Here is a 144,179-nt window from a genome sequence, read left to right on the forward strand (position 1 = left end):
GCAAAAAGGTCTATATAAATGAGTTGGTCAGTGACTCTTTATATTCTATTTGAAAACCGCCTAGACATATTCCCTATTTAAAACCCTCGACAAAATTTTACAACCCGGTTCCCTATTAAATTTTAAGATACAATTTTTATGATTAAACAAGACCTGATTTTATTTATTTGAACTAACTACTACTTATCTAATACTAATACTATATAGTATTTTTACTACAAAAGCTATATTACGTAGGTCAAAATTTTTGACGTAAGAGAACTGTCAAAACATTAGATTGTGACTTTTCATTATTGCCATGTTTATTATAAACACGTAATATTCTTGTTCTCATGATCATTTTTCAGTGCGTCACAGTTTTTCGATTTCACTCTAATGCATTAAGTTAGATGAGACGGAAAAAGCGGTAGCTCCGTGATTAAACACAAAAATAATGCAGCATTATAATGGTTATATACATAAGATGTCTATTCCTAACCTACGTTTGATTCGTTGATATTTAGAATGCGCGTTTTTTCTAGCCAATCAAATACTCGTATTACGAACATTTGACGAAAACTTTGTCCATTTTGGCCATTTTTTAGAAGTGTCAAAGAGTCAAGTGACGGTTATTATTCAGGTCAGTATTTTGTGTACCTGTCATTTTGAAATTCGAATTCGACTTCCCTTGTGTTTCACAACGTTTTTGTGCATTATTTTGTGTTTTGATTTAGAATTTAGTTCGTTAAAAGTTAGTCATTGGCGTGAGGAGACTAGAGACATTCGAGATGTACCGAAGAGTGCTAAAAATCTCATGAGTAGATATAGAACAGCCAACGTGGAGGTAATGAGACTTACGCATAGGGAACGAGAAGAACTAACAAATAAGAAGAAAACTGAGATATATGGGACGTGTGATGAGAGATGTATATCTAATACTCCAGGTCATTATGCAAAAAAAAAGGTCCATAGTAAGGAGACGTAACTCATGGCTGAAGAACCTTAGGAACTGGTTTGGATGTAATAACAATGAATTATTTAGAGCCGCGGTTTCAGAAATAAAGATCTCTCTGATGATTGCCAACTTTTGAAGCGGAGACAGCACCTAGAGAAGAAGATAATAACACAGTTTATGGATAGTTTTGTGTCAATTTTTAATGTTTCCATATTTATAAATTTAATTAACAATATTGTTTACTTTTTAATTTTATTCCCCTTTATAAAAAATACCTACATGTTAACATATTGTGAAAAATCAAATCTACTAAATTACTAATTAGTTTAATTTCACAAGCTTTTCACCTATGGCGAAGTACGATTCTGGCATCTGTCAGATTCGTCAATAATTACATGAAATAAGTCTCGACACACCCAATACAGTATGTGACGTCATAATTAATGACGCACTGAAAAATGATCATGAGAACAAGAATATCGCTTAATATGTATATCGCGTAATATGTTTTGACCTACGTAATATCGCTTTTGTAGTAAAAATACTATACTTATTGTCATTTGCTGTTGCGTTAAGTAAATTTCAATTTCCGACTTATCATCGACTTATTTCGTATGCTTTAAATGATGACGCACGGGTAAAGATTCCCGGACTCAACTGTATGTAGGGATAATGGAAATAGATATTATAATCCCTACCCCTACATAACATCTATCTCAATCAGATCACGTCTCGTTGAAATAGCAGTTGTATGTTAAAGAGAGCCTCTCGCACCCACTGCATTCCGAAAACCAAACTTTGTATGGCTCATTTTTTCTTCTTCTTTTTCTTAAAGTGCACTTCCCTCAATGGAGGTTGGCTTCTATAATTGTAAACCCTTCTCTGTCGTCAGCTGTTTTAAAAATTTAGCCCTGTCCATTGTCGGATGTTTCTTAGCCACGATAAACTTTTCCTTCCTAGTCCCCTCTTTCCTTCGATATTTCATTTCACTGTTAGTTAAGCTTCTAAGATTTTTTCTTCGTACAGTCATATATCCTCGATCTATGATTTTTAGAATTCATTTTAAAATATGGCTCATTAAGCTGATAGTTTCTGAAATCACTCTGTTACGGATTTTGTTTTCTTTGGTAAACGAGAGTTAAGAATTATAATTATAAGAACTATAATAGTCTTTGGTGTAATAATACAGTTGTTGAGAATGATGACACTAAGGCATACAATTATGAAGTTTTCTATGAACCGATTAAATCGTTCACCTGACGGCACATCCGATAAAAAAAAGAAACAACTACCGATCAAGCATCAACCAACAGCAACAGAAAAAATATTTCCTGCAGAAGGTAATTTATTTGTGAACGTCCTTCGGGCTTGAACAGTCACGATGATTGCCCGAACGAGTTATGGTTTCCGGTATTTCGGAGGGTCTTAAAGACACACTGATGATGCTGATGGTGATGGCGATGGTGATGGCATGCTATCCATTGCCGGAGATTTTCTGTATCATTAGCCTTTCTCATAACTGTATCTATACAGGGTGACTTAGTACTACTTTACCAATTTGAATGTATGTAATTTCATTATTCCTTAACTCTCATCCGCAATATTTTCAGCAGAAACTATATCTACAATAAAAACATGTCAATATGCCGAAAATCAAAATTGCAAACAAATAAACATATTATCCGACTCATTATCCGTTCTAAAAGGTTTCTTTAGTCAACTAGATGTAAATTCTATTAACGTAAAAAGAATTAAAAATTTTTCTTGTTCTTCTTCTACGCCACTACAGCCCAAATTGAGCCTTGGCATCCTTTATTTTTTACCTCCACCCTTGTTTGTCTGTGGCTGATCTTCTCCATACACTGACTCCTAAAAGAGCTTGTCCGTCACTGTTTACTGTGTCTTCCCAGCGCTTTTTTGGCTCTCCAACCGGTTTCTTTCCATGCATTTTAGCATTCAGTGCTCTTTTTGGTAGCCCAGCTTCTCCCATTCTTATTACATGTCCGGCCCATTGCAACCTTTGTATTCTAATAAAGTCTGACAGGGGTGCTTCCTTATAAAGTTGATAAAATTCGTTGTTGTATCGACTTCTGAAGATTCCATTTTCCCTCACAGGTCCTAGTATTCTCCTCAGTACTTTCCTTTCGAATGTGTCGAGTTTGTTTTTGGATGTTTCTTTCAGGACCCATGCTTCACTACTAAAGAATTAAAAATACTATTAGATAATTTAACAACTGAGCAGTTAACCGTTAACTACTGACGTAGAACGTAGATGTTTCAAGAAGTAGACTCTGACATGCGGTATGTCATACCTTTGCCTATTCTCCTTTGTTTTCAATATGAATTTGTCTTCTATTCTTGTATTTGTTTTTACATCAACTACGGAATGATTATTCACAATTCACATTGCTGTAGAGTAAAATATTGCTCCAAATAAAATAAAGTTTATTTTTTCAAGAAAATTCATCATCATCATCAGGGCTTTTCATTCCAGGTGGAATGTTTGCCGCTCTTACTTAGAGCTCTCAGATTCGCTTATTGCGGTGAATCACTCCGCATTCCACTTGTATGTTGTCAAAGTTTGTTGTATGACTTGGCTTTCGTTACTATTTTCTTCCACTCATTTCGATATGTGCATAGTTCCCTCCAGTTTCTCACTTCCAGAATTTTGATATCTCTCATGACCTGGTCCTCCCATCTCTCTCTGGGTCTTCCTCTTGGTCTTTCAGTTGCCGGTTTCCATTTGGTGATCTTCTTAATCAGTCGGTCGTTTTTCCTTCTTTCTATGTGTCCCAGCCATCTCAGCCTCTGTGATTTAATAAATCTAACCATATCTTCTCCCTTCATTATGTCTCTTAGTTCATGGTTCATTCTTCTTCTCATTTCTCCGTTGTCCATTCTTATCGGGCCCATAATGCGTCTGAGGATTTTCCTTTCGAATATTCTCAATTTTTCTTCATCTTTTTCCGTGAGGCACATTGTCTCAGCTGCGTACGTAACTACTGGTCTGATTGGAACTCTGTATATTTTCAGTTTTGTATTTCTGGATAAGTTCTTGTCCTTCATAAGCCTATGATATCTCCAGTATGTTTTGTTGCCTGTTAGTATTCGTTCCGTTACTTCTTCACTTCTCTTGTTTTGGCCATTCACTATTACTCCCAAATATTTAAATTGTTGGACTCTTTCAAAAGTGTAGTTTTCTATTTTGATTTCTCTCATCCTGTTATCTTCTCTTCTAGAGCAGAGTAGATATTTTGTTTTTCCTTCGTTAATTTCTAGACCTCTTTTCCGTGCTTCTTTTGCCAGGATTGTTACTGCTTCTTTTAATCTTTCCTTGTCTCTTCCCATAAGAACTAAATCATCTGCATATGCAACTATTTGTGTTGAGGAGTGGGCTATAGTTCCTTTAATTTTGCTGGCCTTGACTGTTCCTTCTAGCGCTATGTTGAATAATGTGGTTGACAGGGAGTCGCCTTGTCGCACTCCTGTTTCTATTGCAATTGATTTTGTGCTTCCTTCTTCTGTTGTTACTTTGGCTCGAGCTCCATCCATGGTCATTTTTGTTAATCTGATTAATTTTGCTGGTATATCTTGATTTTTCATTTCAATAAATAATTTATTTCTTCCAATACAGTCAAAGGCTTGTCTGAAGTCTACGAAGAGGATGTGGAGTTCTATGTTGTGTTCGTGGCATTTTTCGATTGTTTGTGTAACTATGTGGATCGCATCTGTAGTGGATCTGCCTTCTCTGAATCCTTGCTGGTAGTCCCCAATTTTTTTCTCTGTGAATTGATTAAGTTTTTGTTTGATGAGGGCTGTTAGAATTTTATATGTTGTACTCAGTAGAGATATTGCTCTATAATTGTTACAGTTTGTTACTTCTCCTTCCTTAAATATTGGTATAATTCTGCCTTCTTTCCAATCCTCGGGCATTTCTTCTGCTTCCCATATTCTAACTATTAGGTTATAGATGCTTGTTAATAACTTTTCCCCTCCGTTTTTAATTAGCTCATTGGGAATTTCATCTGGGCCTGGTGTTCTTTTCTGTTTCATTTTTTGAATGATGGCTAAATATTCATCATGTGTTGGCATCCCTATTTCATTATCTCTAATGTCTTCCATTGCGCCTACCTCCTCTTTCAAGAAAATTATCCTGATATAATAAAGACTCACACTTCCGGATAAACTAGTACGACCTAGTCTAAACCAATTTAGCCGAGTTGAAAGTAATTTAGCGAGCATGTAAGGACTTTTACATGCAGGAAATTCCCAAATCACGTCCCAACAGGGATGGCAAAAACATCCTTCTACATCGATATATTGTATCATATTATTTATGATACATCGAATGAAGATATTAATACATGCTATACATCAATATATTCTTGTATAATTAAATAATATAAAAAAGAATGTGTGTGTACTTTGTCCGCACGTAAAAAGTTATACTTCTATTATATGATTTCAACGAAATAAATATACTTTAAACAGTTTATTTGTATTTTATTAAATTATTAAACTAATTTTAATACTTACCACCTTCAAAAATTTTTTATTAAAACAATACCAAAAATAATAATAATAAAAGAAAAGTATGAATTGTGCGGATTTGAACGCGGAACCTTTCGATCTCTAGTCGAATGCTCTAGGGGTCATCCATAAACTACGTCGTTGAGAAGAGGGAGGGGGGCTTGCTTATTACGACGGAGTACGACAGGGGGGAGAGGAGTATGAGTGCCCATTCGACGTCGTTTAATATATTGGTATACTTAACTTTTTCGCTATTGTGTCTATAAAAATAATTTTTTACTAGCTTCTACCAGCATTAAAGTATCAGATATTCATATAAAAACGTATAGTTTTTGATATGAAATTGAAAATAAAACAAAACGTTTACGAATAAATATACCTTTGTTAAAATTAAAAAGAATAATTCTATTATAGATACTTTTATCGCATACTTTTCATTTCGTTTTTATCAGTCACGGCATTAAAATAATATTAGGTAGCACTTTTGTACAGGACAACAAACAATAAGACATTGTTCTTTGGGTTTAAACAATCGCTTCTATATACAGAACAACGTCTGGAAGCAAAAAAATATTAAATTGTTAGTTCATTTATGTGCTGCATACTGTGTGTGAAACAACAGTTCTGAAAGAACGAATAGAAAATAAAATATTGTTTTCTATTTAGTTAGTAAGTCGTATTTATACTTTAGAAGAAACGGCATCGAAATCGAAACAAAATAAATATTATATTATGCAGTTAAGAAAGCATACCCTGCAAAATCTTGGTCCAATGCTATTTAAATGCATTCATTTTTTTCGAATACTAAGAAAAGTAATAAAGATTTTTGAAAAATTTAAACGCAGATTGAAAGACTGCATTATTGCCGAGGGCCAAAAGTTCCTGAAAACATCTATAATGTTTATTTTAATAAGTTACAGGAGTGAAAAAAAGCGAAAATTTTGTCTGATCTTTCATTTCAAATATTTCATTCAAAAGAAAACTTTTGTTTATTCTAAGGGACTTTCAACCCTCGGTAATAATGTAATCTTTTATTCTGCGTTTAAATTTTTCAAATATATTTATGTATGTGTATTAGTTTTCTCAGGATTCGAAAAAAATTAATGCATTTAAATAGCATTGGACCAAGCTTTTACGCCTATCCCCTTATATTTGATTAAAAACAAACAGAAATAATATTGATTTTTTTTAATTCAATGAAAGGGGGGTCGTGAGTTGCAACGACGACGTCGACATGGGGGGGGGGTCGTCTCTAAACGACGAATTACGACGGAGCGGGGAGGGTATTAAAAAGTTCAAATTTTTTACGACGTAGTTTATGGATGCTCTCTACTACCAATGGCCATAATTACAATCACGGTGACAAATAGATCAAGTGAAGTATAAAATAATAATGTTTTAATAATACTTATTATCTTACTCCCGATGAAGACAAATACAAAGACACAAAAATTATAATAAATATATTTACTAAAAACACTAATATATTACATTGAAAGATTTAGCAACTAAGTCCATACTGCCTGTGTGCGCATGCTCACAGAATAATGGAAATTCACTCTCCTCAATCGCGCCTAAAGAAGTATAACTTCAAAAATAATAAATAAAAGAATGAGGTTTTCTCCAAAAATTAAAAGAACGGATACACTTACGAATAAAATCGAGTAAGAATTAATACTATTAATAGATATTGTTTCCACCAATTTTGAAACAATGTGAAAACGTTGAATTATCCACGTCCGTCTGTTCGTCCGTCCGTCCGTCCGTCTGTCTGTGAACTCACCTCCTCCGTCATTATACCAGGTAGAATGACAAATAAGATGTCAAATGAAAGCTTATAATCCAAGGATGGTACTAAAGGTGAGACATTTGACCTAGGCTGTCTGTCCATCCGACCGCAAATATAACTCAATATTATTGTTTGTTTGTTACGAATAATTATAATTTTTATAAAAATGATTATTTTTCCTAAAACAAAGTAATTTATTCAATTTATTATTTATATTAAGTCGTACTAGTTCGCTGAATTACTTTCTTCTTCATGGCTTTTTCCCACTTTGTGTTTGCCGTTTTCGTCTTTCATAGCACTCTATTCTCCCAGTCGCCATCTCTGAGGTCTCTATCTATCAAGCATTTCCTATGTGAGTTTTCCATCTCACAGCAGGTCTTCCTTCCCACGGGCCCCAGTCCAGTAATCTTTTCGGCCACCTGTGCTCCGGCATTCTTTGTACATGCCCGTACCATTTCAGGGCTCTACTTTTATTACCACAACTTTTTTGTAATTGAGCATTCTACTTCTATTCTGTTTCATATTTCCTCTCCTCTTATTCTATCCTACCTGGTAATTTGTAGACACCTTCTCATAAGCTCCAATTCAACTGTTCGTATTTTATTTCGTATTATTGTTGTCACTGGCCATTCTTTCGCTTTTGTAGGGTAATATTCAGCACTGTGCCCTGAAAAATCCTTTTTTGTTTTCTTTGGTTAAAGTGTTCGTTCATATCACTCCATGGAGTGCTTTCGTGGCTTGTTTTCCCCGTACTATTTTCATTTCTATATCTTTCATCCAAGTGCCATCTCGGTTTATCATCTACCCTAAATACTTAAAAGTCTTACAACTTTTAATAGTTTCTTCTAAACTTAAGTTTAAATCAGCAACCAATCTGTAATTAATTACTTTCGACTAGATTAAATTGGTTTAGATTAGGCTAAACTAGTTTATCCTGATATAAAATCATACACTTCAGGATAAACTAGTTTGGTCTGAAGTGTGAGTCTTTATATCAGAATAAACTAGTTTGAGCTGAAGTGTGTGTATTTATATCAGGATAAAATAGCTTGGCCTAGGACAAACTAGTTTGGCCTAGACCAAACTAGTTTGTCCTGAAATCGTTTGGCCGGTAACATATACATGGAACAGACTGAGGGAGACCTATATCCAGCAGTGGATAGATCAGGGTTGAATGATGATGACTAGTTTGAGAATTTCTTTTATTAAAAATTCTCTTTTGAGTATGTATACAGAAATAGCCATATGATCTGTAAGCTACCCTGTATGCCTCACTGGAAAGGATTATCGTGTTTCATTCCTTTAATGTTTTGCCCACTTGGGTTTCGTTTGTAAGTTTATTACGGCCTTAAACGCAGAATGCTGATTGCTGTTGTTCTTTCGTAAGAAGCGTAATGCGCAGTTAATTAAGGAAGAAATGAAATTATTTTATTTACTCCAAGAGTAAATCATATTTTTGAAAGGCGCATAACTACCAAGTTGTTAAGAGTTAGCTAAATTACATAGACAGGTAAAAACATCATTTTTTGATCTATTGTAAACACAAAGAAGCAACGAGTATTATGTTTTACTGTATATACCGTTATCTTTTAAAGGTTTGCTACTATCTTAATTTATTAAGTTTTCCTGAAGTACCTACTATTGTTTGAACAGGGAATTAAAGTTAAAGCTAAGTTTCTCATATTAAAAATCAAAAATGAATAACCATTTTCAATTTCGTTGCAACAGGAAACTACAGCCGCATCATTATTCCAGTTAAATCAGAGAGTGCAGCAAGCACCTCTACCGGTTTCGAAACTTATTAGTCTCTCATCAGGAGGCACATATGCTGCTCTCTCTGGCCCAACTAGAACAAAATCCCGGCGTGCAGTCACGGATTGCAACGAACTAAATGGCAGGAATGCCCTAGCGGCAACTGCTAGCAAAAAACTAAGTTTTCAATCTAATAGCACATAAAACAACATCCAAAAATGTTACTCTACACTCTACATCCTACCAGATTGAAAACAATGGGAACCTTCTCTGGTAACACCTCCGAGGCTTCTACAATTTGCAAGCTATAACGGATGCTGAGACTAAGGAAGATGAGGGAATTTTACAATTTATAATTCACGTCCCATCTGCTCACAGCGCGGTAAAGTTCCAACGAGAATGGTTCCCTTCGTACTCCAATCAGAGTAAACATGTAAATCAAAAATGAATAACCATTTTCAATTTCGTTGCAACACGAAACTACAGCCGCATCATTATTCCAGTTCAATCAGAGAGTGCAACAAGCACCTCTACCGGTTTCGAAACTAATTAGTCTCTCATCAGGAGGCATTTTTTTTTTCTCATATTAGTCTATATTTCGCATCCGATGCTTTTGTTTCTTGGAATTTTTCTTCAAGTATCAAGGACGCAAGAAAATTAAGAGCATATAGACCTGCATCACATTGAGGAAGACACCGAAAATATAGAATCCCCGACGATCTTCTTCTTTAAGCGCCGTCTCCCAACCGGAGGTTGAATATCATCATCACTATCCTTACTCTATATACCGCTGCTCTGAAGAGTTTCATAGAACTGGATAGAACCAGTCCCTTAAATTCTTCAACCACGACACTCTTCTTCTTCCTATACTCCTTTCTCCTCTTATCTTTCCCTGTATTATCAGTCTTATCAGTTCATTGCGCTGTCCCCTCGTTACGTGTTCCATATATTTAACTTTTTTATTTTTATTGTGTTTACTATTTCGTATTCTTTGCCCATTTCTCGCAATACTTGCGTGTTAGTTTTCTTCTGTGTCCATGCTATTGTAAGCATCCTTCTATAACACAACATTTTAAAGGACCGTAGCTTATTTATGTGTTCTTGCTTCAATGTCCAGCTTTCGAGTCAATATTGCAGTATGGAGAACGCGTAGCATTTCAAAGCTCTTACTCTCAGTTCTAATCTAAGGTCTTTGTTGCAGAGAATTGTTTTCATTTTTGCAAACGCATTTCTTGCTATTTCTATGATGGCCCTTATTTCTGTTGTTTAATTTTGGAAGAGGAAAAATAAGTAATACGATGGAAGAGCTAAAATAAGTAATACGAGTACAAAGGAATAAGTAACAATGTTCAAGGTATTGTAAACATCTCCTCAGAACTATAAAAATGAGGCGCCGAACACCCAGTAGGACAAATGCATATGCTCATAAACAAGATTTGGACTCAGGACTGATGAAGAGATCCCTAGCGACTGGAAAACCTGGATTATATACCCAATCTATAAAAAAGAGGATAAACTCGTATAAGACAGTATAGAACACTGATAATGAACTTTCTCACATATGGATCGGGGGCATGGACTCTAACAAAAACAGACGAATCCTCTCTATCGATTTAAAAAAAAAGGTACTACGCAATCGCAAGATATTCTGAGTGGTCTATTAAATCGGAATATGGAGGCGTAGATACTTATAACAACTTTGAATTACAAAATATATACAAGCGTCAAGTTGGTGCAAAAAAAATCCACTATAATCAAGCGAAACTGTCTGCAGTGGAAAATGGGCAGGACGTGTAACCCTGATCTCAAAATTGAATACGATAAAAAAAATTCTAATAGCACAGCCAGTGGGAATAAAAAGACGGGACAGACCAAAGCTAAGATGGATAGACGAGGTAACACAGGATGCTCAGAAGTTCGGTGTTGTCAACCGGCCAAATCCAAGCAAGGGACAGAGCAGAATATAGCAGAAAGCTTGTGAGAAGGCCAATGCCCTTTAAGAGCTTCTTCTTCTTTTGGTGCCTATTCGTTTCGAATATTGGCGATCATTCTGGCTATAATTATTTTATGAACTGATGGTTTTTAACCATGATATTCTTCTTCTCCCAATTCCTGGCAATTGACTGCAGACCTCCCAATTGAGCACACCGTGCTAATTGTGATGATGCACATTATCGAATGTCTTTTCGAAATCCACAAAGAATGCAATGACATATTATTTGATGACGATATTTTGGTAATAGGATATTTGGCGCAAATTGTGCCTTCCTAGTTCAACCAAACATCTTAAGAGTATGTCCCATTAGGCTAATTAATCGAATTAAATTCTGGGTATTTCCTAGAATGGTGTTTTCTAGGTATTTTCCATATAGAGTTAAAGGCAAAGAGAATGATGATGATGATTGGATATCAAAACAAAACAGTAATTTTCTATAAATATAAAAAGAAATAGAACTTTTCACAAATTCAGCATTAAATACGGTCCTGATCATAATTATACACGCTAATACGGAAATACCACTTGCAGATTGCAACAAATTTAGACCTCAAGAATCTTCATTTGCGACTTGAAAATTTGATATAAAACAGTGAACTCTTCGCGTGGAGCGTGGAGTTCTTTGAATAGAGCCACGTGAAAATATTCAAGAACCTAGAGCGGAAGTGACTTTTAACAACTGCTATGTAATGTTTATTTCGTTTGCTTTATTCTGAGAAATATCTGAAAGATATGTGTGGGAATACCGTAAGGATAGACAAGCGGACGCTGAACCGTTCCACCAATAGTCGACATAAAAAAATTTACCAATTTAAAACTGTTGAAAATCAGATAATCCTTAAACCAGTGTTTCCCAACCTTTTTATGCAATGTCCCACCTTAGTCATTCCAAAAATTTTTATGACCCCCCTCCCCAATGTAACATATATAATTTTGAATATTAAAAAATTACATTGTTCACTTAGAAAATGATAAGTTTTAAGAAGAAATCATTAGGAAATTGTTAATGATACAGTGTAAATTTTCAAAACATATACTGAAAAACTCAAATTCAGTTTCCAAATAATTTTAATATAGATTTTTCTATATTAATTAATTATTTTAATTTAGTGAGATCCTTGCTCTTGATTCTTGCTGCACAGTGATTTTATACTAGTTTCCAATTTGGTTAACTTCAGTGTCAAGCTCTCAAGTCTCCATGTTGAAAAACACCAGGCGATTTCTTTTTACCAGTAAATCATTTACAGCACTAAATCCACATTCAGCTAAAAATATGAAGATGAAAACGGTAGCAATAATTTTCTTGCACTCTTGATTGAATTTGGATAGTTTATTTCTGTTTTCCCCAAAACCATCATACCACTGCTCCGTTTATATTAAATAAAGTTTTAACTGATTCATCATTTTGCAATTCTACGAGTTCTTCTTGATACTGCGTATTTGATATGTCAATCATATCAATATCAATAATTTGTATTAAATCAAAAAATATAATATACTATCGGTTTAAAACGTTCTCCGTCTTACGATACCCATTCGCCATTCCTCTCTGTCCGCACATTGATCTACTTGCAGACCTTTTTGATTGACAGCTTTGTTTATTCCTGTCTGCCAACGTTTCCTCTTCTTCTACCTCCCTTTTCTTCTTCAACCTTGCGGTTTCCAGTTTTGTACCTATTTTGGGATGCTGTCCTCATGCATTCTTTTTACGTTATCTTCATTATTTCTCGAATCTGTTCATTGGTGACATGTTCTCTTCTTGACCTTCCTGCAGCTCTTTTCCAAAAATCCATTTCGGTGCCCTTTAACATTTGTTTCGATTTTTCCTTCATAGGCCATACTTTGCAGTTGTAAGTTATAATGCTTTTCACTGCGGCGTTATAGATCTTTTTCTTGTTTTGATTGTTTATCTGCTGGTACCAGAGTACATATTTTCATACCCAGGTATTTATATTCGTTGCATTTACTAATTGTTGCAGAAAATCCTTCTTTTAAATCAGCCGATAGAATATTCAGATGATTGCAACTGGAGTTGCACAAGTTTGGCTTGAATGTTTGAACTTGACTTGAATTTCAAGTCAAACTCAAGTCAATCCTTCTGACAAATAATTCAAGTCAAGTCAAACTGGTCAATCGTACAGGTTTGAAAATTCAAACTGTTTGTTAAACTAGTTTGAAAGAGTTTGAAAAATAATTTATTTAGTAGATATACTTTTTGTCGAGATTGACATGTTAGTTGCCAATTAAGATAAGAAAATTAATAATACAATGAGTGGCCACATAAAAGTATCTTGATACAGGAAGCGTAAAATTAAAATCAAAATAGGGTAAATTTTTTGAAAATGATTCCTGTATGCTTAGAATTGCTTCCTGGCAAGTTTCGTTTTATGGATATAACTTTCTTATATTTGAGTGATTAAAACAAAGAATTCGTTGGATAGTTTTTTTATCATACCAAGCGTAATTTAATCAACTTTGGAAGCTTTCAAGTATTACGTAACGCAAGTTGGGGTGAGGGGTGGCCATGTAAAACGTTACGGCGCGTTATACGGGAGGGGGAAGGGGGTTCGAACAGTGCGTTACGTAACATTGTTTTTACGGAATCACAATCTCCCAACGTTTCAACTTTCGTTTATATTTTACATAGAACCCCTGGATTGTATTATATTGCCCCCTCACGCTCCGCTTGTGTTACAATAGGACAATAGTATTCGAGTGAAAATATCTTAAAATTTGTATTAACCAGATCAATCACAGTAACAAGTGTTTGCAATAAATAGCTGGACCTTTCTTCACAACAAAAGATGAAAAGATACAGATGGGATAAAGAGGTTGTAAGAGCTTCAAAAATTGCGTTTCGTAATACTTGAACGGCCCCTTTAACAAAAATGTATGAAGGAACAAAAAAACATTATATTTTTGATAGAGTAGGTTTACTGAATTTTTTTGCGATTTTGCAATGTCGTCTTAAAGAATTAGTACACTATTTGTCATTTTATAACGCTGTTCTTTATTTTTACATGATACAAGTATGCAGATTTTTTTCTCTGAATTTTTGCACTGGGAACACCTTCAAAATCAGACTCAATTTGATCTGGTACTTATTCTGAGCCGAAAAATATTCAGGTTCAGATATTATTTCACAAAGCACACACTTCAAAACGAACGTAATATACTTCTTAATAATATGAACTACAAACTAATTTGCGGAGTAGCAGATTCAGACCTATCCAAATAAGTCAAAACAAAAGTCGGTACGCTCTCAATTAGAATTGGAAATAAACACGTTGCGCAATATGCTATTCAAACTTCAAACTGTTTGAAGAAGTTTGATTTCAAGTCAAACCTAAAGATATTGAAATCAAGTCAAGTTAAAAATTTTTACAAAAACAGTTTGGTTTTCAAGTCAAGTCAAGTTTGTTGAATAAAATCAAACTAGTTTGACTTGATGCATCTCTAATTGCAACTAAGAAGTAAAGTGGTATCACTTTCTTTACATTTTTGAAGCCAATGAAACTGTTCAAAGTTTCTGTGGTTAATATGTTACTGACATAACTCAATATGGGCACTGAGACCAAATACCTTCGCTTTTGCATCGATAAGAGTTTTATTTGTTCCTTGGAACTGCTTATTTAATATATTTAGTTTTTCAAAAATTTCGGCCAAATAACTCACAAATACTTTACCATCGGTTAACAGATACTTAGTTTCAGGTGTGTCTCATAAAAAAATCACTAATAATCAGAGAGAGTTCCATAAATCGTTTCAAGCAGTTTTCTTCAGATAGCTATCTTACTTCAGTATGAAGTAAAAGTCTCACGTAGTCTTCATTTTGTTCTTCACAAAATAGTTTGAAGAGACGCTCACATTTGCCATTAGATTTAATAACCTTAATACACTTTCTTAGGGAATGTAGTACTTCATATAGAACAGACGAGATGTTTTTAGCTATCAAGTTTTCCCTGTGAATAACAGAATGCACAAGAATCATTTATGAATTTGCATCTTTTATCAATTTTAATTGAACTTCTAATCAAGACTTTGAATCGATGTGATATAAAACGCGTTGCAATTTCATTTTTCTTCAGTTGCATAGTTGGTAAACGTCCAACTAATTCAAGAAAAAAAGAAGAATTGACAGATTGTCAATATAAATACTCGTAAAGTCAAAATGGTATCTTATTTTAATGTCGGGTGTTTAGTAATTATGATTATTTTATTGTACATTGCTGTAATGATCAGATTAAGTTTGTGCCCTGTGATTCGATTTTCTCGAAGAAACGTCACAATTGATCTTGTTCCTAAACTTAAACGACGACATTCACCTAACACTGCTGTAACTCTTGTATAAGTTTTGCACACTTCGAAATATGTTTCATATTGTTAAGAATAAACCACATGTTATTATCATCTGAATAATTTTTATTCAATAAATTACTTAAGAACTGTTTTTGAAGAATTTCAGAACACATTTACACAGGTCAAAAATTCAAGTAGACTTTTAAATTTGTACTGACATGGTTCTCAAATTGTAGGGATCCATAGAGAAGGCGAATAAGAAGCTAGGAAGCAGGGCAAAAGGAGACTGGGATCAAATCTGAGGAGATACTTTTCACAGTTGGAATTGGTAACAGATGCAATGATATAATCCTTAGCGAACGCCTTAGTAATACTCTACTATCCTCCAAGCGGAAATTGATGCTATAGGATGTACCTGCAGGAATTAATTAAAAGAAACTGAAAGGACAGATTAATTATTTATATGGGAAATAAGCCACAATTAAAATAAAAAAAATAATTTTATTAACGTTTCGATTATTATTTTCAGTAATATTTTGTATTTTGACAACGGCACCCGATTTGGGCGTCGAAACGTTAATAAAATTATTTTTTCATTTTAATTGTGGCTTATTTCCCATATAAATAATTAATCATAAAAATGCCACAAGGAAATAGCTTCAGAACAACATGAAGGGACAGATCTGTAAAAAATATATCTGGTAGTAAGACTGCATTATTTTTAGTTCGAATTCGAATCTGATTGACTCCAAATTAGTTTGGAACTGTTTTAAGAATCTGATTCGTATCGGAAAAAGTAAGAAAGTAAATTTATTCTGGGTGACTGGATATACTGGTATTAAAGGAAACGAAGAAGCGGACCTAAGTTCCAGGGAAGGGGCAAAAGAAACATTCATAGACCCAGAACCTATCGTTGACATAGCAGAAAAAGAATCAAATATGTATGTTCGTCACGCCAGGAGCCTTTGTGCATTCATTCTTGTTCTATGAGATTTCATGGAAAGTAAATTATTTTTCTGAATGGTTTTTTCAATAAAATAATTATATGCAACTAGTCTGTTACTATTTTTTAGGTATAAAAATATGCTGAGGTTTTGGGCGGCAGGAAAAATATTTTCTAGTTCCAAAATTTTTTGAAAAAACGGACCTAAATAAAAAGTTAAATATAATCAGTTGTTAAAACTTAACTTTCAAACTAGCTTTTGGTAAGAACATTTAAGCAAGAACAGAAGAGAGAAAAAGGGCAAATGTAGAGGAATTCCGAAAGGTTTTAGCAGATAAGTTCGAATCAGATCCTGCACATAAGCAAGAGCAAATTGACGACATTAACAAAAACATAAATAAAGCCTTCTCGAAGCCGAACTATAGGTTGCAAAGAAAACAAGAACTAAAGAAGACAAAATAAGCAACGAAACTAAACAGCTAATGAAGGAGAGTAGATATCATTTTATTATGGTATACAGCCAATGAGAGGAATTTTTCCTTTATATTTTTTTTTGAGAGCAGACAACTTATCAGCAACTTATAAGGCATTTTATAAGGATCAACATAAAGATCTTGTAGATATATTAAAAAGCAAAAATATTGACAGTCGTGATATGAAAATTATAGCTAATCTACAATGAAATCGAACTGCCAAGATAAGAGTTGACAACCAGAACAGCCGAGATATCAACATACAGAGAGAAGTCCGCCAGGGTTGCATGCTGTCCCCACTACTCTTAAATGTCTACAAATGTCTAACAGTGAGGCGGTATTTAAAGAAGCGCTCTCAGATTCAATAGAAGACATATCTATCAATGGAGAAGTTTTAAGTAACTTACGTTTCGCAGACGATACAGTACTAATGACAGATAACAACAATAATTTACAGAACGTAATGAAACTAAAGAAATTAGGACACGCAATAGCAGGTACATCATTCATTAAACTTAAAAAGTTTCTTTGTTGTCGGGACACAAAGTTAAAACTACGCATAAGGATGCTTCCGTGTTACATGTAACTAGTCTTTTTTATGGCTTGGAAGCGTGGACACTAAAACAAGTGCATTGCATTTTGGTGTTACAGATGAATCCTATGAATATCATAGCTTCAAAGTATGTCAAACGTGGAAGGAATTAGAAGGATAGGAAATGAAGTGGAAATAATATAAACTATCAAAACTCGATAACTTGAGTACTTAGGAGACGTGATGAGAGGACAAAAATACTCATTATTACAACTTATTATGCAAGGCAAAATTTGAGGAAAGCGAAATGTGAGAAGACGAAGAATATTCTGGCTTAAGAACTTGAGGGAATGGTTTGAATGCAGCAGGACCCTTTGTGATTCTCGAATAAAACTCGAAATTCGACTTCGATTATCAAAATGCTATGTCTAGTCGACTCTTCTCTGAGAAAAGAGTCGACATGATGTAGTTGAGACATGGACCCTTAAAATATCAACCGTAAATAAATTCTAGGCCTTTAAAATGTGGATCTATCGGAGAATACTCAAAATTTCAAGGACATCGCATACCTCAAACGAAGAAGTGCTGCATATAATAGATAAGGCAAGAGAACTTTTCAGTGAAAGTAAGAAAAACATCATACCTAGGCCACATACTGAGATATAATAAGTAGAGGAAAGTAACCAAATATGGAATAGTGCCCTAATATGGAATTCCTTGATTTCTCCGAAAATATAAGTTGGAACCGCACTACAAGACCATCCTCTATTTCAGTCGCTCTCTTTATTATCGTATTCGCACCTCTGTGTCAGATGCGCAAAGGATAGGTGTCTGGCAGGCGCGATTTGTTTTATCGTCTTGCAGAAAATTTCAAAGGTAAATATATTCAACGAGTATTATTGGTTATTTGCATGAATACAGACTTGTTATGTTATTGCATATATCAATAGTACCTTTATTTTAATATTTTATGAACTTCTGTAATTAAAACATTACGACTTAAAAAAATGTTGATACTAGTTTGAACTAATGTACAAATCCAAATATGGACGGTCGTTGGTGCCTAATTATGGAATAGTTGGATTAAGTGTAAGTGGGCTCATTATGATTGTGATGGTCCAGAGTTTCATACATGAATCTGTGACGTCTACAAATGAATTAAGCTACTTCTTTCATTTTTCACAATTTTCTTATTTAAATTTATTTGATCTCAGATGTTAATGTCTATTTTTGGTATTGATATGTTGGTTTATGCCTATATTCCATATATGGGTACCTATTCCATATTTGGTTACTCATTTGGGATTTTGTTTTTTTGTTCGATTTTTTTTTGTTAATTAAAATATTTAATAGAAGGCTTTTAATTACTACATAAAAATGTATTATTAATGTGTCATAACATTAAATTGTTTTCATTTCTATAAAGGTATTATTTTATATCCCCAAAACAAAATGGTATTCCATAATTGGCGACTTTCCTCTACCAATATGCTCAACTAATCGTGAAAGGAAAGATCGAGAGAAAGAGAGGGCTAGGAAGGAAAAGACTATCATGGCTAAGAAACATCCGACAATGGACAGAGCTACATTTTGAACAACTAATAAGAACAGCTGAAGACCTTCAGAACCTTCATTGAGAAGAGGGCACTTTAAGAAGAAGTGCAGGACTATTTAGAGTGTCACTCAACAGGGTCCTCATAGCCCTGATTAGACATGCCATAACCAACCTTTGATAGAAGATGGAACTGAAGAAGTCGAGATTTAGTCACATAGCATCGACCAAAGGTGGAATCCTGCTACACCTTAGCGGAGAGTCCGTTGTTCCTCATATTCGAACTACCGGTGCCATTTATAAAATTTAATATACAACTCTCGTATTTCTTGTAATGAACATGATACAGTCAAGTCAGGATGGCAATTGTTATGAGCATTTGTAGTTGGTGGTGTTTACTGCAAACTTATGAATTATTTATGTATTATGCATGAAACGTTGATCCCTCTATGGCATTTAAAAAATCACGCAGGAATATAATAAATTCATGATTAGTTGACAACTCGACTATGATTTATGATTGGTAATAGTTCGTGAAATTAATTCACCGTATACAAGGTGCTTCAAATTCCAGGAACAGACTGCACGAGAATATTAATGATGAGTAACTAGTAATTAGACAATTACGGTAACATCATAATTTAAAGTAAAGAAATACTCAAGACCGGAAAAGAAGCACATGCTTTAGAAGTTCAAATGAGATAATTTCTAACTCTGGCTCTATATTAATTTGTTCTTGATCTCTTTTTCGATATTCTTTTAGAATAGATCTTCAGGAGAATTTAATATAAACAAAAATCTACGTAACTATCCTGATAAATTTAAGATCATATTTTTCGTCACAAGAATGTAAAATAATTCATGAGAAAAGAATAAATGCATTGATTTATTACAAACTAGCCCTGTGTTGGCACGTATTAAAAAATATGTATTCTCATATAAAAAGATATAGTAACACATAATGGGTAGTATAATAATTATACTTCCGGTTTTATCACAAATTGAGCAGTAATAAACTTCGGTTCTCTTTGTAAAGATTTATCCGAGATTATTTTGGCAATTTCAAAGACACGTAGCACCCGTTAGAATTTTATAACAAAAGTGAAATTGACCATCCCAATAAAACTATTTAGAGGGATAAAATAGGAAACAATAATTGTTTCCTATTCTGTGCTAGAGGTATTAAATTTTATACTTATAAATAAAGAGATTTTGTAATCCTTATATTCAAGACAACATTATAAAATATCTATCTTGTAGAGACACATATTACAAAATCAAATATTAAGATTTGGAAGCTATTTATTGTTGATTTATTTCAATAGTTAAAACAAAAAATTAAATTACTATACAGGGTGATTGATTAGTAGGGTAAAGCTCAATAGCTCCACTATAGTAATAGATAGCAATAAAAGTTAATAACAAACATTTTAGCCACCTTTGAGCTTCACATTACAAAATTAGTTAGAATGTTACAGGGTGTTCGATAACACAGTGGCAGACCAATCTTAGTTTTTTTAAATGGAACACCCTATATTTTATTTTAAATTCGAAATCCTGTTAACTTCTCCATCGCAAAATATAAAGGTTTGTTATGTTATACAGGGTATTTACAAAGTTATAACCAATTTTATATGAAAATCGTAACAAGTTCAACTCCCTCTATAAATAAAAATAAGCAAAACAACAATGGTTTATTAATGCCATATTTTTTATCGTATTGTCAAAATTTTCAAGAATGGTATTGCTAATTTTCTTTATATCAAATACAGGGTGAGTAAAACGCAAGTACATTATTTTCTCAGTAATTTTAAATGGAACACCCGGTATTTTATATCACTATTGAAAAGTACCATTACCGTACTTTAATTTTTAGATAACATTCCCTATGTCTAAATTTATTAGTTTTCGAGATATTTCATTTTTCAATGGACCAGTAGCGTGGCCACCCAAATCACCAGAATTTAATAAACTGGACTGATTTTTTTGGGGTTACGTTAATAATGAAGTTTATAAAACACCTCCAACAACAAGGGATGAGATGAAAAATAGAATACAAAGTGTATTTCGATGTGTTAATTTACAAATGCTCCGTAGAGTAAGTTGTTCATTCAATGATCGTTTTTAGACGTACATAAATGTGTTAGGAGATAATTTTGAACATTTTATGTAATTAAATATTAAAAATATTTTATTAAAAGTAGCTTCTAATTTTTCCAAACATGTTCTTTTGCAAAATGTATTACTGATAAATTACGTTTCGTTCTTTATTTGTTACATTGTTACATTTACATACAAAAGTAGTGTTTAATAATTGCCTTCACAAAATATTATATTTTGTGTTTGTGTGTTTTTTTGTAAAATTTATTACTAATTTTCTTTGTTTATTTGTTGCATTTACATAAAAAGATTTTTTTTTGTTTTAATTGTTTCAAAAATGTTGCATGTAGTGGTTGTGTTTTTGTTTGTAAAATCTATTACTAATAAATTATTTTTATTTCTTTATTTGCTACATTGTTACATTGTTTACCGGATTGATAATCGGTAATTTTCAATTGTCAAGTCAGTCATGGTTTACTTAAAATTTAGATAAATTTAAACACCTAAAATAATTTGCTCTGAAAAATGAAAATATCTCGAAAACTAATAAATTTGGGCATAGGGAATGTTATATAAAAATTAAATTACGTTAATGTTACTTTTCAATAATGATTTAAAATACAGGGTGTTCCATTTAACATTACTGAGAAAATAATGTAGGTACTTGCGTTTTGACTCACCCTGTATTTGATATAAAGAAAATTAGCAATATCAATAATTCTTAAAAATTTTGACAATAAATAAAAAATATGGCATTAATAAACCATTGCTGTTGTGCTTATTTTTATTGATACAGGGAGTTGAACTTGTTACGATTTTCATACAAAATTTGGTTATAACTTTGTAAATACCCTATATAACATTACAAAACTTTATATTTTTGTGATGGAGAAGTTAACAGGATTTCGAATATAAAATCAAATATAGGGTGTTCTATTTAAAAAAACATAAGTTAGGTCTGCCACTGTGTTATCGAACACCCTGTAACATTCTAACTAATTTTGTAATGAGAAGCTCAAAGGTGGCTAAAATTTTTGTTATTAACTTTTATTGCTATCTATTACTATAGCGGAGCTATTGAGCTTTACCCTACTAATCAATCACCCTGTATGCAAAAACCGGAATGAAACCAAACACTTCTCGATCTGAATAGGAGAAGCTACTCCCGACGTCGGCCGGTATCGGATCTGATCAGATCTGATCGGATCGAAGAAAAACGGATCCAACAGGGCTTTTCATCGATTGTCATTTGTTTCGAGCTTCTGTCATATGTTGTATAATCTGTGCATAATATTAATATACAAGGATTATACGACATATGACAGAAGCTCGAAACAAATGACTGTGAATGAAAAGCCCTATGTAGGCACCGCCATTTAATACTATGGGTTTATTTTTTAATCCGACGTCGCGTCGGATCGGATCGGATCGGAGAAAAACGGATCCAATGTAGGTGCGGCCTTAGAGATCATCATACATTTTGTTGAATTTAACAAAAACATTGAATTTATTCCTGTATGATCTCATTATTTGAGCGACAATTTTGTCGTATTTGTAGATTTTGTAGGTTTTAAAGCCTATAATTATGTAGGTAGCTTAAGAAGATTAGTTTATGCAAAACACTTTTTTCTGTAAGCGGTAGAAGTAAAACAAATTATTATTGTAAATACATGTCGACATCAAATATGATTAAAGTAGGAATTCGATGTTATATGCGGAACAATTTTTATAAACACACAAATAATGCTGTTTTCTGTCCTTGTAGAATTCTTTTCCTTCTTCGCTCTTACCTACTTAATCGATTAATATTTTAATTTTTTATTACGGAATTACAGATTAAGTTGTTGTTTTCAAAAGATAATATACTGTTATGTCACAAGAATAAATATAAATAGTTTACTTCCGCTAACAAGCATTGTAATTAATGGAATTTATACAAAAAATGGTATGCTAAATGACAGTAAATATACCTACATTATTTATACAGACTATATAAAACTTTTAAAGGAAGGTCAGGAAAATGAAGAATTTTGGAGTACCCTTTATTGCGAGATTCATTCAGGGCAAAATTACTGGGAAGGAAAACGCTGGCTAGGAAGAAAACAATTGTCCTGGCTGCCTAACATTAGACAATGGTTAGGTCAGTGGTTTCCAACCTGTGGGGCGCGTCCCCCTAGGAGGCGCGCCCTAGGGGGCGATCTAAAATCAATAGCGACTTTTTATATTCGTTTTAGAAATGTGTCTAGCCTAGTGCTAACCTACGTCTTTCCGGTACTTCTCTTTCTTAAAATGCCCTCTTCTCAATGGTGGTTGGCTACTATAATTTCAAAATTTTCTCTGTCTTCAGCTGTTTTCAAAGTCTACTACCAGAACCGTCTGGGAAGCTCCAAAAGTGTTGCAAAAGAAACTTGGTCCATAATAAACGATCTTCGAAATAAAACCCACACTGCTAAAACATTTTCCCTTCCAGACCCTGAAAATCTAAATGAATACTTTGTTAATGTGAGTAAAAATATTACATCAACTATTTTGCCACAACAAGATCCCATTTCCTATCTCCCTAATTCAAGAAAGGTCTCGAATTCATTCTTTATAAAACCAGTCGATAAATCTGAACTGATCCAAACAATCAATAGTATCAAAAGCCAATCTTCCTGTAGTACTGATGGTCTATCGATAAAAAAATTTTCTAATCTTCCAGAAAATGTGTTAGAAGTCCTCATCTCACTAATTAATGATTCTTTTGAGAAAGGTAAATTTCCACAGTGCCTGAAGACAGCCATCATTATTCCTTTTCATAAGGGTGGTGAAATATCTAATACCTGCAATTATAGACCTATTGCACTACTACCGGTACTCTCCAAAATCATTGAGAGACTCATAAAAGCCCGACTTATGTCCTTTCTAGTTGAAAACAACATTTTATCACAAAATCAGTTCGGCTTTTTAAATAATAAATGCACCACTGATGCCATGTTTTCTGTACTACATGAGGTTTATCAAGCACTGAACAATAATCTTCACACTGCCACCGTTTTTTGTGACTACGCCAAAGCTTTTGATTGTGTAAATCACAACATTTTGATAAAAAAACTAAATTTCTACGGAATTCGAGGCATTTCTTTAGATTGGTTCCAATCTTACTTGGATGATAGGAAACAAGTGGTTAGAGCAAATGATACAGACTCTAGTCTCAAAAACATTGTATGTGGGGTACCTCAAGGTTCAGTATTGGGTCCTCTACTTTTCCTTATCTTCATTAATGACATCACTAATTTAAAAATCGATGGAAAAATCTTTCTTTTTGCTGATGATACCAGTATCACTTGGAGCAACTCAAATATTGCAACTCTTCATGCTACTATAACTTCTGATCTACTTACAATAAAAACCTGGTCTGACTCAAATTTACTCTCGTTTAACGTAGATAAAACAGTAGCATTGTCTTATAAAGGAGCTCTTCAACCCTTACCTCTTAATAACAGCCAGATCAGTACCGTTGATTCTGTAAAATTTCTTGGTATTTTTATAGACAGCAACCTTAAATGGTCCCTCCATATCGATTTGTTACGGAAGAAACTCTCTTCAACTTGCTATGCTATAAGATCTGTTTCGAATGAACTCAATTTAGAGTCTTCCAAAATAACATATTTTCCTTTGTTCGAGTCACATCTTCGTTATGGTCTTCCTTTTTGGGGTTCTGGTTCTGGTACAGCTGCCCAATTCGATGTTATTTTCAAATTACAAAAAAGAGCAATAAGATATCTGTTTGGCCTCAGAAGAACAACACATTGCAGAAGTTATTTCAAGGATCACGGAATTTTAACCCTTTCATCTTTGTATATTTTAGAAACTGTTTGCTTGATTCGTAAACACATGCATGTCTTTCCAGCAAGGCCTCATCATGACTACTCCACCAGAAATTCAACTTTTGATGTCTATTTACCGATCCCGTCCTCTGAGATAGTAAAGAAATCGATATTATATTCCGCAAAAAAAATGTACAACCATCTCCCCCTACAACTAAAATCGGCACCATCTTTCCACAAATTCCGTAAACTGACAAAAGCCTACCTGTCTGAAAGACCATATTATTCAGTAGAAGATTTTTTTAGTCAATAACTAAGAAATTACAGTACCCTTTGCACAAGTAGTATTTTTATTATTTTTTTTATCTATATTTGGGTGTCATATGCAGCAGCTTAACTTTTTAACTTTTAAACCTTTTTTATTAATTATTAGGTAAACTATACATTTGCAATTTATTTAAATTTTTGCAATTGATTATTTCTGTTTTAACTTCATTATTATTATTATTTAAATATATTGACGATTTATGTAATTTTAGTAAATTGGATTGTTACTGTTTTGTTTTTTTTTTACTATTTATAAGCTTTGTCGATAAAATTGTAAAATTTTTCATGGCAATAAAGCATAATTCTATTCTATTCTAAATTTAGCCCTGTCCATTGCTAAATGTTTATTAGCCACGATAGTATTTTCCTTCCTAGTTCCCTCTTTCCTAGATTTTTCCTTTCATTATTAGCTGAGCATAATGGTACTTATTATTTCTCTGTTTGTGGCCAAGTATGTTTTTCTAACTTTCTTTGTGTTAAAAAGTTCTCGTCCTTGCCTAGTATATGCAGCACTTCTTCGTTTGAATTCTTCAGAATTCTCCAGTAGATCCACATTTCAAATGCCTAAAATTTATTTACGGATTAACGGTTGAAGTTTTAAGGGTCCACGTTTCATCTACACAGAGAGCAGTCAACCAGACTAGAATTCTGATAAACGTAGTCAAATTTCGAGTTTTATTCAAGAATCACATAGCAGTCTTTACAGTTGGTGACCTATTTTGCTAATTTTTATGATTTATTAAAACTTTAACCCAACCTAACCTCAAGAAATTACATCATGTAGGTTTTCAATCACAATGCAACTATAAATGAGTAGATTTGACACAAATTGACATAAAATGTGCATTTATTAACACCACGCAATCTTTTGTTGCCTATATAGGTAGCGCACGCATGTATTTATTATATTGAAGGCCAAAATGATTAATAGAGCCACAAAGGAACAGCTGAAAGTGTTAAAAGATAGTTCCTAATTGGATATCGAAAAGTTAAGAGTAAAGAACCATATTTATTATCCTCAACTATTCCACCAAAAGTTAACCTTAATAATAGTACCTACCTATTGGTATTGATACCCTCACGATCTAATATCATTACCGGGGGCTATATACTTAATGTGTGCCTACATCATTACAAGTATCATCATCATCATCAGCCCTTATGAACTGCCTCCCCTATTTGTATCCAGACTGTAGGGTCTTTCTCTCTAAACCAATTTATCTGCAGGCTCTTTCCTGCAGTTGTTCTAACATGGTGTTGATTTAGCCTAGATCATCTTCTATTAAAACTATTATGGGGACTATATTTTGAAATAATACAGAAAAACTGTTTTCAACATTACCAAATGAGCTTGTCTAGCCTATTTTGGTGTCCAGTTTGGATCGCAGGGTAATTTTTGGGCTCCACATTTGATAAGTTAAACATTTGCGGCAATGGTCAATGGAAAAAGGACGTGTCTAAAGTTTGAAGTATCCATGATTTTGGAGGGAGATTTGAGTACATATTTGAAATCGGATAACGAGAGTAAATTTCAAGTAACTTTGGGAAGCCACCAAATTCTTATGAGACAGAAACTGAATAACTTTGGGGACGTGATAAATTTCAAGAAGGCTTCTAAATCACTTGTAATAAGAAAGTGCTGGGATATTGGATGGAGATGCATGCAGTAGAATTAATGTGAGATGGATGAAGTGGACGGAAGCGAGTTGTGTGTTGTGTGACAGGATGATTTCAATAAATCTGGAGGAAAATTCTGTAAAACTGCTTGAGGACCAAGCAGATTTATAGAATCGGGTCCTGTTTCTGATACATATGTCATTATTGGTCTTACACTGACTTTATAAATTCTTGACTTCATCTCAGTGTTAATAATATTGCTGGTCTGATTGCTATGTATGTTGGTTTCGCCATATAGTGTTATTAAGACATCCTGCCAGTCTATTTGCTTTTTGTACTTGATTTCTCACTTCTTTGTCCAGGTCTCCGTAACTTGACAATGTAATTCCAATGTATTTTACTTCCATTAGGTACTTGTATTTTTATATTATTTTAAATGAAGCAGGGATTAATTCACAAATAATATATTGTTTCAACAATGCAAATGAAAACATTTTGAAAAGACAATAATTGAGAGAACCAGCGAATACATTATTGCATCCTCATTTACAGGTACGTGCTGTAATAACAAATATGCCAAAATTCTTCAGGTTTTAAAGAGATATGAGGAATAGTATACCTGGAAGATACAGTTATTATGCCTGGAAAACGGAAAAACAAAACACGCTTGCTTCATATGCAATAAATATATGTGTTAGGAACACGTTACAGATATTTGTCGATCTTGTCATGAAAATGTCCAACATGAGTAATGGGAGTTTTCTCAATTATTGTGTAACTATTGTCTTATAGACATTTTAATATAAAAATTGTCTGATTAAAATTAAAATTATTATACGTTTCTTGTAGATACTATATATGTGGGTATTACTAATCCTTAAAGCCTAAGTTGTTGTTCACTAATAAAAGGTTTTTGTATCATATTTATTCCAATAAAAAATGTTCAATAAATACCGGTCTTTTGGACCGCCCTGACTAAATCTTTTTTTCTTTTAAATATTGTGTTCAATACTACTTTGTATAGCATATATCTGTAACACAAAAAAAGTAAGAAGTAACTATTTTTCAAAGAACAGTATTTTTTATGATTATATTGGTAAGAATCTATCAATTGTACAATCGAATTAGAGGCTTAAAGGCACGTGCAAATTACTAAAAAACTCATCAAAAAGTGGAATGTTTAGGATAAAGGTGCACATCGGTGTTAACCCCGCCTTGACCAGGTGTATGCGGGTGATTTAAAATTAAATGGATATTATACTTACAAATTGTTCCCTTCAGTTTCAACAAAAATATCAACAAAGTTACCACCTTTTTTAAATGTAGTGTAAAAGAAAACTCTAGTGCAAGTCGTACAAATTTTTTATGGTTTTGTGTTTTCCAGTTGTTATGGTAAATTAATTTCTATCTTATTATGTGTCTAAATTTATATTTCTCTTACCTATATAATTCATGTAGTATATTTCATGTATACATATGTAGTATTATATTTCATGAATTTGTAACTATTTTGGATTAGGAACGAAAGCTTTGACTTAAAGGGCACGCTGTATTGAGATATACCTATAAAGACCAATAGTCTAAGATGTGCCGGACATGTGATACACAGTAACGACAATCGTCTTATAAACAATGTGTTGTGGGAAAGATAAGATGGAAGAAGGTCCAGGGGCGTAACAGAGACCCCCGCAGCATTATGCTTGCGGGGGGCCCAATATGTCAGGGGCCCCATCTTGTCATCTTATACATATATGTGAAAATGTGTTATTGTTGTATTATTACATACGCAACGTTTTTTAAGCAATGCTGTATTGAAATTGAAGTTGCCCATCAGATAGACATGTATTAAGAAAATTGTACATATATTTGCTGATAGTTAGCAGTTCACGAAGAAAGTTGTTCATATCATACTATGTAATAATGTAATCATTTATTAATTTTAATTCTATTTTATTCTATTCCACTAAAGATGAAAAATGTAAGTTGTCATAAACACAGTACATGAATAATAGCCCAATAAATAACCGTTTTGGAGTTTTATCAGCATCACTACGTATCTGCTTGAAAATTTGCGACAATTCACGACCCGAAGGGGAGTAAAGTAATGTCAAAGTGTCACGAGGGCCAAACAAATCGGTAATTTTTAAATGCTCGAGTGTAATTCGGTAAGATTATTTCATGAATAAAACTGTTTTTTAAATCATTTTAACTAATATGTTATTGATATCTTTGTCTGAATATTTGCTAAACTTGTTCATGGTGTTCTATTTGACAAGTTGTAAAACATTAATTATTGTCATTAATGTCACTGAATGTTCATTTCTGCGTAGCAAGCAAGGACATCTGACGTAATACTTGACGACGGGAAATTATCGAAAAAAAAATTCCGCTGTAATTTTTATTCTTGTAGGTCTATTCTATTGGTCAGAATCTATATTCGAAAAAATATTTTTAGCAAAAATGTAGCTTATAAAAGAAATCGACACAGTAAAAGCAACGTTGTAGTGCATGAAAAATGATTCTTATTCGTCCAACTCCGAATCGAATATTTCAACGTGAAATAATAAAAAAAATGAAGCACTTTCCGGGGAAAATTCATTAAAACTTTTTTGAAATGTTTAAAAACAAGCTTTATTTTTATTTTTTATAGAATCTTTTTGTATAGCGTTTCATAGCAAGCTTCTAACATCAAAACTAAGCGAGCTAGCTCAAAATAAAGTTGGCCCCTTTTTTTGGTAAAAAAAAACGTGAAGATCTCTCCCTATTTAGTACCCCAAATAAAGTTAATGGTTAACGCTTTACCATTTTCACGGTTATTTCACGTTGAAATATTCGATTTGGAATTTGGCTAATAAGAACAACTTTTCATGAGCTACAATTTTGCTTTTACTGGATCAATAGACTTAATTTTTATCATTTTTTATAAGCTACATTTTTCTCAAGAATTTTTTCTTTCGATCTTGAGTTATTTGCAACCATCTGAAAACGTGTTTTTTTTTTGTTAAACAATAAACATTTTCACTCGTAAATAATGTAAAAAGTACTGAGTTGACCACTTCGGTGGTGACACTGAAAATTACATGATATCGCCGTATTTCTCGTTCATTTAGTGGGCTATTACACATATAGTCGGTTCGCAAAACTCAGACACAATTGGCTAGAGATTTTAGTAGGTAATTTTTTTGTTTTTGGCCAATTTTGTCAAAATTGGCAAAATTACTAATTGTTTAAGTAATTATTAGATAACTATTGATTAATTATTTTTTGCCAATTTTACCAAATTGCCAAAATTACTTACTAAAATCACTAGCCAGTTGTGTCTGAATTTAGCGAACCGACTATATAAGTTTTTGTTACACATGTCGTATGTAGTAATTTTTTAAGGGGGGCCCCATTTCCAATTATGCGGGGGGGCCGACGGATTTTGTTACGCCACTGAGAAGGTCTGTAGGACGGCCTAGAAAAAGGTGGGAAGATGTATTCAGAGAGGATCTGGATAGAATTGGAGTGTTACAATGAAAAATAGTGGCACATGCCTGACAAACCTGAAACCTGAAAGACTCACGAAGAGTTGTAACGTTGTTGATACTGTGATGAAGTTACTTTATTCCAGAACTTCTTTCGTGAGGTTTCCTAAATATTCCAGTTTCACTAAATCAAAAAATATTACTAGCCCTATTTCGTTAAATTGCATTATAACTTCCTTTCAGGTTCAGGTTTAAGATTCTATGTGAAAGTAAATAGGTACTTTGATAAATATTGTTTATTCATATTGTGGCGTTTTTGATAAAAATTTTGATAGGTATCTGTTGAGTCATTATGTCGTTTCTGAACCTCCTTGTTCCTTTTGGTGGCTGAAAATAGGTTCATTCACTATACACTTTAACGAAGAACCAATTCTGTTATTCCATCCTCTCCTGCCTGGGATCTAATTTACCATCACTCAGCTGTTCTTTTAATTTGCTGTATATGCGCGAATGAATGGTAGCAAGCAGTGGCGGCTCGTGATTTTTACAATAGGGGAGGCTATACCTAACTGTAAAATATCTAGACAAAGTTGCAATAGCAAAAAAATGCGCCAAAAAATGTAATTTAAGGCCCCATTTTTTGACCATTTTTTATTTACATTTCATAATATCATCCTAATTCATAATTTCATGATATCATATCATTTTAAAAATAGTTAGTCTAATTGTAAAAGTTTAATACCAAAGTTTGTGTCGTTTATTTGTTAACAATTCCATCTATTTGTAAATAGATACCTCGCATATCAAAATAAATACAGATTTGAAGTTTTGCAGTCCATACATAATGAAGCTTCAAATTTTTTAAGATACTCAACTGAATTTTTTTAATTCTAAACGCGGCCTACTGCGAATTCAAAGACACCATAAATTACCGATATTTTGCTTTGAGTTAGAGATATCGGAAAAAGTTATTTGAGCAAGTTGTTCCAAATATTATTATAACCCCACATACCAAATTTCATAACAAAATTCGCACTTTTAGATTTTTCATTATTTTTAGTCAGGACCCTAAAATTCGTTGTCCCGAGACGCACGCAACCACGCAACGGAGCCGAGAAGCTATTCTGCCTCCCTTGGTATATCTCCGGGCAGCGTGTGATGGCACCGTAGATGCCACTGTTAGGAGACCGGGTCTCCTTAAACGCCTGCTGCGCTGCACGGAGCATTAGCAACGGAGACTGTTGGGCTTCTCGGCTCCGTGCTCCTTTCATATATCTCGGGATAACTCAGGGTCCTGCCTACAATAATATGTAATAAAACTGAGACGCGATCATGCGTTCTAATGCTAATGCTCCGTACGTATGGATAATTAGTGATAATATGGAATTTACACGTTGTATAATAGTGAGAGTTGTACTTGTTGTTTTCGCGATTCATGCAAAACAGTGTAGAGTGTGTAAAAAATTTATGGGGAGGCTGAGCCTCCCTTGCCTCCTCTGACGAGCCGCCACTGGTAGCAAGGTATATTTTAAGTACATGGGTCTTCAAATTAATTAATCTATGTTCTTCACATTTTCTAGCATTGTCTTTTTTGGGAAGTGGAATGAATATTGATAGTAGCAGTCTTTTGGTAAGTAACCAATCTCATATATGTTGTTCAATAGCTTCACAAGAGCTGTGATTTGGTGTGTGCACCATGCACCTCATCAGGTCCTGATGATTTTCCATCTTTAATTCGCTTAATGGCCATAGTTACTTCTTAGTTTGTTATTTCTGGGCCAGAGAGATTGTCAGTGGCGACGCGTGACTTTTTCTAAAGTGTTACCAAACCCAGATGTAAAAAACTTTGTTTAAAAGAACCTCGCAAATATAAGTTTTTGTTTATTTTATTTGGAAAAATGTTAATAACAGAATCGTAAAAAGAGGGTTCTGTCATTAATCCATTTAAAAAGCGTTACTCAATGAAAATTAAAGAAAATGACATTCGATCTTGTAATTGGGCATTTCTTTGACATGTTTTAACCCGTTTGGATGCACTTGTAGCCGGAATTATTCAAAATAGGTTTGCCAATTAAAAGAGTTCCTGAAAAGCATTATCAAGTTCTGAAGACGTTAAATATTGATACAATTCTTGTACATTTTTTTTAATATAATCTGGATCACTATAAAGAACTGACAATTCTGTTTTTTAACTTTGCTGTGTCAAATTTTTGCCCATATAGCTGTACAAATTGATGAAAGGCCCTATCTGAAAATTTTTTGTTTTAAATTAGAAAACCTATTTTGAAGTTGGATAATCATAGTGTCCAAAAATTTCAAAAAAAAAGTCGTCAACTACACTCATCCATGTGTAATTGCTCGCACAGTGTAATAGGTAAGTAACCATTGTAACCATTCCAAAAGTGGTAACAAGAATACTAATATCCACGACACGAGCCGTCTTCGACCGTCCGACCGATCGCCGATGGACCTTCATTTGTATCCACATTTAAAAGTGGTAACATTAACCTGCAACGAGTCGCATAAATTCGTGAGTTTTTTCGTGCGTCTAGTTGGCTTTTTAGTGAATTACTATTAACACTCATATTTCTATTGAAAAAAAATAAATAAAACGGGATTATTTCACAGTATGTAGTCATAAAATATTTATTGGCAAGATTTTTAACTGTTACCAATGGTAACAGTGGTTACATGACGCTTCGCCAGCGGGGATTGTCTATTTCAGTCGGTCTGCTTGCTGTAGATTATGTTTCTAATATGTCTTGCATTTTTTTCTTTCTATCTTCTTAATGTATCTTCAATTATAGTCAAAATCTTTCCTTCGATATTTACAACTATTCCTGATTGCGTTGTTTTCTGGTGTTCTGTACCCTGTACCTCGTCAATATATTTGTGTATATGGAAATCGTCATGTTTGCGTTGTACCTAAGGCTTGGAAAACCATAGCACTTTCCATAAAATCTGGTAAAAACTAGAAACAACATCAAGGGCAAGGGAACAAAACATTTTCAATTTTCGTACATTTCTCCATCAGCCATGCTTCCTTTGTTCTTTTTAGTTTCCTTGGTATATTCTTATGCAATTTTTTGTATTCATTGTCATTTCTACCATTTCATTTCCTTCGCTCTTCCATCATCAGCAATATTTTATCTGTCATCCATTCTTGCTTCTTTTCTTTTTTTGATTTAGATATGCATACGAAAGTGTGGCAATAGATGTCTTGATTTCGTTGTACTGTTCTTCTTTGCCGCTACGCTGCTAGTAGGTAATGTCTTCAACTATTTTCTTTTCGCAAAATTCCTATTAACCTCTGTTTCTACTTTTTCATGGATGTTATTTTCTTTCAGTAGCTTTATATCTATTTTGGTACCTTATTTTGGTATATGTAGTAGTTTTATTAAGATTGTTTAGTTTAAGATTGGTCATAAATTATACCACAGATTCTGGGGTCAAAAATAGGTTGATTGAACCTTACTTACCTATATACAATAGTGCACACAAAAAAAGTTACAGCCCTTTGAAGTTACAAACTGAAAATCTATTTTTTTTCATATTATATCGAAAACTCTTAGAGATTTTTATTAAAAATGGACATGTGGCATTCTTATAGTAGCAACATCTTAAAAAAAAAATAAAGTGAAATTTGTGCACTCCATAGAAATTTTTTGGGGGTTTTGTTCCCTTAAACCCCCCCAAACTTTTGTGTACGTTCCAATTAAATTATTATTATTGCACTATTAGCCAAACACAATATTTTTAAAACTTTTTCGCCTCTTAGTACTTTTTCGATAAGCCAGTGTTTATCGAGATATTTTGAATATTTGTAGAATCCACCACATTGTTAATAATCTGAAAATTTATTTATAATTTACATTATTAGGTATATTTCGAAAAAGAAGAAACATCTCGATAAAAGGTGACTTATCAAAAAAAGACTAAGAGGCAAAAAAGTTTTAAAAACACTGTGTTTACCTAATGGTACCACAATAATGAATTAATTGGAACGTACACAAAGGTTTGGTCGGGTTTAGGGGTTTAAGGGAACCAAACCCCCATAAATTTTTTATGAGGTGGACAAATTTCACTATAATTTTGTTTTAAGATGTTCCTGCCATAAGAATGCCCCATGTCGATTTTCAATAAAAAATCTCTAATAGTTTTCGATATATTGACAAAATCGATTTTCATTTTGTAAATTCAAAGGGCTGTAACTTTTTTTATGAGCACATTTGTACTAAGGTAAGTTAGGTTCAATCGAACTATTTTCGACTCCAGAATGTGTGGTATAAATTATGACCAATCTTTTCGGGACACAGCCTCTAGACACTATAGATATAAAACTTTCGAATATACGGTATTTAAAAACATATGTTTATTTTCAGATCTTGAGCTCTATGTTGGATCTTTGGTGACAAAGAGAACATCTACAACACTATACATGGCACAAATTATATGCAAGATGTCTTTTTCAAGATAAGCCGCTATATTTTTATTTTAAGGACCATTGTGCGCTATTCAATACTTCAGGTGTTCATTAAGAGGACAAACACAAGCTGAAAAAAGACTAATTTTTGAATGAGCCTTTCACCGTTTAGCCAAAAATAAAAGACAAAACCATGCAGAACGTGCACCATTCCATATCTTGCATGTATTCACAGTATTCTAGACAAAGCGATCCGTGGACGTCTCCCAGAGATCATATATCTACGGCAGATGCCACTTATTCAAAACATCCAACCATCAAAAGACCACTCAGAGAAAAAAATCCAAAAAATGTCAAACACGTGGCGCACAAAGAAAGGCCCCCGCAAGTCGTCGAGAGACGAAACGCGCGAGAAAGAAGAAGAGTCCAAGCTGTCAACATGGCTTTTGTGCGATTGAAAAAGGCCATTCCGTATCAGAATTCGAGGTAATTTGATATGATTTTTTTGAATTTGTCTAATGCGACGAAAGTATGTTAAAGGTCAGATTTCTGATTTCTTTTGTGTTACGAGATCGTGGGTATCTATTATGTCGGAAGCATTTAATATTTTGTCAGTTTAAATACACTAAATTTTCACTAGACATATACAGGGTGATTCATAGATTTTTCACAATATTTTCATTTTTCTCATCGTAGACTACTGGATTAATTTTAGTAGCAATATTAAAGTATGGTTACATACAGGGTGCGCCAAACCTCTTGTTTTCTTTTGTTACGACTAAACTCAATATGATAAATCTGTGTGGACTAGTCTTTGTCGACTATCTTTATCTTGAGATATCAATATTGCGTCGTCTGCGTAACAGAGTATTTTTTACTTTTATGTTTTCCCATTCTATATCCTCTTCCTTTGTTGATTCTTTTGATGATTTCGTCCATGATTAAATTGAAGAATATAGCACTCAATGAGTCGTCCCCTGTCTTATTCCGCTGCCTGTGTCTATAGATTCTGTAAGTTGTCCATCTATTCTGACTACAATTTTTTTGTTTTGGTAGATGTTTTTTATAGCTTTTATGATATTTAGGAGAACTTCTCTGCTATACAGAACTACTATAATGAAGACTGATTTCATCTTTGAGGCTTACTATGTCAAATGCTTTCTTCAAGTCAATCAGACACAAAAATGCTGGTCTATTACTCTCTAGTTATTTTTTTAGAAATTTACTTTATTAGTCTAGTCGCAACATAGGGGGTCCCGTGGACACTTTTAGTTCACCGCGATTTGATGGTGGTATTATAGGTTTTTTGAGTCACTGAATCCAATAGAAGTGGTCTGGAAGCCCAAATGTGTTGCGTTTAATTGTTATTAACAAATTATAGTAAAATTAGGTGTTTTTCAGGAATTATTAGAAGCCCTGTAAATAAATCGATAGTGTTAAGGTCTTTTCTGGTGTATTTTTGGTCGCTAAATCGAATGCGACTAGTCGTGATTACTCAAAATGTGTTCTTATTTTGTTAATAACAAAATATATGTTTATTCGCCGAAAAGCTCGAAATGTGTTATCTACAGCAAGTTTGTAGTCTTTTTCATAGTATTTTTATAAGCTAAATCAATTGTCACTAGCCGTGATAGCGTAAACCACAAACCATACATAATACCACGTTCCGACTTTGTTATTAATAAATTATTGCAAAAATAACGGTTTATAGTACGTTTACTCTACTTTTGCTCTAAATTTTAAAAAACCACTTAGAATGACATGGAATTTGGCATGCACGTAGCTAACATGTCAAACAAATCAAGTGATCTGGGGGTGACTTTCACCCCGTTTCGGGGGTGAAAGAAGAAACCTTTAAAATAAGTCCGGAATTGGATAAACTGATTAATTCTAAGCAACGTTTGTTCTATACAGTTTTTGCACTAAGGCAATACTTTTTGAGTTATTTGCGAGTGAATATGTTAATTTTTCAACAAAAAAAAACCAAATAACTCGAAAAGTATTGACTTAGTGAAAAAACTGTATAGAACAAAAGTTGCTTAGAATTAGTCAGTTTATCCACTTCCGGACTTATTTTAAAGGTTTCTTTTTTCACCCCCGAAAAGGGGTGAAACTCACCCCCATGGTAAAAACAGACATCGGCACAATATCACTTGTTTTGTTTGACATGTTAGTTAGGTGTATGCTAAATTTCATGCCAATCCAACTGGTTTTTTAAAATTTAGAGCAAAAACCGTGAGTGAACTTACTATAAACCGTCATTTTTGCAATAATTTATTATCTAATAACAAAGTCGGAACGTAATGTAAGCTGTCACGACTAGCGACAATCGATTTAGCATATAAAAATAATATGAAAAAGACTACAAACTTGCTGTAGATAGCGCATTTCGAGCTTTTCGGCGAATAAACTATTATTTTGTTATTAACAAAATAAGAACATATTTTGAGTAATCGCGATTAGTCGCATTCGATTCAGCGACTAAAAATACACCTGAGAAGACCTTAACACTATCAATTTATTTACAGGGCTTCTAATAATTCCTGAAAACCACCTAATTTTACCATAATTTGTTAATAACAATTACACGCACCACATTTGGGCTTCCAGACCACTTCCATTGGATTCAGCGACCCAAAAAACCTATAATACCACCATCAAATAACTAAAAGTGTCCACGGGACCCCGTATGTTGCGACTAGACACTAGACTATATTAGGAATATTGCATCTGTAGACGATCTTCCAATACGAAAACCCTATTGTTTATTGTTCATCTGGTTTAACTTATCTTCTGGTTCATTAATTCTTGTAAAATTTTAGTTGTTAGTTTTAGGAGGGTAAATAAGTAGAATTAGTTTACTTGTCCTCTATTCTTCCGGTATTTTAATGTGCTTTATTTTGTTAGGTAATTAATGTTGTTCATTGTTCTCTCATTGCAGCTCCACACTATTTCAGTAATTCGTTTGGTATTCCGTATTTACCAGCAGCTCTTCTGTTCTTCAGCTTTTAGAACTTCTTGTGTATTCATATTAACTTTTTGGTGGTAATTTCTGGTGTTTCTGGTTCTAGCGTCATTTGTTTTTCCTCTGCATAGAACTTTTTTAGATAGTCAATCCATGTATCATTTCTCTGTGTTTTGGTTCTATTAGTTCCTTTACCTCCGTTCTTTGACCTCATGGAAGTGTTATAACAGAAAATAGAGGCACGTAAGATAATATTCCACAATAATACTCCATATTACAGAATATGCGTATCTCTATCTATATGAACTTTGCATTTAAACAAAATCTATTGAAATACCGAAGGTCGCAAAATCTTTTTGATAAACGAGAAAAACGGAAATGCCAAAAATGTGCAATCGCTAGAGGAAGTCGATTATGATTGTGAATTTGTTTTTAGAGGAAAGAGACTTAGTAAGGTAAAAACTCTGCAAAACGCGATTAGATACATCCAGGAACTGGAAATTGTATTACAAGATGCCCAGATAAATGAGTGCTACTATAAAAACGTAAGTATTTAGGTGATATTATATCTATTAGGTACGTGATTTATAAATCAAAATATTTTCTATCCATAACATTAAATAGAAAAACAACATGATAAGAACAGGGCCGTAAGTACGATGTTAGGGGCCCCGGGGCAAACGTGATCTGGGGCCCCCCTGCCGGGAGGTATAGGTGTTTGCCCCCAGCGGAAGGGGGGGCTAAACCATCCAGTCTCTCATCTGGAAAACGTTTTAAGTTGATTGCTTCGTTCTGAAGGTCTTGTTCGTTTGCATTCAAAACAAAATCAGGTTTAACCATTATTCGGTACGTATCTAACACTGTTTTCATTCCTTGAAAGGGAGTGTCTAGCTGATGGCATAATGTGTCGATCATTGAGTAAAACACGGTTACCCTAAAAAGCATAACTTGAGTTCTTGAAGTGTTTCATCTTCGCACAGTTCATCGAAATGTTCTTTCGTCTTCTGCATTCTTTTTGGAACGAACCCTACTGGTATTCCCCAACGTTGACACATATTTGAAGCCTCTTTAAAGAAGGTTTCAAATTGTCCTCTCGTTTAAGTTAGTTTTAAGAGGCCCTCTTTAAGTAAACTGTAATTATAAATATTACATTATAAATATTACAAATATTCTAATTGCAGTGTTTTCGACTATCTTGAGGACTTCAAGGATATTATTTTGCACAATTAGTCACAAAACAAATTTGAATGATTCTAGTTCCTTTTTCAGTTGTGCTGCTTTGTCTCTTTAATTTCTTTTGTTACTTGTCAGAACTGGACTTGAAAGGCACTTCAAAACATCGCAAAATCTCTGTTTCAATGCATTGACTGCATCGAATCTTCCAGCTCAGCGTGTTGGATTGAGACGTTTTAGAATCACTTTCGAGAAACATCTTTCAGATTGGTATGACGACTACAGTGCCTCCCAACGAACTATATTGTTCGTTGGTAGTTAAAAAAATAGGAAAATATGAAGGTACATTTACAGAAAATGCAGGAAGAGGTAAACCAGATTGATAAGGAGATACATAAAATTGAAAAGGTGGAAGAAAAATTGGAGAATGCGTTAAAATTCGATATGGAAAAAGTGGAAGAATAATTTAAGGAGATAGGAAAATGTCAAAAAGGAGGAGACCGTCGGGAAGTAAATTGTATACAGCTCTAATGAGAGCAGAATCCAATTTGGCGGGGATATTAAAAAACGACATTCGGTACCTTCTATTAAAATCTTAAAAAACAAATTCCAACATATGCAAAACTTCGAAGACTGCAAAGAAATTATAAGAAGCCATCTAAAAGACGGAGCTGCTTTGTGCTTTGAAAGCAAAGAAAATGAGGTGATTTCATGGAGAGATTTTGAGAGAAAAATTTTTATAATGGTGCAGGTGAAACAGGTTAAAATCAATAATTGAAATTGTTAGAATTAATATGCCGTGTAATCGGACAACTCGAAGTAGAACTTGACACTAAAAGTACTTTGAAAAGTTTATTTGACCTCGTTAAAATCTATACACGGCAACCAAACGGAGTGCCCCTTTGGCCGGCGGCCCCGGTTGCCCCAATGGCAGTTATGGCCCTGGATAAGAATAGTAACATGACAGTGTTTATTTCATATCCACTTCTTGCAGTTTCTTCTGGTCTGCACTTATTGCTATCACTTCATCGATTGTCTTTTGTCTTTTTTGTTCAATTTCATTTATATTATATATCAATTTTTTCTTTGGTCTTCTTTTTTCTTTTATTTGTTCTCACCATATTTGGGCTAAGAGTAAATATTGTGTGCAGCAGTTATGCAAAGTGTACGTATTGGTTAAAGCGAAATATGAGGAGGTGAGTTGTCTTACGTTACTCTGCTCAGCCCAGTGGCGGATCTAGACATTTGTCTTGGAAGGAAAAATTTGGCTTGGGGGGGGGGAACTTCCATTGAAACAACAAACAAAAAAACATAAAAAGATAAACCCAAACATATAAAAGACATAAATAATATACAGTGGAACCCCGATAAGTCGGCCCCCGATAACCCGGAACTCCGTCTAACCCGGACCGATTTTTATCAGACAAACATTTCAACAATAAAAATGTATTGCTGTTACAAAATCTCGTAAACCTAATTCATTCATTTGGTGACGTCAATATACGAACGAAACGATTGATGAATCCGACATTACTGAAAATATCAGGGCAATCAGGGTGCAGATGGGACCCTGTCGCGCAATTCGCAGCAAATAAAATAGTCGTATGTTTTTGGCTTCATTTTATTTCGTTTATACATACGCATTTTCAAGGTTCACGAGGTTTTGTACCAACTCTATGTAATATAATATTTGAGAGATAATGGAACCGGATTGAACTACATATAACATAGTAAAAATGACTCATGGTACACCACATTCATTGTCGAAAACAACATGCACCTGTATTATCCTTTATTTTTTTGAAACTGTCTGTGTTAGCATTGTTTAGAAAAGACTATTAAAATTCTTTTTTTAACAATGGTCTTAGTCATCACTTTTATTAAATAACATAACATCAGAGACGGTATTATGTGTAGTAAAGTCGTATTATTGTTCGCTTCCGTTTTGTAATCGTTCGTAAATTTATTCAGATTTTGTGTTTGTGTGTCTTTTGTCTATAAGGGCAACAAAACGTAAAAATGTTGTAGTGACAATGGAAAAGAAACTAGAAGCATTAAGTAGAATTGATAAAGGTGAATCTTGCAGCATTATATTATGGTGTCGGTACATCTACAGTATCGGATTGGAAGAAAAATAGAACTAAAATCGAAGAATTTTTTTTTTCAAAATGATAACAAAAGACAGTTTAATCGGTGCAAAGCTAATAAAGCTAAGAATGAGACTTTTGACGACGCTTTGTATGTGTGGTTTTGTGTGGAATGCGAACGTGGTTTACCAGTGTCTGTGTGACAATTATAACGGAGTTTATCTGTAAGCATACCATATTTTATTAATTTTTACCATTTTCTCCGGCTAACCCGGATTTTCGATAACCCGGATCGGCCGCGGTCCCAATTAATCCGAGTTAACGGGGTTCCACTGTACATGCATTAAGTTTTCCCAATTTTCACATGTCTATGGTTTAAGATTCAGCTCAACTAATATATTTTTATGTTTCAACAATTTTTTTCTTTAATTTTGGACCTTGTTAGGAGGTAAATACCCCTATTTTTCCTCCCCGTAGATCCGCGACTGGCTCAGCCGACGATTTCTAATCATGTTAAACATTACAAGTTCTCGGGAATGGTGCTATCTTCAGCATGTTTGATTTATTCTGACTGCTTCCTGCGATATTCCAGAGCGATCGTTTCTAGAGTATTGATTGAGTTTCTAGAGAGAAGTACCTACTCATCAAATAGAACTTTTTTGGGAAATTTTGGTGAATATCTGCCCTGCCCTCGGCGATGGCATAATGTCTTAAGAATCTATTTTGCTGTGATCTTCGGACTTTGGACAGCTCTTAGGGATGTATTTTTTAACTGGATTCGATTTTGGATTGTAGGGATGTTGGCTAGATGGTGTATTTTTGCTGAAAAATAGTCTCGAAGTTTGCCTATAATCCTACGCAGGAATTATCTCTTTGTTGCTGTGGGTTGTTCATATTGCGTTTGTCGTTTGTTTAGTGTAGGCCAGAATCTCGCTGTAGAATAGGTCTGATAAAGGTTTTATTTAGAAATTAGAACCACAAAAACATGTAAAGAATATAAATATCTCGGATTTATATCTAAAGAAGGCACTACCAAAAGAGACATCGAGATCAGAACGCAGCAGGGCAAAAAACCGGTAAACATTCTAAACTCCCTACTATGGTCTAAAGTTATAAGAAAAAAACGAAATTGACAATCTATCGTACCTTGGTAAAGCCTATTATGACTTATGGGGCAGAAGTTTGGCAGATCAGGAAGAAAGATCGAAAAATAATAGAAGTAGTAGAAATGGATTATCTAAGCAAAGCGTGTGGTATATCCAAAAAAGATCACATCAGGAATGAAGATATTAGAAGGAGGACAAATACTGTATATTCCAGTGTATATAGAATTGAAACGAGAAAACTAGTCTGATATGGTCAAGTGAAACGAATGAATGAATATAGATGGCCAAAGAAAGCTTTAAATTACATACCACAGCAAAGAAGGGACAGGCCTTCAGTTACCTGGGAAGGAAATGTACGGCACATCATGAGAGATAGAGCCATCAAAGAAGACGAATGGATGGACAGAAAAAGATGGCGATCGAATTGCGAGAAGCGACAGAGGCTGTAGGAACCTCGCTTATAGATAGATGTAGCAGACTACGAAAGTTAGTATTCCCGAATTTTCTGTATAAGTCTTTCAGCAGATTAGCCGGGATTCGGCACCCAGGTAGATCAATAATGATTTGAATTCTCGTCTCTCTCTCTCTTTCCTTGAGAATTTGGTTGTCTACTTATGTAATTATTAGCACCACTTTGTAAGAGGTAGTTCTGCTTTTGAATACATAATGTAGCTACTGTGTTGTTCTGAAGCTATTTTCTTGTGGCATTTTTGCAATTAACTAGTTTTGATGAAAAATAAGCCACAATTTTACAAAAAAAATGATTTTATTAACGTTTCGACGTCCAAATTGGATGCCTTTGTCAAAATACAAAAAATATTAATAAACTAAAAAAAATGTTGTTGCTTACTAAAAAAATCTTCTAATAATTTATTAAATCTGACTCATTTATATCGGCAATTCAGACATGTAGAGTGATGAGCGTGATAATAACCGGCAAAATAGCTCAAAAGATGGAAAATATAATACATAGCGATACAAAAAGAGATAAAACTAGTGGAGGTGGAAATTATCGTTATAAACGTATTAATTAGCATTACAATACATAGTTTCCCATCTTTAGACGTATCAGGGGAGTATGACAACTGTCACTGTGACAGTAGAATTTTATAAAATACTCCTGTCATAGACGTCTAAAGGTGGCAAACTATCTAATGTAAGGTTAATTAATACGTTTATAACGATAATTTCCACCTCCACTAGTTTCATCTCTTTTTGTTTCGCAATGTGTTATGTTTTCCATCTTTTGAGCTATTTTGCCGGCTATTAGCTTACTCATAACTGTATTATACATTTTAAAGTATGTAGAAGACTTTAAAATGATATTACCAATTTTTATGAGTTGCGTTCCTGGGACGACTTTACTGAAAGATACTTCATTCGATTACATGAAATCAACCCTAACTCAAGAATATCCGCTAAAAAAATCATAGCATGTGATCTGTCTTTAAAAAGACAACCACATGCAACGTGGTTCTAATTATGAAAAGAACAGAAGCGGCTCTAATTATGCTAAATGAAACCATTTGTGTCGCAAATTCCTCGGTAGAATGCAGTAAGATATGGTTACCCATACTAAAAGAGGAAGTCAATAGAAAGAAAATACCACGATTAGTAAGTCAATAACATATCGAGTTAGTACATTTTATATTTTAGTATTATTTATATATCTATATATTATTAATATTATTTATAATTTAAAATAACATATGTACATATTAAGGTCAGAATTTGGTATAAGTTTTGAGAGTAAACTAAAGTAAGAACTAATACTTACTATGTCGGGATAGTATCACGAGATTTTCCGTGGTTCTCCCTCGTTATTTACTATGTAATCTCTAACTCGAGAATATTACTGTCACCGTTGCATGTGGTTGTCTTTTTAAAGACAGATCACATGCACATGCTATGATTTTTTGTGGTGGATATTCTTGAGTTAGGGTTGATTTCATGTAATCGAATGTACTATCTCTATAGTCTCTATAGACTATAGTCCTCCCAGGAGCGCAACTCATAAATATTGGCAATTATCATTTTAAAGTCTTCTACTTTAAAATGTATAATCTATGTCTGAATTGCCGATATAAATGAGTCAGATTAAATAAATTATTAGAAGAATTTTTTTACTAAGCAACAACATTTTTGTTTAATTTATTAATATTTTTTGTATTTTGACAACGGCACCCGATTTGGACGTCGAAACGTTAATAAGATAATTTTTTTTAGTAAAATTGTGGCTTATTTCCCATTAAAAATAGTAGCTACTGCGCTGTCAGACATTAGAAAATTCGGTATAGAATTAGATTCTGTTACATTTTGAATAATAAAGATTTTAAAACCTGACTTTATGTAAACAGGAGATCATAATAAAATGTTTATATTTCACAATAGATTATAGATTATCTATATTAGGTACTCATCTAAAATAGTAACAAACATATTTTACCTATTTTTCTAATTTACCTATTCTTTTTAGGAGAAATATTTCGCATTTGCCAATACCAATGAATTTTATGAAATAATCTAGTCAAGAAGTATTTTCCTAATTGAAACAACAGTATTTTTGTACCAGAGTATTTTTTATATACATACTAATAGTTTTTCCTTATTTATTATATTTTAAGTAAGAATATGTTTTATTTTTAATTATAAGGTATTAATTTTAAGTTTAATTGATATATAAAATGTATAATATATGTATAACATAAAGTCTACAGAATACGACCATACACAACCATGCACGACAGTAGACCAGCATTACCCACCGGAGAACAAGTTTTGACACAGTGGTGCATGGTTCAATGTTGCCTGACCCACAGAAAAGAGCTAAATAAGCATTAAACTTTGCCTGAACGGTGAATAAGAGGCGACAGTATGACACCACTGGCCAAATTATGTTTTAAAGGATGTCTGAAAAATCAACAACTTAGCCATTCTAACTACTAACACATTTTTAGATAAAAACATTGTGTACTCTAGTTTTTCACCAAAATAACGTAAGTAAAATTTGAATTTAGAATGATGTTATTTCGTTAAATCGGTAGCGCACCCAGGGAGGTTTTGGGGTTGTGCCCAAGCCAACCCCCCAGAGGAAAATTTTGGGTGCGCCACTGCGTTAAACAACTTTAATTTATTTAGGATAACATTCTTATTACGATAATAATTAAAGAATGGTATACAGGTATTCTTTGAGGAAGTAATTTAAGTCTCCCTTGAATTGTTAAGTTACAAGTATTAGCTTACAGCATGTTTTCCTTATTAAATTAGAATAATTTATTTGTATTTGTGATTAATTTTCTATACAAACTTGTAAACCGAATCTAGTCATTTTATCAATTAATTGTGTATTATATTATTAAAAATAGCTACTGTGTATTTATTTTTCACATTAATACCTTATGGTAGGGGAGGCCAAGCGGAGATTTTTGCAGTTACTCGAGCGCGTTAGATTATTACATGGGGAGAAACCTTGTACCCTGAAAATGTACCTCTACCATATATTGGCTCTTAATGCAAGGGAGTTCGTTAAGGGGGGACCGAAAAAAAAATCCATCCTTAGAAAAACTCGAAATCGTCAGATTAAAAAAGGTAAGTGAAGTACATGCAAAACAGTGTATATTTCAAAAATCTGACGATTTGAGCGGGGCGTACGGAAATGGGTTAGTCCCAAAGTTTTGCAAGAAAAAAGCTAATATTTCGCGAAATGAATGACAGATCGAAAAACTAAAAAATACACTTGTTCAATATTTTTGAAAAATCTATCGAGTCGCACCAAATCTTAAATAGGAGCCCCCATTTTTTATTGCAGATTTGGATTTCTTACGTAAAATAAGTAACTTTTATTCGAGACATTTTTCTATATCTTTTTGTATAATAATTTTTCTATATAATCTAAAAAAAAAACGATTGTAGGAAATAGAAAATTAAATTAAAAATGGAAAGTCCCCACTAAAATGGAAAACTGAGGGGATATAATCTGGTCTATCATGCTGAAGTAGAGGTTCTTTCTGAGCTTTCCTTAAATATTTTAGGCATATTTTACACTGTTCAACAAAATGTGTTCATAGAATCAGAACTTAAACCTGGCCAATAATAAAGAGTCAGTGCCCTCGCCTTAGATTTCTCAATACCAAGATTTGCACCATTGTGAATTTTGGCCATGATGACTGATTTTCTTAACGACCTTGGAATCATTATTTTTTTATTGTAATACAAAACACCATTATTACAAAATAGATTTTCTTTTATCTTGAAAAATGTTTCAGCTTTCTGGTCCTGATTTATATTATTGGGTCACATACTAGTTTCACAGAAATCCATTATGTGTTTAAGAATTTGGTCACTTTTGTTTCTCTTTTAAGAATCACTGTGTTAGGACCTGACAAGGCGATTCAAATTCTAACAATTGTACTCTTGTGATATCCAATCACAACATCATTATTTGTAGTTTTTAAGAATGCTCGTAACAATAGATCCGCTTACAAGTACTTGCCGGATAAGTATTCAAATTTGAAAATATATTTCCGTAATTTTAGCTTTAGCCTTTGTAAGCGACTACTCACTATGGAAATCTTAACCGCAGATTGAGACTAAAGGCTTATGGGTCAGCTTTTATTAAAATTTAGCAGACCTAATAGATTACTGCTATAATCCCAAAGCCGCGTTAGCGGTATAAAACGGGAGACTATTATTATAAGAAGAAAATAAGTAAAACAGTTACACCTTTTAAGAAACTCCATATTTATTAAAACTGTATAAATAAATAAACAAATAATCTTATTGTTACACAACTAAATAAGTTATTTGGCTTCCTAGATCAACAGTTTGTTTTCCTAATAACAGTTTAAGTTTCGAACCGTCAATCTTGAAGACACTATCAGGTGATACTTGAAGCTTATCCTTAGTTGGTTCATTGAACGCTGGTATTTTTGTAGGCCCAAGAACGGGATCTTCAAACCTCCATAGCTGAATAGATTCTGGTTCTAAAAAGAAATAAAATAACGAAAAATAAAGTGCTAGAGTAACCTCAGAAAGGAATTTTACATAAACTAGATTTATATTAACCACCACCATAACCATTAATACGGAACTTGCATAAAATTTTAAATTCGAAAAAAATGCTATAAATGACAATAGAGACATAATTTAAAATATATGTCAAAGAGAAAAAGTTGTTTTTATCTTACGTTTGGTCCCTAAAGACGATTGAAATCGACAGACAATTCAAATTATAGCAGCCAGCCCAAAACGCGCCCTCATTGGTCGTGACGTCATATCATTATAATGTTTAAGGTCCGCGCCATTAATTCATTACGTTTGATATTCGTTTACTTGTTGTAATCATTCTATGGTGTATCTCAGTTTTATAATACTTCAGATAGTTGCTGTGAACTATATATTTCATAATATTGAGTGTTTTTCTTAAGACAATTTTTTTTTAATGACCGAAGATGGTTTTTCTAAAGGGCAGTATGATAACTTACCCATTATGAACATAAATCTTTATTACTCTGTAGCATTACAAATTTCTGCTACAATGCTTTGTTAAAAGAATTCATTAATTTTATATCCTATCCCAAGAAAAATATCTATTTTTCTAATATATTTGGTGAGTTTATATATTATTAAAATTTCTTAAGCCGCTCCTGTTGGAAATATTTCATATATTTCGCAACATTGTAAAACTTAGGAAAATTCCTATTTATTTGTGTACGCATTTATTAACTACGTAGATAGTTATTGAGAAAACATTCCTTATTCTAGAAGAATTCCTTGAAAAGTCCCGAGTATTTTTCCCTTTCCTTTAAGCGCGAAAAATACTATGATATTATTGGATTAGATTTTAAATATCCTGTAGTTTCTCTCCGCCGATTGGCAATGTTTTCAACTGAAAGAATGATCGGTTTGACGCGAGAGAGACGTGACGATGCAAGAGTTAGTTCTAAAAGCATGTTTGAAAGGTGAAGACCTTTTTCGCTAGAACTCACAAAGAAACGCACTTTACCGGTTTAAAATGGCTTCTTTCGTTATGGTAAAGAAGAAAAGGACTTACATTTTGTCCAGTAAACATTAAGGAATATTGTTGCAAAGTTTCACAGCAATAAGTTGGATATATTTATGTGAAACAGTATTATTGTGACGCAGTTTGGTTTGCCGGTAGAAAAGTGCGTGGTTCCTGTCTTTTTCAGTTTTTATGATGTTATGGTAATATTCCTGTAAGAATTCCTGTATTGAAGTACCCCGATGATATTTTTGATTTAGTATCAAATTATCCTGTTTCCTGTTTGGTTGGAATTGAATGTTTTCCCCCCAATCTTGGATGGAAAATTTTGGTTAAGTTCCAAGGGTGACGAGTGACGATGGATTTTGTTTTTAAAAACAGAGGTATGAAATAATGTTTATTTTAATTAAATTCCAAGTGGATCTAAATTTGGTAAAGGTTTTAAATATTTAAATAGTTTGTTTTCAACATAGTAATTAATGGAAAGTTTTATGTAATGTAAATAAAATGGCAGTGACTTTTGACAGCCATAAGTCAAATTTTTGTTTAGAGATACACTGCTAAAAATAAGGTTAAGAATTGTAAAATCGTATATTTGTTTTATTTATTCATTTCCTGTTTGATAATATGTTTATTCTCAAAGTAAAAATAATAAGGGCTAAAGGTTTGAATAAACATTGTAAAATGTACCTATTCTTATTTCTGTAACCTCTTTTTTAAAAAATTATTAACCCGATGTCTAATACAAATTAAATAAGTTTTAGAATAAAGAAAAAGAAATGGCATAGAAGCCATAGGAAGGTAAATAATAGCCCAGTATAATCCCAACGAGGAATCTAAGATGAATGTCCCCCAATTTGGTTCCCAAAAGTATGGAATATGTCCAGTAAGTACTCGATATGTGAATTTGAGGATTTTTCAAACGGCGTCCAAATTTCTTTAAATAGTAGGAAAGTCCTCAAGTCTGTGTAAGTATCCTTTGCTTATTTGGATAATGTAGTTAGTCTTCTTTAAAACCCTCTTACCCCCCTAACGATTCCACGACCCGCCACCGCACAAAAAATGAGCTGTCGTACGCAAGAAGCTTTATATGCCTGTTCCTTCCTCTTTAGCCCCATTTCGACCCAAAGTATCTATATAGTTAATCTTGTCCTTGATCCCATTAGAGCAGACATGTAAAAACGCTTCAACTCTTATTCTACTTCAGGTGCCATCTCCGCTACGGAGGTTGGCAATCATCATAGATATTTTAATTTTTGAGGTAGTAGCTCTAAATAGTTGTCTTGAGCTGCATTCAAACCGTTCTCTCGGGTTCTTCAGTCATAAAATTCGTCTTCTTCCGATGCTTCTTCTGCCATCTACCTTTCACTGCATTACGAGTCGCAGGATGCCATACTTCTCGCCCCGCATCACATGTCCGAGATACATGTCCGCATCACATTAGTTATTATTATTATGATCAGTTTATTTCAATTTTATGGTAAAAACAGTTCCAGAAAAATATTGTGTAGGTAAATATCATTCAATCTGTAATATACATCTACCAAAATAAACCAAAAAATATATTTTCTTTTTGTTCAAAATACTGGGATTGAATAAATAAATAATTGAATAAATGACATTAAATACTTACATTAAAATTATTTTCACATACATGAAGACTTGAGAATGAACTAAAATGTCTTTAGTGTCCTTTCAACATGCATGTACACTTTATTAAACGCCGTTTCTTATCGACTGGTAATCTAATAAATATTTTATTGGTGTTGTAACGGTTGTACTTTAACACAACGGTACTAAAAAACACTTATAGTATTTACTTTTCAATTCAATACTATTCTTCAAAAACTGTATTAAACTCCAAAGTAAACAAAATGGGATATAATTTTATATGAGACAGGAGAAATTTCATTACAAAAATATTATGATATGGCGTCACAAGGGTTAGCGCGCTATTTCGATCGTTTGAAATGATTTAAATACACAGAAGATTTTAAATTTGTACTTCTAAGTTATTATGAGGTCTTGAGACGTGACATTTTGGAAATCTTATTTTTAAACGAAGCAGAACATTATTGTGCAATAAAACAAAAATGTGCAAGTTCCCTATTTAGGACCCGATGCCTCAAATATATACAAAAAAACTTACTTTTCATAGCTTTACTATCTTTGGCGAGCCTTTGCACGACTTTTTCGTAAGTATCTCCGTCACTAACGGTCAGCACCTTTGAAAAGAGCCCATTCTGTGGGACAGGATTTATAAATTCTAATTTAATACCTGGTTTTGTAGAAAACAGTACAAAAGGAGAGCCTGGACAGCACTCTTTCATCTTCTCAGTTGCTTCTGGGTCATCAGTATACTTAATGATAACTTCTTCGAGCTGTAAAAAGAAAGTATTTAAATAGTTTAATAGTCGATGTATTGGACACAATCAATAAAGAATACGAACTTCTGTATTATTAACTAGAATACTAGAATATGACGATTGTGCTCTATTATGAAGCACTGTTAGTGTGTGTAGGTAACAGAGGTTGAACCTCGCAAAATGCACACAAGTACGGTTTCATTTTTTTTTCTGGTATATCAAGGGGTGCTTATTATGAGACTAACTTTTTCTTAAAAAATTTCGTCCCGGAACCCCCCTTTTCATCCCTTTAAAGAGGGGTAATTTGTGGTTTTGCAAAAAATTTCCTAAATAGAAATATGAAGAGGACTATATTTCTCACTACTTATTTCCCGACAGCATATGTCTACCACCCCCCGTTTAGCAGGGGTGGCGCCCCAAAGTTGACAATGTTTAAAAAGAAATGTTTTAAAAAAAATTATTTTTCCCTAACTGTAACGGAAATCAAGAAGAAACCCTGCGGCAATTAATCACAAATAAGTGGTTGATTTTTTAGTATATGTTTCATTTAAGGGCAATTGCCCATTTTTTAGTTACGGGGTGTTACATTTTAAAAAACCCCTTTTTATACCATCTGAACCAGGTATGCTAGAGTAAAAAACTTTCAGAGATTACACATGTGTAAGTATTATTTACAAATTTGTATAATGCACCCCCATATTTTCCCAGGAACCACCCCAAAAACAGGAGAATTAATAAAGAAAATAATCAAAAATTGATTTTGGGTCACCACTGTGGCTTTAGGGTGCAAAGAAAGTAAAATATGCATAGGTCATAATGTGTAGCAGACAGTGTGTTCTTTTATTTTCCATAAGTACGTTATCAATAAAATAAATAGGTGACGAAAAAAAAACAAAAACTGGAGCCCGCCAAAGCATTTCTGAAGTTTACGGCGCCACTGTGCCGTAACGGTTGCTGATACGAAAAGAATGCATAGGACCTTATTTGTAGAGAAAATAGTGGTCTTTAATGCTGTAAGTTTTGTTTCAAAAAAATGCATAGGCAATGAGAAAATCGTAAAAACATGCTCGGCATGCGATATGGGTAGTTTCTGCACTTTATTTTCAAGGATAGGGGTAGTTTCCGCAGGGATGTTGCAATAACCATATATATTTATGAAAAACCCTGTTGATGGAGCATATGCCCATATGGGTCAAAAAGCAAAAAAAATTTTCAACCCCCCATTTGTTTGGGGGTTAGGTATAACTGGCGTTATTTACAAATTTGTATAATGCACTCCCATTTTCCCCGGAACCACCTCAAAAAAAGAAGAATTAATAAAGAAAGTGATTTTCTTGAAATCCTTCACACACCATGCCCTTTATTAAAATGCTTCATACAGTCGGAAAAATGAAAAAATACCCATGAACGATCACATCAATCACTTATTTTGTATTTGCTGTCTTTTTCCATAAATAGCAAAACGAGAGAGAGAAAGAGATTATTAATAATCTGAATAATATGTGATTGATGTGATCGTTCATGGGTATTCTTTCATTTTTCCGACTGTATATCATTTTGTGCACGTTCTTAGGGTTTCTTCATAAGTATATATGGTTATTGCAACATCTCTGCGGAAACTACCCTTCTCTCAATAGGGTTTCTTCATAAGTATATATGGTTATTGCAACATCTCTGCGGAAACTACCCCTATCCCTGAAAATAAACTGCGGAAACTACCCCTATCCCTTGGCGAGCATGTTTTTGCGATTTTCTCATTACCTATGCATTTTTTTGAAACAAAACTTATACAGAATTAAAGACCACTATTTTCTCTACAAATAAGATCCTATGCATTTTTTTTCGTATAAGCAACCGTTACGGCACAGTGGCGCCGTAAACCTCAGAAATGCTTTGGCTGGCTCCAGTTTTTATATTTTTTTTCGTCACCTATTCATTTTATTGATAACGTACTTATGGAAAATAAAAGAACACACTGTCTGCTACACATTATAACCTCTGCATATTTTACTATCTTTGCACCCTAAAGCCACAGTGGTGGCTCAAAATCAATTTTTGTTTATTTTCTTTATTAACTCTCCTTTTTTGGGGTGGTTCCGGCGAAAATATGGGGGTGCATTATACAAATTTGTAACTAACACTTGTATATGGGTAATCGCTGAAAGTTTTTTTACTCTAGCATAAGCGGTTCAGATGGTATAAAAAGGGTTTTTTTTAAATGTAACACCCTGTAATTAAAAAATGGACAATTTCCCTTAAATGAAACCTATACCAAAAAATCAGCCACTTATTTGTGATAAATTGCCGTAGGGCTTCTTCTTGATTGCCATTACAGTTAGGGAAAAATAATTTTTTTAAAAACATCCATTTTAAAAACTTGTCAAATTTAGGGCGCTACCCATGCTAAAATGCTGTCGAGAAATAAATAATAGGAAATATAGTCCTCTTCATATTTCTATTAAGGACATTTTTTGCAAAACGTACAGGAAGGGCTACGTTTGGTAAAAACCACAAATTACCCCCTTTAAAGGGGTATTAAAACAGGTATTAAAATTTTCTCTTTTTTATCATCTTCGTCAAGTCACCTTCGCCTTGACCTACTCTGTTTAAGAAACTGTGTAAGCTTGAAATCCATTGAACCCATGACATTTTGAGCATTCTACGGTATGACCACATCTCGAGGGCTTCTAATTTGTTTATCATATTAATCTTCATGATCCAGGATTCACATCCATACAGTAATACAAGATACACAACATTTTAGGATATTATAAATGCTCTTCTTGCAATTTATATACGAGTTTTAATTTCTTTCATCAGGATTTATTGTCTCGTTTATCCAACATACTAGGCAACATACTAGCTTTAAAATGGTTAACTTTTGTAATCGGCTTATTGTTGACAATTAGTTGCATAGGGTCAACGTCTTTTTTACTGACCACAAGTAACTTTGTCTTTCATGTATTTATGCCAAGTCCTTTATGGGAGCATTCTTTAGTGATCCAGTCTATAAGGAATAAGGAATTAAAAATTTGATCTTTAAGGAATTGAAGAATTCAGCCATGTCGCTGTGTCATCTGCATATCTGATGTTGTTAATAGTTTTTCCCCCAATTCGAACTACACACTGCCTTCCAAGGTTTCGTAAAGTATTATTTCTGAGTATACGTTAAACATAGTTGGGGATAACACACAACCTTGTCTGACACTTCTTTGAATGAAAATGTTGTCTGTTCCTTTGCCGTCTACCAGAATAGATAGGTAGGCTTCATAGAATAGAATACGTCAAACAAAGACAGCAATACGACGAACGACATAATGATTGCTTTACATATGAGATTGATTACAATACTACAGTGAATGTTTGACATACTTACATCTAAAGTATACGCTAGGTATGCACTGTTGGTCTTAAGCACAGCAGCTTCATCGAACTCCAGTGTTAGTGCTAAGGCTTTCACTCCTAATTGCTCAATTTTTTCTCTAGTAGCTTGGACGAAAGGCATAACGCGTTTCATGTACTTTTTGAGCTCGTTCATTTTGCCGAACTCCACAGAAAGAGTTTTGTTATCAGGAAGAACACCTTTGTTTGCCTAAAACATTTAAAATTTGATAAAAATGTCCTCCGTTCCTATTAAAATGAAATTCGAATGAACAGATTATCTAAATAATGAAGGTGGGAATGGTGGGATAGGTACTCACCGGAGGGACCACAAACGTTCGGATACAATTAGCGTCCCTTCTAAAGACAATGAAGTCGACTTTACTAAGTAACAAGACATTTACTCAACACACACACTACACATTATATCTGATTGCGAAATCAACCGTACCATGCCAATGGCCTTAGTTGTCGAGGCATTTAAGCTAAATTAAAAAAAAAATAATGAAGAAATCTGATATACCGGGTATCTTATAATTATGCAACCAGTTATACACCTCGAAACATTGGATAAGTGGATAAGACATAAGATTTGATTTATAATAGACCAGGCTTTATCGTTGCCCCTGTTAGGTAAATTATTCCGATTCCGATATAATCGATAAAATTGTTTAAACATTTTTTTTAAACAAATTCAAAAAAACAATTTTTTCACTTATGTAGTACAATTTTTTTTATTCTTTTGATGAGCCAAATGTCTCTTGTGATTTTTCTCTAAAATTGATTGTTGTCGAGTTATACCCGATTTAAAATTTGAAAAACGCGAAAATGGCTATTTTCAAGACTTAATAACTCGGTTAAAAATGATTATTATGAAAGTAGTGACTAAATCAAAGTTTAAAGCCCCCCTACATGATCCTGAAGAAATTTGGGTCATTAATTTATTACTAAGCTGTTATTTTTAATTAGTAACAATGAGCGTGAGGCGGCCGTCAATGTGAGTGCGAAAGAGATTCACCATTCCGGCAGTCCAATGGTGCATCTTACTCATCATCATGGTATCTTACTCATGGTATCATTATTAAAAATAACCGCTTATTAGTAATACAATAATGACACAAATTTCTTCAGGATCTTGTAGGGCGAGTTTAAATTTTGATTTGGTCACTTCCTGACTTTTATAATATGTAATAATTTTTAACCGAGTTATTAAATCCTAAAAATGGCCATTTTCGCGTTTTTCAAATTTTAAATCGTGTATAAATCGACAACAATCAATTTTAGAGAAAAATCACGCGACCTTTTTTGCTCATAATGACCCAAAGAATTAAAAAAAAATGTACGAAGTGAACAAATTGATTTTTTTAATTAGTTTTAAAAAATTTAAAAAATGTTTAAACAATTTTCCGACTGCGACACCTCCCGGCACCCTGTGGATTTGTTATAAGGACCTCTTTTTGAGTAAGTTTGTGCAAAAAAAACGAATCTGAATGATTTACCTAATGGAGGCGACGATACAGTTTGGTGTATATTTCATACAACATAATATTTCTTATAGGAAAACTTAAAAAAAACACTGTTCATTCTGCTGATTTTTTACTCTTTTTATGATGGGGGTAGAACAGCTGGTTTTATCGTGAAGTATGATGACATTGATAACTCGCTGGAAGGAAGAATGGAGAGGAAGTATGTTAGCATCAACAAAAATCAAATATGGCGGTCTGCACAAAGACACATACACGTACATTCGCTCCTATTGGTCCGATAGTAATGTGAGGTGTCACGTAATAGGGTTCAACTAATACCGAAAAATCATGGCGATGTGCCAGATCAGCCTAATGTACAGTGGAGGCGGGTTGTCCTTGGAAAGGGGAAGGGTACAACAATGAAAAAAATTAAACATAGTAGATTGTCATACAAGGATTATAGTCCTGTCGCTGGGGGGAGGGGGGGTACAACGGCCTCCTTTATTCAGATGGACTTACCCAAGTTAGTTTTATGTATTTTGACCCGTAGAACACGAATTTGGGTATCAGTTGATCCGGATGTCGATAAGATTGTTATAAACAAAGAACCTTAGGAATTACATAACAGTGATTAATCCGGATGTCGATAAGATTGTTAGAAACAAAGAACTTGAAGAATTACATAATAGCGATTTTTCGCAAAACAAAACATTTTTTGTATTTTTTTGGTATCTAATTCTAAGCAAAAAATGTTCTTACAAGTTTTTTCGTGCAATAGTTGCACGAAATGCAAGTTTGCACGACGTGCAATAGTTGCACGAATGCATAGTTTTCGAGATAAACGCGGTTGAACTTTCAAAAAATCGAAAAAATTGCAATTTTTAAACTCGAATAACTTTTAATTTAAAAATAAAATAGCAATTTTGCTTACCGCATTTGAAAGTTCAAGTCAAATTATACGGGTTTTGAATTTTTGCATTGCTAAAAATTAATTTTTTTATTGTCAAACAAAGCTATAAACAAATAGTGTTTCCCGTGCTCAATGCATGCGCCTACTCGTTCGATTTTAAATGAGAGATGCATTGAAAACATCACTCACGCAGTATGTGTTTATAGCTTTGTTTAACAATAAAAAAATTAATTTTTAGTTATACAAATAATCAAAACCAATAGAATTTGACTTGAACTTTTAAATGCAGTAAGCAGAATTGCTATTTTATTTTTTAATCAAAATTTATTCGGGTTCATAAATTGCAATTTTTCGATTTTTTGAAAGTTCAGCCGCGTTTATTTCGAAAACTACGCATCCTACGAAAAAACTTGTAAGAACATTTTTTGTTTAGAATGACCCAAAAAAATACAAAAAAATGTTTTGTTTTGCGAAAAATCGCTGTTATGTAATTCTTCAAGTTCTTTGTTTTTAACATCTTATCGAAATTCGGATCAACTGTTACCCAAAAAATTCGTGTTCTACGGGTCAAAATACATAAAAAACTTGGGTAAGTCCATCTGAATAAAGGAGGCCGTTGTAGCCCCCCTGGCGACAGGACTATTAGGCTGATAACGTGTAAGCGGCTTAACGTACAGTGGTGTGCCTGGAGTCTTTGTGAAAAGGAAGGGTAAGGTGTACAATAATGTAGAAAAATCAAATATGGCGTGGTGTCACCTGAGTATATAAAAATGACCTATTTTGCCTTGCACGTCAGTTTCAGCTTAGATTTCATATGTATCTTATGTAAGAACTAATTATTATTCAGATTAGTTGTAGTTTAGTAGTTTAAACTTACCTGGAAATGATTTTTCAACGTAGTTAACACCAGGCTCTGCCATTCTGGAAAAGTCTTAGCTACCCATATGTTGATAATGTTAGGCTTCTCTACAGGTGGAGGATTGGGATGGTTTTTCGTTTTTACACCTTGCATATACGTTTTCAGGTGGACTCTAAACGAATGAGCGCATTCCATAAGGTATTCCGACGCCTTGATCTTTATCTCATCAATAGGACCTACCACTGGCCACGATGCATTTACGACGCTGGTTTTCTGAAAAAAAAACTCATATAACACAGTTTTTATACTTAATATGATTTATTACTCGATTCACTTAATTTAGAGTAGTATAGAGAGTACTTGGTTCGAGCCACATCGGTCATAAATTTTTCAAACTTCATAGTATAATTGGAATTCAAACGATTAAACAGAAAATCGCAAATATGACTTTCTAAACGCGGACACTGACCACTTTTTGGTAATAATAAACTGAGCGTGCTCAGATGGAAAATAGACACCAAGCTAAAAGAGACTGAAATAAGGGAAAGATTTGAACAAAAGATGAATGAAAATATATCCAACTTTATGAGTCAATCCACAAATACAAAAAAAATTAGATAAGGAAGCAAAGAGAATAGGGCTAGAGATAAACCAGCACAAAACAAAATATATGACGATAGGGAAGGACGGCACAACAACTCAGAAATATCTAATAACACAAAACCATAAATTACAAACTGTATACATCTTTAGCTCCTTGGGAGTAACAATAGGGAAAACCGGAAAAGAGCGGATAGAGGAAAGAATTCTGAAAGACAAAAAAAAACATATGGAATGAAAAAAATCTGCTGAGAAGCAAGACCTAGAGACATACAAGAAGCAAGACAAACAAAAGAACAGAAATCAACCTACAGGTCCAGCGAGCTTTAAAGGGATCATAGCCAATATAGTCTGTTCGCTAAACTCAGACGCAACTTTCTAGATGTTTTAGTCGGTAATTTTGCCAATTTTAGTAAAATTGGCAAGAAATAATTAGTAAATAGTTAATAATCACTAAATAGTTAGTAATTTAGCCAATTTTTGCAAAATTGGCAAAAAACAAAAAAATTATCGACTAAAATATCTAGCCAGTTGCGTCTGAGTTTAGCGAACCGACTATACATGTATTTCGGCTCTAGGCGGTTGGCCAACAAAATATTTTCAAATAATTCTTATATTATACAAGTCCAATACTTCAGTCGACTGCTGGATTCTGAACTAAGCCACGCAAATGCAAAAGCCCGCGTACATACCATTTGAGTCTGTTTTAAATCAGCCGAACGAGTCTAGAGGTAGGCTAAATTACGATAAAGTGATATTTTATTCATTGTGATGTTTGTCTGTAATTGAATCGGTCATTGCGAAAACAATACACGTTACAATGTGTAAATTTTTCAGGAAACGTAAAAATATTTTCATTAATAGTTGGATATTCCGAGATAATACTATATTTTATATAAGTATTATGGGTTATAAATGAATCTTTCTGAAAGGCAAAAAAAGTTTAAATGTTTATATGTTTAAATGTAAATTTCATGGCGTTGAAAAGCGTCGTTATTTTACCCAAAATATGGACATAGATTGTTTTCGCAATGACCGATTCAATTGTGATTTAACAGAGCAACGAAATATTCGTATGTTAAACTCCTAATAAAAAGTGTTACCACTATGGACCATCGTAAAATTCTACGCACGTGTTATTATTTTGTTATTATTTTGTTTAGGTCACTATTATAAAATTGGGTTTGCTATCAGAACGCATACCATGCCACTAGTGCCAAACAAAAATAGAAAAATTTAGTACTTTATGGAACGTTTTTATAGAAGTGGATGATAATTTTGCATCATGCATTATTTTTAAGATAAAGCTGTCTTATAAAACTTAGAGAACGTAGAAAATAAAATTTTAATACATAATTGTTTCCCATAATGCACAAAATGTTAAAGGTGGTACACAAAATGATATGAAAATGAAACATTTTGGAGGCTTTGCACACACAATAAATAAACTTTATTGTGAACGAGGGCTTAAAGGATAAGGAAATCAGCCACAATTTAACTTAAAAAATGATTTTATTGACGTTTCGACTTCCACCTCAGATGTTGTTATCAAAAGTGATATGAGGAAATCATTAAAAATTTAACCAAAATAAAAAATACCATAAGCCACTTTAAAAAGAGTTCTACAAGCAACTGCTAAACTTTTAGATTTTCAAAAAATCCAGGAAATGGGAATCCTCTCAAATTACTGCAAGATGTTTCCACACGTTGTAATTCGACATTTTATATGTTGGAAAGATTTATTCAGCTAGAAGAAATTGTTAAGGCTATTATAAGCATAACAAATATGTACGTAAACACTAGATCAACAATGTATGAATGGAATTTTATTAAACAGTCGATAAACTGTCGATTTCAACTTTTCTTGGCATAAAAAGGTTTCGACTATTTCCTTTTAAGGATCCATCAAATGCGGAAATAGCACAGAAAATAGAATCGCTCTTATTGCAGAAAAACTTGGAATGAAACAAAAAGATAAAGGATTTACAACTCAAACTTTATTAGAGCATGAGAAAACATCTGCAGATCCGGATGATATTATAGAATCGCAGGATCAGCCACGAGGCACTACGACAAGCAGGGCAATAATAGAAATGCAAAGATTTAGGGAATGCGATCGGTTGCCGCGAAATGAAGATTCGTTAAAATGGTGGAGAGAAAATAAACATATTTTCTTTATCATGCACAAGTAGCTCAAGAACGCCTTAGTGTCAATGGAACATCAGTGCCTTGCGAACGGTTATTTTCCAAAGCTGGTCTAATTATTTCTGATTGAAGAACTCGAGTTAATTATAAAAAGGTTAAAAGGTTGCTATTCTGAAATTTTAATTTAAAAGTAACAAATAGTAACTAATAAGTATTTGTAGCAAATACTGGTATTTAAAGTTTACTTTGTATTTAGTTTTTAAGAGAGTAGGCGCAAAATTTCGGGCCAATGCTTTTTAAATGCATTTATTTCTTTCGAATCCTAAGAAAACTAATAAGTATTTTTGAAAAATTTAAACGCAGAATAAAAGATTACATTATTACCGAGTGCTGAAAGCCCCTGAAAACTTATATAATGTGTATTTTAATAAGTTACAGGGGTGAAAAGAAGAGAAAATTAAGTGTGATTTTTAATTTTAAATATCTCGTTCAAAATTTTTTTTTATTCTAATGGACTTTCGGCCCTCGATAATAATGTAATCTTTCATTCTGCGCTTAAATTTTTCAAAAATACTTATTCATTTTCTTAAAATTCGAAAAAAATAAATGCATTGACAAAGCATTGGCCCGATATTTGGCGCCTATGCTCTTGTTAGATTTTCTATTAACAATTACGACAATGAAAAAAACATCAAATTATTTATTAATTCAATATTATTTTCATTACAAAAACTACTTTTTGAATAAAATTGTTTTTATGCATTCTAGCAAACCTAATTATAAAAATCATGACCTAGACAAAATAATAACACGTGTTGAATTTTATAGTAATCACCATAATGACAACATTTTTAATTAGGAGTTTAAAATACGACTGTTTTGTTGCTCTGTAAAAATCACGATCAGTTACATTTGATTTCAAATACTTAGTTTAGCCCACCTCTAGGTCAGAATCAGGTATAACTATTATTATAGGACCGGTTCCTATTTAAGGGTCCGCATTCCGCATCGCGCCAAGGAATAGGACCGAACCGACCGGCGACCTGACTACATGCAGAAGGCGACTGCAGATTCTTCTAGCTTTCTATGCATACGTGGTATGAATAGATTATTATTTTTATAAGTTTATGGATATGTATTTAAAACATATTTTTTCACCTAAAATATTTTCTGAAGCTATTTCTTTGTGGCGTTTATGTAATTTATTATTCTAAATGAGAAATAAGCCACAATTTAACTTAAAAAATGATTTCATTAACTTTTATTTCGAACGTCGTTGTCAAAATACAAAATATTGATAAATTAAACAAAAATGTTGTTGCTTAGTAAAAAAATCATCTAATAATTGCCAATATGAATGAGTTAGATTAAATTATATTATTAGAAGAATTTTTTTACTAAGCAAGAACATTTTTGTTTAATTTATTAATACTTTGTATTTTGACAACGATGTCCGAAGTGGAGGTCGAAACGTTAACAAAATAATTTTTTAAGTTAAATTGTGGCTTATTTCCCATTTAGAATAATAAATTACACAAACGACACAAAGAAATAGCTTTAAAACAATATACATAATATTATGTATAATGCCAATCATCATTATCAATAAATAGGTACACATGAAATATTTAGCACTATAAATATTAAAATAAATATTTTAGGATAAACTATGTTTTAAATACATATCCATAAACTTATAAAAATAATAACCCATTCGTACCGCGTATGCATAGAAAGCTAATAGGGATCTGTAATCGCCTTGTCTGTGCATGCAGTGGGTTCGGCTCGGTTCTATTCCTTGGCGCGGTGCGGACCCTTAAGTCCGATTATCTACTTTCGGCTCATTCGGCTGGGCTCGCTATTTTAGTAAACTCCTAAAAAGAGAGATAGAAGTAGGAGGTTCTAGTTCAAAGATATTTTCTACATGCCAATGTTAATGTTGCTATGATTTCTGGTTTAAATGTCTGGAACTTTTATATTGGTCCACTATCTCAAATGCAGTTCAAACACAGTGTCTTAAAAACCTAAGTTCCATATTTCTTTGATTTATACTGTACATAATCTGTATGTACTGTATATAAGATCTTAATAAGACCTAAAAAAACTCTAACATGAAGTAAAAACACTTCTATGTAATTGGTATATTTATTAAAAATTTTAAAAATCCCAATGGATTGAAAAATTTGTCCAATTCAGAACGTTTTTGGACCTATCAGTCCATCATCAGTGAATCTAAAATAGAATAAGTAATCCCACTAATAAAATTGAAAGATGGTTGAAATTTTGAAAGTTAAAAAATGTGGTTATGATTACTTACTCGAATACTTGCTAAATAGCCCCAGAACCAAACAATGGTTCAAATTATAATTCAATCTACATTATGTTGTAGTGATATTGAACAGGCTAAACGCCGATGTTAAAAGATATAACCTCCGGGAACATGGTGAAACCCTACCAGGAAACTTAATCAATCATCTTAGGCCAACGTTGACTACCAAGTGTTTGTAAGGAACTGTTTGGAGTAACATTGACAGTAGAGAAGAAGGTAGTCGATTTTCAAAGGTTTTAACAAAAGGTCATGATCCAAAACAATGATAATATTATGATAAAGATTTTAACATCTGAAAATGTCTAACATTTAAATCTATTGTTTTTTTGAAATGAAAATTGTGTTTTACAAAATTTTTTAAAATATAAAATTATTTTACTTTGACTGTTTACTATAAAATTAAACTGATCAAATTGATTAAAAAGGAAGTATGATCTGCTATTAATAAGGATAAACAAAAAGATAAAACAGATGGTGGTGAGAGAGGAGAAAGAATAAATTTTAAATTGAAATGCTATTATACAAAGAAATTGCCGTGTTGGCAAAATTATTTATATGTATATTGTATTGGTGGTTGTATATGTAAAAGGGAAATTATTTTTATTTAAATGTAAATGAAAATTGTTAAAATAATGGATTGGAGTTAGGATAGTCAATTTAATATTATTATGAAATATGTAAATTAAAAGGATTGTAATTATTATGAGATATATTTTTTTAATTTTTGAGAGAATTCTTGTGACAAAGTGGGGGGTATGTAAAATTGAAGATAAATAAATATAAGATTATAGCTGAGCCCAGTTGATACAAAAAAGAAAATGTAATGAATAAAATAAAATTAGTAAAACCGAATTAAGAGGACGAATATTGATATAATATAATTGTAATAATGACGGGTTTAAATGTGAGACTGAAATTAAGTGATGAAATGTTAATTGGAGAGGTAAAATATATTTGGAAATAGTCAAACACAAAAAGTAAGGGACTGTGGTGTAAGGTCGAAGGACAAGTGTAATAAGGGAAAGAGAGGGATTGAGAAAAGAGGGGGTGTGAAGGGATTACTTATTCTATTTTAGATTCACTGATAATGGACTGATAGGTCCGAAAACGTTCTGAATTGGACAAATTTTTCAATCCATTGGGGTTTTTAAAATATTTTAATACATATACCAATTACATAGAAGTGTTTTACTTCATGTTAGAGTTTTTTTAACTATATGGTGTACAGCCGACCTAGGGAACTACCCTTTTTAGGTTAATAAGACCTATTATTGTTACATATGAATAATTTTAAACAATTTGAAAGAAAAACAATGAGAATGATACTAGGCCAAAAGTAACAAAAGAGAGAGAAAGAAGAGTGAGAACAAATGTCGAAATTGAAAAAGAATTAAAGAGATAAAATATAGTCATATACATACAATCCCTCCGCTTATGGATGAGACAAATACAGAGACGTCCACACTCAGATATACTGAGAAGAATAACTAACTGGACACCACTATGGCCCAGGTGTAGAGAAAGGCCTACAAGAAGATGGCTGGATGATGTAAAAGAAGATGTAATAACAATTAATGTTAGAGACCGGAAAGTTCAGTGCAGGGGCAGGAAAAATGGAAGAGTCACGACAAAAGCAAATATACACATCAAGCTATAAATGACAGGAATAATCAACCTCACCCAATAATAGGATTTTGAACGCCATGGCGTTAGCTACAATCCCTAGTAATTGTAATGATCAATGAATGAATAGGGCTTTTCATTCACAGTCATTTGTTTCGAGCTTTTATCAAATGTCGTATAATCCGTGTATAACATTAATATACAGGGTAGCGAGAAAGTATGGAAACACGGTAATTTCTCGGAAACCGCTTAAATGATTGTTACAAATTTTGGTGGATAAGGGTATTCTAATACGGCCGATATTATAGTGGTAATTACATTGTTGCCAAATCTTCCGTTTTTCTGGAAATCTAATGAACTTTCTTATTTTAAATGGAACACCCTGTATATTTTTTGCGTTTTGAAGTCCCTAAGAAATACTGATTATTTTTCATGTTATGTTCCCTATACCTAAATGCCATAATTTCGGAGTTATTGCTACATTTATTTAAAAAAAAATTCTTAACAAATTATACAAATTTATTTTTTTGAACAGGGTAGATATTATTTTAGGTTCTTTGAGTTATTGGGAACAAAAAAGGTCTTTTGTAATGTTCCTCAAAATTTAATCCTTTCCGAGTTATAAACAATTTAAAACTGAAAACAATCGAAAAATGACGATTTTCTGGGTTCAAAAACATAAGTAAAAAATATTATTTTTGAAACTATGAATTGCCTAAATTCAAGTTCAAACCTTATTTTATCAGATGCCGATAAGTAATTTGGTCTTATTTTATTCTAAAACATTATTTTTTAGTTGTTAATGATGCGCGATATCCCGTCCCGTCATATGAGCTTTATTAACAATAAAAAAAACAATGTTTTAGAATAAAATATGCCAAAAATTCTTACAGGGATCTGATAGAAAAAGGTTTGATCTTGAATTTAGGTATATCATAATTTTAAAAATGATTTTTTTAACTTATATATATACTTGATTTTTTTACTTGTGTTTTTGAACCTTGAAAATCGTCATTTTTCGATTTTTTCAGTTTTAAATTGTTTATACCTCGGAAAAGATTAACTTTTGAGAAAAATTACAAAGGACCTTTTTTGTTCCCAATGATCCAAAGAACCTAAAATAATGTCTACTTGGGCCGAAATAATTGATTTTTATAAATTGTTAAAATGTTTTTTTTTAATAAATGTAGCAATAACTCCGAAATTATGGCATTTAGGTATAGGGAACATAACATTAAAAATAATCAGTATTTATCAAGGACTTCAAAACGCAAAAAATATACAGGGTGTTCTATTTAAAATAAGAAAGTTCATTAGATTTCCAAAAAAACGGAATATTTGACAACAATGTAATTACCACTATATTATCGGCCGGATTAGGACGGCCTTACCCACCAAAATTTATAAAAATCGTTCGAGCGGTTTCCGAGAAATTACCGTGTTTCCATACTTTCTCGCTACCCTGTATACGGATTATACAACATATGTCAGAAGCTCGAAACAAATGACAATCGATGAAAAGCCCTATGAATGAAACAGACAATCGAGGCACTAGATATAACTTACGTTTCCTATGAGTTCCCAAACATGTTCAGATACATGTGGACAAATGGGAGCCAAAATGATGGTTTGCACTTCAATAAACTTCATAACCAGATCAATGTGCATTCCGTCTAAGCTTATCTCTCGGTATTTGTCTCTGATGGCCTGGAATTCGAAAAGACCGGTTCGCAGTGCTTCTTTAAACAACATCTTCTTATAGAATTCGTCGGTTTCTTTGATCTTTTGATTCATTTCGTTCTGGAATACATCGTCGCTGAAGGAATTGAATGGCCCCGTCCTAAAACAGAAATAACAGTATATAGTTGTCATTTTAATAATTTTGATGTTTTGATAATAATTATCATCAAAATGTTAATTATTAACATTTCTCCTTTACAAAGACATAAATATAGTGGCTACATATAAAGCAGAAACAATAGGTTCTCTGATATGGCAACTCTGGATGATATTGAAAACTCGCCATAAAATAATCATTTGATGATGTGAACAACACTTTTCTTATCCAAAATAAAACATATTCCACGACTGAGCAGATGACGATGACAGAAGAAATATTCAGCCGTGTGATGGATGACCGAAGTTATCTTTAAAGTTTGAGTTAAAGTTAAGATTACTCTCAGGTATAACTATTTAGGTAAAATTTGGTGTGATGTATTCTTTACAGTTATGGGATAGTTATTTCATGGTTATTTCTTCAACGTTACGCTAACCTTAAAATGCACATTAGAGATGACAATGATTGTTATATTAGTACGAACATTTTGGATAATATAGATAATGACACGATAATAATACCGCCTAGATGTAAAATTTACAGAGTCGTAAAAAATTTTCAAACGCTGAAGAACGACAGGATAGTGGAACAACAGGAGATACACCTAGGAATATTCATAAAGCGAGAGCTATTATTTCAAGTAATAATCCGTACATCAAAATTTTAAACACAACCTACGAAACAGTATATGTAGAAACACACACAATCAGGACGTTAGACATTAAATTATTCAACATATATAGACTGATTAACGACAGCAAGGATAGGAAAAAGGAATTACGGGAATCACTGAAGTTAGACATTCCAGAATACATACGCGATAAATTAGTATATTTATGTGAAGAATATTCAGATATATTCGCCCTAAGGCATGACATGCTGACATGTAACAACTTCTACGAACAGAAACTGAGAGTTAAAGACCAAACTCCGGTATATATTAAGAACTATAGGACACCACATGCACAAACAGAAGAATTAAACCGACAAGTACAAAAATTAAGAGACCAAGGGATCATAGAACCGTCTATATCAGAGTACAACAGCCCGGTAGTGCTAGTACCGAAAAAAGCTATAGATGGAAATAAAGCATGGAGGTTATGCATAGACTTCAGACAACTGAACAAGAAAATAGTCACAGATAAATTCCCATTACCAAGAATAGATTCGATATTAGATCAACTAGGAAGAGCAAAATGGTTTTCAGTTATAGACTTAATGTCAGGTTTTCACCAAATACCATTAGAAAAATCATCGAGAAAATACACATCGTTTAGCACGGAGAATGGAGCATTTCAATTTACCAGATTACCTTTTGGATTAAACGTAAGCCCGAATAGCTTTTCAAGGATGATGTGAATAGCGTTTGCAGGATTAACACCAGACAAAGCATTTCTTTACATGGACGATATAGTAGTAATAGGAATATCAGAAAAACATCACTTAGACAACATGAAAAAGACATTCGAGACATGTCGAAAATTCAATTTGAAACTTAACCCAGGAAAATGTCAATTTTTTAGAAGAGAAGTCACATATTTAGGACATGATCTTTCTCAGGAAGGAGTATCACCAGAAAAAGAAAAATATGCAACGATTGAACAATACCCGACGCCTAAGACAGCAGAAGAGACAAAAAGATTCGTAGCATTTTGTAATTACTGCAGACGGTTTATTCAAAATTTTGCGGAAATATGCAGACCACTAAACATATTATCGAGAAAAGGAGTAGAATTCTTTTGGTCAGAGGAATGTGAAGAAGCATTCAATAAGCTTAAATCATCTCTGATCAAACCACCAATCTTAAAATATCCGGATTTCAATAAACAATTCATCTTAACGACAGACGCATCCAACGAGAGTTGTTCAGCAATTTTAAGTCAAGATTATAACGGAATAGACCTACCGATAGCATACGCATCACGAAGTTTTAGTAAAGGAGAATGTAATAAACCCATAATCATTAAGGAATTACTAGCGATTCATTGGGGAATTAATCATTTCAAATGTTATTTATATGGAGCACCAACATTTTTAGTAAAAACGGATCATAAACCACTAACGCACTTATTTTCAATGAAGGAACCAACCTCAAAACTCACGAGGATCAGATTAGATTCAGAGGAATACGATTTCGAAATAGAGTATATAACAGGGAAAAATAACTAAGCAGACAGCCTTTCAAGAATAACATTGCATCAACTAAAGAACTTATACATAGACAATACTCATATACTAGCTATAACACGAGTTCAAGCAAGAGAAAAGGAGAAAGAATCAAGGCAAACGAAGGCAGAAAGTGAACTCACACTACAGCCAGAAGCCCCCAAACAGATAGTAAGAAAGGTACTAAATAATTTAGAGGCGCATAGACTACCAATTTTGTCTTTTGGAGCAGAACTGATCTCACCAAGACTGAGCATTAGGACCAAAAACAAAATAAAATGCAGGAAGAGCATAGCCGCAGGATTCAATAATTTCGATTTAAACCAAGTGTTGGCACAGCTTGATAAGCTGGCGGTAGAGAATGCAGTACGTAAAGATATACGTAAACGATATTATTTTTAAATTGTTCACAATTAATGAATTTATTAAAGAAGGAAACAAAATATTGAATAATGTAGAAATATACATATGTGAAGTACCAGAAACAATAGAAGATGACAAAGAAAAGCATAGATTAATAGAGGAATATCATAATCACCCGATGTTTGGAGGACACGAAGGGAATAATAGACTAATAAAAAAGCTAAAAGCAAGATTCAGATGGAAAAATTTGGAAAAAGACGTAAGAAAATACGTTAAACAATGTCATGAATGTCAAATTAACAAACCGAAAAGAACACATGTCGAAAAATTCGTGATATCGGACACTTCTTCGAAACCAGAGGACACAGAATACATAGATACGATACGTCAATTCACTAGAAGTAATGAAAGCAGTGAAGACAAAAAAGAGCGGCAAAAAAAGAATAAGCTCAAAGCGACACCACAACACTTTAAAATAGGAGACCTAGTCCTGGTAAAAAGGGAAGAGAAAGGTAAGTGTAATAGTCTTTATGTAGGCCCCTTCACAATAACAGAGGTAAATAACGTTAATTGTAAGATCAAAATGGAAAACAATAAAATCAAAGAAATACATAAGAATAGATTATATGCTTACAGTCCGAGGACACAGTGAGTGACAAGTGAAACGGGAACAATGTTGTTATCGAACATTTTTTTGTATGTACTTATTATTTATAGGAAATAAATATTTAATTTTGTATTGATTAAAACACAATAATCAGTTGGTGGCGTTGTCTATAAAATTCAATTCTAAATTCTAAAAATTTTCTTCTTTGTCGGTAGTCAGAAAATTTTTCCCGGAAGGATAAGGATGTACAGGATTATCATCATCCAAAATAAGAGCAAGACATATTCGTTTAATTTTTAAATGTCCTTCAAAACAAACATCACGTTTGTTTTTAAATAATTGAGGTGACACCGATTACTTAACACAAGTGCACCAGTTTTCAATAACGCTTCGTCAGCGGTTCAATATTATTCTTAATCGACGGTCAAGCTGAAGTCAGCATTAAAAACATCAACACTTTCCGAGTTTATTTATAGTTACAGCAAAGCATTGTGGATCATTATATTTCATTAGTTTATCAATTATCATTCGTGATTCAGATACACTATTAGACAGCTAGACTTCAAACGAACTAACTAGTTACTGTGGTATTTAGAGTTGGTAAATAAATAAGTATTCAGTAAAAGTGTTTACTTCATTAACCCCTATCAATGGGGGTAACTACCCCGACTAACCTAGGATGTTCCTGAGGATGGAGTACCACCATAGTAGGACAATCTGTATAGACTAATATGTTTTAAGTTAATTTTAAATAACCTTAGCAGATGTGCACTATCGGAGTGACAATGACCGCAAGTGAACTGATGAGACGTGTTGTTGCGATTAACGATTAAATATAAAATAGATGACAAAACATATGAGGAATCAATTATATTATTGTACATAGAATTGCGACATGCCTCGGCTGATTTAATATTATTGTTTATAATAAACTTCGAAGACATAAATAAAGTATGTAGTTAGCAGATGAAGTAGTAATTATTTAAATAAGGACTATAAGGGTTAATTGTGTACCAACTCTTCAACATTTCCTTACATTAAGACATTTTATAATAATGCAAGGAATGCTGGGAGCTAGGACATAAATGTGTTGTAACCAGGTTTTTCAATATTACGTAAAATTTACTTAAAAATAGCAGAATAACTCTTACCTGTAAGTTGATTTATTAGCCAAAACCTCCTTTACCCATTCAATAAAGGTGTAAAGACGCAGAATTCCAGCATCCGCGTTGCTTTCAACAAAGTTAGCGTCTTCGATGGTATCTCCTGAATCCGCGAGACATAATCTGGTACCGTCGGCGCTAAATTTATCGACGGCTTCTCCAAGAGTTAGGAAATTACCGTCGGATTTTGACATTTTAGCCGAGTTTAACATGAGCAGACCATTGGCCCAAATGCTTTTCGGCCATTTGGACTTATCCTTGTCCCACATGGCGACGTGATTGAAAATGCAGTATGTTAAATGGTTTTGCACCAAGTCCTTACCTGAAATATTATTGAAAATTATTTAATCAAAAAGAAGTGTACAGTTGAAAAATGTTTGGAACTTTCTCCCTATATATTATACCGTTTTTAAACTAGAATGAGTAAATTCAAAAGACAGATTCACACCCACCAATAATGTTATCAGAAAAATAACCAGATTCATCTTCTTTGGTTTATCATGTCATGTCGGTGTTCGACGGTAATCCGTGAATATTATATTATATTATTATACCGCTAAAGAGTTCTATAAACAACTATTTTCTATATAAATGCAGACTAAAAATATAAAAATTAAAGGAATAATGCAGAAAACACAAAAAATCGCCGATATAAATTAATTAACCTATACGTTACATTAGTATCAAAATTTCATAAATGCCAAAAGTGTCAAAATTTCATAATTAATGGCCGATTTCACCAACGATAAATAGTAGTTTATTCGATGAATAAAGTTATTCGACCAATAAACTGACACATCTACGATTCACTAACGTCAAATAACATTTTATTTATTTATTTATCAAATAAGTATTTACTCTTCGAAAAAATTGACAAGTTACTCTCGCTTTAAATATCTATAACAAAGAAAATTCGTCAGTTTGACTTTAAATTATAAAAATTGTATTGGAACACAATAAAAATATAATGAACTGTGACATAATTATGTCACCCGACTGTTTTCAGCTCCTGGCCTAACAGACCCGAAGTGTTTACCAAGTAACATTTTTTATAGAATGATTTATGATGTTCGATTTTGTTCTAGACTTCCGGAGTTTATTCTTTTAAACTTGTAAATATTATTCGAGATGTTGTTATTTATTTCTAGAACATTGTAATTATATATAAATAGACATTTTTCGAATTAGGGGTTCAGTTGTGAATTTGAAAACGTCGGTGTAGTTTGATATGTAACGGGCGCGGTATATTTTTGAATTTGTAATTAGATAAATTGCTAGATTTAGTGTAATAAATAAATTAGATATCGTAGATTGTAAAATAAAGGATATAAATTCAGTGTTTTTCATTTGTTTAGATGTAAGTTATTAAAAATAAATGAAGTAAACTAAAATTAAAGATTAGTGACTAAAAGAACATAAATTAAAACGCAAAATACCGCGTAAATCAGTACAGAACTAATAAATTTTATTCGACGAATAACTATTCATTGATTTATCTGTTGTTGGTGAAACCGGTCCTTAGTGAAGTAAACTTTCCTGAGGTTGGACCAATCACAAACAAGAATTATGGCGCGGTAAATTTGAATTGCCGTTCCTAGTTTAAAAACGAGGTATACTCACTAAAAACACAGATGTTAAGAATGTTTTTGCTTGTACTAACAAAAAACATTCAAAAAACATTTGCTTACCTGATACTCTCAAATCAAATGGCATCCAATATTCAAACTCCCGCTTCATTTTATCCAATTTTTCTTTTTTGATTCCACAGTTAGAAGGGTATTTAGCTTCTTTGAAAAATATGTAATCCCAAACTTCTGGAGTCATTTGGTCTGCTTTGATGTCAAGAGCATTAGGACCAGTGCCCCTAAAAATACCGTAATATGTAAAATAACAGATTGAAACAGAAAAATCCGCGAGGAAATTATATTCCTGTAGCTGGCTGTGTATACCATAAATCACAAAAAATAGTTGAATTCATTTGTAAAAGATATATTTATAAAAAAATCCCTAAAAAGGGCTACATAACAGAACGTTTTCGGAATAATTCCATCATCAGTGCTTATTACAGGTCAAAGTATACGCCTGCGCCACCGAGATATGTGGGTTAAATATTATAAAGATTTAAATTGTTTGCATTATGGTATTAAAATGTATGTGATGTTTAAATATTCCTGGATTTAACTTCGGGATTCACAGGACTCTCCCCACACGGGTTGCAATGTCCAGAGGATAGAACCTCACATAACGGACTGGGCTGCCACTTGAAGTCTGTTATGTGAGGTTCTATCCTCTGGACGTTGTAACCCGCGTGGGGGAGAGTCCTGTGAATCCCGAAGTTAAATCCAGGAATATTTTAAACATCACATTTATTTTAATGCCATAATGTTTACAATTAAAAACTTTATAATATTTAAAAGGGTTTTTACCCACATATCTTGGTCGCTCAGGCATGTACTTTGACCTGTAATAAGCACCAATGAGGAGGACGAGGATGGAGTTATAAAGATATATAATTATATTAACAAAAAATCTACTCACTTGAAAGTGCCTCCCTGAATCAAATGTGCCACAGTGTAGTACGCCATATAAATAGTGGAATCGGAAAGAGACTCGATTAGCCATTTGGGGTCCCAAGGTAACTTAGTACCGAGTCCGTAAGTCCTAGAACAAGCATGCTCGTGCAGCCAATTGATGCAACCGATGAAGTTCTTCCTAACTTCATCGTAGTAGGTGTTTATGTTATCTAAAGCCTTTAAGGCCGAGTTTTTCCATTCTTCGTTTCCATAATCGAGGAACCATTGGTCGCAAAGAGCCACGACGCATTCGTCTCCAGAACGGGACATTACTTTTTTCTCGGGTTCGTAGTATATTACTCCTTCGGATTTGTCGATGAGGGAGTTCTGGATGAGTTTCTTAACATCCTGGATCTTTTTACCTTTGTATTCACCAATGGACATCACCTAAAACGTGCGAGTTAATATTAAATCTCGAAACATACTTCGTAAATGAAAAAATTGCGTTTAAGTTTTCACGAGAACCCCCGCTAAGAATATGTATGTGAAATTAATGAATCCCCTTCATAGCTGTGATGTAATCCACAATATATTCTTTAATTATTCTTCTTTACGTGCCATCTCCGAGACGAAGATTGGCGATCATCATTGCTATTCTAACTTTTGACATTACAGCCCGAAAGAGTTCAATAGAGCTGCATCCAAACCATTCTCTGAGGTTTCTCAGCCAGGACATTTTCCTTCTACCTATGCTGCGCCCTCCTTGAATCTTTCCCTTCATTATCAATGTTAGGAGTTCATCTGCCACCGCGTGTTATATGACCCAAATATTGTAGTTTTCTTATTTTGATGGAATCCAGTATCTCCCTGCTGTTCTCTATTCTTCTTAGTACCCCAAGTAGCACAAAACGGGTTTATTAAGTCTTTTAAGGATGCTTTAAAACTGTAGAATAAAACTGAAATTAAAACCATTTGGTTTTTAAGTAAACCTTAAGGTTGCAATAAAACCGCTTTCAGCATAAAAGGGCCCACTCTGAAAAAGGTCAATAAAACCACAAATAAAAACCTTCTTAAAACTTTGTTTTCTTAAGCAACTGGTTTTAAAGCTGCTGTGAAGGTGCTTTTAAAACCATGTTAAAAGACACTTTAAGTGCAGGCAGTTTTATAGCAAACTTAAAAAGGTTTTTTAAATGGAGACTTTTAAAGACAATTTACCATATTAAATGATTCTTTAAACCCATATACTCCATATAGGCCAACAAATTTTTACATGTGTTATGATAGGATGATATGTATTTGTAACCATAAAATAATAAAAAGTACTTGGTTATTTCGGACTGTCAAGGTAAAAAAACACTTGCGCGCCCAACTTTATTGATAATGTTAACAAAAATAGGTCTAAATAACTCACGCGCTTTAACATTTCTGACTTTTGGGCGATTAAAAAAATAAAAATAGTAAAAAAATTTAAATCCGAAAAATATTCATTTGAAAGAAAAATAATTTTATCTACCATTTTAATGTTCTAATGTTAAAATATATCGAATTTATGTCTCTAAGTCGCTTATTTATAATTTTTATGTAAGCCTTATATTGTAACCTATCATGGCTTTCAGCATCTCCAGAAAGCAATATGGTCGAAATCCAAATAAAACTATTTGGTCTATCACAGAGAATTGTTAAGATCAAATGGTTTTATTTTATACCTTTCCAGGAGCATATATCCTACATAAAAGCAAGGTTGCCTTGGAATTAAAACCGTTTAGTTTTAATGCTGCTGTCAATAATGCCACTCGGTTTTAATGTGAATCTAACCTAAAATCAAGGCGTCTTAGTGCTGTGTGTGTTGTATTTTTCTTTTAAAATGACCAGTTCGTTTATATTTTAAGTACTTGCGACTTATTTCTTCCATACTAAATGTACTTCCACTTTTTACAACACACTACACCACTGTTTTCTCTAAAACAAATGACCGACCATTTTGGACATGAAAGAAGAGGGGATGAGTTTAGTTTTATTGTTTCTAACAAGAAGCATAGTTTAGTCTTTACGATAACCACATTGATTCAGTTAAGAGCGTTTGGTTTTAATATAGCCTTCTAATTGCTTTTAAGAAAGCAACTTTAAAGAAAACTAAAAAAATAGTTTTAAGGCATACGTTTTACCGACATAATAGTCTTGAGGTCAAGTAGTTTTAATAGTAGGTTTTATTAGTCATAATAGGAGAATCTTTAAAACTACAATAAAACTAGAAGGTTTTAACTAGAATCTAATAAAACCAAACAGTCCGGAAGTTCTTCATAAAACTGATTAGTTTTAAAGTGAACTGATAATAAACCATTTTAAAACTACAATAAGACAAATTATCTATTAAGGTTAATTAGTCATTTGATACTCTTATTAGATACTTTAAAACTAGTGACAAATGCTTAAGAGTTTTAAAGTTCTGGCAGTATATCTACAAGGTAACTTTAAAACCATTATCTTCTTAGTTACCACAATAAAACTTTTATAAACCTTAAATAAAACTAAAATGTTTTTATTGTGCTACTTGGGATTTCTTCATTGGTTATTCTGTCTGTCCAGGAGGTTCTCAGCATTCTTCGATATGTCCACATTTCAAATGCTTCCAATCTATTGCGACATTGTTTATTAAGAGTCCATGTCTCAACACCATTCAAAAGAACAGATCTGCAAATCCACAAAAGCAGGAACCGTTTAATATTTTTCATGACTTTTGATATCAACACCACAAACTTTCATAGTTTCTATCAGTCTTAGTTTATGAAGCAAATCGAGGTTCGAAAACAGCTGGATGCTATATATACCGATTTCAGTTAAGCATTTGATCGTGTTGATCACCAGATTCTTCTTGCAAAATTGCTTTCTATGAGATTACATATTCAGTAAGTTAAATAAATCTAAAATTCATTGTCAGGTCGTAGTCAAAGAGTTAAGGTTACTGATAATATTTCAGAGCCAATAATGGTCACCTCAGGTGTCCCTCAGAGAGGACACACATAGCCTATTTTTTTAACTCAATATGTATTCGTTAATGATATTGTGAGTTATTTTTTTGAGTACTCAGTGCCTAATGTTTGCTGATGACTTGAAGTTCTGGATGGTTATTGATGATTTTAGAGATACAATTGAAGTATAGTAGAAATGGTCTTTATTTAAATATTAATAAGTGTTGTTTTGTTGTTATATCAGTTTTACCCAAAAGGTAAACAGGATTGGTAAAACTTATTTCATTGTTGATCAATCTCTCAAATTAAAGACTTGGGAGTTACTTTAGATGAAAAGCTTTCCTTGGTGGATAAATAATATTTCTCTCAAATTTAAAGTATGTGTCTCCTAGTGGCGGGATTGCGGGATTATCAATTATTAATTATCAATCCAATCGAACAGCAATAATAGATAAATTTGACTTACCCCTTCATAGAAGCCCTTTAAATAAACCATCTCCTTAGCTTCTACCAACTTATCCTTATCATTTTGACTTTGAATTTTCAACTTCTCACACACAAACACAGCGGCCATATCGCCAAATCCTGGAATTTCGAGCACGGGAACAGGCTCAAAGGGCAGTACCATTTCATCCGTGATTCCGTACTTTTCCCTGAAGGGTTGCTTCTTCTTAAGGTCTACAATAGCTGCGTAATCGTCCGGAGAATCGGAAGGTACACTGGTGACGACACCAGTTCCTTTGTCCTCTTTTATGGTCAGCATAGGGAGGGCGTATATTTTGGGGTAGACTGATAACGGGCTGGCTAAGGCACAACCAAGAAGATCCTGGAAAATAAAACAAATACATATATTATTAGTACAGCCAAACTTTTCAGATTCATGAATAATGGCCAATAGAGTTTTTTCTATGGGTATGGGCCTGTTGAAAAGCTGTAATAAATAAATTAATAGTTGCTTGTACAGAATGGCCCAAAAAGTAATCAGCTTAAATGAGAGATCTTATTTTTTAAGCAGTGTTAAATTCGATCGGAAACAATCGGGTCTATCACGCTTCATTGTTGGCGTTTGTTGCGTTCGGCTACACAAACATTTTTGGACAGCAGTGTAGTTAATATTTTTGGGCAGCAGTGTATTTGATATGTGCGCATATGTAACTATTTTCAAGAACGCGTCGACATGCGCGCCGAGATCCATCAACACACACGTTCACACGAGGCACGCAGGAGGACGCTCTCTCTCTCTCTCTCATCGAAGATCTACAACGATTAACACCATTTGTAAAATATGTATTTTATTTTTTCGAAATAAAGTTAAAAAAACAGTAATTTTCTTTCTGATAATAGCAGAAAACAGATAATATAGCAGATAATATATAAGTTAAATCTACGGAATTCACAGCGTTGATGCCAAATGAGGAGGGGAGACTAAAGGAATTGGATAAAATTATAGGACAAAAACTATTTTATTGACGTTTTGAATTTCAGAAAGCTTGGAATGTTACACTTCAACATGAACATTTAAACATTTTTTTTTTAACAAAAAACAGGAAATGAAGACAAAACTAGAAAAATAGACATACTAGAAGTCGCTTACCCACTCAGCATATTAAATTGGGTTGGGAAATATCAGGGATAGCAAAAAATTGATATTATACTTCCCAAATATTCAAGTAAATAATTACACTTTTATAAAAAAGAATTTTTTATAATAAAACGTTTTTATTATTTATAGGACCCAATATAAAATTATTTTGTTGTTTCAATTTCTATATCATAAAAGAATTTTGTAATCGACTTTAATTAAACTCATATAAATCAAAGAAATCTCCGATCCACTACCTTATAAAATTAAAGCTCTGAGCACGCATATTTAACCCAAAAAAGTCACAGCATAAAATTCACAGAATATAACACTGCGCTAATATCTAAAATTGCTAGAGCTAATTATACGAAAATCTTAGAAGAAATGTTACCAAACATCTATGAAAATTTAACACCTTCATTTATCACTTTTATGATATTTAATAAACTGCACCTCTTGACACAAGATTTTTATAATTTTTAATAATTTCAATAAACTACCTATTTAGGTGTAACAAACTAGACCTGATAGACATTTAAATATTCAATAGTTTTCACAAATAAATATGAAATTAATATGGCATATAAAGTAACGCCATCTATTAAAAGAAAACATCAACCGAGTAAACTAGTAGCGCCATCTTTTGTATAAAGCCACGGCGATATAACGAGAACCAACACATTGGTGTGGTGCGACGATATCTCGAAGCGATAGTTAAAAAATTAAAAAAGGTAAGCGACAGGCAGGTTTCGAACTCAGGACCTCTCGATCTCCGGTCTAACGCTCTACCACTGAGCTACCATCTCTCGATGTCTTAACTTACGTTAAAATGGAATTCAAATGTTATAGCATTAGTTACATTTTTAAACTAGTTTGAAATTTAAAAAAAATCCATTTATCCATACAATAGCAAATAAATATTGCATTGTTAGTAAGCTCTGAGCTATTCTGAAAATTTCAAGTACCTAGTTAGCCTAGAACTATTTTTAAAATGAATTACAAAATTTGCGGAGTCCGTGACACCAACCAAGCCAAGTATACAAAAACGTTTTAAAATAGTTCAATTTGGAAAGCAGAAGTTGAATAAACAACAATATTTCAGAAATGTGAAAATGGTTTAAGAAAATAGTCGAGATACAGTTAAATACCATTTAAGAGAAAGCTAGAGATTTAAAATTCAAAGCTCCAAACATTTGCCAGCTTAATGCAATTGGAGAAGATGATTGAAAACACAAAAAATTGAAACACAATATAAAAGATTTATAAAAGACTATGGCTAGCAAGGGGATACGAAATTTATTACCGCAAAACAATAAATATAAAACCTGTTACTATGGTCTGTTTTTAAACCAAGTGGAGTAATTCAAATTTACCGCGCCGTAACGCTTGTTTGTAGTTAGTCCAACTATAGGCCAGTTTAATCCACTGTTATGAAATTTTGACACTAATGACATTTATGAAATTTTGACACTACTGGCATTCCATAGGTTAATTAAGTTATATCGGTGATTTTTTTTGGTTTCTAAGTTATTCCTTTAATTTTTAGACTACTTTCATATAAAAAATAATTGTTTTTAGAACCCTTCCTAAAAATAAGATGTATTTGTTGATTTTTCTAGTGACTTTCTTGGGTGTGAATCTGTCTTTTTAGTTTACTCCTCCTGGTTTAAAAACAAACCATAGTTAACTTGAAAAATAATTCACAAGATGTTCGTGTTGTGAGAAATTTTTCACGGAACGCGGAACATACATTAATGATTTATTTTATTGATTCACAGCAAGCAAAGGTTTTAGTTTACTTTCCTGAGTAATGAAATATATTTTAAATTTAGGTACAGAAAATTGTCCACAAATCTATTTTTTATTACAAGTCAAAAACACTATACATAATGTGTTATATGAAACAAATATTACAGTAATCCATATCTCACCTGCCCTGTCAACTCCACAACGATGTCAAACTTTCCCTGTTCTTTGGTAAATTCTTGGAAAGCCATATTTCTTGCAGCCCTTTGTGTACAAACAAATACCTCATTATTTTTCGTTTCGAAGCCAATATATTTCATATCCGGTCTTAACCAACAGTTTGTCTGTCCATACATGGTTTCGGGCCTCAATGTTGCTGCTACCAAAAATACTGCTTTGTTTTTAAGAGGACTAGAACAAAAGTGTTAATGTAATAATAATTATCAGAGAATACGCATCTTATTTTTTTTGCTTCTGCAAGCTCTAGAAGCAAAAAAGGTGGGATTAGTAATTAATGAAAACAAAACCAAATACATGAAATTCAACGGAGAAGCTGGTAGGGGACTAATAATAATAACAAAATATAAATTTGAAGAAGTAACCCAGTCAAACTATCTAGGAGTAACAGGAAAAAGCAGCAAAGACAGAATATAGGAGAGAATCCAGAAGGGTAATCACGTTTTTGGAAGGAATAAGCAATTACTAAGGTCCAAAAACATCAGCAGACAAACAAAAATCAGAATGTATAAGACACTGATCAAAACAGTTATCACGTATGCAATGGAAACCATGACGCTGACAAAAAAAAAGATGAAAAAGATCTAAGAATAGTAGAAATAAAAATAATGAGATCAATATTGGGACCAAAAAAAACAAGCGACGCAGAAACAAAAATGAAGACCAATAAAGAAATTCAACGAGAAATGGGAGGTAAAGAAATTCAACAAGAAATGGGAAGTGAGAACATAGCAAGACACATAAAAGCAAGACGACGAGAATGATAAAAAGAATCACGAACTGGGCACCTCTGGGGCAAAGAAAAAGAGGAAGACCCAGGATAAAATAGTGGAACTACATAGAAGATGACATAAAAATAATCAAAATAAAAGACTGGAAGACAGTGGCGGCTGGTGGGGTAAAATTTTGGGTAGGCCAAGCCAGCAAATTACATATAGCTATGTATAATACATAATATGCAAATATAAATATATAAATTTATTTTTATGTACAAAAATACTTAGGTATTTATAATAATAAAGGTAACTGGTAACTGTAACATATTTACATTTAATTATATTTTTAAAACTAAATCAAATTATGAACTAAAATATAGGTACAAATAGTTTACATATTTTATTATTTATAGAGCAGGTTTATTCTTCTCTCTTTGCTTTGTGCAAATTTGTCAGTTACAATTCTATAATTATGTTACAAGTGGCAACGAGGCACGGCGAAGGCCAGTTTGAATCGGGCCTATACACCAAACATAACATGACAATATAAAAATCATTGTCTGGCAAGCTGCTTCACTTCCAACGCTTTTTGTACCTTGTGTACCCAACGCTTTTTGCGATATTTAAAATGCCTGAATAATATGATTCGATACTTTCTGTGAATGTGATAATAATATATATAAAAAAGTTGTCTTAACGGACGCTAATGTATTGAGTGATTTAGTATATTTAAAAGTTATTTACATGCTTTAACATAATTTTTGAATATATCTTTTTCTATTTTAAAGCTCTTAAATTATTGGGTAGGCCCGTCCTAAAAAACAGAAAATATTGGAAATACATAACCAACGCTGCAGACACATAATATGTAGATCTATAAGAAATAAACCAAACAGGAAATGGGAATCCACTGGGATTGAAAGACTGTGATTATGATGATGAAGTATCAAGATGAGAGAGGGTGATAGTGATAAAGGGTGAGCAAGCTAGTGAGGGGGAGGGAGAGGGAGAGAGTAAAATCCAGTGCACAAAGAAGAATGTTTTAGCAAAAACACAGTAATTTTGTTCTTTTAAGACAAATACTCTTTAACTCAACTTACCTTAATTTTGCAGGATATGGAGCCAAAAGTTTCATCTTGATAAGAGTATATTCCTGTGGTCCCACACCTTCCCCTGAAGCACGGTCATGATCCATACAAGGCTGTCCATCTCTTACGGAAAAGATAGTATTTCTTTTACCAAACTTAATCTTATTACGCTCTTTTAACCTGATGAATTGCCACCTTACAAAAGAATCATAGAAAGGATTCGCATCTGTTGTGATGAATGTTCTTCTCCAGTCAGTCTATAACATTAATATAGTTGAGTGATATTTTCCATAGAACAAGTAATATTTGCTAAATGTAAGGAAAACTATAAATTTTTTTATTCAGCATTGGGAGACAAATTATTTCTCTTTGCGTTCAGAGCAGACCACATATTATACCTCTCCGATGATTCCTAATGAGAGTGAAACGTCCGTAAGAGGTTGATGGTCCTCTCTGAACGAATTGAAATATAAGATGCTTCTTATTTTCATAAATGCTTTTAACTTTAACTTAAGAAATTACTTGATCTATCTTCTTTTGTGACATTTTTCTTGCCGTGGGGCAATTTTTGGTTTTCAATAAAATACTTACATGTATTCCAAACCTATTAAGGTCTTCCACAGCTTTAGGAGGGAAAAATTCACACCAATACAGAGCATCAGCAAATTTTGGAATATCCTTATCATCGAGACCAATACTTTGCATTATTTGCCATTGGAATTTTGCTGGACCAGCTTTAGCCACAGCTTTGCTCTAAAAGAAATAAATTATTTATGAATGGATAGATGTGTGAATGAATATTTTAAAGCTTGCTTGATGTATAGCAGCGGTTCTCAACCTTTTTGAGTGATGTATCACCTACAGTTATTTTTATTATTTTTGGTACCACCTATATTTTTAAATTGTATTATCAATACTTTCTAAGTACTACTATTTTAATTTTTTCTGTGTTTTGTGTACCACCGCCAATAATAATATGTACCACCAGTGGTACATGTACCACAGATTGAGAACCTCTGATGTATAGCAAAGTTAAATCATTCCATCCAAACTTTAATTGGTTTTAAAACTACCTATTGGAGAATTTTTCATTCTGTCCTTTAGTATGTAATTTTTAAGAAGCTAAATGGACATTTTATTGTAAAATGAAGTTCATAATCATCTATCTCTATGTGTATTTACTGAATAAACTTACCTTTTTTGATTTACTTTTATCTTTAGGAATACCATCCTTTTCTTCCTCTTTAACTTCCTCTTCTACTTCTGGAAATTTGGGTGGATTTCCATACAATTCCATCTCTCTCTTCAGTTTGTCAGCACATGCCTTAATTGGCATTCCCGTACAGTGAAAACCAAATGGGAATTGGACCTTAAAAGTATTTCTAAATTAAACTAATAACTTCATCAAATATGACCAAATGAACTACCCTCGAAGACAAATACGAAAATAGCCAAGGAAATAGTCTTCCAACAATATGTGATATCTTGTTCATAGTATTCACTCCGTAAATGACTGACACGACACCTAGCGTCGTCACCTGGCATTTTTGGTGACCACAATTTGAAGTTAAGCGTATGATAAATACATATCGTCCCTTGGCTTACAACACCGCTCAAGTCGAAAATTAACGGTTTTGACATAGACATACCGTTGGATAGGTCTGCTCATTGCGCATCTAACCATTTGTCACATGATTTAGATTTCAGTCAATCAGATGCCGTAATTCAAAAAATAGTGACACCGAGCAAGTCGTCAACACCTGTATCATGGTCAACACAGCACAAGTCGCTCTGTTATTTTTACTCTGTGACAAGTTTTACTGCTGAAAAGTCTAGTATCCAAGAAGTTTTTATAGAAGATTAAGAGGTAAGCTATATATAGAAAGAAACGCGTATTAATATAGAAAGAAATGATCTTCATTTACTTAAGCAGTGTTTACTAACGGTATTCTTTTTAACTTAGGCGGTGTTTCAAAATGTGGTTTTATTCGTCTCCTTTAAATTTGGTAAAAATGACTTATGCGGTGTTGTGAGCTAAGGGACGATATTGTGAAGTTGCAAATTATTAATAATTAGTTTTTTATGTTTTTTATGTTTCTCCAATTTATGTATAAAGTGGATGTAGTATTAAGAACTTAGAGAAGAAGTTTTTAAAAATTCATCACAATTTATCTTTTCAATCCCAAACAGAACAAAAGGTAAAAATCTATGCTCGTTTTCAAACTAGGAGTAATTCAAATTTACTGTGCTGTAATGCTTGTTTGTAATTGGTCCAACGGCAGGCAAGTTTACTCCACTAAATTATGAAATTTTGACATTATTAACATTTATCAAATTTTGACACTACTGACTTTTAAACAGGGTTGGCAAAAACCAACGTTTTTGTAAAAACCAAAAAAAAAACAGGTTTTTGGTTTAAACCAGGTTTATTTGGTTTAAACCAGGTTTATTTGATACAACGTATTATACTTAAGTCTAAATACTTGAAAAATGAATAAATTATTTTTTAACATAATAGTAATAAACAATGAAAAAGTTATTAAGACAACTTTTATTTTTATTAACACACACAAAAAATTAATATAACAAAAAAACATCTTTAAATACAGGGTGATTGATTAGTAGGGTAAAGCTCAATGACTCCGCTATAGTAATAGATAGCAATAAAAGTTAATAACAAAAATTTTAGCCACCTTTGAGCTTCACATTACAAAATTAGTTAGAATGTTACAGGGTGTTCGATAACACAGTGGCAGACCTAACTTATGTTTTTTAAATGGACCACCCTATATTTTATTTTATATTCGAAATCCTGTTAACTTCTCCATCACAAAAATATAAAGGTTTGTAATGTTATACAGGGTATTTACAAAGTTATAACCAATTTTGTATGAAAATCATAACAAGTTCAACTCCCTGTATAAATAAAAATAAGCACAACAGCAATGGTTTATTAACGCCATATTTTTTTATTTGTCAAAATTTTTAAGAATTATTTATATTGCTAATTTTCTTTATATCAAATACAGGGTGAGTCAAAACGCAAGTACATTATTTTCTCAGTAATGTTAAATGGAACACCCTGTATTTTATATCATTATAAATTTCGATAAATTTATTGGTTTTCGAGATATTATCATTTTTCAGAGCAAATTATTTTAGGTGTTTAAATTTATCTAAATTTTAAGTAAGCCATGACTGAATTGACAATTAAAGATTACCGATTATCAATCCGGTAATCAATGTAACACTGTAGCAAATAAAGAAATAAAAATAATTTATTAGTAATACATTTTACAAACAAAAACACAACCACTACATGCAACATTTTTTAAACAATTAAAAACTATCTTTTTGTGTAAATGCAACAAATAAACAAAGAAAATTAGTAACAAATTTTACAAAAAACACACAAACACAAAATACAATATTTTGTGAAGACAATTAAACACTACTTTTGTATGTAAATGTAACAATGTAACAAATAAAGAACGAAACATAATTTATCAGTAATACATTTTGCAAAAAAAACGTTTGAAAAAATTAGAAGCTACTTTTAATAAAATATTTTTAATATTTAATTACATAAGGTGTTCAAAATTATCTCCTAACACATTTATGTACGCCTAAAAACGATCATTGAATGAGCAACTTACTCTACGGAGCATTTGTAAATTAACACATCGAAATACACTTTGTATTCTATTTTTCATCTCATCCCTTGTTGTTGGAGGTGTTTTATAAACTTCATTATTAACGTAACCCCAAAAAAATCAGTCCAGTTTATTAAATTCTGGTGATTTGGGTGGCCACGCTACTGGTCCATTGAAAAATGAAAATATCTCGAAAACTAATAAATTTAGATATAGGGAATGTTATCTAAAAATTAAAGTACGGTAATGGTACTTTTCAATAGTGATATAAAATACAGGGTGTTCCATTTAAAATTACTGAGAAAATAATGTACTTGCGTTTTGACTCACCCTGTATTTGATATAAAGAAAATTAGCAATATCGACCATTCTTGAAAATTTTGACAATACGTTAAAAAATATGGCATTAATAAACCATTGTTGCTTTGCTTATTTTTATTTATACAGTGAGTTGAACTTGTTACGATTTTCATATAAAATTGGTTATAACTTTGTAAATACCCTGTATAACATAACAAACCTTTATATTTTGGTGATGGAGAAGTTAACAGGATTTCGAATTTAAAATAAAAAAAGTTCCATTAAAAAAAAAACATAAGTTAGGTCTGCCACTATGTTATCGAACACCCTGTAACATTCTAACTAATTTTGTAATGTGAAGCTCAAAGGTGGCTAAAATGTTTGTTATTAACTTTTATTGCTATCTATTACTATAGCGGAGCTATTGAGCTTTACCCTACTAATCAATCACCCTGTATAATAATATTCAAATAACTAAGTTCGAAAATACAAAAATAGAATTTATTTATATTTAGTTTCTTCTTATTGCGGCAGATGTATTAAAAACTTTAAATAAACACACCAGTTTGGTTTTTTTCTTAAAAAAGCCAGTTGGTTTAAACCAACGTTTCAAGTATGTTGGTTTAAACCTGCCAACCCTGTTTTTAAATTTCTTATATTACTTAATTATATCAGTGATTTTTTGTGTTTTCTGAGTTACTTTTTAATTTTTCGATTCTTAGTCTGCATTTATCTAAAGACACTGTTGTTTTTAGAACTCTTTAGCGAATTGTTATTAGTCATATAAGTTGTCCCATACTGATTACTGGATTACTGTCGAAGGCCAACATTGTCAACCAAAAAAGAAGATGAATCTGGTGATTTTTATAGTGACATTATTTGGTGTGAATCTGTCTTTTGAGTTTATTCCTCCTAGTTTAAATATTTTCTCTAATTTTTTTGTCATTATTGAAGATCTATAGAAATTTTGCTTATTTTTTTGGCTATTATCATCAAAATATTAAATACTTATACTAAATTTACAATCAAGATGCAGTAGAAATAAACAAACCAAGATACGTTAAATGCTACTATTCTAAGTTCCGCAGTCACTTTGCAGTGTGGGCAGCATATCCCAATATAAAACTTATGAAACCTTGCAGCTCAGTGTTGCCGGTTTTAAGCAGAAGAACTTAAAGTCCATCTAAATAGAATATTCCAAAGTCCAAAACATCTTGATTTGAAAATCTGTGGTTTTATTATTTTTAAATAATTCATAGATAGGTACTATGAAAGATATTTATACGATATTAAAGATATATCATTTGAATATTAATTCTGTGGCTTGGTTCTAAAAGGACCAATGTCAACTTTTTGTTTTTTTGTACAGCTTTTTTTTGAATTTAATATTGACCAAACAAAATGCAAAAAATTGAAATTGCCCATTTTAACATCAAGCAACATAATGTGGCTTAATGCTAAAAGGGCCAGTGTCAATTTATATATACATATAAAAGTAAAGGTATAAAAATACTTTAAAATAAAATTGATTGTTTGTTTTTATGCCAAATTACAAATAAAATTTGACAACTGTCAGATTTAACTAAAATGTCAGATTAGAATAAATGTTATAAATGTATATTATCACGGACTTACCTTTTTTTCTATCATTTGTGACGCACTGAAAAATGCTCATGAAAAGAAGCATAAATAAATGTTGCCTATACTAAATTTACATTCAAGATGCAGTAGAAATAAACAAACCAAGACACGTTAAATGCTACTAGGAGCACTCCCGAATCATAATTTACAATGTATAAACTTTGGAAATCATGATTTGGGATTTACAATGTATATACATTGTAAATTATGATTCGGGAGTGCTCCTATACTGCGTTCCACGGTCACCTTTCAGTGCAGACTCTTATGAAGAACAGTGTTGCCAAAAGATATTAATATTTATATTAAATAAATTTTATTTAACACTGTTCTTCATAAGAGTCTGCACTGAAAGGTGACCGTGGAACGCAGTATAGGAGCACTCCCGAATCATAATTTACAATGTATATACATTGTAAATCCCAAATCATGATTTCCAAAGTTTATACATTGTAAATTATGATTTGGGAGTGCTCCTAGTAGCATTTAACGTGTCTTGGTTTGTTTATTTCTACTGCATCTTGAATGTAAATTTAGTATAGGCAACATTTATTTATGCTTCTTTTCATGAGCATTTTTCAGTGCGTCACAAATGATAGAAAAAAAGGTAAGTCCGTGATAATATACATTTATAACATTTATTCTAACCTGACATTTTAGTTAAATCTGACAGTTGTCAAATTTTATTTGCAATTTGGCATAAAAACAAATCGATTGTGTTTATTGCATTTATAAAACGGTATTTTCTTTGATTTGTATAGTCTTATAAATTTTACAGATTATATTCGTAAATATATTATATAATTCGCAAATAATTTTATTTTCGATTATAGCGCCATCTATTGACAACTAGAATAAATGTTATAAATGTCACTGACGAAATGTAATCACCAACGTGCCTTTTTTTGAAAAAGAAATGAAAAACTGTGACTCACTGAAAGATCCTCATGAGAAATGCATACCATTTTTGATCAAATTTGTTATGCAAACAATGACACTGACTTCACAAAAATCGCCAAAATTGTCTAATTGTCATAATTCGCCGCTACTCACGCTGGCATCTATTCATGTACCATGGTCAAGCATAAGAATAAGGTAAGCAAGAAAGATATTAATTTAAAATACTGATATTTATTTATTTAAATCTAAATCAAATAAATCTTATGTAGTCCAGGCAGCATCTATCTGTCAAAAAGCAAACCATAATGGTAATTCTCCATATCGATGGCTTAGTGTGAAAACCTCGTATCTCATTTTTTTTCGAAAATGACATTTTGGTGGTTTTAGTTTGTAAACCTTGTATCTCACAATTTACAACTGTTAGAAAAATTCCAAATACACTAGACTATTTTCTACAGCCAAAAAAAGAAACCACATATATCAATAATTATTGTTGTTCTCTTGATTTAGTGTGAAAACCACATATATTTATAACCAAGAATTTGGTACTTAATTTGGGGTGTTTGTTTGAGAGATTCGACTTGCAGAAATGTTTTTTGTGAACAACAAAAGGTAGTCCGGCATATAGGAACATTTTATGAACCTTAAATCAAAAGATTTGTATTGTATCGACCTAGTATTTGGCAACCTCATTTGAGATGAAAAACATGTATATCAAGAAATACGAGGTTATCATAGTTACTTGGGCAAAGGCTCTATATACTGCAAGGATATTTACGTGTTTTTCATAGTTAATATTTGTATTTCCAATTTAATAGCAACATTTAACACTTTTAGCTCTGTGCCAATATCAGATATTTGTCTCAATGTGCTCGAATTAAAAATATGTAACGTAATTTTTGTTTTTAGGTTATATTATGCAGAAAATCAGTTTTTTGCCTTTCCTGTAAAATTGTAATTTAATGAGATATGAGGTTTTCACACTAAGCCATCGATATGAGTCTATCCCGCCTGGACTAATGCGAAATAAGTTAAAAAGAAAGTTACCTTTTTCCCTTTTAGACGGTTGTAACGTACAGCAAATTCACATTTCGACAAACTAAACGTATGCCCAAGATGTAGCCTTCCATTCATGTAAGGGTATGGAAAATTGCAAAAGAACTTTTCATCCTCAGATTTTCTTGGCGTTTCTGGTGCATCAATTTCGAAGATCTTTTCATTTTTCCAACGTTCTTGAACCTCCTTTTCTAGTTTTTGCAGGTATTGTACTTTAAACGTCCCTTTTCTTTCAATGTTTGCCTAAAATTACACAATTTCATCATATATTGCATGTATCTTTAAGTGTTAATGAATTTACCATTTTTATGTGAAAAAGTAACGAAATAGGACATGAAATAAAGATAAGCTATTTTATTTTAAAACCATACGGTACTTTTGATAGTAAGCAACAATTACTATCAGGAGGCCGTATGTTGTTGAAAACTTCGAGGTTAAAAAGAAACGTCACTTAAAACAGGTTAAATTCTTCCACACGTGTTTTGATTTTTGACATATCCTGCCTCATCTGTAATACGTATTCAGCTATTCAACACTCTATGTTTTGGTGGCGACACCTATGATTTATATAGGAAGTCATTATAACAGTTCTATCAATTGATAGAGGGCGCTGTAAGGATTGAAACATTTTGTGATACAAAGGCGCCTAAAAAAATACTTCATTAAAAACTTTAAAAAATTTGGCAAATAACGCTTTCAAAAAAATTTAATACCTAAAATAGAAAAATAATAAATGACGAATTAGGAAAGAAAGAAGATGCATTCTGAGAAGAAGGAGTGAAAATCTATACTATAGATATTATGATTTTTTTATACGTAGACAGACGTAAACCTGGGTAATTTTTAGGGACTGTATTCAATTCAAATTCAGTATTCGAATTATCAATACATTCTACATATACCTATTGTGAATTTGAAATTATAGTTAGAATAAATAATATCTATGTTTAAAAATATGACAAGAAATAATAGTAGGTATTGTAGTATCTAAGTTTTGAAATAGCAGCAATTATTATTCTCACGAACCTAACAAATCGTTATTAAAAAAAACAATGTAACAAATCAAATACCCATTCTAGCAGTATCAGTTTGAGGCTATGTTCTATAAACGGCATAATAATATCTACTTAGGTATTCCCTAATTATTCTAATCATCATCATCATCATCAACAACAAGATATTATTTCATCCATCGTCGGATGTACCTACCAAGTCTTCCTTAAGTGTGCCCAATCCTTTCTGTTCGTTTGTTTTTTGCTTGTAGAGGTTTGCCTCTACCTACCTACTTCCCTTACTTGTTTTTGGTCATCATTCAAGAATTCGCTTCGTCCAACGGTTGTCTTTTATTAGACGATTAAACGAACCGTTAGATCAGTGTTTCCCAACCTTTTTATGCCATGTCCCACCTTAGCAATTCCAAAAATTATTATACCCCCCACCCTATGTAACATTCACATAGGTACATAATTATTTTGAATACCTATTAAAAAATCTATGTCCAACTTAAAAATTTAAATGATAGGTTTTAGGAAGAGAAGACATCACTAGGAAATTGTTAACGAAATGTAGGTAAGTAAATTTTCAAAAATATAATGAAAGATTCAGATTCCAAATAATTTGAATGTAGATTTTTCTATGTTAATTTATTATTTTAATTTAGTGAGACCCTTGCTCTTGATTCTTGATGTACAGAGATTTTATATTAGATTTCAATTTGGTTAGCTTCAGTCTTAAGTCTCCAAGTTGTGCTATAATCCAGCTGATTTCTTTTTTACCAGTAAATCATTTACAGCACTACATTCCACATTCAGCTAAATATGAAGATGAAAATTGTAGCAATAGTTTTCTTGCACATTTGGTTGAATTTGGGTACTTATTTGATTTTGATTTCTGTTTTCTCACAAAGCCATGCCATCGCTCCTTTTATATTAAATAAAGTTTTAACTGATTCCTCATTTTGCATATACAGCGTGTCTACTTGAGTTGGAAACATATGGGAAACTTTTTTATTATTAATTTTACGAAAAAAAGTTATTCTTTATAAAAAGTTCTGCATGCCCCAAAACCTAAGATTCAATTATCAGATATCAAATTTTCTCAATATTATACGAGGTATGTCAAAAAATATGAATTTCGGCTAAGGGTAAAGTACCTTTATTTCTCTCAATAACGAAAATTCTTATTATGAAAAGTTGTTTGGAAATAAAAACCAAGCTCAAATATGTAATTACATGCTTCTAATTGGAAGAAAATATTTTCCAAATTTTTCTCAAATTTATTGATACTAACTTCGTTTTTATTCATTACACATACGATAACTCTTTTATTATTACTTTTACGAAAAAAAGGTATTCTTTATAAAAATCTCTGTATGTCCTAAGACCGAAGATTCAACCAACAGATATGACATTTTATTAATTTTATACGAGTTATGTCAAAAAATATGAATTTCACTCAAGAGTAAAGTACCTTTATTTTTCACAATATTGAAAACGGTTATTAAAAAAGTTGTTTAGAATTAAAAACTATGTGTCAATATGCAATTACATCCTTCTAATTGAAATACTGTGAAATATAAAGGTGCTATAATATTGAGCGAATTTCATATTTTTTGACACACCTCGTATAAAATTAATAAAAGTTGATATATAATGGTTGTGTCTTAGATTTTAGACCATGCAAAGTTTTTTATGAAGAATAACTTTTTTTCGTAAAATGAATAATAAACGAGTTATGATATTTGTAATAATTAAAAACGATGTTGGGTATCCATAAATTTGAGAAAAATATTTTTTTTCAATAAGAAGCATGTAATTGCATATTTCATCTTAGTTTTTAATTCCAAACAACTTTTTATCATAAGAATTTTCGATATTGAGAGAAATAAAGGTACTTTACCCTTAGCCGAAATTCATATTTTTTTACATACCTCGTATAATATTGAGAAAATTTGATATCTGATAATTGAATCTTAGGTTTTGGGGCATGCAGAACTTTTTATAAAGAATAACTTTTTTCGTAAAATTAATAATAAAAAAGTTTCCCATATGTTTCCAACTCAAGTAGACACGCTGTATATGAGTTCTTCTTGATAAAACCTTCTTATACTGCGTATTTGATATATCAGACAAATCCACTAGCATTGGCTGCATCATCAATGTTGGAAAATCATTTGCTTTAAATCAGAAATAATTTTTTTAAATCAGCGTATAGAACATTCAGATGATTGACAATAATGAGGTAAAGCGGTATCAGTTATGTCATATTTTTGGAGGCAATGAAACTGTTCAATCTTTTGGTTTTTGCATCGACAAGAGTATTATTTGTTCCTTGAAGTTGCTTATTTAATATATTTAGTTTTTCAAAGATTTCGGCTAAATAACTCACAAATACTTTACCCTTTACCATCGATTATGTTAACATATACTTAACTTCAGGTTTGTTGCATAAAAAGTCACTAACAGTATCAGACAGTTCCATAAATCTTTTCAAGCAGTTCCCTTCAGATCGCGATCTTACTTCAGTATGAAGTAAAATCTCACGTAGTCTTCATTTTTGTTCTTCACAAAATAGTTTGAGGAGACGCTCAGATTTGGCGTTAGATTTAATAGCATTAACACACTCTCTTAAGAAATGTAGTACTTCATATAAAATAGGCGAGAATATTTTTGTTTTAGCTATCAAGTTTTCCCTACGAATAACGCATTTCACAAGAATCATTTATGGATTCGCATCTTTCATCAATTTTAAGCAAGCATTTTTCTTGTCCATCATATATGAGCACCATCAGTAGCACAAGATGTTTTATTTCTCATTATTGTGCTTTCTAACCTTTTACAGAACAACATAATCAACAAAAAGCCCTGTCTCAATATATCTTACATAAGTTATCAAAACTGCCTCACATTCTCTCAAAGTAGATTGATCCATTTGCTGTAAGAAATTTCTTGTTTCCAGTTTTTCAACAAGTTGTTTTTCAATATAATATATTATATAGTATTATTCCAATTTGTTTATTCTTCTACTAACAGTACCTACTGTTACTGAGTGGCATAGCTTTTACCTTTTTTTTGTCATCTATTTTGCAGTTTTAGCGATTAATAAAGATATTTGATAACTAGCCTCAAGAATACGATTATTATGTTGAAATATGAACAGTAAATAGAGACTTTAATATAAAAATGTATACCATTTTTATTCAGTTGCAATGCGAAGGCAAAACAATCTTACTTTTCAATTAGAATACGGAACACAGTCCAGTCCTCTGAATCGCGATTTTCGTCTCTTATTGGAGCCTCATCGGAGAGAACGTAACACTGTTCTCCATATCCTAAATGACCAGCACCGAGAGTTTTTCCCACCCATTGCAACCGAAGTGAAGGTATTAGGTGACTAGCGTCATCTGGCAATTGAAAGATGAAGTAGTTTTCAATCCTAATAGCTAAATTAATATTATTGAAAATATTAAAAACATTACTAAAAGATTTTTAAATTGAAAACTTATTGGTACACTTTCCTGGTGACACCTCCAGTTTTCAATTTAAAAATGTTTTAGTAATGTTTTTAATATTTTCAATTATATTAACTTTGCTATTAGGATTGAAAACTACTTCATCTTTCAATTGCCAGATGACGCTAGTCACCTAATACCTTCACTTCGGTTGCAATGGGTGGGAAAAACTCTCGGTGCTGGTCATTTAGTTAGGATATGGAGAACAGTGCCTACGTTCTCTCCGATGAGGCTCCAATAAGAGACGAAAATCGCGATTCAGAGGACTGGACTGCGTTCCGTATTCTAATTGAAAAGTAAGATTGTTTTGCCTTCGCATTGCAACTGAATAAAAATGGTATACATTTTTATTTTGTAGTCGTATTACTCCGTAGAGTAACCAGGTGCATTTTCCGTTGGAACTTTACCAAGCTGCAGACGGGGGATGTGAATTGCATAGTGTAGAATTCCTTCCCTTTGTCTTCACTGCAGCATCCATGTGCTTGCAAATTGTAGAAGCCTTGGAGGTGTCACCAGTAGTGTTGTCCAAAATCGGTCTTGTCTTGGTCTTGTTCTTGCGTTTTCGCAAGACCAAGACCGCCTAATTTTAGCAAGACCAAGACCAAGACTTACCGTGCAAGACTTGAGCAAGAACAAGACTAAGCCTGCGAGACTCTTGCGTCTTGCAGTTAGAACTGAGGGTCGTTTTAGGGAGTATATAAGTTCGGCTATATTCTTAGATACTCTATGAGAAACAAAAAAATTGTAACAAGAATTTTGAAAATTGGACTTATGCGCATTACAAAAGAACACTCGACACATTTGACGTGTACTCAGAGGTCATTATTATATGTAAAAATAAATTTTTTTAGTACATTCTTTCTCAGCAGCCGACTTCTTTGCTCTGAAATTAATTGTCCTGGTTTTGAGAATAGTCGTCTTCTAATCATATTCATATAACACAACATTCCTGCGTTGCGACGCCTACAGTAATATCGAATATCGTTTCCAAACTTTTTAAAAAGATGTCACCTTAGCACTTATATAAATTTACATAAATAATTTTTTTCATTATTAGTTTTCTAGGAATCTAAACACCAGATAACTTATCAGTATACATTATTATAGTAAGACTATTATGTATTGTTTTTGCTCTCTGTGTCCTGTGTTATGAGATCACTCGGCTAAACAAAATTTGCTGAAACAGCGCGGCTATTATTTATAAGTATCATAACCAGACAAAAGTATAGAGATAATGCCGGATATCGTGTAAACATAATACCGAAATATTATTTTAACGATATACACTTCTCCAAGAAATTAACGCACCACCTTAAAAACGGGTCATTTTTAATGTCTAAACCTAAACCTAAACCTGTTGTCCAATTTAAGTAATTTTTTTTAATATTTCGTCTTATTCTTTATAAATATCGCAGTAACAATAGATATTGTTGCTAGACAGGTCAATTATTGTCAGTGTATATACCGGGTGTACCCATCAAACTGTGTTTTTTCTCACTCTGTGGAATATTCTAGCATTATGCTAACTTATTATTGCATGCAATAGCATACTGAAATTAAAGCCCAGCTACAGCCTCATATTTTCTTAACATTATGTTTTTTTATTCATTCACTTATATTGGATAATAAAAAAGTTAGGTGCTTTTTTAACTAGCCATGTTTTTCATCAATAAAGAATGTTTTAAAATAAGTATGGCAAACTTTAATGGGTAATTCTGCACGAAAAAGTAATGACAGTTTGCTTCATAAACGTTTTCTTTATAAATGCTTTGTTTACCAAATAGGGGGGGTTGAAATTTTTTTTACAAACTGACGATTTATTTATTGCTCTAAAACCGGTTGAGATATGCAAATGAAATTTTGTGGGTTTTAAGAGGGGGTTTTAACTTTAGTTAGTTAGAACATAGGCAGGGATCACTTAGATCGTGGGTTCAAACCCCACCCGGTGTCAATTGTTTAGATATTTATTAATTTGGCTAGTCTTTACTATGGCTATGATATTCAAGCTTAAAATGTACCTCTCTGTTACGTTGTTCTAAGATATGCAATAGGCTAATGGGCAACTGCGAGACTTGCAAGACTCTTGCTGCAAGACCAAGACCAAGACCGGGAGCGCAATACCAAGACCAAGACCAGGTGTACTGGCGCAAGACCAAGACCAAGACTGTCTAAGTCTTGTCTTGGTCTTGTATTTGGGCAACACTAGTCACCAGGAAAGTGTACCAATAAGTTTTCAATTTAAAAATCTTTTAGTAATGTTTTTAATATTTTCAATAATATTAATTTTGCTATTAGGATTGAAAACTACTTCATCTTTAGAGACTTTAATGTTTCTCACAGAAATCTAGCATTGCATTTAAATGGCCCATAGCTCGTGTCGAAACCACATTCGAATTGTCCCCCTTAACAATCAAATTGCCCCCCTGTGGGGCGTGGATCCCACGTTGGGAAACACTGCGTTAGATAGTTTTCTATATAATTATAATTTATCATTTTCTGTACATTCATATGTTATTATTAATTTATTATCAAGCCTTTTCTCCCTACTACAAAACTAATATAAATTATAAGTTGTGATCGAGTCATTGAGATTGATAAGTACCTCATCATAGGATATGATTTTCAACGACTGTCATTCGATCGCAAAAAGGTTTCAATCAAGGTGCATATCGAGAGGAACAGTCGCGATAGCAAATAATATTTGGCATACGAATTTATTGAAATTATGACATAGAAAAGGTACCAAATCATCTTTGTTTAATGCCTTTACAGCAGTAGAACGATCATCTAATGACACTCACAGAAGTCATTTTATTATCGATGGTGGTTTTCTATTACACAAAGTGGTTTGGGATTCGTCTTCGAACAACATTCTAGAGAAGTAGGAATGTACATTGTACATACCTACCTATGTTGGGTATGTACAAGAACACTATGAACTATATTATGCAAGTGCAAGTATAATATTTGATGGCTGGTCTGGAAACCCTGATATCGCCAGGAAAAAAGAAATTAAAAGCAGTCATAATTATTATTCATTGAAAAACCTCTACGTATAATATTGCTCTGATATCATTTTATTGTAAAATGACCAGAAAAAAAATTATAAGGCCCAAAAGGAAATTTGTTCAAAAATTGTTTGGTCATGTTTGTTTATAACTTTTTTTTTTCATTTTACAATGAAAAGTACATAATGCAAATAAAGTTATACTTAGACAATTTAATTTGCTGCAAATAATGATACCTAACATTTTCTGTAAGGTTGTTAGATTAGGAAATACATCGATAACCTATTGGATACCCTTTTCCAAAGATCACTACCGGGAGACAAGGGTGGTGTCCCACAAACTTGAACTGAAGCATATTCAGCGTCTTCTGAATAAGCTGGAGGCCTAAAAAATATAACATTTCAACAGACTAATCTATATAATAGTCAAAAATTTTAATAGACGAAAAACATTTGAGACGAACAAATAAATAATTTACTATAAAAATGTATAAAGCTTACAATAAAATCATAACTCCACGGTTAATTCTATCCCCAAACCAATTATATTCCTGCAATCTTTTAAATATTACAAAATGAACCTCCGTGAAATTATGATTATTGAAAATGTCTTCTTCTTTGTTTCTGCCCTGTCGAAATTCGAACAGGAATGAATTGTTTTACAACCAGAATCCAAATTATCCAACCAGTAATTATTCCGACTTTGTTTTCGTCGTTCTACAATGAATTTTGTGGAAGAGAGTTGAATGGATCCTATTGATAATTTTAAATTGTGCCAAAAGGAATGTCAGAAATCTTACACTGTAAAAACGAGATCCGTATTTCTTGTTAAGTCCATGAAAATGTTCCATTTTTTAGACCTTATTAAGGGTTTTCGCGCTGTATCTCGTAAACTAGCAAATACAGAAATAGTCCAGAAAACCACTGCGCATCCGCTAGAAAAAATTCAAAATCTCACTCGGATTTTTGCACAATCTTACTCAAAAAGGACTCCTTTTAACAAATTTGCAAGTTGCCAGGACCAAAAGGTGGTCAAAAATTCTTTAAACGTTTTTGTTTTGTTTTTTTCCTAAAATTATTTTTTTCTACGAGCTTGCAAAAATGTCTACTTTCGCGCATGCATTTTAGTTTAGAAAGTTTCACTTTTCCGCACGCGTGTTACTTTTCCGCACGCGGTTTTTACTTTTCCGCACGCGTGTTAATTTAGATATGTTAATATGGCCTTAAAGTAATTATAATACATGCAATAAACTAATATTTAGATATTATTTACTAATTTATTTCAAATATATCTTATTGTGTCCCTGTTTTAATGAAATTAACGCGACAATTCGATGAAATAAAATTATTATGACATAATATTCGAAAGTCAAATCGGTAGACAATAACAGCCGTTTTGAATCATCGTCATGGAAACCAAGATCGTCGTCATGCTAACTGATTATATTGAAAGTTTGGTTTTGACAACCTTGTCAAAGAATTAATTTGTGTATGTATTATCATATTAATTAAATTAATTGATTAAGATTTGGTAATTTTTTAAAGACTCTTAGAAAAAATATTGTTCCTAACTCTTGCAGAAACTCTCTTTTCCGCACTCGACTGCTTGCCGAACTCCCGCTTCGCGTCGTTCGGCAAACTGCAGTCGCGTGCAGAAAAGAATGACTTTCTGCACTTGTTAGGAAAATAACTATTTTTGCATGGAAAAAAGTTTTTTTAGGTTTTTTTCGATCATTCCAAACAGAAAAGGTCTTTAGTGACTTTTCTCTAAAAATGATAGTTTTTGACATATAAGCGATTAAAAATTGAAAAATTGCGAAATCGGCCATTTTTAACCCTCGAAAACTATGTGAAAAACTGAAAATTTGAATGTTGCCAAGGTAGGCAGATATTCTTCAAACATCGATTGATGAAATTCCGAAGAGTTTTTTGCAATAAAATATTAAAAACTCCTTTGTTTTTTAATTGCTAATCAAGCGAGCGCGACACTATTTTCCACCGACAGTATGGTGCAAATGAAAGGAATAAATTCGTTATTTCGTAAACCGGCGACTTTAAGGAAAAATCCCGAAACAGGTCGATTTTTATTTTTAAGTTATGATATTGTGGCATATATGGTATACTAGTGACGTCATTCATCTGGACGTGACGACGTAATCGATGATTTTTTAAATAAGAGTGTGCTAGCTTATTTGAAAGGTTCTTCAATTCTCTATTCAGTAATATAAATATTTACATAATTATTTATACAGGGTGTCCAAAATTTTTTATTAAATTCAATTATTTGACAAAAAAAGAAGTAGAAGGACACCTTGTATAAATAATTATATAAATGTTCACATTACTGAAGAGAATTGAAGAACCTTTCAAATGAGCTGCCACACGACCCCTATTCTCATTTAAAAAAATCATCGATTACGTCATCACGCCCAGACGGATGACGTCACTAGTATACCATATATGCCACAATATCATAACTTAACAATAAAAATCGACCTGTTTCGGGATTTTTTCTTAAAGTCGCCGGTTTACGAAATAACAGTTTATTCCTTTCATTTGCACCATACTCTCGGTGGAAAATAGTGTTGCGCACGCTTGATTAGCAATTAAAAAACAAAGGAGTTTTGAATATTGTATTGCAAAAAACTGTTCGGGATTTCATCAACCGATGTTTAAAGAATATCTATCTACCTTGGCAACATTCAAATTTTCAGTTTTTCACATAGTTTTTCAGTTTTTGAGGGTTAAAATTGGCCGATTTCGCAATTTTTAAATTTTTAATCGCTTATATGTCAAAAACTATCATTTTTAGAGAAAAGTCACTTAAGACCTTTTCTGTTTGGAATGATCCAAAAAAACTAAAAAAACTTTTTCCCATGCAAAAAAAAATAATTTTAGGAAAAAAACAAAAAAAAAACGATTAAAAAATTGTTGACCACTTTTTGGTCCTGGCAACATGCAAATTTGTTAAAAGGAGTCCTTTTTGAGTAAGATTGTGCAAAAAATCCGAATCAGAATATTTTTCCTAGCGGATGCGCAGTGGCTTTCTGGACTAAAACTTTGTTTTCATTTTCATCAATTTTTCTGGGTTTTTACAGCGCTCCGAAGTTGTCCCGTTTCTTGTGTTGAATACTCTAAATAAGAATACGATAAAAAGGAACCATTGGTTCGTTTTCTTTTGGTTCGTATTCGTTGGTTCGGAACTATTAGGACTAATTTTCTATTATACAGGGTGTACCAAAAGTAGCGCGAAGGTCGAATATTTCGAGAAATGAACATCGGATAGAAAAACTGAAAAATAAGTGTTCAATATTTTTTAAAAATCTATCGAAATTCATCGTGCGAAATATATCAAATATCATTGTGCGTAATTCATCTTCGAATTAATTTTCTTCGATTAATTAATGTTTCCAGGATGTTACTGAAGTTTGCTCCAGAACAATTGAGGCACACTGCAGTCCAGGTTGCGTCCTCTAAGGTTTCTCGAGCATGTTTATCTGCCAGTTCATTTCCAGCGATTCCAATATGGGATGGAACCCAGAACCCACAGGAAAGCAAAGTTTTTGTGATTTAGATTGTGCAATTCTTGTCTTATGAATTTAACCACAGGGTGGGGAGAATAGATTTTAGAGATGATTTCTAAAGAATTTAAAGAGTCCGTAATTATGAGAAAGTTAATTTAAGAACTTTTTCTAACATGACTTAGGGCTTTATATTATATCGCAAAAAGTTCTCCTGTTAAAATAGTATTTGTCCTCGCTAGTTTATATTTCTTTATTTCATTCTGTGTAACAAAGGCAGATGCCACACAATATTTAGTCTTTGATCCTTCAGTGAATAACTGTTCGAATGAGGAAAATTGAGAAATTAAGGTTTGATATTTAGAAATAATTATATGACGACTGGTTTCTTTTTTATTTTCTGATATTAGATCCATTATTATATGAGGAGAAGATATTAGCCAAGGAGGGAGACTTGGTATTTTGCTAGGATAGATTATATTTTTGATATCGTTAATATTAAAAATAAAACTTTCATTCGTCTACTGATTCGACTTTTTTACAGTGTGGCTCGTGTTGACAAATAAATTTGAATTGTTATGTTAGAGAGGCAGCGCATTAGCCAGCCCATGAATCATATCGGTGGATGTATGAAGAAGTTCGACTGGATGGTTGAACATCCCGAATGCGTCCCTAAGGTTCGCTTAGCGGCCGTGATTTATGCCGCCCCGTCGGTTTGGCAGCCTCTCCCGGGGATTCACATCATGCCATCCTACCGATTTTTCGTGCTCTGAATTTTTATGTTTATAATAATCGAAGTCGAATTTGGCCTGCTGTGATGGTTAACTTTTATGATTGCCATTTTTTATCTTTAAGAGGACTCATTTATCCTAAATGGAAAAAATTATTTCCCTGATCTCTCTCGACAAATTTTTCGTACTGAATTCAGATCGTCTTAACAAGACAATTTTGTTTCATTGTTATGCCACTTGAGAGCTTTGTTTTGGCTTTTAAAACAAAGTAAAACAGTAAATCATTGAAATCAGGAGAGGAGTTAGGCATGGATGTATTATGTCTCCCTTACTATTTTATGTACCTATATAGTGAAGCCATGTTTGAAGAAGCACTACTATCTCAAAGTGAAGGAATAATAATTAATGGAAGATCTATTAACAACATAAGATATGCAGATGACACTGTGATTATGGCAAGCTCTGCTGAACAACTCCAATTACTGCTAAAAAAAACAAACAGCTTATGTGAAAAATATGGACTAAAAATGAATATAAAAAAGACCAAATACATGATAATAACAAAGAAAACAAATACATATACAAACACACATACATTTTAGAAATGTACCGATAGAACGGGTCGATAACTACAAATACTCTGAACCTGGAATTCAGACAATACCTAATGATCAAACAAGAGAAATAAGGGCTGTTTTCAAGGGCACACTCTCGCCGAAGTCGATCGAGGTTCAACAAGTACGAGAGTATAGACGACCACCTTGTGTAACTTTGCTCTTCGTTCTACTTCCGAAATCTGTCGGTCTGGCGCGTCAAGGGATCTTTGTCGATATCGCACCGCTTGAATGTGTTCCTCGCGAAATAGAACGAGTGTGTAGAGAGGTACTTCGGACTTCGGTCAACTTTGGCGAAATAACTTCGCCGAGAGTCTGGAGCCCGTTTTTAGTTGTATCAAATAACTTCAAGTAAGGTTTTTTAAAGATGCATGTTGTTACTGTGGAACAATAACCATTCGGTATAAGTTTTATAAGCTAAAATGCAAAGACCGTCTTAAGACGGTCTTGCCTGTTAGAGGGTTAACGAAAACAGTTATATCTTGAAATATAATAGACAAAAATAAGTTAATTTAATTAAAAGGGTGATTTATTTTTGGGATATAGAGTTATAAGTAAAGATATAACCATTTTTCTTAAAAGTTATAACACTAAAAATGAACAGTATGTTCTGATAGAAGGATACTTTCTTAGTAGTTGTAACTTTTTTTGGATAATTCATCATAAAAAGAAGCAATATAATGTGCGTAAAAAGTAGTTTTGTGAAATGTAGCCTTATTCTTCATAGTTATTTTGTTATAGGTATGTGAATTATCTTTTTTTTTGCATTAGGTAAATTATTATAAATTAAACTGTAGATCAGGCCCGGCCCCAGGGGTGGGAGAACTGGGCGGCTTCCCAGGGCGGCAACGTTAGAGGCGGCAAATTTTAGAGGACAGCCAATTTTTAAATTGAAGAAATAATAATAATAGAATAACAGATAACAGATCATAACAGATAACATATCATAGATTTACAACTAACTACTACAGTTACAAAATGTGCAATGGTGAAAATGTTGAGAGAAAGTCGTTAATTTATTCTGACAAACAATTCTGTGTATTGTTTTTTTTTGTAAAATATTTTCTAATGTCAAAATTAAATTTACTGAAAATGGATAAATAATTGGAAACATATGGCTGAAGCCTTGTCCAGCCACGATAAGTCTCCAGCTCATCTACAGTCACAGCGACAGTGGGTAGAACAAACAATTAGACTAGAATCGGGCAAAACCATAAAGGAAGAAACACAAAAAGTTCTAAATTCAGACACTCGCCATTGGAAAAATGTAATAAAACGACTTATATCAATAATACAGTTCTTAACACAACAATGTCTTCCATTGAGGGGCGATTCTGATAAACTGTTTCATCAAACAATGGTAAATTTTTAAAGCTTGTTGAGCTCTTTGAAAAAACTGACTATGTTTTACAAGAGCACGTTAGGAGAACAACGAATGATAGTAACAAGCAGCATTACTACTTGGGAAAAGGTATTCAAAAAGAAATTATTCAGCTCCTTCATAACCAAATCAAAAATAAAATTTTAAACTCTTTGAAATCAGAACAGTATTATAGCATAATTTTAAATTGTACACCTGATATTTCTAGGGTGGAACAGATGACTATTGTTGTAGATTTTGTCAATTTAGGTTCCTGTTCACAAAGTGTAAATTGCAGAACATTTTCTCTTGCATTTGTGCTTGTACTGGAAACCACTGGCTTGTAATTACAGAAGTTATTTTGCAAAAACTGAATGAACTGGGAATACGTGTGGAAGATATGAGAAAACAAGGGTATGATAATGGGGCAAACATGAAAGCGAAGAATTTAGGAGTTCAAAACAGAATTTTGAAAATGAATCCTAGAGCATTTTTTATCCCATGTTCTAGCCATTCACTCAAATTAGTCGTGAACGATTCTGCTAAATCCTCACAGTTTGCAGTTTCCTTCTTTTCCTTAGTGACAAAAATTTACAACTTTTTGCAGCATCTATTCATCGTTGAAATCATATTTCTAGCCTGACACTGAACCTTTGTGGTTTCAATGAAACTACAAACTACGAAACTAGATGCGAAAGTAGAATTGATGCAATTACTCCCATTAGATACCAAATTGAAGAAATCTACGATGCTCTTGTAGAAATCACTTTCAATAAAAACAACGATAAAACAGTTGCTCATGAGGCAAGCTGTTTGGCAAATCAAATCCGTAATTTAATTTTTCTTTTCTCTGTGGTAATATGGCATCTCATGAGTCTACCAAGGGGGTGGGGCGGTAGTTACCGAACTTGCCCAGGGCGGCAAAATCCCTAGGGCCGGGCCTGCTGTAGATAGTATTATTTGTGGATTAATTTAATTTAACAACAAATTCTTGTTGTCTTTAATAAAGAAACGCAATGTTTTCCTGAGTACTATTTAAGTTTTCACAAAAATTTGTAAAGAAAAACAATTATTACTATTATTCCTTTATGTTTCATTTTGTGTTGTATAAGGAATACGAACTATTTAATTAGTTTTTTTTAATGTTTTATTAATAAGTTTTATTAAATCCTAATTGATATAATGGCATTTTTAATAATACTTTATTAATATAATTCCTAAAATGTAACTTTATAAGCAAACATAGTGTATTAAGGATAATAATTCTTTATTCAAGAAGGTTATATCTTAGTTTTTTTTCTAAACATGATATCTTAAAAAAGAAAATTCTTGTCAGAGCGATAAAACGATCAGAAATCTATCATACTTAGGGCCGGTTGTTCGAACGCTAATCAACAATGATCATTATCAAATATTTAATTACTGTCACCAACTGTCAATGTCAACTTTTATTGGGTTGCTGAAATCATATCTAATTGTTGATTACAATTATGAAATTACTTAATCAATTATGTTAATAATTGTTATATTAATTGATTATACAGGGTGAGTCACCTCTAACGGGACGGAAGATTACAGCGAAATGGTAAAAGATTTGAAAAAATTTTTAAATTAGTAGTGTGTAAGTTGATAAAATCTACATTTTAAAATTATTTTGAAATATACAGGGTGTCCCAATAAATGACGGCGTATCAAAGTTATATTTTTTCTTATGGAATACCCTATATTTTATTGCATTTTTTAATTGTCCGCAAAAAATAAGGTATAGTTCATAAGGCTTCCCTATACCTATGTACAGAGTGTTCTGAGTTATGGTGACTTTTCTTAAAATGTAAAGTTTTAAAAGAAGGCTTATTCTCAACTTATTTAAGAAAATATGAAAAAAATACTTTTACATCTAAATAGTTGGATATTGGTTGAATGTATTCCATAATTAATTATTACACAATTATTTACAGGGTGTTTAAAATTTACAGTTTCATTATTGGATTATTCAATGTGTCATATGATGTTTATTTTAAAAGGAACACCATGTATATTAATACACCATTATACTAAACGAAGTCACCTCTTTCGAATGGTATATGAATGTCCTATACCTAGGTCTAATAGTTTTTGCGTAATTTACAATTATTTAAATTCTTAATCTGTAAATCGAGTTTAAAACAAAAGATGTATCTCATTGTATGACATCGTCATTTTATGACAGTACGGTCTGGTAATTATCAAAAATATAAACATCCGTGTATGAAATTAAAATTTAATTGTTCCTAAAAATGAATAATCTACGAAAAAGTAGACATGGTACTTACTTTGCATTGGGGAATGTTTGCAAAAGTGTATCTTACCTTCTTAAGTTTACGCTCAAAAGTATCCCGATAGAAGACACCCAAAAAAGGACGTTTTTAAGAGATTTCAATGGATTCCGTGCTACTGGTAATCTTGCATACGGAAAGTTAAATAAAAATAAACCAGTTATTTGTGATGACGTCAAGGAGCTTGATGTCCTGCTTTCTGTTACGGAAAACCCAAATACTAGTAAAGAAAAAATTTCGGGTGAATTGTAAATCAGTCAAACGACTGTTAGAATACTTAAGAGAAACCATTATTATCCGTATAAAACTCAACTGCACCAGTATTAGACCAAACAGGATTATGATAAATATTTAACTTATCGTTTATGGACTTTAGACTTTATAGAAGATCCTGATTTTTTTAATGTATTGTATACAGACCAATATACCTACTTTTCATAATAATGGTCTAGTAAATAGACATAATTTTCATTTCATTATGATACAGTAAACAAACATTTATTTCGTACTGTTTAAAAATCGAGAGTGACTATAAATATTATTTTTAAAATCAATTTACCGCTTAAGAAAATTGTAACACGCAAAAACTATGACTCCTAGTTATAGAACATCCCTATACCATTTGAAAGAGGAACCTGTGCTTAGTACAATAATTTATTAATATACATGGTGTTTTATTTAAAATAAGCATCATGACACATTAAATAATCCAATAATGAAACTGTAAATTTTGAACACCCTGTAAATAAATGTGTAATAATCAATCACGGAATACATTAATTATAAAATAAACACCAGACCATACTGTCATAAGGTGACAATGTCATACAATGCCATTAATTAACTACATCTTTTGTTTTAAAATCGATTTACAGATTAAGAATTTAAATAATTGTAAATTACGCAAAAACTATGAGACCTAGGTATAGGACATCCATATACCATTCGAAAGAGGTAAAATTGTTTAGTATATTTATTTATTAATATACATGGTGTTCCATTTAAAATAAGAATCATATTACACATTGAATAATCTAATAATGAAACTGTAAATTTTGAACACCCTGTAAATATATGTGTAATAATTAATCATGAAATACATTCAACCAATATCCAAATACTTAAATATAAAAGTAATTTTTTTATAATTTCTTAAATACCTTGAGAATAAGCCTTCTTTTAAAACTTTACATTTTAAGAAAAGTCAACATAACTCAGAACACTCCGTACATAGGTATAGGGAAGCCTTATGAAACTATTCCTTATTTTTTGCGGACAATTAAAAAATGCAATAAAATATAGGGTGTTCCATAAGAAAAAATATAACTTTGATACGCCACCATTTATTGGGACACCCTGTATATTTCAAAATAGTTTTAAAATGTAGATTTTATCAAATTACAAACTACTAATTTAAATTTTTTTTCAAATCTTTTACCATTTCGCTGTAATCTTCCGTCCCGTTAGTGGTGACTCACCCTGTATAATTATAATCATAATCAATTATAATTATAATCAATTATGTTTTCAGCAACCCAATAAAAGTTGACATTGACAGTTGGTGACAGTAATTAAATATTTGATAGTGATCTTTGTTAATTAGCGTTCGAACAACCGGCCCTCAATCATTAAATCCTACAATATCAATAAACACTGCACAAAGTAGGTAAATGAAATAAACTAATATGAATCTTAAAACCTTTTTACTGAAAAAGTTAAAATTCTTAGTTATAACCCTCTTCTTCCAAATGAACGAATATTTGTATAGATACACATGTTTTCCTACTATCCTCTTTAATTTGTTCTTAGATCTTGTTGGTAATATGTATGTAAATTATTATATTCGAATAGGTAGGTACACAAATCCAATGCTGGATTTGGAGGAAACACTGTAAAACCTAATTTTTTCCGAAAAAAATAAAATTCCTGGAAATATTCCGTTGTCTTTGATAATGTCATGAACTTATACCTTCTCACATAGGTACTTTTTCTTATCGTATGTTTGTTTTTGATTTACGACAACCTGTCTCGTCTAGGACATAAAATCTGCTGAGATAAAATATGTGTGTGTGTCGGCTTGTTTCAAAACGAAGTTTACTTAAAATTATCTCGAACTTACTTATCCTTTTATTCGCCAGATATCATTTTTTGACAAACTTAAAAAAATATACACACTCCAAATTATTGCTTTGTGTTTTTCTACTTTCCGTCTCTTGTTGACCAGGATTTAAGGAAACTTGACATAGTAAACCACTATCTCTCTTTTGTCCGTGAATTCTGGGAAATGGTTGATGTCTTTATTGTCGTCATTATAGTTTTCAATCTTTCTTAAATCTGTTAAAAAAGATTGTTAAAATCCACTGTCAATAATATGTTTCGTTTTATCTACCCAAATAAATGCAACTTACCACTTACCTATATTATGCCATTTTCCAATTATTGATCATTTTTAAGAATGAAGAAACGAATGTGTTATAATTCCACAAGTTGGAAGAGTGATGTCATCGTTTTTGCGTTTTCTCATAAGAAATCACAGATTGTATAATTACTACATTTATTTGTGCTTCTCTATAGCAGAATTGGTCTGCTATGGTCATAGAAAACCTGAATTCTCCGACGCAGCGATTATTACCGTCATAAAAATACCAAAAAACGTGTTTTTTTCAATAGTAAAAATTAGTAAAAACTGAGGCAATAAATCACGAATCCATAGATAAAAGGGTTAGGTTACAAAACAAACAATTGTTCTCGAGACATGTTCGCAAGACCTGTTCATTTACATAGAACATAGACGGTTCTGATGGGAGTTGCATTTTCTGACATATTTTATAGAAAATAAAAAGCAAGAAAAAGTTAAAACTAGAGGTAGAAAAAACATAGTTTTGGATGACGAGACGAGAAATATACGTCGAAAAAACCATTCATTTTATTTTCGGAGTGAAATTTCAACACTGAAAAAAATTTCTCAAGACCTCGAAAACGATGACTGCTTATCCAAAAGCAGGACTATGCGCGAAATGAACTTTCGTTTCGATATGTGAAAGGCAACAGAAAAACCATGTTAGAAAAAAAAATGAAATTGTGTGGAGAAGAAAATACAGGGTGATTGATTAGTAGGGTAAAGCTCAATAGCTCCGCTATAGTAATAGATAGCAATAAAAGTTAATAACAAAAATTTTAGCCACCTTTGAGCTTCACATTACAAAATTAGTTAGAATGTTACAGGGTGTTCGATAACACAGTGGCAGACCAAACTTATGTTTTTTTAAATGGAACACCCTATATTTTATTTTAAATTCGAAATCCTGTTAACTTCTCCATTACAAAAATATAAAGGTTTGTTATGTTATACAGGGTATTTACAAAGTTATAACCAATTTTATATGAAAATCGTAACAAGTTCAACTCCTTGTATAAATAAAAATAAGCAAAACAACAATGGTTTATTAATGCCATATTTTTTAATGTATTGTCAAAATTTTCAAGAATGGTCGATATTGCTAATTTTCTTTATATCAAATACAGGGTGAGTCAAAACGCAAGTACATTATTTTCTCAGTAATTTTAAATGGAACACCCTGTATTTTATATCACTATTGAAAAGTACCATTACCGTACTTTAATTTTTAGATAACATTCCCTATGTCTAAATTTATTAGTTTTCGAGATATTTTCATTTTTCAATGGACCAGTAGCGTGGCCACCCAAATCACCAGAATTTAATAAACTGGACTGATTTTTTTGGGGTTACGTTAATAATGAAGTTTATAAAATACCTCCAACAACAAGGGATGAGATAAAAATAGAATACAAAGTGTATTTCGATGTGTTAATTTACAAATGCTCAGTAGAGTAAGTAGCTCATTCAATGATCGTTTTTAGGCGTACATAAATGTGTTAGGAGATAATTTTGAACACCTTATGTAATTAAATATTAAAAATATTTTATTAAAAGTAGCTTCTAATTTTTTCAAACATGTTTTTTTTCAAAATGTATTACTGATACATTTTGTTTCGTTCTTTATTTGTTACATTGGTACATTTACATACAAAAGTAGTGTTTAATTGTCATCACAAAATATTGTATTTTGTGTTTGTGTGTTTTTTTGTAAAATTTATTACTAATTTTCTTTGTTTATTTGTTGCATTTACATAAAAAGATAGTTTTTAATTGTTTCAAAAATGCTGCATGTACCTAGTGGTTGTGTTTTTGTTTGTAAAATGTATTACTAATAAATTATTTTTATTTCTTTATTTGCTACAGTGTTACATTGATTACCGGATTGATAATCGGTAATCTTCAATTGTCAATTCAGTCATGGCTTACTTAAAATTTAGATAAATATAAACACCTAAAATAATTTGCTCTGAAAAATGAAAATATCTCGAAAACTAATAAATTTGGGCATAGGGAATGTTATATAAAAATTAAAGTACGTTAATGTTACTTTTCAATAATGATATAAAATACAGGGTGTTCCATTTAACATTACTGAGAAAATAATGTACTTGCGTTTTGACTCACCCTGTATTTGATATAAAGAAAATTAGCAATATCAATAATTCTTAAAAATTTTGACAATAAATAAAAAAATATGGCATTAATAAACCATTGCTGTTGTGCTTATTTTTATTTATACAGGGAGTTGAACTTATTACGATTTTCATACAAAATTGGTTATAACTTTGTAAATACCCTGTATAACATTACAAACCTTTATATTTTTGTGATGGAGAAGTTAGTAATACCTGTACCCTGTACCCTGTAATAGAATTTCGAATATAAAATAAAATATAGGGTGTTCCATTTAAAAAAACATAAGTTAGGTCTGCCACTGTGTTATCGTAACATTCTAACTAATTTTGTAATGCGAAGCTCAAAGGTGGCTAAAATTTTTGTTATTAACTTTTATTGCTATCTATTACTATAGCGGAGCTATTGAGCTTTACCCTACTAATCAATCACCCCTGTATTTAAAAAAAAATACGCAAAATTCGCAGCACTGGGCGGAAACTATATTATTTGGATGAAACTTGGATTAACGAAGGTCATACAGTTGGAAAAGTTTGGCAAGATTTAAATATCAAAAGTAAACGCAAAGCATTTATAGTATTTATAGAAGGTTGGTCTGTCTACAGGATTGAAAAAAGCTCCATCAGGAAAGGAACGGCGTTTAATCATTACCCATACAGGAAGTGATACAGGGTTTCTTGATGATGATTCGCTTCAATTTGAGTCAAGAAAAACAGAAGATTATCATGAAGAAATTACTTCTGAAGTATTTGAGCAATGGTTTAAGAGAATTTTAACAAAATAAGAACCTGGGTCTGTGGTTGTTATGGACAATGCGCCATATCATAACCGCCGACTAGAAAAAATACTGACTGTACATATTTGGTATTCATTTGCCTTCTCTATCAATGTTCTCATTGTCAGTAGATGGTCTGATGTACTATATCCTTTGCAAAAGCCATGTTGTTCAACCAATTGGCAATTATCAATTTTATAAGTCAGTCAGTCAGTCGATTGTTAATAATTCTTTAGATCACATTTTTCTCATTTTTTGTGTAAGAGTACATATATGATACGGTAAGAGTATACGTATACAATACATAAGTAAGACCTTCGGAGACATATGTATATAAGGGTAACGGTGAATTGCTCGAAATCGATTGCTCGAATTCAAATGCTCGACATAAGAATTGCTCGAAATACAAATTGCCCGAATAAAAAACAAAATTGTATATCTAAAATATTTATTCGCAGTAATACAAAATGTAGACATAAGAAAGATTCTTGAAATAGGACAAATTATGTGATATTCCACGTATATAATCGTATATTAATTTATGCTGAAAAAGTATTTTTTCTATGGATGCTATACAATATGCAACTTCTCTCACTACTTACATACATTCAAAACGAACAATTCCTCACGTAGTGAGAAAAGTCGGCCATTGCAGTGAGAAATATTTTTTCTCACGGGTTCTCCTACGGTCTTCCATACTATGATCGCTGTTTCCATGGTAACATGCACAATACAAACACAACTAATGTTGTCAAATAAATGTGTTAAAGTAAAACTTACCAGGAATTATCTTTCAAAACTGTTCAAAAATAACTGATAATTAAAATTTTAAAAAATAAGGTATATAAATTTTAAGAATAATAAATACCTACACCTACATGTATATGTATTTTATTTCAATTTATGCATATAATATAAATAAAAGCACCTAAATTATTTACCTAATTTTGAAGTTTGAACTCTTGACAAAACCGCATCCATAGAAAAAGTACAGTGTACAACACATGAGAAAATTACATATTTCTCCCTCGCTTGATTTGCGGCCCTCGCCTCGTGCCAACAAACTTCTGCGCTCGTGAGAAATATGTCTTTTTTCTCACTTGCTGTACAATATACTATATTACAAATCTAAAATATCTTTGTAATATATAATTAAAAAAACGTGAAACATGTTTCTGACAAGAATGAAGTTCTTTCGTTTTTATTTGGAAGCATAAAAACGAAATCTGGATTTTATAAAATATTATGTCAAAGCAACAGTCTATGTTAGGGATACTCAATAAGTTGTAAAACTTGTACGAATGACTTTGGAGTGTTCCAAAGCTATGGTGAAAGTAGATGGAGATATGACAGAGGCATTTGATGGCTTGACTCCATTTAAAATAATGGCCTAACTTGGAAGCTGTTCCATATTGGAATAAGCCGCAAAAAAGGATATTAAGCGAAAAAACTATAGAGCTGAAACGAGAAGCTGCTACATTTCGTCATATATAAATGAAAGTAAAACAAAATATATGGAATGCGCTAAGTCGAATCAACATGAGAATCTGATGGTAGACAAAGACAACCATACTTATACGAATATGCCTCCACTTTCCCTACCTCGGCTCAATAATAAATGACAACAATAATACCAGTCAAGAAATACAAGCAGGGATTCTTAGTAGCGGTAATAAGTCATATGGATGTGAAACGTGAACCCTCTCAAACACTGATGAAAATCGACTGAGAATATTTGAGCGCAAAATACTAAGAAAGATATTTGGAATTACAATGCTAAAATGAACTACAAGCTGAATGAACTAATGCAGAGCGCAGATATTGTTAGATTTGCAAAGCCACCAAGACTAAACTGGCTTGATCACTTAGAAAGAATGCCAGATAATCGAGCTGTAAAAGTAATGCAGAGATGGAAGCCCCAAGGAAATAGAAGAAGAGGAAGACCCCATAAAGTTGGATAGACGACGTAGAGGAAGATCTTAAATCCATGACCATTACAAGAAGAACAAGAAGAAGAAGATAAATCCGAGATGGTAATGATAATATAATATGTTTTTTCCAATACAAATTGTTTGCGAATATAACAAAATTATATAATTCAACATTTCACAATAGGTAGGTACTGTCAATAATCAAACTAAAACTTTAAATAATTACCTAAGGACAAATGTACAAGTAATACGTGTTAAATGTTAAATATTGATACCATTGTTTAAATATCTCTCTTATATAACACTATATGTAACAATTACTTAATGCCTTATCACACTAATCTCTTTGGCTCCTCCCTCTTGTACAAAACAGTGCATATATTAATAAGGAACAGCATTAAACAATGACATGCCTACATCACATAAAAGGATAACGTGAAAGCCAATTACATTAAGCTATGACTTAATTATGGTAATTATGGTACCCCTCCTCATGGCTTTTCCATTTTGTAATTAATGTGCTCACGCAGAATATACCTATTGAATTTTTGAATAAACGATGGAATTTAAATTTTTTTCCATGGAAAATTGTTTTCTCATTATGTATCCATATTCGACTAGTCTTGATCTGTATAAATAGAACGATTTTAGAATATTTCCATTTTTTATTGTACGTATGTATATTTTCGCTCTGGTGTATAAGCTGCATCCGACAAACGCTGATCTAAAGCCGTTTCCAAAGTATGCTGGTAACATCCAAGGTGCAAGGTGCCCTTCGTTGGTTGGTTTGAGCAGAGATCATTCACCATACACTCCTCTCAGCTGCTAAGCTAAATCTAACCACCTTCTAAGTCACCTGCTTCCTAGCAGTGTTTGCTACTCTAGCATGCATAACTCTTGCACTTCCCCCTCCTACAGTCCCGCAAAAAAGGGAGTTACTTCACCTTGAATGGACTTAGTCCTAAACGAGGTTTAAATGGCATGTTTTCATTCATTTGGCCTTTATCCATCCTTTATCCTACTTCTTTATTAAAACATTCTGTTGACCAAGTTGTTCCTGTCTTTCCTAATGCTGTTCACATTTCCTAAATATCATCTGGTACGAATGCTGTAACCCTCTTCATTTATTTCTAATAGTAAGTATTTTTATTTTATATCAATAAGCTGAGTGTTCTTTATCGGAGAGGACCACAAAAAATCAAGTGGTGGCTGCTGAAAGATGAGAAAGAAGGTCTATTCAGAAGAAGAATAGTAGAAAAAATATGTTGGAACATGAAAGGAAGCCCTAATACAATTTGGAGAAAAATGGCCAGTAGTATTAGAGAGACTGCTATTGAAATACTTGGGAAAACGTCAGGAAAAATGTTTGAGGATAAAGAGACTTGGTGGTGGTCAAACGAAGTACAAGGAAAAATAAAAGAGAAGAGAAAATTATATAAAAAGTGGCAAGAAACCAGATCCGACACAGATCTTCAAAACTATATGGTGGCGAAAAAGGAAGCGAAAGTAGCAGTAGCAAAAGCCAAAGCAGAAGCGTATTCAAACCTATACGATCAACTTGATACCAGGGAAGGCGAAACGAAGATATATAAAATAGCCAAACAGAGAGCAAAGAAAGCAAAAGATTTTAATCAGATTAGATGTATCCGAGATGAAAATAATAAAATACTAGTTCACGAAAGGGATGTCAAAAAGAGATGGAGGAAGTACTTTGACAGCTTATTAAATGAAGAATTTGACAGACAGCCTGTAGAGTCAACGGAGACAGTACAGCAATGGTCACCAAAATAACCAACGAGGAAGTGGCTCAAGCGCTTCAAAAAATAAAGAAAGGAAAAGCGGTAGGACCAGATGATATTTCGGGGGAAGTATGGAGAGCATTGGGAGAGACAGGAATAAGGTGGCTAGCAGGTCTATTTAATAGAATTATGGAAGTTGGACAAATGCCAGACGAATGGAGAAGCAGTATACTGGTACCTGTTTACAAAAACAAGGGAGATATACAACAATGTACAAACTACAGGGCTATAAAACTGCTTAGCCACACCATGAAAATATGGGAAAGAGTAATTGATAGACGGATACGTGAAGAGACCGAAATATCCGAGAATCAATTTGGCTTTATGCAGGGTAGATCAACAACAGATGCCATTTTCATTATAAGGCAGTTGATGGAAAAATACAGGAGTAAAGAAACAAACGCTCATATGGTATTCATTGATCTTGAGAAAGCATATGATAGAGTTCCTCGAGAGATTCTCTGGTGGGCACAATAAGAAAGGAGTCCCTGGTGAATATGTAAAGATTGTGAGGGATATGTATGAGGGAGTAACGACTAGTGTTAGGACAGGTGTGGGAGAGACTGATAAATTTCATGTGAAAGTAGGATTGCACCAAGACTCTGTGCTTAGTCCGTATTTATTCTCATTAGTTTTGGACCAGATAACGGCGAAACTACAGGGTAACATTCCATGGTGCTTAATGTATGCTGATGATGTCGTGTTACTAGGAAATATTGAAAGAGACTTGGAACAAAAACTGGAACAGTGGAGACAAGCTCTGGAGTAAAAAGGTTTAAAACTTAGTAGGACAAAAACAGAGTATTTGGAATGTTCATTTAAAGATGGAGCCACTACAAATAAAATGGTATTTTTGGATGGTGAAATGATTGTGAAAAGCAATAGTTTTAAGTACCTAGGATCGGTATTACAGAGTAATGGAGAAATAGATGGAGATGCATGCAGTAGAGTTAGGGCTGGATGGATGAAGTGGAAAGAAGCGAGTGGTGTGTTGTGTGACAGAAAAATTCCAATGAAGCTGAAGGGAAAATTCTGTAAAACAACCATAAGACCGGCTATGATGTACGGAACTGAATGTTGGGCAGTGAAAAAGAAAGAGGAACAACGAATGCATGTGGCGGAAATGAGAATGCTTAGGTGGATGAGTGGAGTGACAAAGAAGGATAAAATTAGAAATGAGTATATTAGGGGAAGTCTAGGTGTGGCACCAATTGATGCCGAAATGAGAGAGCATAGGTTAAGATGGTTTGGTCATGTTCAACGTCGAGACGTTAATCACCCAATACGAAGAACAGCTGAAGTGCAGATTCCTGGAAGGAGTAGGAGAGGAAGACCAAAGAAGACCTGGGGGGAGACGATAAGGCAGGATATGTTGGTAAAGGGGATTAACATTGATATGACCCAAGATAGAATTGTGTGGAGAAATGCAATTAGGGAAGCCGACCCCGCATAGGGATAAGGCAAACAGAATGCTGATGAAGCTGAGTGTTCTTTGTATTACAATCTGCTGATCAAGAAGATCAATGAGCAGTTACATTCTAACCTAAATTGTTACTTACAGTTGTTATTTTAAGAACTATAGTTTCATTCAGTAATTTTTCTATAGGTTCTAACTTATCTTACAGTAACATTTACTTTACGCAGGTGTATAAGGTCGTTAAGTACCTACCTGGGGTGTTGTGGATCGGTAGCAGCCTGAATCCTGATCTAGAAATAAGACTGAAAATAGAACAAGCCAGATAATCTTTCGAAAAAATCAAAACACTGCTACGTGATTCTCGAATAAAAATCGAAATTCGACTACTATCAAAATACTACGTCCGGTCGACTCTTCTCTATGCAGTTGAAACGTGGACCCTTAAAACATCAACCATAAATAAATTGGAGGCCTTTAAAATGTGATTCTACCGGAGACTTCTCAAAATTTCATATACCTCAAACGAATAAGTGCTGCATAGAATAGGCAAAGATCGAGAACTTTTCAACGCAGTAAATGTTAGAAAAACATCATACCTAGGCCTAGGGTTACTATATGTCCGGATTTCGTCCGGACAGTCCGGATTTAAAAGACATGTCCGGATTGGCGTCCGGATATGAGAAATGTCCGGATTTTTTCTTTACTAAAAAAATGGAAAAAACTTGGCCCAACGCACAGTGGTTCCAAACGCCGAAAACGTGGTCATGAACCTTTAAAAGCGTATATTGTTTATATATTTTGGAATTACTTTCGTTCTTAAGGGTTTTTGGCATCGCTGATTACGAATCTGGCATTATTTTTTCTGAAAAACAAAATGGCGGATTCAACAGGGCGGAAAGAAATTGAAAATATCAATCAAAAAGGAAATTTTTTTGCCAAATTTGGTAGGTTAAGGTCGCTGATTACAAATCTAACTTTACTTTTTTTTAAACAAAATGGCGGATCCAATATGGACGAAAGAAATTCGAATATTTTATTTTAGCCGCATTTTTGTTTAAAATTTTATATTATAAGGGACTTTTGAAACTGCTGATTACCAATACATTTTATTTATGAAGTACAATATTCAGAACCTATTACTTATGTACAACTGCCCATACATACTCAACAATCGCCAGAATTATGTAATATGCGTCATTTCCCACTTTTGCATTCAAACAACTGCCTAGACAGCAATGCATAGACAGTTATAGGCAGTTAAACAAAAGTGATTCTGTATCTCCGTACTTATACTTTAAGATGAATAAACATTAGTCGCAGAATTATGCAGAATTTTGTACTCTTTGAATGCATCTTTACAAAATTTTAATTATTTTAAGTATATTTTCACTATTTATGCATTAACAAATTTAAGGCATTTATTGTTAATAAATGTTGATTTAAGTTACATCTTACATTACTACATACGTAAAAAAGAAAAATCTGTTTCACAACGATAAAATTGATAAACCACAAAACGTTTTACAGCGTTTTCAATATAGCGTTCTTTTTCACTTTCTCTGCCGACCAAAATAACCCCGGACATGACCCACTTGTTCCTGAGTTGTGAACCAGAATACATCTAGTCTAATCGTCATACCTGCATATTAGGACTCTACGATAGTATGAGAAAACAACTGCAAACATGAAAATCTCTAAATAGGGACTCCTTTTTTTGCCTCATGACCACATTTTCAGCATTTGGAACCACTGTGCAACGGTGGGAAATTTCATTCTGCGCTAAATCAAATGGTTAAGGCTACAAGGTGATCCTACCTGGAAAGAGATGGAAGAGAGCGCTTTAACTATAGTCAGCGTTGTACCGAATTCTGTCAATGTGGATGAATTATTTGATGAGCTCTCGTCACTTCTCCAAGTTATAAAAAAGCTGAAACCTAAATGGACTTTACTACCTAAAGAAGAAACCCCAAATACTCATGACAAATGGCAAGAAATATTTGAAGCATTTTCTAAAAGCAACGTTTCCTTTACGAATATTTTTAAAATAGTAGAATTCATCTTTTGTCTGCCTTGTACTTCGGCTCCTACTGAACGTATCCTTTCGATGATGAATTTTATATGGACGGCTGAAAGAGGAAGATTATCTCTGCCTGTTGTAAAGGAGCTTTTCAATATTAAAGCAAATTATGTAATGTCATGTTCCGAATTCCATGACAAAATAAAAAATGACAAGCCACTTTTGAGAAAAATTATGTCTTCTGAAAAGTATGAAAGAAGAACAGATGAAGAACATCCTATCCCTCGGCCCAGTACAGACTAAGCATTTCGCATATAGGTATGTACAATGTAGAGGTAGCAACACTGTAAAATTCACATTTTACATTTTCTACAACCCGTTGGACTACCCCTGTCCGGATTTGGCCTTAATAAATTATGGTAATCCTACTAGGCCACATATTGATAAATAATAAGTATCTACCAATTGAAATTTTTATTCAGAAATATTTGTGTACAACATTTTACATTTAGATCTTATATTATTATTAGTATCGACTGACTCAGCACCATGCCTAGGCAAGAGTTGCCTGTTTTGCACTGTACTATGTCAATTGAAACTGTATAAATTGTACATAAAAGTAGTATTAAGGTTGGAACTAAGAAGTAACATACCTAACTATCGAAGAGATAATGCAACAGAACAAGACGGACGGTAAACCTCTCTAGCTGCTGAATACTTTGTTAATTATAATACCAATATACACCCAAATTCTACTCTGTTTATGCTGTCGTTCATACATTAAGACATTGCGTCCAAAAATAATTGTAAGTGGGTTTTTAGATAGGTTTTTATGTATTTTTTAAATTTAAATAATTTAGGTTCTTGTTTGATATGTATAGGAATTATGTTATAAAATTTAGGTCCAAAGAACATTAGGGATCTTTGTGTTACTGATTTTTTGAACTGCTGAATACTAATATCCATATTTGTTACTGATCGAGTTAATCGGTTGCTTTGAAATTTAAATTTTTTTGAGTTTGTATAAACATTTAAAACACAGTTGTAGATGTAGAGGGATTTAACACTAAATATCTCGGATTCATCATATAATTTTTTTGTTGGATGCAGTTTTCTTTTTTTAAAAATTATTTTTAATAGAGTATTTTGAACTGTTTCTAAAATGTTAAGAGTTTTGTTAAACGCGCCACCCCATGCTACAATACAATATCTTAAGACTGATTCTGCAAGCGAGTTATAAACCATGATTAATTTTTTCCTGGGTAGAATATCTCTTAAGATATAAAATTTATGCATTAGAGCCCTTATTCGTTTACTGACATGAGTGATATGGTCTGACCAACGTAAATGTTGATCTATGAAGACACCTAAATACTTTATAGAGAAAACTTTTTCTATTGAAGAACAGTCACAATTTTGTCCTTGACATTTTGCGTTATGCAATTTTATATGAAAATTTGTAGGTTGGTCAACAATTGTTGGGCTAAAGGCGATATATTTTGTTTTATTAATATTTAAAGTCAGTTTGTTAAATTTTAGCCATAAGTTTAGCTGTTTTAGGTTCATTTCAGAGCTGGTTTTAACCTCCTCCCATGTTTTCCCCATAAATAATATTGCTGTGTCATCGGCATAACAAACAATGTGGCCGTTGAAACTATTAATTCTTGTGATATTGTTCAGATAAATATTAAATAAAAGTGGTCCTAATACTGTTCCTTGTGGTACTCCGAATTTTATTGTAGTTTCAGAACTTAATTCTGGGCCAATTTTTACTCGTTGAGCTCTTTCCGACAAATAATCTGCTATTAGATTTAGTGCAATTCCCCTAACCCCATAATTACTTAGTTTATCTAAGAGAATTTTATGAGAGACCGTGTCAAACGCCTTAGCTAAATCAAGGAAAACCACTACGCATTTCAATGATTCATCCACAGCTCCTATCACTTTCTCCAGTAGGTCAACTACAGCCCTTTCTGTACTTGATTTTTTTACAAAACCAAATTGCTTATCTGAAATAACCTTATTTATATGAAAAAATTCAAGCAACCTTTCTTTTAGGGCCATTTCAAATATTTTAGCAAAATTATTTATTAAAGAAATGGGCCTATAGTTGTTCAGTTTACTCGAATTTTCGGATTTAAAAATGGGGGTGACTGTAGATTCTTTCCATTGTAGTGGTATTTTACCACTTTGAAAACACAAATTTATAATATGAGTTAAAGGCTGTGAGATTAGATCATGGATATTTTTTATTGTTTTAGCATACAATTTATCTGGTCCAGGTGCACAGTTATTTTTTAACTTTGATATTAGTATTGTTACTTCATTTTTAGTTACTGGTTTTAAGAATAAGCTAGATTCAACCTTATCATTAGCAATAAAATTATCAGGTATACTTGTCACCGGTATTCTATTTGCCATATCAGCACCAATATTAGAAAAGAAATTATTAAACATATCTGCTTTTTCTTTGTTATTACTTACAGTTATATTGTCATTAACAATTGATATGTGTTCAATGTTTTTAGATTTTTGATTCCGACCAGAGATATCATTTATAATATTCCACATTTTTTTGTGTTTCCACCAGCTTCATGAATTTTATTTTGATAAAAGTCATTCTTGGTTTTTTTTAGTAGACTATTAAGTTTGTTTCTATAATTTTTATATTCAGCATTAAGTGCTGGTGAAAATTGTTTTAATAATTTCTTTTTAAGAAAATCTCGTCGTTTGATTGACGATACCAGCCCCACCGTTATCCAGGGTTTTATTTTTGATATTTTTTTATTCATACTTTTTACCTCCGTAGAGGTTTGTATGTAATTATTTAAGTTATTTATAAATGTATCATATGCAACTTAAGAATCTATTTTGTTTATATAAATATCATTCCACTGTTCATTTTTTAGAAGCTGTTGTAGTTTTCCGATATTAAGGTTTTTAATTATGACTGGAGATTCAGGTGTAGGGTTTTTTTTAGTTTGATTATTTACCAAAACGGCTGGAGTGAAGTGATCAGTCATGTCAGTGTGAAAAACGAACGGATCAATACTAATTTGCTGTTTTATATTAGCTTGTGTTTTTATAAATATATGATCAATGATTGATTTTGTATTTATTGTTACTCTCGTTGGCTTGTTTATATAGGAAACAAAACCATTAGAATTTAATATATTATTCAAATAACTGTTTGTATAAACTTCATCTCTTTTTTTTAAATCAATATTAATATCACCTGCAAATATTTCAATATTTTGTTTTTGTATTGTTCCAAAATATTCACCCAAATCCCCTAAAAATTGTTTAATATCTGTTGATGGAAGCCTATAAAAAGCCGTTATACCTATTTTGCAAATTGTATTAGATAATTTTTTACTAGAAAAGGTAACCCTTAAAAATTTACTTTCATTGATGGGTAATATATTTACCGAGGCACCTAAGTTATTCCTAATATAAACAACAACACCATCACATTTATTAGCTAATGATTCATTATAATGAATAGTAAAACCTGGTATTATATAGTTACTAAGATCAGTTATTTCTCTAGTTTCTGACAAAATTATAACATCGAACATGTTTTTGGACATTTCAATGTACACTAGAAGTTCCTGAAAATTTTTTTGTATACTTCTTAATTAAAGTGAACGATGCCCAAAGAGTATCTATCGCCGTCAGTCCTGTTCTGCATGCTATCCTCAAAATTGTTAAACACCATTGTGTTTATCTCATCATTATCTAAATTATCCAAATAATCAATCATCATTCAGATTTCTACATCTGAACTCCCGAAATAACAAAAGGAGAATAAAAGAAAAATATACCCAACTATTTGTGAAAGGAAAGATTAAGAGAAATAGAAGACTAGGAAGGGAAAGACTATCGTGGCTAAGAATCATTCGACAATAGACAGGGCTAAATTTTGAACAGTTAATAATACAGTAGAGTCGCGATTATCCGAGTCTGGGTTATCCGAGCCCCTAGGTTAACCGAGGCAAAAGTCATAACTGCTGAGTTACAACTTTCAACTTTGGCGCAACATCGTTGCCTGAAAACAAGAGGAATGAAGCTTACGCAAAAATTAATCAAAGAATTTTATCTTTTATAGACAGTACCTATTAGTGCTGTCATTAAAATATCCATATTTATGGTTATTTACGTGTTTTTCTATCAATATAACCAATCTCAGTGTTAACCGAGTTTTTCCGTATCCGAGGTAGTCACGGTCCCAGTTACCTCGGATAATCGCGAGTCTACTGTAATACGAACAGCTGAAGACAGAAGAGAGTTTGCATTTTTGTAGTAGCTAGTAGCCAACCCCCATTGAGAAAAGGGCACTTTAAGAAAAATAAGATAAGCTCGGACAATGCTCTCCTTTTACACTACTTATTTTCACTGCGCTAACTCCTAATGGATGATCCTAAGGGGGGATTACATCTACTTGAAGGTCTCTGTGGGTATGGAATAATAATGGTGTTAAGCGTATAGAGCTCAAAGTACATCCAAAAGGGGGGGGTTATAACCCCCGAAACCACCCCCCGGCTACGCCTATGCCTTGAGGCTTCTTTCAGTTCTTTCTGTATCTGTGTCCTCGATATCCCCACGTTAAATTAGACGTTGTTCTGTTCATGTTTGCTGGCCCATTTGGCAATTATTTGTTCCATTGTCTCCATTTTTATATCTCGGTAGATGCAGTTATTTTTTACGTATCATGGACTCATGGAGCATCAATGCTGCGCCTAAGTACCGTATTCTGAAACCGCTGTATTATGTCGTTTTTACTGGCTCATCCCTAAGAGCTGTGCGTCGTATGTCTATACTGGTCTTAGTATTTATTGTAAATCAGCAGTTTGTTGTCAATGGATAGTTTAGAATTTCTTTCAAGCATCCATTTCATCTTTCTAAATTTTATATTGGGTTCTTCTCTCTTGTCAAAATGTATAGGTACCACGTAGTTTGTAGTTTCATTCTAGTTCATTCAATTTGTAGTTCATTTTAAGCTGCCAAAAGTTTTCTCCATTTTTCAGACATGATGGGTAGTGTTAACGATTTTGGAAAAAAAATTTAAAAGTATCGGAGTTTCGTAAATTATTTATTTATTTAGTAAATTTAATATTATTAAATTATAAATTATCGTAAATTTTCTATTCACAGCAAAAAGCTCACCAGGAAAAAGCTCAGGAAAACCATGGAATCCCAAAAAATTGGGAGCTTTTATCACATTTTCGTCTTCAGTGAGTATACGATACACCTCAACAACGTTTAAGGGTAGTTTTAAGGATTTTGGAAAATTTATAAAAGTAATGGAATCTCTTAAATTATTCATTTATTTGGTAAATTTAACATTATTAGATTATAAATTATCGCAAATTTGCTAATCGCACCAAATAGCAAAAGACACACCAGGAAAAGCTCAGGAAACCCATGGAATCCCAAAAAATTGTGAGCTTTTATATCACATTTTTGTCTTTATAGTTCAGAGAAATAAGGAAAAAAATATCCTGTTGGTGACACAACCCCCTCCAGGCCGAAACCAAATTCTTTGAGTAGTATGGACATCTATTATAATAACCTATATGTTTCCTGCAGCGATTTTAATGATATACATAGTTATAAACAAATAAAGATCAAAAAACGGTAAATTTTCGCTTTTTTCGTCTATTACTAAAAAATTAGGCATTTTAAACAAAGTTGAGAGTAAGAAACTTATAAACCGTATAAAAAACTTCAATATGGCGGTCGCTGAATATGTCTATCCTTATTGGTTCCTTAGAAAATTGCAAAGTAAATCATAAATTTTGAGTTTTTATAAATATTCATAACTTATGTAAAAAATTAACTTAGAACCTTCTTATTACACGGACTTATGGTGCTTAAATCATACCCTAAATTTCAAAGCAATTGGTCAAATAGTTTAAAGTTTAAAAGTTATTTAATTTGATTATCCCAAATTATTTTTTTTGCAACACTGTAAGTCAGAAAATGATGAAGTTACAGTAATACTTTAGATAGTTTATGAAAGAAGAAAATTTACAGTATTAATTTAATTAAAAAAATGACAAAAAATAATTATAAATATTGCAAAATTATTTTGCAAAAACATGTGAATTAAAAAAATGGGGGAGCTAACTTTGTCCCTAATTGTCCCAGGACAGTTATTTTTCTTTCTAAATGTGTATAAAAACAGTCTTTCTAAATATGAAAAAATAATTTTTCTACGGGTAGTTCTGTCGCCAAGGGGGGTACAACGGCCTCCTGTATTCAGATTGACTTACCCAAGTTTTTTTATGTATTTTGACCTGTAGAACACGAATTTTTTGGGTAACAGTTGATCCGGATGTCGATAAGATTGTTATAAACCAAGAAGTTGAGGAATCACATAACAGCGATTTCTCGCAAAACAAAACATTTTTTTGTATTTTTTGGGCCATTCTAACAAAAAAATGTTCCTACAAATTTTTACTTAGGATGCATAGTTTTCGAGATAAACGCGGTTGAACTTTCAAAAAATCGAAAAATTGCAATTTTTGAACCCGAATAACTTTTGATTAAAAAATAAAATAGCAATTCTGCTTACCGCCTTTAAAAGTTTAAGTAAAATTTTATCTGTTTTGAATATTTGCATTGCTAAAAATTTATTTTTTGATGTTTAAAAAAAGCTATAAACACATAGTGTTTCCCGTGCCTAATACATGCGTTTTAATGCATGCTACGTAGAAATAGCGCCGCTTGCACTTTTACCTCCTCTACCTACTCATTCGATTTTAAATGAGAAATCATTGAAAACATCACTCAAGCACTAGGTGTTTATAGCTTTGTTTTAACAATAAAATAATAAATTTTTAGCAATACAAATAATTAAAACCGATGTAATTTGACTTGAACTTTCAAATGCGGTAAGCAGAATTGCTATTTTATTTTTTAATCAAAAATTATTCTGGTTCAAAAATTGCAATTTTTCGATTTTTTGAAAGTTCAACCGCGTTTATCTCGAAAACTATGCATCCTACGAAAAAATTTGTAGGAACATTTTTTGGTTAGAAAGGCCCAAAAAATACAAAAAAATGTTTTCTTTTGTAAGAAATCGCTGTTATGTGATTCCTCAACTTCTTGGTTTATAACAATCTTATCGACATCCGGATTAACTGTTACCCAAAAAATTCGTGTTCTACAGGTCAAAATACATAAAAAAATCTTGGGTAAGTCCATCTGAATACAGGAGGCCGTTGTACCCCCCCTGGCGACAGGACTAGGGTAACGGTTAAAAAGTTATTCTAATTGTTTATAAGTAAGCAAAAAATCGACATGTTTTTGCAAAATAATTTTACACTGTTTAAAATTATTTTTTGTCATTTATTTTTAATTAAGGTAATAGTATAAATGTTCTTCTTTCATAAACTGTCCGAAGTATTATTGTAACCTCATAATTTTCTGACTTATGGTGTTGCAAAGAAAATGAATTTGAGAAAAACAAATTAAATAACTTTTAAACTTAAAATATAATTTAAGTACAAGAAGTCTCAGCATTCCATATAATAAGAAGGTTCAAGTTAATTTTTACAGAAGTTATATAAAGACTCAAAATTTATTATTTATTTTGCAATTTTCTAAGCAACCAATAAGGATGGACATATTCAGCGAACGCCATATTGAAGTTTTTTATACGTTTTATGAGTTTCTTACTCTCAAATTTGTTTAAAGTGCTTAACTTTTTGGTAATAGACGAAAAATGCGAAAATTTACCGTTTTTTGATCTTCATTTGTTTATAACTATGTATATCATTAAAATCGGCTGCAGGAAACATATAGGTTAATAATATAGACGTCCATACTACTCAAAAAATTTGGTCTCGGCTAGCGTTACCAGGTGTCCCGATTTGCGCGGGACGTCCCGATTTTAAGGGGCCTGGGGACGCGTACCGATTTGTACCTGATCGGGACATTAAATGTCCCGATTTTCATCCACGAAAACCAATTTCAGGAGGACTTGCAGTGAATTTTATAACTGTGTTATAAAAATACACTCCTAAACGCGACAAAATCGAATGAAAAATATAATTTTAATAAAAAAAGAAATAAGAAAATAAAATATAAAAGAAAATAAGAAAAAATTTACTTAATCTGCGATTTTATTTTTGTAATTTCGTCTGATTATTATTATTATTATGTAGGATTAAATACAGATTATAGAAACAGTAAATTAACGGGAAATACGGCGATACCGTGTAATTTTCAGGATCAACTTCGAATTGCATGAAAATTTGGACGGCTTGTGCCGTTGGTTACTTTCACTCGGGGGGTGACAGTCACCCCTAGTTGGGGGGTGAAAAACTGCTCGTTTAAAATAATTCCGGGGATGAATAAATTGACTAATTCTAAGCAATGTTAGTTCTATAAAATTTTAAATTAGTTAATACTTTTCGAGATATTTACGATCGAAAATGTTTATTTTTCGACAAAAAAATCACGTTTTCAGGCGATTTTCACAAATAACGCAAAAATTAAGTATTTGATCGAAAAAAATATTCTTAGCAAAAATGTAGTATGATATAAAAAAAAATGAAAAAAATTGTGAACTCGTAAAGTCTATAGACCCAGCAAAAGCAAAGTTGTAGCTCATGAAAAATACGTTTTTATTCGTCAAATTCCAAATCAAATGTTTAAACGTGAAATAACCAAGAAATAGAGCACTTTTCGGGAAAAACCAATTAAAACTTTTTAATAAAGCTTTATTATGTTTTAAAAAAGTTTCTAGCATCAAAACTAAGCGAGTTATGCTCAAAATCAAGTGGACTCTTTTTTTTTTGTTAAAAAGGTCGTAAAAATCTCACCCCAAATGAAATTAATCGTTACCGCTTTACAAACAATTTGCTTTACTTATGTATTTTTTTCATGATTGAAAGGGCCTGAACGAATCAATAATCACGAGTGTATGCAAAAAATATGGACAGCCATATTTTAACCAATTTTTGTCTTACAGAAAAACAAAATGAATCTATCATATTTATAAAAGCAAAATATTTTTATTTTCCAATATTTTACGAATTTTTTTTACGAATATAAAACCAATTTTTTTCAAAACTAAGCACTCTCAACCGGTAAACCTTACAGACCGTATAAACAATACACATATAAAGTAAATGGTGAAGCGGAAACGATTAACTTTATTTACGGTGCTAAATGGGGGGAGATTTTCACGATTTTTTTTTTACCAAAAAAAGGGGCCAACTTTATTTTGAGCCTCTCTTAGTTTTAATGCTAGAGGCTTTTATATAAAACAAAATTAAAGATTTTTTTAAACACTTTAAAAAAATTTAATAGGTTTTGCTCGAAAATTGCTTAATTTTTTGGTTATTTCAAGTTGAATAATTTGATTTGGAATTTGACGAATAAGAACGTATTTTTGATGAACTTTGCTTTTACTGGTTTTATAGACTTTCTGAACATACAATTTTTTTGCTTTTTTAAAAGCTATATTTTTATAAGAATATTATTTTCGATAAAATTACTCGAAAAGTATTGATTAGATTAAAAATTATATAGAACAAAAGCTTTTTAGAGTTAGTCAGTTGATCCATTTTGGGACTTACTTTAAACGAGCGTTTTTTTATCTCCGAAATGGGGTAACTGTAACTGCCACGACCCAAGTAAAAGCAACCAACGGTACAAGTTCAACTTTGAAGTAGACAGTAAGTAGAACCTAAAATCAGATTTTCATGCAATAAGGAGTTGACTGAAAAAACGGTCATTTACTGGGCTATTGTTGTTTATTTGCCCCGATCTACAACCCTAAATCCCGATTTGTTTTTGCTTATGTACCGATTAAAAACAAATCGGACCTGGCAACACTAGTCTCGGCCTGGAGGGGGATGTGTCATGAGAAAAATCTTATTTCTCTGGACTATTAGTGAGTACTGGTAAATATCACTAATGTTTCTAAAAATTAAAACATCACGTTTGAATTATATTATCAATGCAATAAAAAAATTGCAGTTTTTGTAAAAGCCTTCAACACTATTTACTTTTTACCCAAAGGGTGCCTCAAACAAAACAAATCTTTTGCGTGTTTAAATCCGGAGAAAGACAGGTATCCTTTTCAACAGGGATTAACAGAGAAGTCAATGCCAGTAATATTTTTGTTATTGACGATTATAGCTACCGATACAAAACGAATAATCCATGTTGACAAATTTCTTTGTAAGCGGTAGGGATGTTTCTACTTAGCCGTGTAATCTCTTGGTAATCTTGTTTCGCAAAAATACAGGGTGGGGTATTCATTACTTTTGTTGGTTATTTTTGGCGGTTTAAATGGTTCTAACGAAATACATTTTGGTACCGTAATTTCGGGTGACTTTGACTGACTCACTTTTGAAGTTTAAATGTAGATTTCAGTTTTTTGTATACATAAAAGTATGTTTCTTTATTTATGTGTATTTGAGTCTATAACTACTCTTTTAGAAAAATTACACGAAAACACAAAGAAGCGCTTCCTTTATTATAAAAAAAAATAAAAATGTGGTGTGCAAAGTCACCCGCTAGTGTCGGGTGACTTTGTCTCAAGCTACATTTTATATTTATTCTCTGTGATTATTATTGTTTGGGCTAAAGTGACCCTACCAGATGAATCAGAAACAAACAATTTGTTAGGTGAAAAAAAAATTTATTTAAATTTCAAACAAAGGAAACTAAAACTAACATGAAACTTTACATAGGACCCTAGGTTAACAAAAAACACCATTTCTTAACAAAAAATGAACAATAAAATGATTTACAAGCTTTTTTTAAATCTGGAAAGAAATATCGGTTATCTCCAAGTTCCAATGGCTCAGTGAAATCAACATTAGCCAAGTGGTAGGATTTTCTTACGGGGATTTCGAGCCATTGCCATAAACTTCTTTCACCCAGTACCATTACTTTTACCCAGTACTCCGAATTCTATTGCAGCTTTTCTTTGAGATAGAACTCCATTTCTGATAGCTTCTAGAGCTCTTTCGACTGTGTCTGCCGTGTAATTTCCATAATTTCTACTACCAGCAACACATTTGTAATTGGAGGGCATCTAAAAAAAATTAAAGTTACTTACGTCGTTAATGCTATAAAGTTAATAAACCCTGCAGTTGTTACAAGGCTAAATGCAAATTAAAAGCAGCATTTACTTACTTTAATTTAATATAGAAGCAACCAACGACCAAAATCCAACAATCAACAAACTGGGACAAAGTCACCCGAAAACCGTTAAATTTTGTAGCACCTTGCAAAATAATTTCCGACCGTCTTACTGTCTATGTTTAAACTGAAATAACGATGTACGGAGGTTAAAAATTCACAGATTTTTAATATGCCACTATGCAATTAATCTTACTCTTGGAAGTAATATTGGTCGCCAACCAATTTTTGCAGTCAAAAAATCTTATGTGGAATGACCAAATTTTAGAAATTCGTTTTTTTCGTAACATAACAAGTATTAGCATAATTTATTAAAATTTTCAAACAGTTCATATGGTACTGATGGCGCGGTACAATGAAATTTACTTTATAATTTATTGTACAAATGCCCTAGTTACTAAAAAATCTTTTTCCCAAAATGAGCCAAAGTCACCCTGGCGGGCCAAAGTCACCCGAAATTACGGTACTGAAAAGTTTTTTGGCATGTTTTTGACGTTTCGACTTTATCTTCTTGATATTTGTAAGCAATTCTGCTTGTCCATTGTCGTATTGATACCTCTATGGAATGTTCTCACTCCGTCTTTTACGCGTTTGTCCGATATATACTTCTTCTCTCGATTGCTTTATCTCTTGCTATTCTGATCACACGGGTCTCCCCCATTCTGCATATGTGGTTATTCCATTATTTTTTTTTCTATTAAGTGCCCATTCGTCTATGCACTGTACGTTACATTTTGTTCTAACGTCTTCAGTCTTCTTTCAATCTCTCAGCGTATTTCCTGTAGTTTTTCTCAGTACTCTCATCTCTGCCGTTTCCAGTCATCTTTTTGGTGTTTCTGTATCGGATCTTGTTTCTGATGTATATGTCATTATTGGTCTTACACTGGCTATATAAATTCTTGACTTTATCTCAGTATATTATGTCGATTTCGCTTTGTAGTGTTATTTGGTGTTATTAAGACATCCAGCCAGTCTACTTTTGTGCTTGATTTCTCACTTCATTGTCCAGATCTCCATAGCTGGACCACAGTATAAAGAGGGACAGTAGAACCACTCTCCGAAAAATTGGAAGTAAAATCTCTCAACACGCATGGCGACCGCGCAATGTTGGCAGTCACTTTTGCCCCACTCTCGCATTGCTAGTCGCATAGAAACGTACGGGTTTTAACAGGGAAAACCCGCATCCACCACTGGTGAATTACCAGTTGCGTACTGCCGGTATTACTTCTTGAGATCAAAGTGCCGACATGGAAGAGGTTTTACTGTCCCTCTTTATACTGTGGCTGGACAGTGTAATTCCAAGGTATTTTATTTCCATTACTTATTCAATACTGATGCCATCAATTTCCATTTTAACATCTGATTTAATAAATTTAACAAAACTTACTGCATTGGACATAACGGTTACAGTGACGCCGCACTTTTACTCTGGGCTAATTAGCAAAATACAAGGAATAACTATTTGTATAACTTCTTCTTCTCATTGTTTGATTTGCGTGTATAGAATAAATTGCTATGTAGAAATGCTATCAATGAGTGTCCCCGTTTAGGATTTTGTCCTCTTCAGGGTTTGTAGTGAATGTAAAAAGTGGCCGCAAAAGCAAACAGTCCGAAAAACACACTGGGGCATGTGTCGTGTCCTGGTGTTCCAGGGTTATGCCGGACGGTGGTGTCCAGAAGGCTAAAAAGACAACAGAGAAGAAAGTTTGATGGAGTTGTTGTTGGTTCCATAGACATTTACGTGTACTGTCCGTGCTTTGCTCTCGACCAGTCTCCCTAGAAACCCTTGTACAACGACAGGCGAACCTGCGTCCCTCGTCGGCGGTCAGGAGGTGGCTTTTGAGCGCAGCGTGGACAGTGAGCGTTCGAGTGATGAAAATAGTTGCGGCTATTTTCTTGGGACGAACAGGTATAATTGTGCAATGAAGTTGGGAAACCGCAAAAAACCAACTTCTCCCTGTTCGGGGTAGGGAAGAGGATGTGTTATAGGTGAGTGCGGAAGGCTAACGGGGTAGCCTCGAGGATGTTTTCGTATTCTACTGGGAGTTCGTCAATGCATGTTTGCATTAGAGCAGACGGTAGATGAATCTTTTTGCGTTTGGGCTTTCGGTAGAATACCGTTGATTACTTTGCTTGTGAAGTTCCTGTTCAGAGAGTTTATTCTCTCACTGATTTTGGGGATGTTTGAGATGTTATTGATTTCGTTTGAGGGATATCTCCAGTGCTCGTAGTTGCATCTACGCAAGATTCTACGTTCCACTCGCAACAACCTCTCTTTTTGTGCTCTAGCGCAAAGAGAGTAGAGGCATGATTTGTACTCAATGACGGGTCGAATAAAGGTCTTGTAAGTGTGTATGAGAGTCTTCTTGTGTGTCTTGCCAATTCGTCCAGAGAGAGGGTTGAGAAGTCTGGCCCTGTTCCTCACCCTATCTAAAGTTGCCTTTAGATCTGCGTCCCAGTTAAGAGTCCTGGTGAACAGTAGGTACTCCCAAGTAGGTCGCAGTCGGGCTAACAACAAGCCTTTCTCCCAACAATCTCAGTGGATATTGGTCGTCTTCATTTTTTATGATTCTTTGTGACACAGAAGGGGCGCGAAACACAATTGTTGTTGTTTTGTTCGCGTTCAGCGTGACTCTCCACTTACAACACCAGTCCCCGACCCCGTCCAACAGAGCCTGGGCTCTTCTGTGGATGAGTAATGGGTTGTATCGAGAGGTTGTCGTGAGTAGAGCCGTGTCGTCTGCATAGAGAAACAGCCGAATGCCTGGGATATTTTGGTTTGTGATATCGCTGTTGTAGATGATGTACAACAGTGGTGCTAGGACTGAACCCTGGGGAACTCCAGCTTGTGGAGTGAAGGGGGTAGACTTTTGATCGCTTATTTTTACTCTGACAGTTCGGTTGTGGAGGTATGAGTGTACAATTTTGGTAAATTGTAATGGTAGCCCGATGTCCAGAAGTTTCCGAACAAGTCCGTCGTGCCAGACCTGATCGAAAGCCTTCTGCACATCCAGGAATGTGGCTATGGCGAATGAACCATCGTTGATGGTTTGAGTTACTTTAGTTGTGAAATCTATTAATGCATGTTGAGTAGATTTACCTGACTGGAATCCGTATTGGAATTTTGGTATGATGTTGTGGTTTTCGAGAAAGTTATTGAGCCTTTCTTTTAGGATTAGCTCAAGAACTTTACCCAGAGTGTTTATTAAAGAGATTGGTCTGTAGGATTCCACGTCGGTTGGGGGTTTGCCTTTTTTCAAAAGCATGATGGTATTGGCCACTTTCCAAGGAGTAGGGAAGTGGCTGTTTTTGAGACATGCATTGAATATTTTAGTTAGAAGAGGGATGATACTCTCTGGAAGTTTTTTGAGGCACCTTCGGTTGATGCCATCAGGTCCGGGAGCGCTGTTTTTACCTATTTGGCAAAAGCTCTCCGTTTCCCTGTTTGTGAGGGGGTCCATGATAGGATCATAGACTGGAACGTGGTAGTTGAGAGTAACATTTACTATGTATTCTGTGTGGAGTTTAAATAAGCGATCAAAGTTCGGGTTGTCTGTAGTTTGAAAGTTGTTTTGAAGCGAATTTCTGAATGCTTCAGCTTTCCCCTCTGGGGAATTGACTATGTGATTGTTGACCAACAGATGAGATGGTTGAGATAGTTTTTGTTTTGTTAGGACTTTGAAATTGTGCCAGAATTTACTTCCGTCTCTGTAGTCCAGTTTTGAGGTAGCATCTTCCCACCGGAGAGCCGTTAGGTCAGATATCTCTCTCTTTATCCTGGCGCAGATTCGGTTGTATTCTGTTTTGATTAGTGGATTTCTGTTGGCCTTGTATTGACGTAGAAGACGTCTTTTTTGTTGGATTTTGGCTATGATGTATTGTGGAAGTGCCGGAGATGTATGGGTTATTTGTTTATGTGGGATTGCGTGCGTGATCGCCTCGGTGATGAGGTTCTCAATTTCTGTTGCACTGGTGTCGATACTATCGTTAGTATCGAGTTCGCCTAACATAGGGAGATTTTGCGTGATGAAATTTTGGAATTCAGTCCAGTTAGCGTGACGATAGTCTCTTATAGTTCTTGGAGGGTTGGGTTGTTTTGGAATTAGTATGTCGGTATTGACAAGAATTGGTACGTGGTCTGACGTTATTGAGTCGCCTATGTGGCATCTATCCTCGAACCGATCCAGAATGTTACTGGTAACTAGGATGTGGTCGACAATAGAGGCCCCAGCGGCGTTCAGAAACGTGTATTCAGTATTAGTGATTCGTGAGATAGGAAGGTCTAGTAGAAAATCCGTGAGGCGGATGCCTTCTGGGTTTTGTCGGTGATCAATTTGTATAACAAGGGAGGAAAGTGCTACTTTTCCTACCGAGAATGAAGTTTACTGCGGAGGGCAGTAATCATTCAAGGGAGGAAAAGGCACTTTACTCCCATGTTATACATATGGTTTTTCCACCTTCCTCAAATAACAAGTCAATTTTTCATTTTTATTTAATTTATTTATGTAACTACAACAAAATTTATTAGAACTAAAACTACCAAGTAGGTACAATATAACTGTCAACTGTCAAATATAAGTCAAATTATTAATGTAAACATTGTTAATTAAAAATAACAATTTACTGTTTTTACCATTCTGCAAAATACAGGGTGTTTTAGAAATAAATGTTAAAATGTATAGATACTTACGTAATAGAAAATAGATATTGTACAGGGCGTCAATAAGTTATATTTCATGAATGAAATACCATGACGTCACTTTTACTTTTCCTCCCTAGGGAGGAAAAGTACAACTTTGCTTCCTACAATCAGGTCCGGAAAAGTATACTTTCGGTAGAGGTAGGTGGAAAAAGTTATTTACCAGCAATTTTATTGCTGGAATCGAATCTTATGGCTGTATATATTAATAATATAGTATGCAAAGTCCGCACATAGTGTGCTACTTTTTTTATAAACAAAATGGCGCCCGAAAATCGTGTTTTTTTTCAATTTTTGCTCTATAACGCCAAATATTTTAACTTTACACCAAAAACACCCAAATAAAAATTCACCGTAATTAAATACTGCATAGAGACGTGTTTTTCCCGATTTATTTCGACAAAAATTTTCCCCGGAAAATCCGGGTTTTTCCAACAGAATCTTTAATTTTCAACTAAAATTTTAGATACGTAATTGTTTATCAATAATTAAATAACTTGGTAATATAAAAGCTCTTTCCGTATAGATTATAATTCCAGAAGCCGATGGAAATTGAATGAACAGTTTAGCAACAATTGAATTGTTAATTAAAAATTTCAGCAATAACATTGCTGGTAAATAACTTTTCCCAAAAATGGCCTATTCTCCGATAATCTGCCCAGACTATTTTGGAAATATGGCAAAAAGCATGGAATACTGCAACTCCTGCAATTTGGGGAAAAAGTGTGCAAAAATTTGAAAATTAATAGTTGAATGCTTGAAAATCGCATCGAAACAATTAACCCAGTCGTCATTTACAATCCAAATGAAGATACTGATGGCAGTGATTATAAGTATGGATCTAATTCTTGATTACACTGTAAGGTAAAATATGTAGGTACCTATTTATTTTCTTAAGAAAAATTTTGAGTGTTACTGTTATTATTTTCATCAGTAAATACTTATCACTACAATGTAGAAACAGTAGAATTTGTAATTTTCTTCTATTTTTGTGCTAATATAATTATATATTTCTGTAACTAAATGAATGTAAAATACATTATGGTAGGGGAGCAAAGTATGCTAAATGTGCAGTCACTAGAGCGTTATGGGGACATATTGGGTTGTGAAGAGTAGGTCCTAAAACTAAAAAAAGTTAAATAAAGTTTTCTATTTTAGTGGGGACTTTCCATTTTTAATTTAATTTTCCATTTCCAACAAGTTTTTTTAGATTATAGCGCCATCTATCCATAATTCGAAAAAATGTAATAAAAGTTGCTTATTTTTATGTAAGGAATCCAAATCTGCAATAAAAAATGGGGGCTCCTATTTAAGATTTTAAAGCAACCCCCCACCCCACCTCCGTGGAAGGTCGTGTTTGGTGCCATTCGATAGATTTTTTAAAAATATTGAATAAGTGTACCTTTCAGTTTTTCGATTTGATGTTCATTTCGCGAAATATCGCGGGATTTGTATTTAAAATTTTAAATTTATCCCCCATCCCTCTCCGTGGGAAGTCATGTTTGGTACCATTCGACAGATTTTTGTAAAGTATTAAGCAAGTATTTTTTAGTTTTTCGATCTGTCATTCATTTCGCGAAATATTCGCTTTTTTCTTGTGGAACTTTGGGACTCGACCATTTCCTTACGCCCCGCTCAAATCGTCAGATTTTTTAAATATACACTGTTTTGCATGTACATACTTAACTTACCATATCTTAATCTGACGATTTCGAGTTTTTCTAAGGATAGATTTTTTTTTCGGTCTTCCCTTAACGAACTCCCCTGCATTAAGAGCCAATATATGGTAGAGGTACATTTTCAGGGTACAAGGTTTCTCCCCATGTAATAATCTGACGCGCTCGAGTAACTGCAAAAATCCCCGCTTGGGCTCCCCTACCATTATCAGTTAAAATCCGTATTTTTGCTTGTCTCCGACAGTACTTCAAATATTGGGGGAATTTGTTAAGTCAAAGCTTTCATCCCTTATCAAAAATCATAGTAAATTCGTGAAATATATCGTACGTCATTTCTTATTTTAGGTGGTCCAACTTTTTTGGTCGATACAATTTTTTTTAATTCTACTTTACAGGACTTATTGGACTTCTTCTATTTAGTCATAACTACTTGTTACACGAGGGTTTCACTTATTAACGATCTGAAAGGCTTCGTTCTTTAACATTTTTTTCCATATTTGACAGTTTTTTGTTTGTATTTGCCATGATGAATACCTAATACCTAGGGATGTTACGCTAAAGCTTTAATCCAGTGGTTGGCTAGTTAATTCCTTCCTCATCCGATTTGTCAACCTCAGCCCAATAGAGTACTCTTTCAGCGTATTTATATAACCAAGCAGATCATCAGTTTTTTTGTGTTCACAGAGTAGAATAAGAATAAGAGTAGAATGGTTGCATGTTTCAAAAGCTGCAGTTAGAGTAGGTGGAGAACTGACTCCCTTATTTGACATCAATGTAGTGGTGAGACAGGGAGACGCACTATCAACCATGCTGTTCAACCTAGTTCTTGAAGCAGTCATCAGAAAAACCAATGTAACCGGCCATATAAATACCAAAACAATACAAATTACTGCATATAAAGACGATATAGCTATCATTAGTAGGAGCAAGTAATGGACCAGAAGATAGAAAAGTTGCATACAGTTTCACAAGACATACGTGAGAAATTCTTCAAACCACCAAAAATAAAGAAGAAATCGTGGATGACAAACGAGATTTTAGATATGATGGAAGACAGGCGAAAGTCCAAAGATCAGGACATGTCATTATACAAAAGAATAGATAAAGATATCAAAAAAGCAATTAGAATAGCTAAGGATATACGACTAAGAGAACAGTGTGCGGAAATCCAGCAATTGCAACATAAACACTATTCATTGAATATGCACAAAAAAGTTAAAGAAGCTGCAGGCTTATACAAACCTAGAAGAGTTGGGTGTTTGGAAGATAACCAAGGCAAACCACTGTTAAGTGTGGAAGAGAAACTGGACACGTGGAAGAAATATGTGGAAGTAACTTTTGCAGATAAAAGGCAGAATACCATTGAAGACACTGAATGCCAAACAGGACCCCCGATTACCATTGAAGAAGTCACGTCAGCTATTAAAACAACTAAAGATGGTAAAGCTGTAGGGCCTGATCAGTTTTATCGTTGATTGAAATATTAGTGTAATATTTCAATCAACGGTTTTATGTAGAATTCCTAAAACTTATGGACGAACAAGGAATAAAATGGATAACAACTGTATTCAACAAAATATACGTAACTGGAAAAATACCCCAAAGCTGGTTAAAGTCTACCTTCGTACCTTCACCCAAAAAAGTAAATGCCAAAACACGTGAAGACTACAGAACAATTAGCCTAATTAGCCACTTACTCAAAACGTTTCTGAAAGTGATACACGGCAGAATATATAAAAAATGCGAAGAACAGGTATCATGGACGCAGTTTGGATTCCGCGATGCCTTAGGCACCCGAGAGGCTCTATTCGCTGTCAGGGACGTATTTAGGGGTTGGCGAAAGAGGCGCCCGCCAAGGGCGCAAGAGGGAGGGGCGCAATATTAGCGGAAGAAAAACTTTTAGGAAATCCAAGATTTTAATTTTATTAATATTAATAAAATTAAAATAGTATTATGATGACCCTTGCAAATGGCCAAATGTTACAGATGCTGTTCTTGTTAATCTTGTGGAACATGGTCCACAAACAGTAAATATTGAACAATTTCAATTCCCAATGTCAGATGATGGAAGACACTTGAGCAGTAAGTGGTTTTTTAAAGACCTACCTAATGGTGAAACTGTTAAGACAGTGGATGTTGTACAGTACATCAAAAAATGCAGTCTATTGTTTCCCGTGCCTTCTTTTTGAAAAACATTCTAGCCCTGGAGTATTTGCTCATATCAAACAAAGATTTAATGACTAGAAGCACCTCAACCCTCATGTTAAACTACATGAAAACTCAGAAATTCACAGAAATTGTTATCTGAAATGGAAGAAACTAGAAGTGAGACTCAAGAAAAATTTATGTTTAGATGCAAATTTTCAAAAAGCAATCAACATGGAGGTGGAAAAATGGCGAAATGTATTAAAAGTTGTTGTAGATGTGATTTTGCACTATGCAAAAAATAATTTACCTCTTAGGGAGTTATCAGATTCAATATCCGATCAAAACTGTGGTGTGTTTTCAGAGCACTTTGAATCTTATAAGTCATTACCACCTCCAACTAAAACAACACATCGAATACGTAAGATCAACAAAGAATGCTACAAGTTATTTCTCACCTGGTATTTAAAATGAAATAACTGAGCTTCTTGGGATAAAGTTCGCTCACATATCTTGTTGAAAATTAAATCAGCAAAGTATTTTTCTATCATCTTTGACTGTACTCCAGACGTTTCGCATTCCGAACAAATGAGTCAAGTCATAACATACATTGATTTCTCTAGTGGTCAGGCTCAAATCGTAGAGAGTTTTGTTGATTTTATTGTTAGCCACAAGAAAACTGGTGAAGGAATCTCAAATGAAATTCTAACAAAATTGAAAAAAGATGGATTGGACGTAAATGATTGTCGTGGCCAAGGCTTCGATAACGGATCAAACATGGCATGAATTTACAAAGGCGTACAAGCTCACATTAGCAATATCAATGACTTAGCTAGATTTGTGCCATGTGCCGCGCACAGCTTGAATTTGGTTGGTGTTCATGCAGCAGAAGTATCCCCAATGATGATCACTTTTTTTGGTATTGTACAGTGTATATTCTGTTTTGCCAGTGGTTCAACGATACGATGAAAATGTTTTAACAAGTATTTGGGTAGCACTCTGAAGGGACACAGTGACACACGATGGTCTTCAAAAAGACAGGCCATCACTTTTATTGAGAAAAACATTAAGGGATTATACACTGCTCTAAAGGAGATCACCAACAATCATAAATGGAATAATGAAACTGTTTTTGGGGCTTTAAGCATAATCAAAAATATTGATTTTAAGTTTATCTGCCTGCTCTATTTGTGGTCTGAAATATTAGATAATATATCAATTGATAGTACAAACAAGTCATTACAAGCATTGAATTTTGCCAAGGGCGCAGGAATGGCAAGATACGTCCCTGTTCGCTGTCCAAGTGCTTATGCAAAAATGCAGGGATGTTGACTGTGACGTGTATATTTGTTTTATCGACTACAAAAAGGTGTTTGATAGAGTAAAAGATGATAAACTCATAAACATCTTGAAAGAAGCGGGAGTAGATAATAGAGACTTGAGAATATATAATTTGTATTACAACCAAACTGCCAATATTAAAGTGGATGACCAATTGACAGAGGCAGTCTCCATAGATAGAGGAGTGAGGCAAGGATGCATCCTGTCCCCGGTGCTGTTTAATATATACTCTGAATGTATCTTCGAGCAAGCGCTGGGAGAACTACAGGAAGGCGTATTAGTCAATGGAGTGCGTCTGAGTGAACAACATTAAATATGCCGACGACGCTGTAGTTTTTGCAGACAGTCTAGATGGTTTGCAAAGAATAATGTCGCGCATATCAGATATAAGTAGAGAATACGGACTTGAAAAACTAAGTACATGGTGGTCAGTAAGCGAGAAATATTAAATACACAGCTTTTGATTAACCAACACCTAATTGACAGGGTCGACAGCTACACATACCTTGGTACCAACATAAACAGCCAGTGGGACCACTCAAGTGAAATAAAACAACGCATAGGAAAAGCGAGATCAGCGTTCATAATGATGAAGTCTCTCTTCAGAAGCAACGATTTACCTCTTGCTACCAAAATCTCTATCATCAGATGATATGTATATTATACGGAGTAGAGGCCTGGACACTTTCCGAGGCTTCTTTGAGAAAACTCGAGGCATTCGAGATGTGGTGTTACAGGCGCATTTTGAGAATTTCGTGGGTGGATCGTGTGACTAATGTTGAGGTTCTACGTAGAATAGGCAAGGAATGCGAGATTATTAATACAATCAAAGAGCGCAAACTAGAATATCTTGGCCATGTTATGAGGAATGAACAGAGATATGGCTTGTTGCAACTCATTCTTTAAGGCAAGGTATTTGAAAAGGGCGGACCAGGGAGAAGAAGAATATCTTGGCTTCAAAACCTGAGAAAGTGGTTTTATACATCGACAACCGGACTATTCAGAATAGCAGCAAGCAAAGTTAGGAGAGTCACTGATTGCCAACATCCGAAACAGATAGGCACCTTAAGAAGAAGAAGAAGTAGGAGCAAGCAACGATTAATGGAAGCCTTCAAGAAAATTGATCTTGAAGCACAAAATGGAGGGCTTAAAATAAACGAAATAAAAAGGAAGTACATAACCGTCTAGAGAACACCTCAAAATGAAAATAATATCGCAATAGTCACATACCATTTAACGTGTGGATGTCTTCACATATTTGAGCACGGAAATCAATCAGAAGAATTCGATAAGTATCGAAATTAATGCGCGAATTTTCGGTGGTAATAGTACATACTTCTTCTTATACTTGCTGTAGATCTGTCGATCTTTAATTCCGACGTTGAAGTATTTCTTGAGAGGAAGACTGCCAGCTATCTCTCCATCTTTTTGGTGATCTCCCCGGTGGACACTTGCCTGCTGGTTTTCCTTCTGCTCAATTCTTGGTAGTCTGTGCTCCTCCATTCTTTTTACGTGACTGAACCATTCTCTTCGTCTTTGCCTACCTTATCTTACTACATCTTGTACGCCACATTGTTCGCTGATAATATTGTTTCGTATTCTATCCCTTATTGTCTTCCCTGCTATTGCTCTTGCTCTTGGTGTCTTCATTTCGGCTGTTCGTTGCATACTTTTGGTTTTATTGGTGTCTTCTCTTGATTTAATACCATAGGTCGTAACAGGTCTGATGCAAGTTTTATAAATTCTAACTTTGCTCTCTATTTTCATGCTCATTCCAGACCACCTCTGTCAAACATACGGACATGACTGCGGCCTTGTTTATTTGTACTCTTAGATCTCTGGCTGGGTCATGATAACTTGATAAATCTACCCCTAATAGATATTTGAAGTCTGACTGATTGTAATGCATATTAAGGATATGGTAAGGATACTTTATTTCGAAGGGATTTATCTTTGAGTGTCCCTGTTTAGACTTGCGGTCCTCTTCAGGGTTTGCTGTTGAATGTGTTTGTGTAGGCCGCAAAAGCAAACAGCCCAAAAAAGCGTTGGGGTAAAGTGTTGTATTGGCTTTCAAGATGCTGGACGGTGTTTGCCCATCAGACTATCAGCACCAGAAAAGAGAGGGTGAATTGGAAAAGGGAGCGTTCAAGTATTACGTAACGCGGTTTTTTAAGATTTTTGACCTCCCCTCCGTAACGCACCTTAATGGGGCGTTCACGTATTACGTAACGCAATTTCTGAAGATTTTTAACCCCCCCCCTCCCAACCTGCATTACGTAATACTTGAACGGTCCCAAAAATGTTCTTTCCAGAGTGTGTAGTGAGTGTATGTGTGTGTGCACTGTCCATGCTTTGCCGTCGACCACAGTCCCTAGAAACCATTGTACACTGTAACGGGCATGCAAGCATGCGTACAGTCCTCGTCGCCGGCCAGGAGGTGGATTTCGACTAGTGTTGCCACGAGACGAGACGAGACGAGACTTTCACTTAGTCTCGTCTCGTCTCGTTAACTCGAGACGAGACTAAGTTAAAGTCTCGTCTCGACCTAATGCAGTCTCGTCTCGTCTCGTCTCGTCTCGTATGGTCTCGTATGGTCTCGTCTAGTCTCGTCTAGTCTCGCCCAGTCTCGACTAATGATTTTTATTTCATTCCCACATTTCCACGTATGAAGTACAAATTGTCATATTCTCCGAAAACCCGCACAATCTGTTTCTATGCTTTATGGCGGAAGCACCCGCTAGAGACCGTCTTAAATTGCATCAATAATGCAAAGTATATTGTAAATTCTTCTCAACCTTCCTAATGCGACTGGCCTGTACTTGCAATTACTCACTGGTCTGGCCCTTTGGCGGTAGGTCATAAACCACACCAGCTTGCAGATGTTGCAGATGGGAATTTCCCAGGATAGTTTATGTTTCTGTTTCCTGTGTTTCGTCTACCTGATAATTCGATGACTAACCGCATGGGTCCTTCTCTCTTAGCTACTTCTTATCTTTTGGGTTCAAGTCTCAGTCTGTTTTTAGCTCTTGCAATCGCAACAATTTTTCAATCAGCGAATGCGAGTGCGAATACGTCGAATACGCGTGTTACATATTGATTGTAAGCATTTTTAATGTGTTTTACAACTACGGTATATATATTGTATTGTGTAGAGTGAATTACAACAATGAAACGAAGTGCCAGGATTGAATCAACCACTGTAAAACGTGCAAAACCACTAGTTGGAGACGAAGCTGCAGACGAGATTCTCGAAGAACAAGATCCATATTGTGCTAGTGATGACAGTGACAAAGACAAAGATTTTGTCCCAGAGGAATGTGAAACCACGAGCATGTCGTCCAGTTCTCAGTCATCAGTTTTTCCGGAAGATGAATCTTACTCCAGTGCTTCTACATCACGTGTTAATGCCAACTCGCAATCAGAAAAATTTAAAAATCTCTTCGCCTATTTGCACAACAATTTGAACCAAAAATATGCAGAGTGTAAATTACGTAAACTGCAGGGCAAAAATGTTCAGTTAAAAATGAAACAATCAAACACGAGTGGATTAAAGAAGCATTTACGAGCTCGACACAAGAAGGAATTTTCTCAACTATATCCTGCCGACAACACACATGGAAGAGGCATAAATGCAGCAGCATCGACATCGGCTATCAAACAGCAAACAATCTCCAATATGTTTCGGAGTTCTCAGCATCAGGTAAGCCAATGTTGCCTTTCTTTTTTTTTCGTATCCTTACTATTTGATTTTCTAATTAACGGTAACTAGTCACGGCCTCATCGTCTCTGCATAAAAATTCAAAAATTATTAAAAATACATAATATCAATTGCCACGTAAGTCTGTAAATTCAAAAAGTCAACAAATTTTATTATTTTATTTTACGTTTATCGATTATTCAGAATGTTCGGTTTAGGCACTTGGCAACTTCGTTATTTTAAAAAGAACACCATGTACTTACATATATTGGGTAATTCCGGGGGAGATGACCACATTTTCAAAAGTGCCAATATTTTCTTTAATACGCTTAATTAATTAAGTTATAAAATAGCAAACTACGCAAACTTTATTGCACATTTCATAAACAAAATCAGAATTCTAAAAAACAACACATAGTATTCAATAAAAAAACATAAACAAAACGTTCTAATGGTCCAACTAACCCAACCGTTAAGGGTTACATGAACCACCATATACGGTCTAGTTGGACCACCTAGGGTGAGACGGACCCCAAACAGTTTTTGGTAAAACAGGGTAGACACTTTTTTCTCAAAATAATTTTCCCTGACTTTTCCAGACTCTCTCTTCCAGACGATTTTTCAACTTTTCCCTGACTCAATGATAATATTTTTACAAGGGTTGGCAAATATAATGATATTTATATAAACATCGATATAACATTATACATACTTAAAGAATATTTTTGATAAATATCTGACATTTTATATCCAAACTAATATGATTGTGTACGCAGTGTAACGTAACAAAAAAAATTCAAGAAATAAAGCAAATTTAAGACTTAACCTTAACTTAACTTAAGCACGTAAGAATCTAAAGCAAAAATTTCTAGTTTACCTTAATAAAAACAGAAATTTGATAGAAGTTTAACAAGTAAAAATTTATAATTTTGAAGTATAAATTTCCAGTTTAGTTTAAAAGTGTATAATAGTTTAGTTGTTGAAAAGTTATTAAAAGTTCCGACTTTAAAAGTAGAAATTTCGTCTTTAAAACTGAAATTTCTAATTGAGTTTAATGACAGGAAATACTAGTTGTTTAAAAACAGAAATTTGTATTTTAGTTAACTTTAAAAAGTCATTATCAGATGTTTAGAAATGAAGTGTGTAGTTTAAGTTTAAATGTAAACATTGCTAGTTGTTTTAAAATGGCAATACCTAGTTTAGTTTAAACCAAAAAATTCTAGTTCAAAGGCAAAGTAGAAACTTCTATTTATTTTTACAAGTAATGTAGTAACTACTCTTCTTGCATATTTCATACACGAAGCTTCCTTAATTATTGTTCAAGGTACACTATACATGACGCAATTTTTTGATGCTAGTTTCATCAAACTGCATGTAGCCGTTTCGTCGGAAAAAAATCGAGAACCTAACGAAATGCATTGGCGCCTATATGGGCCATTCGATCTTTGTCAGGTCGTAACTCCGTTTGAAGTGCGGCGAAAATTAATTCGGTCTGCCGGATTTTGTCACTTATCACTCGATATCTCGAAAACGAGGACTCAAATGAAAAACTTCGTCCCTTACAAAATTGTAGCCCGAAGGCTTCCGATGACAACGGTGCATTATTTACATTTTTTGTACAAGTAATAACCTAGGTACCCACCTAAGTTAGAGGTACCTACCCATTTACTAGTAAATGGCAATTAATAGATGTACGTTATAGTAGCAAATGCGTTCGCAAACCCTTATTCGCACACCTGTATTCACTTTTCAATTAGTTTGGATTTTATAAATGGAAACAGAACCATTGTCAAACGCTTTAAAGTTCCTTATCACTCTAAAAGTTGGCCGCTATAACAAACATCACTGCTGTTATTCATAGGAATTTTTCATTCAAATATTTATAACCGTTGCTACGACTAATTTGCAATAGTAATTATGTTGGTAACTATTACTACAATAGATCCTAACCAGTACTATCCAAATTGCGCTCACAACAACAAGCAATTAGCATCATTTACTGCAACGTAATGCACTGAAGTAATGTAGTACCTTCTCTTCTTTGGTATTTCATTCTGTAATACACGAAACTTCCTAAATTATTGTATATTCCACTCCACCACTTTAATAGGAAGGCAGTTTTTATACAAAAACAGTAGAAACAAATTACAATTTGCTTGCTACAAATTTGCGCCACAAATTTCTCACACATTTTTTTCCGTGTAGTTTTAATAATAATTCTTAATTTGCAATACCCAACTGTATGACTGTAAAATGAAAGCAACATTTATGCTCTGTGCAACGCTGATGTGCTCACTTTTTAACGTTTCTTCATTCATTTCCAAGGTGTTTCGATGTTACAATTAGGAAGGGTCTGTAAGCGTAATTTTTCCCAAAAAAACCGGTAAAACGGTAAAAGTTAGTAGACCCTATCTTCCACGTATGCTTATCAGAGCCTGAATAAAATTCAACGAGCAACTGAAAACTGAAATAACATGTAGGGTGCACAGCCCCAACCCGAAATTCTGTACAGTCAAAAATACAGGGTGTCCCTGAAATAAGCGGCATAAATTTAACCACAGATTCTATGGACCAAAATAAGTCGATTGAAGCCAATTTATCTGTATACAAAGTTGCTTCGTTTGGCCGTGAGAGGGCGCCAAAGTTTATTTTTGTTTTTAGTTTTTCTGTAATAATTCATACGCGGATCGTTAGATTTAGATGAAAATGAAACTAGATACCTGGATACTGCTTAAGATGCTCTAACATCTGATATGCATATCAAGGTCATTTCGATGCGATAAGGGTATAAACCACCCCCACCCTAACAGAAACCGTGGTATAACTTTTTTATGGA

The 144,179-nt window shown here is 33.1% G+C and overlaps 2 protein-coding genes across 2 annotated transcripts; one reads left to right on the top strand and one right to left on the bottom strand.

The window, feature by feature from the left end:
- Window positions 1–27,946: 27,946 nt before the first annotated feature.
- LOC114349500 (achaete-scute complex protein T8-like) lies at window positions 27,947–45,192 on the top strand. The gene is made up of 4 exons (XM_028299895.2): window positions 27,947–28,045; window positions 34,503–35,029; window positions 37,945–38,053; window positions 44,351–45,192. Exons 2-4 carry the CDS (start codon window positions 34,737–34,739, stop codon window positions 44,399–44,401), a joined length of 453 nt encoding a protein of 150 aa, XP_028155696.1. The 5' UTR covers window positions 27,947–28,045; window positions 34,503–34,736; the 3' UTR covers window positions 44,402–45,192.
- Window positions 45,193–46,595: 1,403 nt separating this feature from the next.
- On the bottom strand, window positions 46,596–88,616 carry LOC114349515 (leucine--tRNA ligase, cytoplasmic). The gene is made up of 15 exons (XM_050647817.1): window positions 88,390–88,616; window positions 88,080–88,331; window positions 81,737–81,910; window positions 81,133–81,294; window positions 80,554–80,798; window positions 78,686–78,911; window positions 75,639–75,998; window positions 72,229–72,650; window positions 71,379–71,554; window positions 69,679–70,012; window positions 65,121–65,394; window positions 56,876–57,130; window positions 53,618–53,833; window positions 50,025–50,256; window positions 46,596–46,856 (listed from the first exon to the last, which is right to left on the bottom strand). Exons 1-15 carry the CDS (start codon window positions 88,390–88,392, stop codon window positions 46,657–46,659), a joined length of 3,531 nt encoding a protein of 1,176 aa, XP_050503774.1. The 5' UTR covers window positions 88,393–88,616; the 3' UTR covers window positions 46,596–46,656.
- Window positions 88,617–144,179: the final 55,563 nt, after the last annotated feature.

This window comes from Diabrotica virgifera, chromosome 3 (genome assembly GCF_917563875.1).
Source record: "Diabrotica virgifera virgifera chromosome 3, PGI_DIABVI_V3a".
NCBI lineage: Eukaryota > Metazoa > Arthropoda > Insecta > Coleoptera > Chrysomelidae > Diabrotica > Diabrotica virgifera.

Excerpts from the sequence above, each read along its gene's own strand:
- LOC114349500 (XM_028299895.2), top strand. The coding sequence starts at position 34,737 with ATGCAGAACGTGCACCATTCCATATCTTGCATGTATTCACAGTATTCT. Across the intron at positions 35,030-37,944 it reads ATTCCGTATCAGAATTCGAG|AGGAAAGAGACTTAGTAAGG; the intron begins GTAATTTGATAT and ends ATTTGTTTTTAG. Across the intron at positions 38,054-44,350 it reads ATGAGTGCTACTATAAAAAC|GAGAAATATTTCGCATTTGC; the intron begins GTAAGTATTTAG and ends TATTCTTTTTAG.
- LOC114349515 (XM_050647817.1), bottom strand. Across the intron at positions 72,651-75,638 it reads TAAAGGGCTTCTATGAAGGG|GTGATGTCCATTGGTGAATA; the intron begins GTAAGTCAAATT and ends CGCACGTTTTAG. Across the intron at positions 50,257-53,617 it reads ACCTAGCGTATACTTTAGAT|CTCGAAGAAGTTATCATTAA; the intron begins GTAAGTATGTCA and ends TTCTTTTTACAG.